The sequence below is a fragment of the Rosa chinensis genome, chromosome 7, assembly GCF_002994745.2.
Source record: "Rosa chinensis cultivar Old Blush chromosome 7, RchiOBHm-V2, whole genome shotgun sequence".
Classification (NCBI taxonomy): Eukaryota; Viridiplantae; Streptophyta; class Magnoliopsida; order Rosales; family Rosaceae; genus Rosa; species Rosa chinensis.
Genome location: NC_037094.1, coordinates 22513656 through 22653427, shown reverse-complemented (window position 1 = coordinate 22653427; position 139772 = coordinate 22513656). Strand labels below are relative to the sequence as shown.

The following is a 139772-nucleotide window of genomic DNA, read 5'->3' as shown; positions in this document are numbered from 1 at the left end:
ATCAAGCAGCCAAATAGTCAATTTCTTCACCAACCACAACCAGAAGAACATTTGTCACATGCCAAACCTCGTGACGCACTCGTGATTCAAGATCAAGTATTTATCACCCTTGAGTCAAACACGCATTGATAAGTCTATACAAACCCTCTACAAGGTCAAATACTCAAGTTCTTCATCAACCTCGTAGAGAATCAACAAGCACCAAGTATATGTGTTGATTAATCCGCCCACAAAGCCGAAAAACGCTCACCAGCCGAAATCCGAGTAAGATCAAGCCTCTACGGCCCTTATTAATTAACCATCATCTTCAAATCATCAACAAAGCAAGAAGTTCAAACTACAACCGTCCAATTTAAAATTAGGCGATATACCCACATATATTATAACCCTCAAATTCGTTAATACAAAATATACTATTTTGTACATATGTTCTTTTTCCCGTGGTAGGATTTTTATATTTACATATACGTTTGAACTTTGAAGTTAAAGTTGTCGAACAATCTTACTAAATGTTTGATGTTACGAACTAAATCTGCTATTAAATGAATCTTTACTTCTCAATTTTATTGTTACTATAACTTTTAAGAGAGAAAATTTGAGGTACACAGGAAAGGAAAATGTGATAGAAAACTGTACAGGTGATAGGTATGCACCACCGTCCAGCCATAAATGTGAACAAGTTGGTATGCGAATGGCGTGACGTTCACGTAATTAAATGCAAAATTGGATTGGGGGTCTAATTAACAACTACTAACTGCCCTCTACTTTGGGGGCACAAGATGTAGTTGACAAAATTGTCATATGTCAGGTTGTAATTGTAGTTCTAATCCTAAACACAAATAAGGATAACATGACATTCTTCTTCTTTTTTCTTTTGGGGAAGGGGCCGGAGTCCTTTAGGGGCTTACAAAATTTGGCTTTATGTAGCTGTCTGACTAATTAATTCAACAATAAATTCAAATCTGAGTTTCTTCAATATAGAAAAATCAATAATTAGTCGGTAAGGTGGTTTCATTTTTCAATCACTTCACTAATTACAAAGTACAATTATTTTTATGACAATACAACAACCTTCTAAATTTTCAACCTCCTAGCTTGAAATATTTTAAATTACACTTTCTATTTAAGAAAATCAGAATATGACATTTTTTAAGTTTTTTTTTTTTTTTTTTTTTTTTTTTGAGAAGAAGAAAATTCCATTAATAACCAAACAGATTACATAGCATTAGATCCGTAGTTATGGGACCATCAACATGAGTGACTTCCATGAGCCAAAAAGGCTCAACCCCTAACCAAATTTTACGCTCATACCCGCGAGCTACAATGAGTAACAACCAAACCAGTACCGATACAACCCAGCCACCAACATTAAGATGAACTGTTTTCACCCGTTCGGACACCGCGATCCAAAACCGTCAGACCACGTGTAAGGGTGATTTGTCACACCCCGAATTTTGAAATAAGGATTCAAATCCGGAACATGACTAATAACAATACAAATAACGTTCTGAATTTTTCTCTCAGAAACAACCACTAGTTTACACCTCTTAATATTACATAAACCAAATCCTCGAGCTACTTATTACAGCACACTCTCACCAAATCAAATTGTAAAACTCAAATGAGTATAATTCTCCTCACAAAACAATTGCTGTAAATCTAATACTAGTACTCTAAACTGCACGATCACTGCCTGATTCTCCTGACCTGTGAGATTACCCACTACACAATTTGAATAGTGTACCGGGATTGCAACAACACCAAACCCGGTAAGCTTTTTGCAAAGCTCGTGAGTAAACAAGAAAGAACTGTTGATTGATTAAATTACAATTCTTATAACTCAAATAAACAATCAACACATATTGCAGCATTAATATGTGAAATAACATTTGAGCAACACATGCTTGACCACAACCAACAAATATTGCAACATTAATATGTGAAATAACAATAAAGCAATGCATGCTTGATTTTCTTTTTACCAACACCTTCACATATTCAAAATATATCATGGATAGATATTTGATCAATTTCACATAACACCTTCACATATTCAAAATATATCATGGATAGATATTTGATCAATTTCACATAAGTACATTTCTCTTTTTAGTGAATTTTCAGATTAACTGGTATCAGATCATAAATCCACGTGTTAGGGTCCATAATACCAAAACACGGGAAAACCAGGTTGACTGGTATCAAATCATAAATCCACGTGCTAGGGCCATAATCCCAAAGCACGGGTAAGCCGCAGCATACCAAGGCCACCACCAAGGCATGTATACTCAAAGTAAGCACCCTTCCTAAGAGTATAATAGTGCACTATCTGAAGGGACTAGGGCCCACAGCTTAACAACCACGAAGCATAACCATGAAGCACAACCACGAAGCACCACGAAGCACATTTACCAGTAATTCACTTAAGCACGGGGTTGTTGTAATCACCCGGCTTCATAATTATATTTTTCAGACATAATCAATTTCACAACATACAATCTTTATAAATTTTAGATTGTAAATATGCATATGTACACCCACATAAGAGACATATTATTTCAAGACAAATCTTTACTTCTTAAAATAATTTCCACATATTCACAATTGGCCATATAAAATAGCTTTCACATCACATGATCAACATTTCATTATTCAACAATTAAATGGGAGATTAATAGCTTGAATAATATCCAATCAATTCTCAATCATTTCATCATGCTAATCACACGCCAATCAACATATATATTTCACGTAAATATATATATATATACGTAATCATCCGCTCAGGAATGACTACTAATACCAACTATAGTTCAAGTATAAAAACCGTGAAATTCATTTGTATAATGAAATCATTTTACTTACCTATGGACCGTAGTTGATCAAGTCCATATGATTTAAAACAAATATTTATTCCATAAATATTTTCACACAATTACCACAAAAATAAAGTAATTAAATTTATTCGGTTCGTAATATGAACCATGTGAGGTTTACTCACCTCTAATCCCGCTGCGTCTTCTAACAAGTCAATTATAACGATATTCCAAACGCTCGTCAACTCAAACCGTCAAGTACCTAATCAAATATGGTCTTTGCTTAGTAAACGAAACACGAAATAACCTTAAACGACGATCCAACGGTCGGATTCTAAAATAAAGACGATCCAACAGTCGGATTCAAAAATAAAGATGATCCAACGGTCGGATTCAAAAATAAAGGTGATCCAACGGTCGGATTCGAAAATAAAGACGATCCAACGGTCGGATCGAAATTATATGATGATCCAACGGTCGGATCCTCACGGATCGCCCTTAGGATCATCCTCCAAAATTATCACGAAGATCCAACGGTCAGATCTTCCTGAATCGTCCTTATAAACATCTCCACAAAATTTCATGAAAATCCGACGGTCGGATTCTCACGAATCGCCTTCCGAATCACTATTTCACAATTATACGAAGATCCAACTGTCGGATCTTCGCCCGTGACCTCACAAAGTCATCGGGACAGTCATACGGTCAACATATTAAAATTTGAAGTAAAACCGATGGTCTGATCTTCACAGATCGTAAACCGAAGATAAAACGTAAAAACGTTAAATAGTAACGTCAAAACGTAAATCAACTATTTATCAACTTTTTTTCAAAAATAACCTTGTAATATATCAAAACGCTCGTATGGATGCACAGATGAATAAACTGAAAACAGAACACAAAACTACGGCCGCGGCGGTCAACGCCGGCGGTCAACGCCGGGCCAACCACCTCCGATGGCAAAGTGACCAACTACAAACTTCTTCAGAATTAAAGGGTGATCAACTTTCATAACTGGAGCTAAGACTGGTTTGGCCTAGATCGTCCTAGATCAAGCTTTGAAGTTTGGATTAATCTGGATCGTCGATCCAAAACCCAGATTCAATCAGAACCGTCGAAAAAGTCAAACCATGATCTAGCGTTCTATACACAAAATCGTGATGAAAGACTTACATGGGGATGATCATCATGAGGAGGAGATCACGAAAATGGGAACGATCGGCCCGTGCATCGCCGGAAAAGTCGTTTTCCGGCCGGGTCGGGTTTCGCACGGCTGGGGTGGCTTCGATCCACGTCTGGGGGCAGCGGCGGGGCACAGCGACACCAGAGGGAGGCCAGGCGTGCGACGGCGAACTCGGGGAAGGCCGGGTCCGGGGCCGGAGGAGGCCGGAGGGCCGCCGTTCGGCCGGGTCGGGTTGAGCGGTTCGGCCGCGTGGGAGAGGAGAGAGAACGGAGAGTTTGGGGGACCAAAATGAAATTTTGAGAAACTTTCGTCCTTCCGAAAAAATCTGATTTTCCACCTATTTATAGAAAAATTCCAATTTTCAAATATTCATAACTTATTCATACGAACTCCGAATATTGCGTTCCACATATGCACGCGATCGTATCGACGAGCTCTACAACTTTCATGAAGGAAATTTTCTCAAATTCGGTACGCATAAAAAGTCACTTTTTGAGACCCCCCTAAATAACGTTCGATTTCGAAATAAAACCGTTCGAACTACTTCCACAACTTCTCCAAGCTTCGTACTCGCTTCTAATACCGCGAAATCAAATATACAAATCCACAGAATTTAATTTGGATTTTTCGGGGTACTACATGATTCACCATCACGTTGATAACCAAAAAGCACCGACAAAAGACCAGACCATGACACAGCAGAACGACCATAACACCAGAACAATGGCATCGACCCTATACTAAAACACCCAAACCCTCGCTCAAAGAAGGAGGGACTTATTTTCAACAAGACAATAACTGTAAACAAACAATAAAAACCTAAACAACTGGAAACAAAGGAACACCAGAGAGGCCCAATAACAGAGGCCCTGCCCAAACACCACCTCCCCCAGCAAAGAGCAAACGCAGCAGGCAACCGCTCCCGCCGCCGCGCCACGTCGTAAACCACCAAAACCCGGCGACCGTCCGAAACCGGATCCCATAAAGAGCCAGACTTTTCCAGCCCCAACCATGTCAGGAGATCCCAGTCACAGCACAGATCGAAACCACCAGAGCCACCAGTTGGCGAGCCACCCCCGCGCTGCACCTCGTCTGCTCTCGCCCAAGATCCGGGAAGAACAGATCGGAATCGATCTGCCCAAACCAAGATCGAGCCACCCAGTTCCACACCTGTAGCAAACCTCTGCCAAAGAACCTGGCATTGAAACCATACCATCATCCTCTCCCGGACCAGAACGTAGCGGCGTGGGTGCCGGAGGCGTTCGGCCAGGAGAGATCGTACAGAACCTCTCTTGACTCCTTTCTCCGCGCGTGGGGCGCGTTCTAAACTTTTAGGGTTTTTTTTTAAATTGCCCTTATAGAGATTGATCTGACATTTTTTAAGCTTGAGGTGAACAATTACAATATGACCTACTACAAAACTAGCCACCACTATTCACATATTGTTTTTATTGTTTTAGAGAAACTGAATTTGAGAGAAATTTGCTGTGTATTCTCATTGATAATAGGGGCCTCTTTATATAGAGGATTACAATGCATAGAATCTCAATCATACAAGGAAAGTAATCATACATTGATTAGGAATCTAGATCCTTCTAATTGAACCCTATTACCACTAGGTCAAGTAACCTAGAGTTTGGGCTAAACACAAATTAGGTTTTCCTTGAACACTCCCCCTTGTGTTGCCCAAACGCAGTGCTTCTCCCGTTGCCTCATTAAAAACCTTGCCGAGTAACAACAACCCAGTGGGACAAAAATAACCTTGGTCGAAGGGGAAAAAGAGCACAACACACCCTTCACGTTTCGAGACCATACATGTAGACATCTCCCCCTGATGTCTGCATCTCCCCCTGATGACAACGGTCATGGGAGATCGGATAACTTCCGTAAACGATGCTACCAACACGTTTCTCGAAAGTGGAATCTAGGCAATGACTTAGTGAGCAAGTCTGCCATACTGTCCTCAGATTGAATCTAGTTCAAATTGATCTTGAGGAGATTCTGTTGTTGCTGATTATCCTTGGTGTTGTCGCTTTTGATGTAGCCTTGCTTCATTTGTTCAAAACGAACAACATTATCCTAAATGCTCATAGGCTCATCTTGTGGTAGACTTCAAACCACAATTGTTCGAACATGCGTGATTATGGATCCAATCCATAAGTATTCACGAACCACTTCGTGAAGAGCAATAATCTCTGCATGGTTCGAAGATATAGCGACTACGGTCTGCTCTGTAGACCTCCAAGATATCACGGTCTTTTCCCATGGTGAACACTTACACTACAACAGAAAGTCTTTTTAGCGACCAATTTTTTTACGAGGAATTTATTTTCCTCAATAAATGTCACTTTTTACGAGGAATATTTCTATTCCTCACTAAATGTCATTAGGTTTTTTGCGAGAAACATATTTTCCTCACTGTACACCACTTTCTACGACGAATGTTTCGGTTCATCACTAAAGGTGACCATAGTTTGGTCTCCTAAATCAACATGTTATTAGCGAGGAAATATGGGACTCGGGTGAGGAATTTTTTCATCGCGAAAATGACTTTCAACGAGGAAATAATGATTTCGTCGTTATTAGTTTGGCGGAAAATTATGTAAAACCCGCCAAATTCAAAGGCGACAAAACTATGGTTTCCTCGCTAAAAATATGGGTTTTACGAGGAACTATTTCCTCGTCAAAAGAAGCAATTGGCGAGAAAATAATGATTTCGTCGTTATTTGTTTGGTAGAAAATTATGTAAAACCTGCCAGATTTAATGGCGACAAAAATACAGTTTCCTCGCTAAAAGTTTGTGTTTTACGAGGAACTATTTCCTCGTCAAAAGAAGCAATTAGCGAGGAAATAACAATTTTGTCGCTATTAGTTTCGGCGGAAAATTATGTAAAACCCGCCAAATTCAATGGTGACAAAAGTATGGTTTCGTCGCTAAAAGTCCGTGTTTTACGAGGAACTATTTCTTTGTCAAAAGAAGTAATTAGGGAAGAAATAACGATTCGTCGTTATTAGTTTGGCGGAAAATTATGTAAAACCCGCCAAATTCAATAGCGACAAAAGTATGATTTCATCGCTAAAAGTCCGTGTTTTACAAGGAACTATTTCCTCATCAAAAGATGCAATTAGCGAGGAAATAATGATCTCGTCGTTATTTGTTTAGCGAAAAATTTATGTTAAACCTGCCAAACTCAATGGCACAAAAGAATGGTTTTCTCTCTAAAAGTCCGTGTTTTACGAGGAACTATTTCCTCATCAATTAGCGAGAAAATAACGATTTCGTCATTATTAGTTTGGTGAAAAATTATGTAAAACCCGTCAAATTCAATGGTGACAAAAGTATGATTTCCTTGCTAAAAGTTCGTGTTGTACAAAGTGCTCTGCATTAGGCCTCATCAATGAGCCGGGCCGAGCCTTATTACATTTTTAAATAATAACGGGCCGAGTTTTATTGTAAATCGAAGGATCCAAACCCGTTCATATAAAGGCAGGGCCTTGCAGGTTTTTTTGGGCCTGGACTTGTGGGTTTTATTTACAAATAAATCTTTGAAGATACTAATTTTTTTATAAACCTATATTTATATATCATACATTCCAAAGAGCAACCTCTATCAATTCAAAGAAAATGAGAAAAACGACTGTTGGATGAGATTATTACAATAAATTATGAGTGTGGTAAAAAAAGTTAGCCAATTTCACCATATTTTCGAATCCGATCGAATTGGTCAACTGTTGTCACCTATGTCTTCTTGGTTGACTGATGGTATGACGACCGTGAAACGTGTTTATTTTTGACATCACGTCTGTAAAATATTCCATTGATCGATGTGTGTAGACATAAGATAAAAATTTCAATTTTAATTATAAAGACGTTGGCTTATACCAATTTGCCTCCTAAAGTTGTATTGATTTATACATTGCATTTAAATTGTTGAGGTTCATTCTAAAACAACCATGAAGTGGAAAATGAATATGGAGAAACCAACCGCTCGATGGAAGATTGTAATGTTTTATGGTGGTTGTAAAAAATCCAGCCAATTTGGTTCTCGTTTCAAATTAGGTCAACTAGGTCAAACTTAGTTACTCTTCTAAACCTATATTTATATATCATAGATTTCAAAGAGCAACCACTATCAATTAAAAGAAAATGGAAAAACCGACCGTTGGATGAGATTATTACTATAAATTATGAATGTGGTTAAAAATGTAGCCAATTTCACCATATTTTCGAATCCGATCGAATTGGTCAACCTTCGTCACTTGTATGTCCTCTTGGTTAATCGATGGCGTGACGACCGTGAAATATGATTGCATAGGGGGTTGTACTCTAGACACTACACATTATGTAATTTAATTTTGACAATCTAACTGTTCAAACTTTAGATCTTTATATATAGATTGTCTATGCAAAATACTCCGATCTTCATACATAGATTGTATATGCAAAACCTTTTATAAAATAATCATTTAGTTAGCCATTATCTTAACATTAGCCTTAAAACCTAACCCCTAATCCCTAAACTCTTAAACCTAAACCCTAAACTCTAAACTCTAAATCCTAAACCCTATACCCTAATCTCTAAACCCTAAACCTAAACTTTATATTTTTATATTGTATATACAAAACCTTTTTCAAACTGAAAATCATTTAGTTAACTATTGTCGTGACCTAAGTCTTGAATCCCCTAAACCCTAAACCCTAAACCCTAAACCCTAAACCCTAAAGAGAAAGATTAAAGCGGGCTCTTAAAAAAACCAAAAAAAATTGAAAGCGGAGCATTTAAATGTTCAAAGTGGCAATGAAAAAAGAAATGGTGCCCAAGACGAAAATGAAAAACTTAATTAATAGAGAAACACGATTAAAAAAATAAAAATAAAACCCAATTCTCTCGACCCTGGCTTTCTCTTTCTCTCGCCTTCTCGTCAATTTCTTCTGGGTTGATTAGGGTTTTGCTTCTTCGCTGCAATTCTCTCCATCCTTAGTTTCTTTTTGTTTCAATTCGGAGAAATCCAATCAAAGATGCCCCAAATCGACTGCCTAAACCCCAAAATTGCATCCTTTCCCCAATTCCAATCAGCATGATTCCTGTGAGACTCAAGCGGAAGGAAATGGAGGTCCGATTCGCGACAAGACCGAAGGAGGTGGCGCTACTGCATCGGCGACGACAGCGCCAGGTAGTCGGAGGGGATGAAGTTGCTGAGCCAGATCTTGAGGTTCAGAGAGGTGGACTCGCACCTTGTGCGTCAACGTTGTGATTTTGACCCAGCCGGTCTTGGCTTCCTGTTGCTCCAAACTTTCTGAGCAGGACCATGCGAAGCGTAGTCGTCTTCGTCAAACACAGTCGACTCGGAAGCTTAAGAACAAGAACTTGAATTTGGCTCCTTGTACTCTGCTTGTTGAATTGTAAGATCATTCCTGCCTGAACTAATTGTAATTGTAGAGCTTGCTATCATGCCAGGTGATCTGTTTTGCTTATTGATTGCCCCTTATTACGTGGATTATCAACGCAATCTTCTTAGGTGATGGTATTTGGTGTTATATGTTGTCATTTGGTACTCTGTGAAATCTGTTCATTGCTTGAAGATATTCAATTGTCCTGTGCCACATCCCTTCCCATTTCTTGTTTTCTTTTTTATCTATCTTCTTGATTTCGTTCACGCTTTTCTTTCAATTTGCTTTCATACAATTACCAACGAAGTTACCTGTTTTCATCATTTTCAGTTTTTGCTTCTGTATAATTACCATTCAAAATCAAAATACGTACAATTACCAATCAATTTTGGTTTGTTTTCTGCAATTTTTCCTTCTTTCTCATCCTCTTGTCTATAATCTTCGGGTTTGAGGCTGTGGTCCTTTTCCAGGACTACCTGTTATGGTGCAGAAGTTATATGGTTGCTGCATCCTTGGGTTGTCAAGTAGGAGGTGGCTTTTATTCTCAAAATTGAAACAAGGATTATCCTAGCATAAGGAAGACCAGGGTATTAATGGCCATCATAAGGGTTTTTTTTAGCACTGTGTATCATCCATTACCACGTTTTCCCTTCTTCTACCTCTAGACTACACCTAAAATTCCAGCAGTTCCTATGTAGATTCAGATTATTAATTGCTTATTTGTGTAATTGTAAATGACATTCACCCTATGAGTAAGATTTTGCACACTTATAGCTATGGTGTTGCTGGATTTAGCCTTTACATCTAACTTTAAAAGAGTTACTGTTATTTTCCTTCTTGTAGTATCAGTTGAAGCTTGTAGGAGAAACATCAAGTTCAATGGTTCAGTTGCATGTTCAAAGGTGGAATCACATCTTGTTGATGCTCGTGTGCCTCACCAACCAAAAAGAGTGTGATGTGGTATGCATATGATATCTTTTTCGCAAAGCATCTGTTAAGAATTGTTTACCTGAATATGATTAACAAGTGCTATCAATATCCCAAACTTGAAATAAAATAAAATAACATAAGAATTTTATGGACTTTTACTGCTTGGGTGAATTTTAGGTTTGCACTACCTCTGTTTCTCATGTGTACTGCAACAGATATGGCAGTTGTATGTTCTTGATTATACCTTTTCCCTTGAATATGCATACCATGAAACTCTTGATAGTTTCACTAGAAGTGTAACTGTATTATCTTGGTAAACTAGTTTTTAGCATGTCTTTTTCATACCTACTAGTTTTTAGCACCTGGAAGGTATAGCTATCTACTGAGATATCATTTAAGTGTCTTGACTCTGTTTTGCACCTTTTTTGTATTTTTGTTTTTTTTTTACATGTTTTAACTGAAAAGACTAAAAATTTGAGCTTACTGTTGGATTTCAGTGTAATGGTTCAGGGAAGGGCACATAAGGAGCAATCTGGGTTTGATTGTCAGGATGCACTTAGATTCCAGTAAGGTTATTAGAGTTCTGATTGATGGGCGTGAACTCTTATTCTATGTCTTTTATTTCTTTGTATTATTGGTAGCCTAGTGTAATTAAAGACATTAAATGGTTCATATGCTTCATGATCTAGTATTATGATATATTCCTGGATATGAAAGTTGATTGATAGTTTGCATTTGTTAGATGTGTTGGATCTATTGAATGCGGTGTTGAAGTTTTGGTTTTGCTCATAGTCTGTTGGTTGATATCGATTTATGTTATTTTCAATTGAACCAAATATCAAACCTTTTCAGGTTTTGTTGATATTTGGCACTCCAACCAGATCTTTGCCAATGAGTCACTTGAATATCACAAAACCTGTGCAGGCGTGTTGTGAAGGTAGTTTATGACAATTGCATGTTAAGCACTATATGTTGATTATATGTGAAGCACTATATGCTCACCTCTAGTAAACATTGCAGGTACGTACTGGACATGAAGTTTAATCTTCCATTTTGAAGAGCCTTGTGAATAATGTGAAGATGTGTGAGGCTCATCCCGTTAAGCTTTTTTGAATAAAAGCCAAAACTGCTAGTATGTACTTTTGCCTTTGAAATATAGGTTTGGATCTTGTCCTTCCTTCAAGTCTGAGAATAATGAACTACTAAGAGAGTTTTGTATTGTAAACCATGTTTGCAGCAATATAAGTTTCTTTTGTTCCAAATTCATTCTTAAGTTCTTTTATTTCTTTTGTCATTTTGTTTATTGTTTAACTAGTTTTGAATAAGAATCCTCTGTAGAATAAAATAATATTGCCCACAGGCCATATTGTAATATGCAGACAATTGCAACAAAAAGAATATTTCTTTGCTATAGACTAAAACTAATAACGACAAAAGTAAATTTCCTCACTATAGACGTTAGATCCTATGCTGATGGAAAAAACATTCCTCGTTATTGAGTATTTTAGTGAGAAAACTTTTTCTCGTTGAAAGGATATATATTGTGATGAAATAAAATTTCCTCGCTGAAAACGGCTTATAGCGAGGAAAAACTTCCTCGCCTAAAGCTATTTATAACAACGAATATATTTTCGTCACAAAAACTAGAGTTTAAGTAATTAATTTATTTATAATTTTTTAATTATTGATTATCATTGGCAAGGAAATAAATAATTTAGCGACGAAATCTTGTTTGTCAGAAAATATATTTAACGACTATTTGAAAATTCTCGGATTTTTTTAACGAGAAAAAAATTTGAGTTGGGTGAGGAAAAATATTGTCGCTAAAGAATAACAACGAGAAAAATTAATTTCATCGCTAAAAGGGTTTGGCGAGGAAATAGTTTTTTCGTCGTTGAACCTTTTCTTGACGAGCTTTCTCCGACGAATTGAAGACCAACAAAATTTTCTCGCAGAAATCCTACAACGACGAAATGTCGGTTTTCAGCGAGGAATAAGTTCCTCGCAAATGAGGTTTTTTGTTGTAGTGTTAACTAGTTTGGGATTGACATTTGTATGGGTCAGAGAGATACCCAATATCAGCAAAACCTTCCAAAACACATGTCGTTTTGGGATAGGGATAGTGAACGCAGGCCAATGTGGGCGGCGATCCTAGTGTGTGATGGGTCTGAATCCATCATCTCTCTGTAGGGATAGAACAAACCCATATCTATCGTACATCTCAAGTACTGAAAGATATCTTTTACACCAATCCAATGGCGTTGCGTTAGCGCAGAGCTATACCTTAGCTAACAAGTTCACTGCAAATGAGATGTCCGGCCTTGTGCATTGAACTAAGTACAATAATGCGCCTATTGTACTCTAGTAAGACACTTCTGCCTCTAGCACATCTTCGCCATCATCCTTCAGACGAAGAGGATCCTTTTCAGGATCAAGTCTAAGGACGATCATGGGGGTGCTTGAAGGTTTGACCTTGTCAAAATGCCTAAGCATCTACCAACACGATGCTCAAGTTCCAAACCGAGACATAATCGTGTTCTCCCAAAATCCTTCATCTCAAACTCGGATCTCAAGTGTTTAGCGGTTTCCCTTCATTCTTTAAGGGCTTCCAATGAAGATCATGTCCAACATGAACCGCGATAGAATCCGAAACTTGTTATGGAAACGCGTGGGCATATCCCTTCCCAATCAAGTAATCATCTTAGTGAGCGTTTCAACCTCTTTGTAAACGCGCTCCGTGGTCTAGAGCCACTTGACTTGGATAAATGAAGTTCACCATGAACCTTCATGTATATTCCGTATCTAGATCTCTATAGAGATACGTAGTGACCACATTTGTAAGCTGCATGTTCAGTTATTCGGAAACTACCAAACTGACAGGGTAGTGGAGTGCAATGACATCCATTACGAGAGAATGTGTCTCATCGTAGTCGATTCCAGGGCGTTTTGTGAGAAGCCTTGCGTCATAAGGCGAGATTGCCATCTCTTTTTCTCATCACGTTTTCTAACGAAGACCCATTAGTCAATAGGTTTTATGTTAGGAGATGTAGGCATCACTGGCTCAAAAATCTTCCTCTTCCTTAGAGAATCCAACTTAACCTGGATCGCATCTTTCCATTTAGGCCAAATTTCTCTACGTTGGCATTCATTCATCAACGGAGCGTGGTTCGATATCGTCAGACTCAACAAACTCATGCGCAACTACATCAATTATGATGGAGTTTTTATCCCACGTCACATGTACACTAGTGTAATTTTCATAGAGCTCTATATTCTCAGGAATAGGTTCTGACATTGAGGCATCCCCCAACGATAACCATAACCCAGAAGATACTCATGAGACGGATTTTGAGTCTTAATTATCAAAGGATTGGAATGTGCCAAAGTATCCTTCAAACCTACGAGCCTCCCACGCATCCTAGCTGGGGCCATGGCCTGTAACGCCAGAGTGCCACTCTCTTGGGCGTTGGCGCCATGCCTACCTCCCTGTAGGGTGGCGCTACGTCCTCTTGTAGGGACGTACGTCCTTGCAGGCATATTTGCAGCATATTTGTGTGATCTCGTCACTTTAACAGGGATCGAGATGAGACATAGTGGGGACAGACTACGACAATTCCTGTCGTTCCTGCTGAACATCCGTGTTCTTATCTCCCCCTAACGACGGGAAGACTTTCTCATCAAAGTGACAACCTGAAAATCTAGCGGTAATGAGATCGCCTGGCAAGAGCATTAAGTGGCGGACTATTGTTGGAGTCTCAAATCCAACGTAGTTGCCTATTCGTCTGTAAGGACCCATCATAGAGCACTGTGGCGGCGCAATTGGCACAAAAATGGCACACTCAAATACGCGTAAGTACGATACTTGTACCCAGTCACTAGCTGTAACGCAGAGGTATATTGAGTGGCGGTGGGTCGTAGACGAATTAGCATGGCTGCATGCGATATTGCATCACCCCAAGCAGATATAGGAAGATTGGTGCGCATTACCAATGTTCAGACTACCATCGTAGTTGTTTCCGCGAGACCATTTGGGTGTGTTCATGGGGATATAATGTCCAACATTAGTCCCAATGCAATAACCATCGAAAGTCTTCGATGTAAACTCTCTAGCATAGTCAAATCCAATTGACTGAATAGGATGATTCGGGAAGTGAGCCCGTTGTCACATGATATGTGCTAGGAGTGTAGCATAAGCAGCATTACAAGTGGACAATGGCACAACACGTGACCAGTGTGTTTGCGTGTCAACCAACATCATGAGATATTTAAACGGCCGCAAGTTGGTTGAACTAGTCCACAGAATCCCCATGAATTCTATGTAGGAACAGAATGAGTATATCCTTTGCATAGGACGGTCTCAGTCCTAATATCCCTAAGGAACAGGCTTTGTAAAACGAGCGAGAGGCCATAGAAGCAACCAATGAGGGTTTTGGTTGGGCCAAAGCATCCGTAGCGCTCTTAGAAGCAAAATGTGTGACTACATCACCCATCATAGCGTTGGAACCATGGAAAGTGGCATCCATGGCATCTTGACCATGGGTAGCACCATTTATGGCGTTGTCACATAGGACTTGGGCGTCTCTATGGCGCCCCAAGACGGCTGCAGCACCAGATGCTGCAATTGTTGCGGTCTTGCTAAGCCTAGGAATCAATTTTTAATTCTTGCTTCTTCTCACTCTGAAGAATGGATGTCCGTGTGAAGTCTTTAATGGACGGATCATCATACCATGACTAGGATAACCTATCCTGTCGTGACAAAGCCAATATGTGTCTTCTCTCATAACTTTATTGGATTTAATAGCTCGAATAGTGACATAAAGTCCACTAGAGCGACACATAAACTTCTCTAAGATGCGCCTTTGTTCGCAATCATTAGAGGTATTGCAAAGGAACTCATTTCCGTTCTCTACATGCGTTTTCGCATGGAATCCGTTGGCTATTCATAGGTGTGATTTTCCCTATGAGCGTAGAGAGTTTTTGTGACAATAATCAAGGTGCATTTTGGCAAGGGGAACTTGGGCTATTCCATGTCCTTGAATTAATACTAATGGCCCAGCCATCGTAGTCACAAAGTAACATGCTCATGAATCAAAATGGAGTCATAATGAAAAGAACTCGAAATTTTATTCATAAACCAATGAAGTTACATCATCGTCTCTTAACCATTAGGAGAATCTAATCCAAATGCTAGCTAATGCAAAACAATGGTAGTCGTCTAACTTTTTTCGGTAATTCCAACGCAAATGTGACCACGTGAGTAGAGAGATGTTGGTGGAGCAAAGCTCGCTTAATTACCACTTATCTCAAAACCTTCCTAGACATCACATTTACATTGAATACGCCTACTTTGAAGAAAGACTAAACCATAGGCATCTACTACAAAAATAATATAGCAATTGCCTACATCTCTTAGAAAATAAAAAGACTTAATCAAAATCGCCAGTCTCTGGATCTTGGCCTTTGAAGTCTTCAACCCTTAGAGCGAGATCGTCATCTTGATCTTCTTGCTCCATGTAATTTGTTTCCCTTGCTTCATGATACGTCTTGTATGCGTTAGCAACATTCTGGAGTGCATTACATACTTTAGCCCAATGTCCGGACGCTCCACACCGAAAACAATCATCATAGTGGTCAGGTTCCTTTGATCGAGGCTCTTTAGGAGCGCTTTGGGGATGGCTATTCCATTTGGTGGTGTCACCACCATAGCCAGAGGTTTGGCCTCTCTCTCTCTTCACACGTTTACCTCTACGGTTCCATGCACGCCTATCTTGGCGATTTCCTTCCTCTTTGGGGCGAGAATATGGACCAGAACGTCCAGAATAATCCCTTTCCTCAGGGTTTCGCTCCTTGCGCCCTCCTTTAGGGGCGCGACTATAATTAGACTCCGGAATTGGCTTTTCTCCCACGGGTCTAGAGTTATAGTTCTTCACAAGTATGTTGTCGTGCTTTTCAGCTACGTTCATGGCTCCAATAAGCTCATGAAATCTTGTGATGCGTCTAGCATTGACATCAATCCGATAGTTTTTGGCTACCATCAATGCAGAGACGGGGAAGGTGGAGAGAGTTTTCTCAATCAACATCGTATCAGTGATTTTCTGTCAACAGAATTCCATCAAAGACTTGATACGAAGTGCTTCTGAATTGTAGTCAAGTACAGACTTGAAATCACAGAAGCAGAGGCTATGCCATCTCACTTTTAAGTCTGGAAGCAGGGAATCACGGACGTTGCCAAAACGCTGCTCGAGTTCTACCCATAGTTTTCTTAGGTCTTCCTCATTGAGGTACTCATTTTGGAGCGCGTCATTCATGTGCCTTGTCATGAGAATGATGGCTTTTGCTTCATTAGCCTCTCTCGTAGCTCTATTTGCTTCAAAAGCAGCAGCTTGTTGAGGAGTAAGCACGTCCTGACTTGGCTCTTGGATCGTACTCAGGATCCCATCAGCCTTAAGATGCTGGCGCACATCACGGACCCACTTGTGGTATCCTGCGCCTGTTGTCTCTAGTGGAGCGAACCTCAACTTGTTCAGGTTACTCATCCTGAAAAACAACAAGGAAGTAGGGTTAGTTTCGGAGCAAAATAAGCTACCACGAAAGCAATGAAAATCTCTGAGCGTCGCTTCCAAGAAATTAGGAATTTCCGAGCATAGTCGCTTCCAAGAAATTCAATTCCAAGAGGGGTTGGATTAGATCGAAACAATGATGTTTGTGGTCGATCGTATTCTTCTCAACAAACTCTAAGTTTGGAGGACTCTACAAGCTCTAAGCTTGGAGTGAGCACTAACCCCACAGTTCGGCTTTTGGTCTCCCCTATGAAGAAGAAAGGGGGGTAGAAGAAAGGAGGTTGCAAGTCCTCGAGAAAATAAGAAAAGAATGAAAAAAAACTTCAAAAACGGGAACTTTTAGAAAAGTTTACCATGAAAATTAGCCAGAAATTTTGATCGGAAAAGTTAGTGTAGATGGCAGGAAAACTTTGCCGGAGGTCGCCGGAAAAGTGGTGGTCGGACGGTGGTCGCCGGTGGCCGGAGCTGAGCTGGTGGTGGCTGCAGGCGGAGGTGGCAGAGCCTTGCAGGGCTTGTACGGAGCTGCTGCAGGGCTGTTGCAGGGCTGCTGCGGGCTCTTGTAGGTGCTAGGCAGGGGCTGTCGGCAGCTGTCGATGGAGTGCAGGGGATCTGTCGGCAGATATCGACAGATGCTCGGCAGGTGTGCGCGGGGGCTTGGCAGGTGTGTGCGGGGCTGTCGGCAGGGGCAGGCACACGTCTCGGCAGGTGTTGGCAGCTCTCGGTAGGAAGCGTGCAGGGCTCTCGGCAGATGCTTGCAGGGCTGTCGACAGAGGCTCGGCAGCACTTGGCAGATCTCAGCAGGGGCGTGCAGAGACCTCGACAGGACTCGGCAGGTGCCTGCAGGGGGCAGGGGCTGGTCCGATTTTTCCGACTGACGATTCAGGGGCTTTCCGGCCTGTTCTGGTGGTTTCGTAGCCGGTTCTGGGTTCCTTAAGGCTAGGGCTTCAATATGTAGGGCGGTGGATGTTGGAATTTGAGGGCTACGAAATTAGGTTTTCAGGGTTAGAGTTTCGTGCTGATAACGTGTTTTAGAGAAACTGAATTTGAGAGGAATTTGCTGTGTATTATCATTGATAATAGGGGCCTCTTTATATAGAGGATTACAATGCATAGAATCTAAATCATACAAGGAAAGTAATCGTACATTGACTAGGAATCTAGATCCTTCTAATTGAACCCTATTACCACTAGGTCAAGTAATCTAGAGTTTGGGCTAAACACAAATTAGGTTTTCCTTGAACATTTATTTATTTTTCAAGTAATTATATATATAATTCATTGATAAGGCTGAAATTGAACAAAAAATAACTTCTAAAAGAAAAGTATAACAAAATTGGTCCCTAATGCATATATGGTTAATAAAATAGGTTTTCTCTCTTCCTCGAGAAACCCTAAAACCGGTTTTTTTTTTTTTCTTTCAATTGAGTAATCGAACCCGTCCAGTGGTGCCCTGACCAGTGCTGGTCTCCGGCCTCGCCAACATCTTAGGGTCTACTGCCTGACGAGTATTCGATCTGATATGTTTCGAGGGTGCTCCATTGGTGGTTTGCACTTTAGGTAGTTCCAGACGGCTATTGGCTTGTGTTTTTCTGGTAGCATCTCTAACCAAGATTAGAGGTGTGTCATACTGATCAGGACTTGTGGCATGGGTTCTGAATCGACAGTGGTGCAGATGGTGAGGAGCTAGACTGGCATGATTTGGGATTGAGTCTTAACGGTGTGATTTGTGCCGGCGTGGGGTGTGGTGGTTTGGATCAAAGCGGCGGGAGGTTGCAGTAGCGTAGATCGGGGCGGCACAAGTCATCGGCAGAGCTGGTCGGGCGGAGGCATTTGGTTTGTAGCTTACGACATGGCGTTAGGGGATGATGGGCCGGGACCAAGCCCTTGTGCTTACTATTTTGTTTTATTTTAGCTAAATAATTCTCTATTTTTTAGGGCATTATGCCTTTTAGGTTAGGTTACTTAATGAGCCCTAACGAGTGTAGTTTTGCTTATCTATTCGCTATGTTTTTTTCATAGCTTATAGGCCCGCTTTTAATTGAGCGATAAGTTCGAATATAGTTGGTCTATCCTATGTATCACTGTGGTTTCACCACGAAGCCTTGTTCTGTCTATTGTGAGGCAGCGGATGGATATGTAATGGCTTTCTTGGTATGAGTTTTATCAATGAAATTACCATTAATTCAAAAAAAAAAGTATAACAAAAAATTGGATATTGTTGCTATAAAGGATGAATAAAAGTTTGTTGATTGTTCAAATGAATACATCGATGAAAATTCTTTTATGCACCGGCAATGCAAGTGACCCAGCACTTATTAGATAATCTCAACCCTTGATATTTGTAGTTAACATTTTTTTTTAATAACCAAAAAGGTTACTTGATGTTATCTGACCATCTATTTTTGTTGGTACAAGTGCACATCGGTGCTCTAAATTCCCTTTATAAATCAATGATGACATAGTTTTTCTGTTTTGATTTGGATATTTTGATTTTCAATTTGGATGGAGTACAAAATAAAACAAAGGTGCGAGAGCATCTTTAGCAGACTCTCTATTTTAGTTATTTAGCTATTTTGGAGAATATGTTTAGTTTTTTTTAGGGCTAAATATTGTTTACCACCCTGTGGTATGGACCTTACATCAATTCAGTCCCTCGACTTTCAATTTCATCAAAAACACCCCCACACTATCATTTTCTCGTCCAATAGGTCCATCCGTTATGATTCCGTTAATTTCTGCCGTTAGCTGCTGACGTGGCGATCCAACTCAGCACAAGTGGGCCCCACATAGAAGTGAAATTCCTAAAATGACCCTGGCCAATCTGAAATAAATCAACACTTTGCGTTTGAGGAGACTCGAACCCACGCAAATGGGTGTGAAAGTAAAAGCCCCAACCAACAGACCACATGCATAGTTCTGATATATACCCACAAATTTAATATATATTTGTATACCCAACCGGATATGGATTAAATCCAAAATAAATCAACAATTTGCGTTTGGAGAGAATCGAACCCACGCAAGTGCGTGTGAAAGTGAAAGACCCAACCACCGGACCACATGCATAGTTCTGTTATTTTCCCACAAAATTAATATATATTTGTATACCCAACCGGATATGGATTAAATCCAAAACAAATCAACACTTTGCGTTTGGGGAGACTCGAACCCATGCATGTGGGTGTGAAAGTGAAAGGCCCAACCACCGGACCACATGCATGTTTCTAATATTTTCCCACAAAATTAATATATATTTATATGGATTAACCATATCCGGTTGGATATACAAATATATATTAATTTTGTGGGAATATATCTGCACCATGCATGTGGTCCGGTGGTTGGGTCTTTCACTTTCACACCCACATGCGTGGGTTCGAGTCTCCCCAAACGCAAAGTGTTGATTTATTTTGGATTTAATCCATATCCGGTTGGGTATACAAATATATATTAATTTTGTGGGAAAATAACAGAACCATGCATGTGGTCCGGTGGTTGGGTCTTTCACTTTTACACGCACTTGCGTGGGTTCGATTCTCTCCAAACGCAAATTGTTGATTTATTTTGGATTTAATCCATATCCGGTCGGGTATACAAATATATATTAAATTTGTGGGTATATATTAGAACCATGCATGTGGTCCGGTGGTTGGGCCATTTACTTTTACACGCACTTGCGTGGGTTCGATTATCTCCAAACGCAAATTGTTGATTTATTTTGGATTTAATCCATATCCGGTTGGATATACAAATATATATTAAATTTGTGGGTATATATTAGAACCATGCATGTGGTCTGTTGGTTGGGGCTTTCACTTTCACACCCACTTGCGTGGGTTCGAATCTCCTCAAACGCAAAGTGTTGATTTATTTTGGATTTTTTCATTTCAGATTGGCCAGGGTCATTTTAGGAATTTCACTTCTATGTGGGGCCCACCTGTGCTGAGTTGGATCGCCACGTCAGCAGCTTGTTTGGCTCCAATTTTGTTGCAGCTGGTCAACAGTCTCTTTTCTGCGCGGGCGTGCCAGCACCGTTCAGGTGCGGTCGTCGGGGGTGTCCCTTGACCTGACTTCTTTCAAGCGATTGTGGACGAGGAGAGCACCAACCTCGTCGTGGGATTCTTTGTGCCTCGTGGTGAGGACTTTTGCTGAGCTTCTTCAAAATCACAATCGATACTCAATGTTGTAGATCGAGCAGAGCGAGAACTACTAGGAAGTGAGGAGAACTTGCTAAAGCGTGACTTTAGCTTGGCTGGGTTGCTAGGGCGTTACTCTTGCTTGGCTGGTTCTGTAACCGTTGTGGTTGCGGCACTACCGTCGGCTCCCAAGGAGACTAGGACCGAAGTACGTTGGCAGAGGGTTTGGTGGCACTGAAAGTCGGCTTCTGAGAAGACTAGGACTAGGAGTGTGATCACCGGTAAGAGAAAGAGAAGGAGAGGAGTTGCTCTTAGAGATGTTGCTCTAGAGAGAACTTAGGGGGGTGTATTGTATATGGAATTACTGGCACTTTTAAAGAAATCCATGGAATTTAAAAGTCTGGGTGTATTCAATAGAGACTTTTAACAGTCCATAAAAGTCTGGGTGTATTCAATTAGGATTTTAAAAAATCTTTATGAATTCCACCAAAGTCTAGGGGTATTCAATTAGGACTTTTAAAAATGAATAGAAGTTTAGGGGTATTCAAAATATCATTCATACATACGGAATTAGAAAATCATGGAAAATCATGGACTTTGTAGTGTTAAGTATAAATACCAAATTCCAATATTTTTCCAGCCACCAGAGCAAAGATTTTGAGCGTGGAAAAGTCTGTCAAAGTTCTTCTCTCTGCGCGTTCAAGGTTGGTCCTCCATCATCTCTCTTTCATGATTTCTTTTTTCTTTTCTCTATTATTTTGTGATATCAACCTCTAATACCTAACATGTTCATTGTTGTTGTTGAATTTGATTTTTTTTTTTTTTCAATTGTGATGCTTGGAACCCTAATATTATCATCAACTCCTAAAACAAAGCCAAATAATGTATATGCCTAATGCTTTTACGGTTCGATCATAGTCCTGCATACTATTGCGGTTATTGCTATTGTCGTCGCTTGTTTGCTGCGTATGTTTCTTCTTCTTTGTTTTTCTCGCTAGGTTTTCTATTTCTTTTGTATTTGTTGCTGTCCTATATGGCATGGTTCTCTTTTTTTTGCTACTGCTTTGCCCTTGTGGCTCTTAAGTTCGGGTAGATTAGCCAAACGGTGGGTGGTTTTTTTTTTTTTCCTTCATGCCAGAACTTCTTTTCTATACCTAATAGTGTGTGTGATTTTACCCTGCATTGAGATGGGACTTATGTTGACAATCTCATGTCAACTTTCTTAAAATGATAGTAATGTCAGAGGTGCGATTTGGTTCAAGCTTTGGGTGAATCTATACAGAGTTATTAATTTTCATTCAAATTTTGCTTTAACCCTTCAATTTGAAGCCAATGTTGGCCACCACTAAAGTCGGCAATGGCTGATAAAATTATGTCAGGTTATTTATTTTCTTTTTCTAAAATTTTAGTGTTCTTTTTTATGCTTTGAGAATATTATGTGTATGTTGAGCAGAGCTTTAATGTTAGAAATTTTACTTTGGGATTACAGAGTAGTAGGTTGAGTAAATAGGATCACTGAATCTTCAAAGAGTTAATTCAGCTAAGTTTGTAGTCAGCTGAGAGATAGGAATATTGTTCTGGAGTTTTGATTCATGTTGGTTGGGCAAATTGCCATGATGACAGTTGTCTGGTACCTTGATTCAGTTTTGTCATCTTTATGGACCTCAATTTCTTTAGGATTCAGATTCTTTTTATTTTCTCCTTCAAATTCCCATGGAAACAGATCGTGATCAAGTTTTGGGGTTATGAGAGTCTGATTTGTGCAATTTATGAGTACTGTTTATAATCATATTGTATGGCATGCTATAAAAAACAAACAAGTGTGGATCAAAATGTAATTGAATGAATTATGAAACAAAGAAAAATTAATCAAAGAGAAGTTGGCTAGGTAATAATCAATATGAACAATGTATCAAAATTTGCTATTTTTGTCTCTGCACCCAATTGTCTGAGTTGGTTCCTTTTGTATGCTTAATGCATGTTAAAAGAAAAGAAGAAAAAAAAAAAAAAACCTTGCATACGTTTTGAAGTAATGCTTCTTACCAGAATGATTCCTTATCCCTAGTAGCCAAAATCATTGCTCTTAATATGAATAGATTCAAGCTGATGAAGGATACCAGCAACTCTTCTTTACTTTATTATTTTGTTGTGTCAGAAAGCAATTTAGGAGAGTATGAAAACAGGACATTGGTGCATGTTTATATTGATATACACACCTGATAGTTGTGCGTCTTGATAACAGAAGGGTTGTCATTTGGGGTCTAATATCTTTCTTGTTTCTTTGTGGAGCCATGTACCTTGGACTTCTAATTTTTTTTTTTTTCCAGTCTATACTTCCCTTATGTTTATATTGTTCTGAATTATAATGTTTTGATTGATAAAAGTTGCATGTATGATTACTTTTACGCAATCGTATAGATGGGAGATTCACAAGGGAATGGTAAAAGAAAAGATTACAAAACTTGGAATGCTGAAGAGAGCAATGTTTTGCTTCAACTTATGGTTGAAGGCGCCAAACTTGGATTGCGTGATATTAATGGTGTGATAAGCAAACAAACAGTAGAGGCGAAGCTACTTCCTAAACTGAAGGAAAAACTTGGTTGTGAAATAAGTTTTAGTCATTACCAAAGTAGAGTGAAATGGTTTAAGAAACAATACACCAATTACTCTCAACTTATGCGTCATAGTTCTGGATTTGGGTGGGATCCGATCACAAAGAGATTCACTGCTGATGATGAAGTATGGGCAGATTATTTGAAGGTGAGCTTATTGCTTTTTCATTTTATTCTAATTTAGATTTATAGTTATTTCAAATGGTTATCATCATATTGACACGTGTATTTTTTTTTCCCTACTAGTCACATCCAACGCATGGGCACTTTCGGTCAGAAACTTTTCCAGACTATGAGGACTTGAAAATTGCAGTTGGAAATGGAACTGCAACTGGAATGGGCTCAATCAGTTTAGGTGATGATACAGATGCCTCTACATTTGGAGCGGAAGAAAACGGACCTTGGGGAATTGATGGATTAGTTTTTGATCGAAATACTAACATGTTCGTGCAAAGTGAAAATGAGTCATCACACCAAGAAAACTCGCCATCTCTTTCACAACAACCCTCCCAAGGTACCAATGTAGATGCTCCACCACATAGCAGGACTCAAGGAAAACGGAGTAGGACTGACTATGAAAATAATAGCGGCTCAAAGGGGGCAACTAGTCAAGCTGAGGTTTTAGAAAACTTATCAAGTGGCATTGGTAAAATTGTCACAAGTTTTGATAAAATTTGTGGCTTAATGGAGAAGAGAGAATCAAGAGAGAGTGATCTTTTGGATGCTATGAACAAGACCCCAGGATTAACTGATGAGGCTTGCTTTATGGCTCTTGATTTGCTTAATACTAAAGCAAAGCAAGATTTCTTCTTGAAGATGACTCCTGAACAACGACATAATTGGATCACCTATAAACAAATGCAATAGGTGTGGGTCAATCTCCACTAGCGACACCTAATAAGCAATAGGCTATGTTCTATTATTAATTTTAAGTTATGGAGTTTGATTTTATTTTGTTTGAATTGCAGCTTGTTTTGAATGATTTTAAACTGGTATGTTATGAATTACAATTTGATTTTTTGTTTGAATATTTATGATTTTTGATTTGCTTTTGAATGAATGTTAATATGAATAGTGATATATTTTTTTTATAAATATGTTTAGGTGCTTTCTCTATTAGCAATGTCTGAAATGGACATGTATGGAGCTGATGAAGAGGAAGAGCAGTTTTAGAGGCTGTTAAGATATTATTAATGGCAATACAAGCAGTGATTTATGTGTTATACGAACTTGTGTTCAGCATACGTGGTGAACATATTAGACGTCCGCTGACTCGTCGACCAGTGACATCAAGTGGATACATATATATGCACAACATATTGGACAGAGACCCTCAAATCTTTAGAGATGTGTATAGAATGTATCCTGACGTGTTTCGAAAATTATGTAGCATCCTAAAAGCGAAAACACCTTTACGGGATACAAGACACATTTGTGTTGAAGAAATGCTTGCAACCTTTTTACTAGTTGTCGGCCAAAATAATCGATACAGTGAAGCTCGGCTGATATTTGAGCGATCTCATTTTGCTGTTAGCAGAAGTTTCAACAAAGTCTTGAAGGCCTTGAATACAATAGCACCACAGTTTATGGCTAAACCTGAATCCATACCACCTAACATAAGAGAAAGTACAAGGTTCTATCCTTACTTTAAGGTAAGCAATGCAACTTTTATGAATGGTTAATTATTTATTTCATTGTACAGTAATGAAGATATTATTTCATTTTTTCTTTTCAGCTATTGATATCTTTTTTCATTATTTTAGGATTGTGTCGGAGCTATAGATGGCACGCATATTCCTGCAACGGTAGTTGGACGTGAGGTAAGCAGATATCGAAATCGCCATGGGAAGATATCACAAAATGTATTAGCAGCTTGTAACTTTGATTTACAGTTCATATATGTGATTAGTGGATGGGAGGGTTCCGCTCATGATTCAAAAGTGTTGAATGATGCGATTTCTAGACGAAATGGACTCAAAGTGCCACCAGGTATAGTTTTACGTGCATAAAAAAAATTCAGAGTACTTATTACAATTTATGTCATATAACATATATATAACATACTAATTGCACATGTTTTTTATTATTAGGTAAATATTACTTAGGGGACTGCGGATTCCCAAATCGACGTCGGTTCCTAGCTCCATTTCGAGGTACTCGATATCACCTCAAAGATTTTGGTGGTGAAGGAAATCATCCTGTCAATGCAATTGAGTTATTCAATCTTCGCCATGCTTCCTTGAGGAACGTAATTGAGAGAATATTTGGAATATTTAAGTCGCGTTTCACAATCTTCAAATCAGCACCACCATTTTTATATAAGACACAAGCAGAACTAGTTTTGGCTTGTGCAGGACTGCACAATTTTCTTCGACAGGAATGTCGTTCAGATGAATTTCCTCCTGAACCAGAAGAAGATCCGATAGACAATCACGAAGATAATTTTGAATGGGATGATTTTCAAACCCAAGATCAGCAAAGAGAGAATGCTAATGAATGGAGAATGAGTATTGCTACTCATATGTGGACAGATGCCCAACCAAATGCCAACAATGAAAACAATGACAATCAAGAAAGTGAAAATGAGGGAGAAGAATAAATCATATCATTATTTCAAAGACGTCTGCTTATTTGGCATGAAACTTCATCAATGTGTTTTTTTTTTCCCTTCTCTTTTTTGGATATCTTTTGGTTTGGTTGATTATATTTGGAGGTTTTTCCTTTATTTTCTTATATGTTTGTTTCATGACATTATTTGAGCTTCTCTGATTCCTACGCTAATGGTCATTAGTTAACATAGCTATGGCATCGTATTTTATTCTCTGACTAATAAACTAGCTTGGTTTTTCTTTTTTATAAATATTGTGAAATCTACATAAGTCATTCATATAAAGTCTGTAGATTTTTACAAATCAGTAAAAATCTGTGCTAAAAATCAGTAAAAGTCAATGGTTTTTAAAAAATCAATAAAAGTCTATGAACTTTTTATAGAATCCATGGACTTTTGAAAAAGTCTATCATTTAAAAAAACTCCACACAAATCCAAATACAATACACCCCCCTTAGATCATCTTAGAGATGTTTTGATGTTGTGAATGTGTGTCTTGTGATGAATTTGTAACCTCTATTTATAGGCTACCATGCCAAAGCAGCTGGCATTAAACAAATGATAGTGGAGCATTAATTGGGGACAAGAAATGATGAATTTTGGAGATAAAGAGATAAAGAAGCATAATTGGAGACAAGGAATGATGAATAAGGAAGCACTTTCGGCTGCACTTTCGGCTCCTTTATTCCTTCAATTATATCTCCAATAAGAATTCAGATTTTGACCGTGACTTCTTCATAACAAATGTTCCACTATGAGTGTAGATCATTCTGGTAAAATTTCAAAGCTTTTGGTATAGTGGTTGGGCCAGAAACGCTGCTGGACCTCTTACAGGTCCAGTTTTCCAGTTTTGCTTCTGTAGAAAATTGGGCTGATTGTTTGAAGGCTTTCCACTTGAAACTCGATCTTGCACTCTTCATAAGAAATTATCCTTGGGATGTCTAGTATTAATCTGGAAAGTTTCAACTTATTTAGATCTTTTTTGGTTAGTCTTCCGCCCCTCTTTCCTTGTTTAGTTCGGTTTCTCCTAGCCGAAGTAAGAAAATGTGCTAAAGTTGACTTTTCATTTCCCTGCTTCCATCATTTCCTTTTCTTACAGCTCGCATAATTCTCCATAGTAGGCTTTATTTAGCCTCTAAATAATATATTTCGAACTTGTCGACAATATATAGCTTGAGCCACTGACATTGGCTCAATTTCTCCAACACATTCCTTGTCAGGCCAAAATGCTCATTTTGGGTCCAAACATTGCCCCCCAAACCTTGAAGTCAAAGGTCCTCGTCTTGACTGAAGAGGTCTTGAATCAGTACAGCTCTTATAATGTCGTTGCTTCAAAGTCGTTGCTCCAAAGCCACTTTTATTGGCTTGAAATTGCTTGACTGATTCCATATAGGCCTCTAAATAGGCCATAAAACTTGAACACCACAATCTGAATTGCCTTTGTCATGAACTGACGCTTTCTTTATCAACTTTATTGCCCCTCATGTATCTGATGTCTGGTATGCAGTGAATTGGTGAAACTTGGGTAGGTTGTAGGAGATCAGAATTTTAACGTGCCACTCCCCCCCCATGCGAAGGAGACTGCTTTCTATCGCGAATGAGGATCCTTTTTTCCATAGTGGTAACTTTGCCATGTGTATAGCAGCAAGTATCTGCCTTGTTCGCTGACTCTCTATTGAGAATGCGATTGTTGTAGAAGAAGCTCAACTCGATGAACCTTTGGCTGCTTCTGAAAAAATGGGCCACAACCTGGCCCGTATCAGAGATTGGGCCACTCAGGCCGAAGCTGGTGCCATTGCGGCGAAACGCCATCTGGAGGAACTTTGTTTGAAATTGAGCTTTGCGGGCCAATCTTTGTAGGCCCCCTCATAAACCGGTCGGTCTCTTCACATGTTAATAATCCCTTCTTTTAATAGCTAGCTCCTCAAAAGCCGCTCCTCACATGCTACTAGTCCCTTTTTTTCCCGAGATTTGGAATCACTAATCTCGATTTACTGACATCGGTTTGACCCTTTAACCATCCATCTAAGAGTGGAGATTTTCCTGAAGTCCCTTTAAATAGTTGTATTTTGGCCAAGGAATACTCATAACAAATTTTCTGAAACATTCAAGAAATGGCCTTTCAATCCTTGCTTCTCTTTCTCCTTTTTCACAAATCTTCCCCTCATGAAATGACCTTTAGCCTCTAAATTTTAGACTTTATGGCGTAATCTTAAGCCTGGGTTAGGCCTTATGGCGTAATCTTAGGCAACCCCTCGTTTCGCCTTTCTGGAATTTTGCAACAACAATGCCAGGCTTCAGATTGGCTTAGAAACACGAGGGGGCTCCGAGTGTGAGATCCATGATCGTGCGAGTCATCGTTGTCATAATCCTTACACGCGGAGCGAATCGGGGAAGGGAGGGAAGCCAAATTGAGGTTCGTCTTTCCTCCTCTGTTTCCTTCCTTCTGGACCCGGCCCGTGTTGTGCCCTCCAGATGGAAGGGGCTTTGGTTCTCACCTCCTTCTCCCCCTTTCTCTTCTTGATAGAATCTTGGAGGGATGAGAAGGGATGGACTCTTTGAAGGAATGGGTTCAAGCTACAGAATGGCTGTTCCTATACTTCACGTCCAACTAATGGTGGTTACTAAGGCTAGAGGGGGTCCAGAGACTCAAGCTGATATTCGGCTCCTTCACTCTCTTCCCCTCCTTGAGATAATGGCGCGGCTCAACCCGACGTTGGATTCCATAGCTGCTTCCAATTGAGGGGGCTTGGAGGCTCCATTTTCTTTGACTGGAGTCTCCCCTTCTCATGGATACTGGCGTTGGCGAGCCCATGTTGTATTCCTCTGCCGCTTCCATGGAAAGGGGGCGCGGGGGCTCCGTTACTCCTCTTTTTCTTCCTGAAGTCTGCCTTTCCTTGGGATAATGGCGCGGCTCAACCCGACGTTGGATTCCATAGCTGCTTCCACTCGAGCAAAGATTCAAAAGATATCCACAGATTCCTGTTTTGTATTCTAGCCACTTTTGGCTTTGTAATAAATGTACTACTTTTGGCCGCAAAGCCACTTTATGAATATAATGCTGTTTTCTTATCCTGATATTCAAATATCCGTGAAGAGTCAATAATTGTGTCTCGCAAGGCCCCAAATATAGGCCCCAACTCAAAATTCTTGGGAAACTCCACCGTGAGAAGATAATATTGAAAATGGAACAGTTACCTCCTCGAAGACCGTTCGGTTCCCCACCGTGAGAAGATAATATCTTCTTTTCCGAAATTTAGGGCAACTTTAATCACGCTTTACTGACTCTTCTCTTTGACCGTCCATCCACGGGTGGACATTTGCATGCCTATATCTTCCTCCACATTATAAACCCAAATTTCCAATCCCAAAATCATTTCATCAACTCGAATATTTCTAACAGCAATCTTTCTTAATTACTCATCATCATCACTCTTCAATTCTCGCATTCTCTCAATCCATCACCAATGGAACCACAAAACCGGCATCCAAATGAGGATGGAGGAAGTAACCAAGCAGCTGGGAGTAGTGCTAGCATGCTTCACAGGAAGAGCCGTACTAGGTGGATTCCCACTACAGATCATATAAGAATCCTCAATGAGCTTTTCTACAACAAAGGAGTTAGGTCCCCAACTATAGAGCAGATTCAGAGGATCTGTCTCCAGCTGAAATGGTACGGCAGGATCGAGTTCAAGAATGTCTATTTTTGGTTCGTGAACCAAAGGGCTCGGGAGAAGCAGAAGAAGAAGAAGCTCACTTCGGATGTTCAAGTGCCCAAGCAAAGATCAGGGCTTGTTGGTGGATCCATCATGGAACAACAAGGAGAAGATTACCAGGAGATTAAAACCCTTCCACTGTTTCCCATACACGGTGAGGACATCTTTGGCCACATGAAGACTACTTCCGATGGAGGCGGTGGTCACGGTGGTGGCTCTTACATTTCCCTTGAGCTCAGCCTTTCCTGCGAGGGCAAAGCTGAAAAAAGTTTCCGGAGCCGCTGACTCGGCTTAGTAGTTTCGCGAGTGTAGGGACACTTAGAATTGCTCCCGAAGAGTTGTATTTATGACTTTTTTTTAATTATTTTATTATTATTATTTTTTTAGGGCTAAATAGGCTTAGTATTGTTTAGTGTTGCCCCCCTAGTGTTGCTAGGCATAGCAAAGAAATGATTATGGGCCTCAAAAACAGGCCTTCATGAATGGGCTTTGCAAGAGTAGGAACACTAGAATTGTCTCCCATGTCTTATGCTAATAAACTGTCTACGACTCCTCTGAGTCCCAGACATTGAGAAAGTATTTCTTCAAGTATCTCCCATTGATAGAGTTATGATGGACATCTCCATCCAGGTCCTTGAGATGAAAAGCTCCTTTCCCTAAGATTTTATAAATGATGTACGGGCCTTCCCATCTTGGAGTCCATTTGCCGCGACCATCTAATTTTTCACCAAGCGGGAGAACTGCTTTCCAAACCAACTCTCCTTCGCTGTAATTCCTTCCCCTCGTTCGCTTGTCATAGGCTCGAGCGACTCGTTGCTTTTCCATGACCAAACTATCTAAAGCCTCCAAGCGCTTTTCGCTAAGGTCTTCATGTTCCTGCCACATAGCCTGAACGTAGTCTTCTCCAATGAGATGATGTTGCTCTTGGACTCGTAATGATTGGACGTTGACTTCCAAAGGCAGGACTGCGTCATGGCCAAACATCAAAGCATAAGGTGTAGTCGCGGTGGGATTTCGCTTCAATGTGCGGTAGGCCAAAGAGTCTCATAAAGGGTTTCATGCCATTGTCGCGGATTAGCTTCCAACATTTTCTTCAGCAAAGTGATGATGATTTTGTTGCTGGCCTCCGCTTGACCATTAGACTGAGCATAATAAGGACTGGAATGGATGAACTGTATTCCCCATTCCTTTGCCAGTTTATCAACTTCACCACCCATGAAAGCTGCCCCCCGGTCCGAAACAAAAACTTCTGGGATACCAAATCTGCATATGATGTTCCTAAATAGGAATTGTCGCAACGCACCACCAGATGCTTCTTTCAAAGGTTCTGCTTCGACCCATTTTGTAAAGAAATCGGTCGCGACAATGATGAACTTGTGCTGAAGTGATGAATGTGGGTGAATCATCCCAATTAAATCTAGCGCCCATCCTCTTGCAGGCCAAGGCTTAATAATGGGTTGCATTGGAACATTAGGGACATGCTGGACCGGCCCATGAGCTTGGCAGTCCAAACAACCTTTAGCGAATGCGATGCAATCCTTCAAGATACTGGGCCAAAAATATCCATGTCGTCTGAGCAACCATCGCATCTTTGGACCTGCTTGGTGAGCCCCACAAATGCCGGAATGAACTTCGCGCATGAGTTGTTTCGCTTCGCAGCCATAAACACATCTGAAGTCTATGCCATCTTCGCCGCGTCGTCGCAACTCGTTACCTCTAAGAAAGTAATTTAGTGCAAGAAAACGAATCTTCCTGTCGGCAGTGGGATCTGGCTGCTTGAGATAAGCGATCAAAGGGATGCGCCAATCCACGTCAATGGGTTCCAAGGTCGCGACTGAGGTATCATCTGGAGGATCTCTTCTCGCCATCCATGAAGGGAGTGTGCGACGCTCGACTTTAAGGATTCTCTCCCGCACGCCATATCTCAATGTTACCCCTGTTGCCAGCTGGGCCAACTTGTTCGCTGCAAAATTTCGCTCGCGAGGAATGTGCTCAAGATGTATGTTATCAAACTGGTCCAATAGGTCTAATGCCCTGTTCCAATAAGGAACCAACGTGAAGCTATTGCATCTGAACTCATTGCACAACTGATTGATAACCAAGAGAGAATCGCCAAGTATTTGTACATCTCCGATTCCCATTTCCAGTAGTACTTCTAGGCCTATAATGAGGTCCTCATACTCTGCTTGGTTATTGGTACACTGGAACTCCAACTGGAAAGAGTAGGAAAATCGATCGCCGGTTGGGTTTTCCAAGACAACCCCTGCTCCTGCTAACGTATCTGTTCTTGACCCGTCAAAATATAACACCCAAGGCTGGAGTGAGACTGTGGCTTGATAAAGCGCGGCGTACTCTGGCAAGCACGCTAAATCTGAGTGATCTAAAGTTGTGGCAGCGACCTCTAAATCTCTAACCGCGGGGACATCCAGCATAGGGTGATGTGCCAGAAAGTCTGCTATGGCTTGCCCTTTATTGCTTTCTGTGGCACATACTGTAGCGAGAATTCTGATAAGGCGAGCACCCACTTGCCAATACGGCCTCTCAAGATAGGTCCCGATAGCATATATTTGACTAGATCGGTTTGAGCAATGATGCAAGTAGTAAAGGACAACATGTAATGCCGCAACTTGCATGCTGAGAAGTATAATGTAAGACACAGCTTTTCCATTGGAGTGTACCTTGTTTCGCAATCTGTGAGTGTCTTACTGAGGTAAAAGATGGCATGTTCAACACCATTTGCATCATCCTGAGCGAGGAGGCTACCAATGGAAGCCTCAGCTGCTGAAACATACAACTTTAATGGAAATCCCGTTCTAGGAGGAACAAGCACTGGCGGGCTCGCCAGATAGGCCTTGATTTTATCGAAAGCCTCTTGATGTTTAGGTTCCCACACAAACTCATTTTGTCCTTGCAACTTCAACAGTGGGGAAAATGGATGGATTTTGCCTGAAGAGTTAGAAATGAATCGTCGCAAAAAGTTGATCCTACCCAGTAGTCGCTGTAACTCTTTCTTTGTTCGCGGGGGAGATGCATTGATGACCGCGTTTGCTTTATCCTCAGGGACCTCAATGCCTCTTTGATGGACAATGAATCCCAGGAAATCTCCTACCTGAACTCCAAAAACGCATTTGGCTGGATTCATCTTGAGCTTGTGTAGTTGCATGCGCTCGAAAATTTTTCTGAGATCTGTGAAGTGATCTCCACTCTTCTTAGACTTCACGACGACGTCATCAATGTAAACCTCTAAGATCTTCCCAAGTATGTCATGGAAGATCAGGTTCATGGCTCTCTGATATGTTGCTCCCGCATTCTTCAGTCCAAAAGGCATGACCATATATTCAAAAACTCCGGCAAACCCAGGGCAGCGGAATGCGGTCTTGTGTCTATCTTCTTCCGTGACAGGAATCTGGTGATATCCCGCTGTACCATCCATGAAAGACAACAGTTCGTGCCCTGGAACTGCGTCTACCAACATGTCCGCAACAGGCATGGGGTAGACGTCTTTAGGTGTAGCCAAATTAAGGTCTCTGTAATCTACGCAGATCCTCATCTTGCCATTCTTCTTGCGAACAGGCACTATATTGGACAGCCACTTATTGTACTTGGCTACCCTGATAATGCCCGACTTGTACATCTTTTCGACTTCCTTTTTGACCAGAACTTGGGTCTCCGAGTTCATTCTTCGCGGCTCTTGCTTCACAGGTCTCTTATCAGGCAGCGTTGGTAGTTGGTGGCATACCAAGTCTGGTGATAGGCCTGGCATGTCCTCGTATTTTTCCACAAAGCAGTCCTTGAATTCCAACAATAATTCGACGAGCCTCTGTTTCTCGCTAGGCTCTAAGTAAGTGCTGATAGCCACTTCTATAGGCTCATCAGTTGTTCCCAGATTGACCTTTTCAGTAGGGTCCCTAACCTTCGGAGGTGTGTCATCCAATGCCGCTGGAGCAAGCCGAATCTCTTCTTCCTCCTCTTCTTGGTCTGTGAACTCTTCATTAACAATTTCTAAGGTCGAGACTCGATCATAGGCCTCTGTTTCCACCAAGTATAAGGATAGCCTCTCATACAAAGAATGGAAGGCCTCTACCTCTTCCTCCATGAGTTCGTGATCCATTAATTAGCACTTGGAGACGGCACCGCATATCCAGGCCTTTCGAGGTCGTTTTTTGTGACTGCGAGCCCCCATTGTGCCAATTCAGAGGTCGTCACCCCTGTGGGGCGGCCCTTATCATCAATACCAATGACTTGTAAAGGAGAGATTGGTTCTAGGTAATACCTTGCGTCCAAGTAGTTGGCGGACACCGAAAAAAGTCGCGGGTCTGCTTTAACAATTTCTGCCTTGTCCGCGACTCTGTCCCATATGATCAGCTCCTGATGAAGGGTGGATGGGACACAATAACTCCTGTGGATCCAGTCGCGGCCCATAATTGCGCTATATGCCGCATAGCAATTTGTAACAAAGAAAGCGTAAACCCCCTCTGCTGGACCCACCTTGACTCGTAGGAAAATCAAACCCAATGTTTTGGTCACAGTCCCTGCGAAGTTCTTTAGTGTAAGGGAAGTGGATTGGATCTTTTCTTTCTTGATCCCTAGTAGATGCATGGTTCTGGTAGTAATGACATTCACAGTCGCGCCGGTATCAACCATTATCTTGCTGACCTTAGTCCCATTCATTTCTGCTGTGATATACAAAGGTCGCATGTGTTGCACCATGGCGGGTGTGGGTCTTGTGAAGCTCATGAAGAAACCCTTATTGTTAGCATCTTTAGTCTCAAGGAACACTGCTTCTTTCACCTGCGTTGTTGCGGCTGAAGTGATCTGCAACTGCTGTTCTCCAATCGCGTCAGTTTCTACACATTCCTGCGCAGCGACTGGTAAGGCATACTTAGCAGGGAGCACATAAACCATATTGCAAGAGGTATCCACCATTTCTGTTTCGTCCATGTCATCATCAAGATTGAGCTTGGGTTCATCTGCTGGGATATCGGCGTTGAACCGTTTAACCATGAAAGCAAACAATGATTCCTCTGCAGGGATCATCACCTTGGTTTGTTCGTGCTCCTGTACCATGGGAGCATGGTTTAGTGATTCTAAAATTTGTTTTGCCGCTGGCACTTCCTCTAGGAGAGCGACCACCAAGCTTTGAACTTTCTGCACAATTGCGGACCTATTGTCTTTGCCCCCCAGCCTGTCAAAGACGGAAGGCTCCCTATTTCTTCCTTCGCGAGATACTCTCCGCCAAACATTGACTTTACGAGCTGGTGGCGGTTCTTGCCTCGCGGGAACTAAGGACTTCTCCTGAGCGCTGCTCTTGGGGGCACGTGGCTTTTGCTCTTTGTGCCATACTTTGGGCTGTTGTTTCTGAAGTTGCGGGGAAACGAATCTCTTGGAGGCCAGTGCCTCCAATTGTCTCTGATACTCTTCTGGAGGTTTCAATAATTGCGATGGTTTGATCAATCCTTGATCTAGTGCTTCCAAGGTTCGCTTTGCTTCTCCAAACCTCCGCTGGAGTTTTCTTTTCCTTGAAGAGCTCATCTCCACCGCCTTGCCCTTCTTCTGTGTATACCATCTCCCTTCTTTGATGGAGGACGTTGACACTGGCGGAATGTAAGGTCTAGTTAAAACCCCTTGCCGCTTATCTACTTGCTCTTCTTCCCTCGCGGTTTTCAACTTTTTGAATAAGTTTGAGTCCCTTGGAGAAAGAGTTTCTGAACCACTGTATACTCTTGGGCTGCATGGTTGGAAGTTTCTAGAGGATGATACTAACCGTATTGGCGGTAGAGATCCAAAGCGAACAGTCTGGTATGTTTCCTCATCTAGGGCTTGAGTGTCACATTCTTCCTTGCACCGCGAGCATAGGACGATGGGTAAACGAGTCTTGGATTCCCGCTTCATGACTTTGTCTCCAATCCTTTTCAAATCCTTAGCCGCATGGTCTGGACTATTCTGCTGATCTTTTTCACCCCATGCCACGTCCACCATGTTGATGCCGGTATCTGGGAAGGGATCTAGGTCCACCAACGCTGCTGCTGTTTTCGGTGCCTCTACTTGCAAACTACCGTTATTTAACCAGATTTGGATCTGATCCTTCAGCTTAACACAATCGGCTGTATTATGATTCCACATATTATGGAGTTTGCAGTATTTCTTCCCCCTTAGCTGCTCTGGTTTGGGAAATGGGCCGAAGTCGGTTTTCACCATCTTCGCGGCGATCATTTCATCCAAGATTTCATGCGCTTTGTTCGCGTCGTAAGTATAACTTGCGAACTCTGGTTTGGTGAAAACCACCGACTTGAGCTTCACCGGCTCTTTGCACAGTTTCAGTTGCTTTAGCGTTGAAGCCTTTTTCCCGGTGAGTTCCAGGGCAGCTATCTCATCTTCTTCAGACTCATCAGCCTCTGCTGTACTAGATTCCTCACTCTTGTAGTAAGGATCAAAGGAACTGGATTGATGGCTGAGTGCAGCCACTATTCGGTGTTTCCCTGGGATGTATGTCCCCTTTGAGGCATTTTTCAAAGCGTCCATCTCCCTGAGTAAGTGCTTGAAACTTCCTACTTCTGTGATCAGTTCGCCCATGGAATTGAACATGCTTCCATGCTGTTTTTTGCGTTGGCGTGGTTCTAAGCCTTTGATTGCCAATTTCACCAGTTCTTTCTCCGGCAGAATTACGTTCAACTTTCCTTTCTGGATCTGAAAGCGCTGAAGGTACATGACAGCGGATTCAGTTGGCTGCTGAGCCATCTGGGTGAGTGAAGCCAAATCTACTTCCGGCTCGATAGTCCCGAAGGTTTCCTTGAACAGTTTCTCCATCGCGGGCCAACTCGCAACTGATCCCGGTTGCAGCTTTGTGAACCAGGTGAAGGCAGACCCCGATAAAGAAGTAGCAAAGATGTTACACTTCAGATTGTCGTCGTTCTGGTACTGGCCACACTGTACTCGAAACCTAACCAAATGGGCCGCGGAATTTTTGACTTCCTCTCCCGAGAAAGTAGAGAACGTAATGTTCTTATATCCCCTAGGATAAGGTGTCTGTGTAATATGCGGTGGGAAGGGCCCTTGGTAAGCCTCCTCCAGGTTAGGTCTCTGGTTCGCGGCCCTGATCATTGCTTCTACCTCCTCTCTCCTTATATATCTTGGATCAGGAGGAGGTGGGTGAATCACTGTATCATCAACTGGCCAGATCGGCGGTGGCGCCTGTGAAGCCTGATTAACCAAAGATATGCCGCCTCCATGGGTCGTTTTGTGTCGGGTTGACGTCTGCGACGTAAAACCCACTGCTGGCTGACCCTTTGTGGCTGCGGTGACCTTCGCTGGACTTTCAACCCGGTCGATACCATAATGACTTGCTGGAGGTGGATCGTGGTGCACGTATTCAACTCCGTCGCTATCATATTGGGGAAACAAGCTATGACCAACAGAGGCCCCTTCATTGATTTTCAAAGTCCTGGTCCCTTGCGTGACTGATGACGCGGCGTTGTTCTTCCCACCCGTTGCCAGAGTAGTCTCTTTACCTCTGACTGATACAGCAGTAGTGGATGTGGTTGTACTGCCACCGCTTGCTTTTTCTCGAGCATTTGGTGGTATGTACTTACCTGAACCTGTAGGCTGGCCGAGGGACCCTAGAATAGCATTGGGGTCCCCTAACACCTTATTCAGGACATCTCTTGCCTGATCCATCTCAGTTTTTTGCATGGCAACTTGGATCGCGGTATTGGATCCCTCACTGCGAATAGCCGCGACTTCTGTGAGAACGACCTTAGTCTGCGCAGCTTGGGCATTTATCAAGGTCACGAGCTGTTCATGTTGCTCCTGGGATTGTCGTGCCGTGTGGTCTATATGCCCTTGCAACAGCTCCGTATTGCGCTCCATCTCCAGCCTGACTTTCGTTATCAGATTGTTAGACATTCGTCACTGCTCCTCGAATCTTTTAGCCGTCTTTGCCCATAATGTACTATTGTTTTTTCGCATGATGTTAAGTTGCGCTTCCAGGCTGGCGTTTTCTGGGATAGGGATGGGTACAAAAATATCCGCTCTCACCTCGTCCTCAGCCACCCTGGTGGTATCAAACGCTTTTCCGGCCTCATTAGGCTGGACGATGAGAACTGCCTCGCCCTCAGTAGCGGGATGTTGATCTTCTCCTTGTTCGGTTGTCATCTCTGTTGCTGGCATGTGGAGAGAAAATCTTTGAATTACTAATTCTTCTGAAAGACCATGACAGTCTGCACGCATGTGCGGTCTGTAACTGGGGGTCTTATGTTTCAGGCAGTTGACGTAAACCTTTTGGTAAGGGTTATCGTCTGACTTCCCAATGGTGAATATCTGGCAGTATGCTGTATTGTATAAGTAGCTAAATTCAATAAGACTTGGTGAATCAAGGTTTAGACTTGCGGTCCAAGTATAGTCGCCTAGACACAAACTTTCTTTCAAATCCTTTGGGCAACCTTACTGAAATGGCCAGATGGGGGAGGGCGAACAAAAGAGGCAGAATCCATTTTGGCATGAACTACTCCAACGTAGTGGTTTAGGCCCATTTGCACGCACTTCTGGATTCAATAACCTGTTATGAACGTTGTCCCATTTCTAGACACCATTTCACATAGGCTATACTTACTAAGATGAGAAAGATCATAAGTTTGAAGACAGTTCAACAAGTGTTAATAAAAACCGCCCTTAACCTTAAGGGACCTGAACTAGGCACCAATAAGGAGTTTAGGTCAATATTAACAAAAGAGACTTCACCTATTCCGTTATGATTCACAACCCCTTACTAACCTCAATTTCTTAATAGTGGTGTGATTTACAGCTCACAGTATGTCCCACTGGGCGTGCCAAAATGTTTGGCTCCAATTTTGTTACAGCTAGTCAACAGTCTCTTTTCTGCGCGGGCGTGCCAGCACCGTTCGGGTGCGGTCGTCGGGGGTGTCCCTTGACCTGACTTCTTTCAAGCGATTGTGGACGAGGAGAGCACCAACCTCGTCGTGGGATTCTTTGTGCCTCGTGGTGAGGACTTTTGCTGAGCTTCTTCAAAATCACAATCGATACTCAATGTTGTAGATCGAGCAGAGCGAGAACTACTAGGAAGTGAGGAGAACTTGCTAAATCGTGACTTTAGCTTGGCTGGGTTGCTAGGGCGTTACCCTTGCTTGGCTGGTTCTGTAACCGTTGTGGTTGCGGCACTACCGTCGGCTCCCTAGGAGACTAGGACCGAAGTACGTTGGCAGAGGGTTTGGTGGCACTGAAAGTCGGCTTCTGAGAAGACTAGGACTAGGAGTGTGATCACAGGTAAGAGAAAGAGAAGGAGAGGAGTTGCTCTTAGAGAGGTTGCTCTAGAGAGAACTTAGATCATCTTAGAGATGTTTTGATGTTGTGAATGTGTGTCTTGTGATGAATTTGTAACCTCTATTTATAGGCTACCATGCCAAAGCAGCTGGCATTAAACAAATGATAGTGGAGCATTAATTGGGGACAAGAAATGATGAATTTTGGAGATAAAGAGATAAAGAAGCATAATTGGAGACAAGGAATGATGAATAAGGAAGCACTTTCGGCTGCACTTTCGGCTCCTTTATTCCTTCAATTATATCTCCAATAAGAATTCAGATTTTGACCGTGACTTCTTCATAACAAATGTTCCACTATGAGTGTAGATCATCCTGGTAAAATTTCAAAGCTTTTGGTATAGTGGTTGGGCCAGAAACGCTGCTGGACCTCTTACAGGTCCAGTTTTCCAGTTTTGCTTCTGTAGAAAATTGGGCTGATTGTTTGAAGGCTTTCCACTTGAAACTCGATCTTACACTCTTCATAAGAAATTATCCTTGGGATGTCTAGTATTAATCTGGAAAGTTTCAACTTATTTAGATCTTGTTTGGTTAGTCTTCCGCCCCTCTTTCCTTGTTTAGCTCGGTTTCTCCTAGCCGAAGTAAGAAAATGTGCTAAAGTTGACTTTTCATTTCCATGCTTCCATCATTTCCTTTTCTTACAGCTCGCATAATTCTCCATAGTAGGCTTTATTTAGCCTCTAAATAATATATTTCGAACTTGTCGACAATATATAGCTTGAGCCACTGACATTGGCTCAATTTCTCCAACACATTCATTGTCAGGCCAAAATGCTCATTTTGGGTCCAAACACAGCTAACGACATAAATTAACGGAATCATAACGGATGGACCTATTGGACGAGAAAATGATAGTGTGGGGGTGTTTTTGATGAAATTGAAAGTCCAGGGACTGAATTGATGTGAGGTCCATACCACAGGGTGGTAAACAGTATTTAGCCCCTTTTTTTTTATCTATTTTAGTAGCTGCACCAGACTCCTAAGTGGCTCTCCATATTATAACTTTTAGCTATCTCGCTCCTAAATATAGAGAGCGAGATGAGACTCTCTATAATTTAAAACATTCCTTGTGAGTTATTTTATATAATTTATAAATATATTTAAACTTTAATCTCTACTTAAAAAATAATAAAAATTTAAAACTAGCTATAATAGAGAGCACTGATGCAAACATATTTTTAAAGTGGCTAGCCAAAATGACTTTTTAGCTGCTTTGACTAAAATTTGACTCAAAAATGGCTAGCATTGCTAAAGATGCTCTAAGGCCAATTCAAAAAAACTAGGGAGGTGTACTTAGTATATTGGTTATTTAAAAAAGAAAGTTGGAGGTATAAAAAGTATGGAGGTCCAAATACCAATTTTGGAGGTATGAATAAAAATACTCAAAATCAATAAAATCCATAAACTAACAAAGAATCACAAGCGTTCGCGTAGCCATCGTTCATGAATTACGACCGCTTGCCTTCATGGCACTCATGCAACTCACACCGAGCATAACCTCATCAACTCAACCTTGTACGTTTTCTTGCGAGCACCACATGCATTCATATGCAATTCATACGCTTATTCGTGATATGTTCACGCAACCATACTCGTTCTCGAGTTTGTACGTCATAATCGATCGTACTCGGTGCCATTCACATATATACATCAACATGTATCATGCACCTCATACATTCGTATATGCCAATGAATATCAATGCAACTCACATACGTTGCTCAATACAACAAGCATTCTATATATGCGTGCTTTTGTCTTTGTTGTGCAGGTTTGCGAGTCCCTTCTTGCTTACGGAGTTCGGGGACTTGTAGGGACTCTGTGACACCTAATTGCTTATGCTTGATGACTTCATGATTATAACTCCCCAACCAAGAAGCTCCTCTTACTTGGGGACTTAGGGGACTTGTAGATACATCTACTAGCAAGGCTATTTTCTATGACACCAAGCATAAGTGACACCCTCTTAGGGGGCCCACAAGCCATGAGGGGCCCAACCGCGACTTGCATCTTGTAGCCCGATGTCCAAGCTATGCCACGGTAGTCGGAAGCGGCCTATACCTCACCGGAAAACCACCTTCTCAGCCTTGCCAAGTTGCCTCCATAATAGGTCTTTCTACACTAGAATAGTGGTTTTAGCATCCCACATTGGAAAACTTGTAAAGGAAGGAGCCTCCCTCCCCTATAAAAGGAGACTCCTTCCCACTTACTCATCATCCCATTACATCTCATGTAATCCTCTTGGGCTGCAAGGCCCAAACACACATAGTACAATATTCAAGTGGACGTAGTCTCCCACTAAGGCGGAAGACGAAGCACTATACTTCTTGTGTGTGTGTGTCTCTCTCTCTCTCTAAAACGTTAATTAGATCCCTACGGATCCAAACATTAACATTGGTGCCGTCTGTGGGAAGCCAACAAAAAGGCTTCGTCACGTACCATGAACTTCGGTCAACGCCAACTCAAAGTTGGTCAACATTACACCACTGGCCACCCATCTCTGGCCAACTTCCACTAGCCATCCACCGCTGGACATCCTCCGCTAGCCATCCACCGCTGGACATCCACGGCTGGACATCCTCCGCTGGCACCCTCCACTGGACATCCTCTGCTAGCCATCCACCGCTGGACATCCACGGCTGGACATCCTCCGCTAGCAATCCACAACTAGACAACCTCCGCTAGCCATCCACCGCTGGACATCCTCCGCTAGCCACCTTCCACTAGCCATCCACGGCTAGACACCCTCCACTGGCCACCCTCCGCTGGACATCCTCCGCTAGCCATCCATCGCTGAACATTCTCCGCTAGCCATCCACCGTTGGACATCCTCCACTAGCCACCTTTCGCTAGCCATCCACAGCTGGACATCCACGACTAGACAACCTCCGCTAGCCATCCACCGCCGGACATCCTCCGCTAGCCATCCACCACTGGACATCCCCCGCTAAGCATCCTCCGCTAGGCAACACCGCTAGCTGTCGATGACAACGGGCTCCGCTAGGCATCCTCCGCTAGCAAGCCCAACACACCAGCGACCTCTACTGGATAGCTCCGCTAGGACGCCACTCCGCTGGTCATCCTCTGCTAGATAGCTCCCCTGGCCACCCTCCGCTGGAAGGCCTCCGCTAGCAAGCCCAATGCACCAGCGGCCTATGCTAGTTAGCTCCGCTAGGGCACCACTCCGCTGGCCATCCACAGTTGCACATCCTCCGCTGACCGCCCTCCGCTGGTCATCTATCGCTGGCCAACACTGCTGGCGGCCACCCTCCACTGGCCGTCCACCACTGGCCATCCATCACTGGCCATTCTCCGCTAGACATCCTCCGCTGGCCAACCAAAGCAATGGAGCATCATGCTTGGACAACTCCAACATGATTTGGGTATTTACATCAATTCCAACTCCAACTCGCTCCAAATCGACATAAGATAAGTAACTATATCTTCCTTTACGCTCTTTCAATATGAGCTAGTGTCATGCCAATGCCATGCTTTTACTACTTCTAAGCATGCCTACAATATATCTCACTTGATATGAATTTACATGCTTCTATGACTTTAAGCATGCGTACACTATGTATCAATGTTACTAATACGTCTACCATGCTAGATATGCCATGCTTTATGTCTCCATGATCCTTAGCATGTTTGCAACAATGCAAAAACGTTATTAGCAATGTTACTACTAGTATATGCTATACACGTATGCCATGTTTCTATTTAATTGCAAAATTAAATAAACATGAGACACTCAAACAAACTATACGACTCAAACAAAATTCATTACTTGCTCTATTTGTTTGTCACTTTTCATACAAATACAAACTTTACGAGTCTATGGTCTACGACCAACCGCCAAGCGGTAAGGCAACGCCTCATAATGACAATGACTGATACGCGGCATTGCAGTCAGGCCTTTCTCCTTAGGGAAAGAGTAAAAGGACAGGTTAACGTAGCCCACGGCAGCCATTGCTCCGGCAGTTAACCCCCGACACTTAGGTATCAAAGATTAGGTTCGCTACCTAACACCCACAGCTTAAATGCAGCTCCCCTCATCAAATAATTTTCTGACCATACGGAGGTCTATAGTCAGGAGTCGGGGACTCCTTAGAGGGCCTAGCAGGGGCCTTCCCGAAAGGGTATAAGCGTTCTCTCTTACCAATTCTAGATGGACGACGCACTTGCACTAATTATGCTAGCAATACGGCACAAAAGCCACGCTTTGGTATCATCCCCCGCTGAAAACCCTCCTTGATCGGGGACTTGTAAATACAGCTCAGCATAATTAGCAATGGTAACGCTCATGCCTCAGGGCATCACCTTCGAGCTACTCATTAATGCCTCATGGCAACACCCTGAGCTTCTGCTCACAAGCTCTAACGCTCAAGCCTTTCCGGCAACCACGAGCTTCCGCTCACGCCTTCCCGGCAACCCCCGAGCTTTCACGCTCATGCCTTCCTGGCAACCACGAGCTTCCGCTCACGCCTTCCCGGCACCCATCGAGCATCCCGCTCATGCCTTCTCGACAACCACGAGTTTCCGCTCACGCCTTAGTGGCAACCACGAGCTTCCGCTCATGCCTCAGCGGCAACCCTCGAGCTTCCCGCTCATGAGCTTCCACTCACGCCTCCGCTGCACCACCGAGCTCCGCACTCACGAGCTTTCAACTCATGCCTTCCCGGCAACCCCCGAGTTTTCACGCTCATGCCTTCCTGGCAACCACCACTACTAGAATTTACCCTTTTAGTCACAAAATTATAGGTGACAAATATGAGTTTTTTTTTTTTTTTTTTTTAGACCAATCTCATTCTCCTAAAAGCCAAAACGCGGGAAAGCAAAAAGAGCCAAAACCTGTTTGCATAAAACTTTTGGGCCTAAGAGCGAAATTTACCGCCATTCGGACCGGCCAAAACGCTGCGTTTCAATAAAAAAAGAGTAAATTGCCTTGGAGTCTCCGCGTATTATCTGCTCGCTTATGAAAGGAGAAAAAAGAAGAAAGTAAATTGGAACCCAGAATCAATCTCACAATCTCAGTCATAAACCTTTTCACCCTCCATCTCCATTACTTTCAACTCATAATCTCAAATTCCAGGTTAGTAACTTTCAACCCATAAACCCATAAACTCTAAATCTCAATTTCTCTCCTATGTGTGAATTATATGTGAAATTTTCCTTATATTTGTTAATGGGTCTTCAATTTTCGTTAATGGCATTGAGAAATCAATCTTGTTCCCTCTTGGTAAGCTAGCCTTCAATAAGTTTCTGAAATTAAACTATTTGCATATCTTTGTTGTTGTTATTGTGAGATTGTTGTTATTGGTATTTGAGAAGTTCGACTTTCTATATACTCTATTGCTGAATGGGGGCTTTTCTCGACTTGTAATTTTGCTTCTTTGCTTGAGTTGAACATAGAGAGAGAGAGAGAGAGAGAGAGAGAGGTGGATCTCTTCGTCCGGAGAATGGTCTGAGACAGAGGAAGAACAAGGGGCAGGGAAGAGGAGGACGAAGATGTATATTGGTAATATCTGGGTAATTGTTTTTCAATTCGTGTTTTTTTTTTACCAGTTTTTTCCTAACCGATGATTAAAGGGTTGTTTTTGGTGGATTTGTGGTTTAATTCACAATTTCTTTCAGGTCTTCGGATACTCTAGAATGGTGCTTTAATCGATTTAGCAAGCTTACAACTTTGTGCTTTAGCACCATTTTGGCTTCTCATTAGTCATAGACAATTTGCAACTGGATTGAGCTTTGCAGAAAACAGAAGGAGACGAACAAGATTCCAAAAGCTTAAGGGCTTCATCCATCTTAGGCATTTAGATTTAGGGCACACCATGAATTTTAATTCAATCCCAATTTAAAACCCAATAACTCATTTGATTTGGGACTGCAAAATCCGAGTCAAGGTTACATTTTTACTGATTAAGAAATTTGGATCATATTTAATTTTTTATTGTTTCATGGAAATTGCGGGAAGAATTGTTAGAAATGCTTATATGATTGCTCAATAGCTAAAGTATTGTAATTTAGGGCTCAGTTTTACTTTCTCAAATTTCAAAATTATGGTGCATTAGCTTTTGTAATTGTTCGATCGAGTGATTTGTTAACAGACACTTTGGGAGTTTAATTATGCATAGCTTTGTTAATGGACATGATTGTCTTGTAGGGGTAAATATGATATCTGGAATGCTCTTTTAGTTCTTCTTCCTCATCAGGTAGATCCTCGATCTATTGATTCATTCATTTGAGTGTACACTTTGGTTGGAGTGTTAGAATTGAGTGGAATGTTAGCTTTGAACTTATAATTATGTGGCACTTTCTAGTACTGTGCACAAGTAGTTGATTTTATATTGAAGTTCTATGTAGTTCATAATATATGCAGTTTATATTATGCATGTGAGTGTAGTTGCAATTAGTTTTTATTGAATCGTTATCTATCAACAATATGTAGTAAATCTATTTCTCCCATTTTCATTGCAGTACTTGAATCACTCCATGTTGCTTTCCATTAGCTAGAAGGGGAAGTTACCAATTGTAAAATTTAGAAGGATCTGGTCATAATTTCAAGGTATATTACATGGTTGTTATGTTCCTTTTTTACCATTTTGGTTTTGTTTCAGATTAAATTATTAAGTAATATTCGAGATTGTTCTACAATCCCTTCTTATTATATTGTGAAATAGTACGTTGTATTTTTTGCACCCATTTAGAAACTTAAGAATTTAAATAAGTAGGCATGTAGTGATTGATAACAACTCTTTTCTTTTTCCCAAGTTACATATAGATTGTTCTTTTCTTGAACATTATTTTAGTTATCCTGCTGCAATTATTATTATTATTTTGCATGTAACTTATAATTTTTTTTCTGCAATTAGTTATCCTGCTGCAATTTTTTCTTTTGCATGTATACTTGTTAAATATAGGACTGAACATGGATAGAAAATGGATAAAAAATCTGAACAAGTTGAGTGATGAGTACAAGCGCGGTGTTCAGTCATTTCTTGAAGTTGCAAGCAAGCATGTGGATGTTAAAGGCGGAACTAGATGTCCTTGCATCAAGTGCCTAAACCATGATCGTCAAACTATACCAGTTGTGAAGATACATTTGAGAAACTATGGCATATCTTCGAGTTATGACATCAGGACATCTCATGGAGAAACAGTGCAACAGCGATCACAAATTCTTTCTCCCCCAATGGCTAAACAGATTGTTGGAGCCAATGATGTTGTGCATGATATTTTGAATGATGCATTCCCACCTATTGACATGGATGATATGGCTCAAGATCTAGAGGAGGATGAGATACAAGGAGGCAATGAAGATGTGATGGATAATCATGGATCTAATGGGATGAGAAGCGATGCTGATCAGTATGAGAAACTAATGGCTGAAGCTGAGCGAGAGTTTTTCCCTGGTTGTGATGGATTTTCCGTTTTAACAGCGATGGTTTTGTTCATGCATATCAAAGTCCTTAATCATTGGACTAACAAGTCCTTTGATATGTTTCTAGAGACGATGAATCGAGTGTGTCCTAAGCCTAATAACATTCCCTCCTCATTTTATGCTGCGAACAAGAAGTTGAAAGGTTTAGGCTTAGGTTATGAGAAGATAGATGCTTGCAAGTATGATTGTGCTCTGTTTTACAAAGAGCATCAAGATAAGGAGTTCTGTCCAGAATGTAGTGAACCAAGGTATAAATCTAGAGGTTCCAATTTTGATCTGGGTAAAAAGAAGAAGATTCGTATTTCCCATTAAAACCGAGGTTGAAAAGACTGTTTATGTCGAACGACACAACTACTAATATGAGGTGGCATCATGATAAGCGAGCTGATGAAGAAGGCAAGATGAGGCATCCAGCTGACTCACCTGCTTGGAAAGATTTTGATAGTAGACATCCTGAGTTTTCTCAAGAGCCACGGAATGTAAGGTTAGGCCTTGCAACAAATGGGTTCAATCCATTTGGAAATATGAGCCTTTCCTATAGTATGTGGCCTGTCACAGTGGTTCCATATAATCTCCCACCTTGGATGTGTATGAAGAAACAGTTCTCGATGATGACTTTGCTGATTCCAGGGCCAGTAGCACCAAACAAGGATCTTGATGTGTATCTACGCCCATTGATTGATGAATTGAAAGAGTTGTGGGAGTTTGGCGTTCCAAATTATGATAAATAAACTAATTCTTTTTTCAACCTTCGAGCTGCTATATTGTGGATAATTAATGACTTTCCAGCGTATGGCAATTTGTCGGGTTGGAGCACGAAGGGATATATGGCATGCCCTGTTTGTAATGAGGATACATCATCTTATGGCTTGAGGAGTAAGATTTTTTTTATGGCACATAGGCACAATTTGAGAAGTAATCATCTATGGCGTAAAAACAAGGAGCTATTCAACAATGAATTTGAGTTGAGACCTCCTCCTAAACTACATTCTGGTAATGACATCTTATGCCAAGTTAATCGCCTCAGACCTTATAAGCCTGGTAAACATGATGATAATCCTGATAAGAAAAGGAAGCGAGTAGACTTTGAACTTAACTGGACAAAGAAGCATATCTTCTTTGAGTTGGAGTATTGGAGTAAGCTGAAAATTAGACATAACCTGGACGTAATGCACATTGAAAAAAAAACATATGTGACAGCGTTGTGGGGGGAAACCAAAGACACAGTCAAGGCAAGATTGGATTTACAAGACATGGGTATAAGAGATGATCTGCATATTGAAAAAGATGGGTCTAATTTTAAGAAGCATACTCCATATTATACAGTAGTACCACAACAACGTCAACCTTTTTGGCAATGGTTCAAAACTGTCAAATTTCCTGAGGGGTTTGCTTCTAATATTTCTCGATGTGTTAAAGATGGAAAGATCTCCGGTCTCAAGACTCATGATTGTCATGTGTTGTTGCAAAGACTTCTTCCGTGGGGCAGAAGGAAAGGGAAAAAAAAGTTTTGAATGTCTATTGGAAGGCAATAGACCTTTTTAAATTGATATAATCTCTTCATTTTTTTCTTTAATCAAAGTTTTATTTATCTAATTTTAGAAAGATTAGTTCACATTCCGGCTACAGAAAGTTCTATTGGGGGGCAATAGACATCTATTGGGGGCAATAAACCTTTCCGGCGACCTATGAAATCTCTGACAACCTCTTTGGGGACCTCCGACGAGATTTTTAGAAAAGTCCTGTGGGCAGCGGCCGGTGACAGGAATCTGGCGACCGAAATCCGGAGAAAGTTGGCCTGATTTCAGGGAAAGTTGGCCCGAGACGGGGCTCCGGCGAAGTCTCTTATGGTTTCTCCCTCTTCCATTTTTTTTTTCTCTCTCTCTCTCTAAATAACAAAAGGTTGAGGGTAAAATAGTCTTAAAAAAAAACTTAATGGGGTATTAGAGAAGACTTCCTTAGAGTGTTTTGGGTATGGAGGAATTAAAAAAATTTAATGGGGTAAGTGGGAAAAAAAATCCCTAGAAATAGGGTAAATGGACAAAAACCAAAAATTAAAATAGAGAGAAACTTAGAAGCTTGATCTAGCTGTCAGCAAATTGTGACATGTTGGTAACTTATAATTCCAACATTGTAAAGGTTATGAGTTTGATTCTCATTGACATATGTAAGGGTGGGGTGGGAAAATGGTTTAAAAAAAAAAAAAAAAAAAAAACTTGATCCAGCTATTAAAATTGATTAAAAAAAAACTACACATGTTCTCCAAAATTACTAGAGTCAAGATCGAGATTCTTCTAAAAATACTCTGACAGATACTACTAAAATAAATTTTTTTTTTTTAATCTAGTTTTAGAGAAAATACTTACGTGAGGTTATTTTAGTTCTTACTTTTCTTGTATAATTTATGGTCTGTCACTCTATTGTCATACATAATTTATGATTATTGTCAAAATTGGCGGGCAACAATCCATAACCATTTGCCTCACATTAGGTCCAACAAGCCAAAGACCAAAACCCAACTCCAAGCCACAACACACAAAGGGGTTCTGAAAAGAAATATCTTTCCCGGGAAAAATCGGATCCAAATGCCACTCCTTTTCATCATAGCCACTAATTTTCCATGGCAGGTTTGCTGACCAACACCTCCTCCTTCACTCTCGAACTCTCCCATGCTATCACTACTCTGCAAGTTACTGCATAAACAATGGGTGTAGTCTCTTTTTCCCTAGTGCTTCACAGCTCACTGGTGTCACCATACCATTCTCAAACTAGAAATCCTCTTGGCCAATCCAATTGGTTTCGAGCTCCAACCACAACCAGAACAAAACCCACTTCTTTATCAATCATAAGAGCTCAATCTGGTGCCCGTAAGGAAGAGATTGTCATAGTTGGCGCCGGAATCGCCGGCCTTGCCACTGCTCTGTCTCTTCACAGGTAACATGGTTTCGCCTTTCCGGTAACGCTCTTTCTGCGAGACAACTTAGAGACTGTCAATCTAAACTGCACAGTTACCAAAACTTAATTCGCTAAAGAAAATTTTTCCATTTTCCGAGGCTATTGTCTTCTTGAAAGAATTACAAGATGCAAGAGTGGATACTCTTTCTAATAGTTTGGATTTTTAGGCTTGGAATTGGATCAGTGGTGCTAGAGCAAGCAGAGTCGCTTCGAACCAGTGGAACTTCACTCACCCTCTTCAAAAATGGCTGGAGGGTTTTGGATGCAATTGGAGTTGGAGATGATCTCAGAACCCAGTTTCTTGAAATTCAAGGGTATGGATATGTTCATTTCCTTCTTCAGGCTTAGTCTTACCTTATCAGTCTGTCAACATATATAGACTATTGTCTATTTTGGCCATTTGGTACATGGTACATGCTTAATCTTGCAATAGTTTGATAGATTAACAAACAGAAGCATTTCTTTAGAATGAACTACTTGTTACAGTTTCAACTAGAATAAGGCTGTGGATTCTTCAAACTACTGAGTTGCCCTGATCTGGTTCATGGAATCAGCTGTGCAGGATGGTAGTAACAACAGCCAAGGGAAATGAGCTACGCTCCTTCAAGTTCAAAGAGGAAGATGAAAGGTAATGAGCTTCAAACTTAGATCATCTTCCGTGCTTTCACAGAACATGCAAATTTCAATTTACAATCTTGTGTTCTTATAACTGAATCATCATTTTCAGCCAAGAGGTGCGTGCCGTGGAAAGGAGAATACTACTGGAGACTCTTGCCAATCAACTACCCCAAGGGGCGGTTCGTTTCTCTTCAAAGCTTGCAAAGATTGAGAAGAGTGAAGATGGAGACACTTCGCTGCAACTTGTGGATGATACTCAGCTATCTGCTAAGGTTGTAAATCAATCTTTTGACTAGCAAATTCATGGCTGAAAGTACCAAGTATCTCTTTCTCATCTTTGTGAATTTCCAACAGATTGTAATTGGCTGTGATGGAATTCGGTCTCCTATAGCTAAGTGGATGGGGTTCCCTGAGCCTAAGTATGCAGGGCATTGTGGTCTTCGAGGCCTTGCATTCTTTCCCGGTGGCCATAAATTTGAACCAAAACTGAATCAAATCTATGGAAGAGGGCAGCGTGCTGGAATTGTTCCTATTTCTCCTACAAAAGTCTACTGGTTTGTCTGCTTCAACAGGCCATCTCCAGGTAAATTACTAACTCTGAACTCTGAAGTTTCTATACATGTTCTTACAGCGTGCGATATTTTATTACAGGTCCAAAAATAAATGACCCAGCTGTGCTAAAGAAGCTAGCTAGAGAACTGGTAACAAACTGGCCTTCAGACCTGTTGGACATTATAGACCATACCCCGGATGACACAATTAGTCGAACACCACTAGTAGACCGGTGGCTGTGGCCATCCATCAGCCCTCCGGCTTCAGCAGGAAGAGTTGTGCTGGTTGGAGATGCTTGGCATCCAATGACTCCCAATCTTGGACAAGGCGCTTGTTGTGCTTTGGAAGATTCAGTAATTTTGGCACGAAAGCTTGCAGCAGCGATTGACTCAGGACCAGCAGCCATTGAAGATGCTCTCAGCTCATATGGAAATGAAAGATGGCCTCGAATTTTTCCGCTAACCATACGTGCAAATCTCATAGGGTCACTACTGCAGTGGGAGAATCCTGTTGTGTGTTCTGTCCGGAACAATGTCATTATCCCAAAGCTTGTTAAGCTAGGACCAATGCTGGAACACACAAATTTTGACTGCCAACCTCTCCAGAATCAAGTTGTGTAATGTTGGGGGCAATTTATCATCCCTTTACTGATTGAAGTTAGAGGTCACTGAAACCTACGGGGTAAAGGAAAATGCTTGGAAGTGTCCGACTGTAATTGTATATTCCATCTTACAGTGTGCATCAGCTGTTTGTTTGCCTATTCCATATCCTTCTGTACTAGGAAGTTGGAGATTTATAAAGCAACTGCTCATGTTAAAGTGTGATAAACGCAGCATGTAAGCTAACACAGTCTTTGAAATTAATCCCTTAGGATAGTAGGCAATGAAACAAATCAAAACTTAAATGGCACAGCAAGATTTTTCACTGATCAAATAAAAATAGTGCTTCATCTAATCAGAGACTTCAGAGTGCTACAAGCAAATACAATTCTGCAATTCCCGAATAAATAGCTATTTTGATAGTTTACTTTCTGATTCAACTGTGAAAAGCCTATAATAAAAATATTGTTAAACACAAACTAAATTATCTGGGTCATCTTATCTTACATTCATATAAGTTGCTGACAAGAGCCTCTTCTTGAGTAAGAGGGACCGGCTAGTTTTTCTACTCCAATAATCTTGCAGGGCTTATAGATGCATGGATTGTTTAATTCCAAGCTGCTCCTTCACTATCACCATCAATCTTCATAACCTTCATGCTGCAACAACTGAGTCACTTAAATCACTAAGGATATACTCATAGAAGCCACCATGCAACCAAAGAAAAGTGACTGAAAAAATCCAAAAACTTTTCCAGTTGAATTATGAATAACTAGAAGCAATGAAGCTTCCAAATGTTCCCTACATTCTGATATAATGACAGACAAATGCCCGTAACAGTTTCGCGACGGCAGTGGAAGCAAGTTCTTATTTCAAGGGATACCACAAGCCTAAAACATTTTAAAGCTCACGACAAGCACTAGAAGCCTAAAACACATGAACACAGTTTCTTTATAATGAAACATTGGGCACATACACTTTGATGAAGAACGTAAGTATGTTCCAACAGAACAAATTCGTGGTAATCACGGAGCTGAATGATGAACTATAAACAATGCTTCATTTCTTCGACAAAAGAGATACGTCACAGTTATGAACAACCTTGGTGACATATATATATATATATATATGTCACAAACAGCCATATTCAAGCTTTAATCTTTGAAGCCTAACAGTTCAAGCTACAGTTGAAGTTCTAACTTCCAACTAGAACTAAAAAACAACCAAAGATTGATGCATTACTTATCTACATAACTAAGTCCACAAATCTTGGACCTTTGCAATCCATATCTCAAGCATAATCACAAAGTTACAACTACAACCCAGGAAAGTCAGGCATCCATATTAGTCCATGGAAGCAAGACATGACGAAGATGGGAAAGATTGTAATTGTGTACCTGGATTGGAGAAGAACCAGAGGATGATAGCACAGAGAGCGAGGACGAGAGGTATTAAGTGGATGGCGTTCTCTGCGGACTTGATGCGAGACCGTTCTCTCTTGGCGGCATGAGAGAGGGGATCGTATGTGGGAAGATCTTGATCGTGGTGGTGCTCTGAGTTGTGGGTCGTGGTGGTTGAAGATTGCTGTTGTTGCTGCGGTGAAGTTGATGACGGGTTGACCGGGAAGTCCCCGGAGACTCGAGGAGCACTCGCGGATCTGTGCATCTTTGCTTTGCGTGTTCTGGTCAAGGATAGGACTATAGGAGGGCCTTTTATTGTCCTGGTGGGTTAAAAGAACATAGAAAATTACCGTAGTCCGGTAATTTTTTTATTGTGTGGTCAATATTATTGACCGTGTAACAATCGCCCATGGCTCTATAACATTCTGATTAGATTAACAATCGCACGCAAGGCTGTATCATAACACTCGAGATTGGTTAGCTAGCAATTACGGGTGCATGAGAGTGGCTTATTCACAAAGGAAAATGCGCTACTTAGCCCTACTTTTTTAGAAGCTGTTGAGGTGGCGCAGTGACAGGTGGCAGCAATAACAACAGAAGTTGCGGAAGCTCCTGGAGTAAAATATTCGGTTCTTTATGGTGGAATGGATTCAAGCGTCCGGGTCAGAGCAAATGGGAGTTGACTTAGTTGCTTTTGCAATAGATTCTAATACCAATGTTGATCCGACGCAACTTACCGGTGATATGTAAGAACCATATACATGCTCACAATCATATGCATACAAGCTTAACAACAATCACAAAGGAACTAGAACTTACCTTCAGCAATCACAGGCATGGATTCCATCTTACGTAGCTGCTAAACTCTGATTACTGAATATGGTCTTCTGTTACTTACCAACTTGCTTCTCAATGGACAGAACTTATGCAATAGTCGTGGTAGTAATCAGAGACCAATTCATCTTATTTATATAGGTGACTTAACCCTCAAAAAGCTTCCCATTAAAGCATTACTTATCGGATTAGGTTTCCTAGTTAAATTCTTAATGTAACACTTTATTGTAGTCTTTCTTGCAGACCAAGAACTGGATTACTTACCTTAATGAATTGATACACTCTTTCATTAAGTTACAAGTATTGATTTACAGTTTGTACCCATGTTAAACTAGGTTTGACATTTAGCTAATCATCAATTACTTTATGATGATATGTGTTAAGTCCATATTTGATCTAACATGATAGTCACAGCAGCAAGAGCTTGCAAGGGAGGCAGACATGTATAGATAGTGGCATACCTTCTTGATCAAGAGTCCCACTAGGCAAACACCATACAACTATTATTTTATATATATATTATGCGGTCAAAATTATTAACAGTATGTGTAACAATGGCACATGACACTAAAACATTCAATGGATTGTGAAACAATCACACGTGAGGTTGTAATGTGACACCCAAGATTGATTACCTATTATTGTAGGCCGCGGCTATGGGCGAAAAATTTGGTGATGAATTGAGCTCATTCGACTCTTGGATTTCACTAACAGTGACAGACTTGTAACTAGTGATATTAAAATGTATGTCGTAGTGTTGAGGTCACAAATGTTCATTCCAATGTGTCGCAATCTTTTGCATCATTAATGAATTTGATTCGTTCTCAAAAACAAAAACAAAAAAACAACACGCACAATATTATTACAATACTATTGTTATTGAATGTCAATAACATTTTTTTGTTTTTACAACTATTGGAGCCAATGCATTTTAAATACTTTTGATTAAACACTCACTCTAATTTTTTTCATTCTTACTGTCGTCGTATATGTGTGTTTTATCACTTTATGTTGATTCTAATTTTGAACTGATGTAAGTTGGCATTATAATAGAGAAAGAAAAATGCCCACGCCATTGTATAGCATTTGAAGTGATTTAGACGAAAGACCAACATTGATCCAACCACATGTTCTCGTTTAGACGGAAAGATGGATGAATCCCAAAAAACAAAAAAGATGTAATACTACAAACACGAAAGCAAGGTGAAATGTTTATGGAAAGGGGTAATTTGCATAAAATGAATATTTAAAGCAGCATATAAAATGTAAAAATGAGCTCCAAAACATTGTGGGGGAGTTGGAACAATGATCGGGCACCCCACCTTGTTGGCCTCTAACAACGTGTCGTTTTGGTCACTGTGCTGCAAAATGAGATCTCGTCTTGGATTAGAATAAGGCGGGGAAAGGAAACGCGGACGAAAAGGGCAGGCGGCGCAATGCCAGCTTGCTTCAACACGAACGCGCACGTATTGGCTTTGCCTTACCCTTGTGTCGACGCCACTGCTTTGACGCGCATTTCATTCAGCTCAGCTCAGCATCCCTCTGAGTCTGTTTGCCTTTGGGCTTAAGATTTCCAAGCACAAACACACTACCTCATGAAGATTGACGAAGCAACTCGGAGACAACTGTTCCAGGCTTTGGTTGATTCACTCATTTTCTTTTCTGGCCTTTTTTTGAATTTAAATACTTTTTTATGTTTTACGAAATGACTTAAACACCCTTTTTTTTTTTTTTCTCACATAATTTTCTTATAGTTCCCTTAAATTTCAGTCCTTGTAAAATTAGGAATTGATTTGATAAGGTTTTAGTGGGTTATCATGTCACACACAATGCCATTAAGCGCTGTTGTTGAGGTCCAAGTCACTATTATTTTTTGTTTATGTTTTTTCATTTTTCTGATACAAAGACAATTTCACATGATTTTTTTATTGAAGTGGGAAAAATAAGAAATTCTCAACCAACTCCCCCCTAACCAGGTACAATTTACATTCAACTATTGAAGTTTTTAGTAACTCTCACACTTTCTTTGATCGAAAGCATTCAATGAAATAGCTAGAAGATTGTTTTCAAACAGTTTCGTTCAATTAACTAATAAAGAATGAGCTAACTTGCAAACTCAGTTTTAACTATATTTTTTAAAAAAAGTCAATTTTGCTGCTAATATTACTATCTATGTACCGATCATATTATGGATGCCTTTATGGCTTTATATGAGATTATTCTCGGCCTCTCAATACAACAACTAGTGCTTTCATATTAGATCAGTTAGGTCTGTTTGTTGTATGACTCGTATCTTTTAGTCGTTGATGCAGATGCCATTGGAAACCTCTTTTAACCTCAAGTCTAAATTGTACAATATTAGACTTGCTTTTCTAGTGCGCGCGCTTCCATGATAGGTGAAAATGTGACCAAAACCGTAAAATCACCAATAATCAATCAGAGTGGAATGGTACACGTGGCGGAATCTAGTCCCCTCCTACTAACGTCACAAGCACTAATAAAGAGTTCCGGCATTTTAGGGGTCCTTTTATAATACAAACACACCTCTCTCTCTCTCTCTTATTTCCTCCTCCTCGGTTTCTCCTTCTTCTTCTTCTTCTTCCACTTTCTCTGTCTCTTACTCCGGCGAAGGCTCTCACTTCCGACGCAATTTCTCGCCGGAATCCAACTTCTCGCCGATTTCTCGCGATTCACTCCCCGGCCCAGCCATGAATCCCGAATAGTGAGTCCGATTTTCATAATTCGATTTTGTGTTTGGAGTTTGATTATATCTGATCTCAGAGCCCCGGTTTCTTGGAGGCTTTCATTTTTTTTTAATTCATGGAGAATTCTAAATGCTTGTTTGTTCGAATTTAGGTTTTTTAATTTAGATCTAGATGTTGCGCAATCAGATCCGTGTAGGTTTTGCTTTAGATTCAGAATTTATTTCAATTTTTGGGACTTGTAATATGGACTGAGTTGTTGGATCGGAGCTGTTTAGGTTAATAGTTGATGATTGGATAGTAATTTTGATCAGTGAGGTGGTGCTGTTTATGTTAATAGTTTGATTATTGGTTTAGATCACGCGATTACTAATTTCTGTGGAAAATTGGATGCAGTGACTACCTGTTTAAGCTTTTGCTGATCGGTGATTCTGGTGTCGGCAAGTCATGTCTACTTCTGCGGTTTGCTGTAAGTTGCAGTCAGTTTTCTCCTGTATTTTACTGTTCTATCTCGGGGATTGTAATCGTCGATAGAGGCGGTATTGAGGCTGATTCTTTCTATGTGTTTGTGGAAACCAGGATGATTCATACTTGGATAGCTACATCAGCACAATTGGAGTTGACTTTGTAAGCATTGCTTGGGTTTTACGTAGTGTGATTCATTTGACTTTTGATAGGAAAGTGATTTTAGGGTTCGGTTCTCATTGATTTCTGTTGCGTCTTTTGTTTAGAAAATCCGCACTGTGGAGCAGGATGGAAAGACTATCAAACTTCAAATTGTAAGTATATGAATTCTCTGCCAATTCTAGTGAAGTTGTTGTCTATCTTGATAGAATTGTAACTGTTTTGGAGCAGTTCAGTGTGAACATTAACAAATCTTGTGATTGGTTCTGTCAATAAGTTTTGTAAACATTGGTTTCTTGCTGTTAATTCAATTCACATTTTGGGAATTGCAGTGGGACACAGCTGGCCAAGAACGTTTCAGGACAATCACTAGCAGCTACTACCGTGGTGCTCATGGTATCATTGTAAGTGGGTTGTTCACTATTTCTTATTTGTGCTTCTAAGACTTTGTTGACCTTGCTCTTTATGATGTATCTTTGTTTGGTTCTTGCAGGTTGTTTATGATGTCACTGACCAAGAGAGCTTCAACAATGTTAAGCAATGGTTGAACGAAATTGACCGTTATGCAAGTGAAAATGTGAACAAGCTTCTAGTTGGAAACAAGTGCGATCTCACAGCAAATAAAGTTGTGTCCACTGAGACAGCCAAGGTAAATTGATGAGCATGTTCAGGTTTTCCATTGTATATTGTTGACCCACCTCTTTTACCCAAGTGTAGTAGACGAGTGCAAGAGTAATGGTTTAAATTTTTGTCGACTTTGTTTAGGCATTTGCGGATGAAATTGGAATCCCTTTTATGGAAACTAGTGCTAAGAATTCCACCAATGTTGAGCAGGCCTTCATGGCTATGGCTGCTGAGATTAAGAACAGGTACTCTATTTTTCTTGTCATTGCTTGATCAATAAGCTGTAAATATGATGGCAACTGGACTTTTTATCTCTCTATCAAATATGACCTTTTTAGTGATTAAGATGCTGAAACAATTATGTATTGCATCCTTGATGTTTAACATAATTGCATGTTTTGGTTTCTATTGCAGGATGGCAAGCCAACCGATGAACAACGCCAGGCCTCCAACAGTGCAGATTCGTGGACAGCCTGTGAACCAAAAGTCTGGTTGCTGCTCTTCTTAAAGGGAAAAGAAAAACTGGTGGGGGATATGGGGATGTTTATGGGTGTTTTCGTGAAATGTAAAACTAGTTTTATCTTAACGCTTTGATATGAAGATTTCTTTTATCGTCAGTGGTCAGCACTTTGTTAAAGCCTTCCATTCTTTTCAATGTATTTGTTTTAAAAACTTTTGTACAAAAATTAGGAATATTGGTGAATAGCAGTATTTGCCTTGTTCTGTTCTCCTAATTCTTGTCAGATGCATGACTAGTTCTCGGTAGCAACTATTCTTTATTTTGGTCATGAAATAAATTTGGAAGTTTCAACTTGGTGAATGCAACCCTGCCACAGTCTGTATATTGCTACCGGCATCACCTCTTGCCTGTGTTTGTGCTATTGGACTTTATGGCATATATAAATGCCTTTGAAACCTGAAGTTCTAGCAGATACAGGAAAGATTGAATTGTATCTGAATCTCAGTATCCCCTTCGAATTGTATAACGTGTACCAAATAAAAGTACATTTGACCTCTAATAAGTAATACAAATGAGAACAATGCAATCGGGCAAAGCTAGGCTTCATTTCTGAAACCCTTGTAGTTTTCTCCTATTTGCAAGCAAGCTGCAACCGTTATACAAAATTGATCAGTCTCAAGCCTATCCTAGGGGAAGAAAGCTATCATTTACCAAAAGCTGAAACGGCGTTAAGTAACCAATATTCTCAGTACAGTAATGCAGTCAGCATTGGCCAATCTAGTTCCAAACTTCTAATAGTGAACCGAAAAACAAAGCTCCCAGGATGGAGTGAGGTGCTGAATAATTGTATGCCAATGTACCATGTGACCATGTGATCTCAAACATATCCACGTAGGAGCCATAGAGAAAGTGTAACTCGAATAGAATCCTTGAAGTTCTGGGAAAAGAAGGCATAGTGGCCTGGATGTTCAACAGCATACCAGAGTTAGGCCAAACCCATGTGTGTTCACGAGTGATACCGCTAACCTTAGCATTCAATGTTATTATGGTATGCCAGAAACTGGTGGTGGCTCTATCATGCCAATCGACAATTGCAGAGGAGTGTGTCAATTATAATACAACGATCAGGTGGTTCTATCCTTACGAATCCGATGCACGATATAAGAATTAGAATGTCCCCAAGCTACTGGCATGAAACATTGAGGACACAGAATGTTGCTGAAGCATAACTAGCTTGCCTTTGTTTTTTTGGATCCAACACTAGCTTCTACTCTGAGTAGAAGATTGCAGACTTAATCAGATCTAAAGCTGGCATGCCAGCTTGACTGGCATGACAAGTGGTGATCTCACTCAGCGGATTCTTTTCTGTTGCAAGCCTCTTTTTCCTTATTACCTTCCTAATGTACTTGAAAAAGACTTCCAGGGGAGCAGTTTTTTGTATGCTACCAGTAATCACCACAAGAACAAACCCCATTTTTGAAATGATGGAACCTTGTAGTATCTCTGAGAATGATTTCTCTTTTCTCAATTGCTGATATATACTTGACTGCATGATGGCAATCCCCACATACTCTCAAGTTTTTGAAAATGCGAATTGGCATCCCTAAAGGCACGTGTATAAGCCCAAAAGCAATTGCTAGTTTTTCACTGTGCCATAATAGCAGCTGCTGTTTCAGCTCTTCCCCAACATCATGTAATGCAAATTCAAGATCTGGAACATAGCCTGCCAACTTCATTTTCTGATCCAGTTCAGACAGTTTTTCATGTATAGATGCCAATTCTGGGTGAGCCCTGTCACCTGATCTGAACTCATGGACTACACTCTTTATCTCAATCCAACTATAGCCAGGTGTCTTCACGACCCTATTTTCTTTCATCGATCGCCTGACTTTGCCAACAAGGTCCCATCTATTTGTTGCAGCATAAACATTAGCAAGTTGAACATAACCAGCTGCACTCGTTGGATCAAGATCAAGCAATTTCTCGGCAGCAAACTCAGCTAATTCTAAGTTCTTGTGCATCCGACAGGCACCCAATAGAGTTCCAAAAATGGCAGAATGTGGTTCAAATGGCATTTTCTTTATCAAAGCTACAGCTTCAACTAGCTTACCAGCACGACCAAGAAGGTCTACCATGCATGTATAGTGCTCTGGCTTAGCTTCAACTTGATACTGTCTTGCCATGGAATCAAAATATTGAACCCCAAGATCTACAAGTCCTGCATGATTGCAAGCCATTAACACAGAAACAAACGTTATCCAATCTGGTTTTACTCCTTCATTCCTCATCTGGTCAAACAAACTGAGAGCTTTTAAACCTTCCCCATGTTGAGCATAACCAGCAATCATTGCATTCCAAGTAACAACATCTTTTCGTGTCATCTCAATGAAAAACTTCCTCGCATCCTCCAAATTCCCACACTTACAATACATACTAACCAATGCAGTTCCTGAAGTTGTATCATTATATAATTCAAACTTATAGAGAAGCTGATGTACTTGCCTACCCATTTGCAGCGCAGACAGGTTGCTACAACCCAGTAGAGCACTACTCAAACTCGATGCATTTGGCCTAACCCCATATCCAATCATTGACCTGAAAAGCTTCAAACCCTCTTCAGCTTGACAGTTTTCCACATACCCTGCAACCATAGCATTCCATGTTACTAGATTTTTCTCAGGCATCTCTCTAAACAACTTCTCTGCTACACCAATCTTCCCAAACTTCATATACCCAGTAACCATAGCCGTCCACGCCACAACACTCTTAACCGGTGCAACCTCAAACCACTTCACCGCCGAGTCCAAATCCCCACATTTCACATACCCCGAAACCAACGCACTCCACGAGACACTGTTCTTCTCAGGCATCAACAAAAACAACTTCTGTGCTTCCCTCATCTCCCCATTCTGAGCAAAACCCGATATCATGGTATTCCAAGATGCAATGTCCTTAACAGGCATCAAATCAAAGAACTCCACAGCAGAGCCAACACCAAGATTACGTAAATAACAAGCCAGCATACTATTATATGAGCAAGTGTCTGGTTGAGGAATTTTATCAAACAGTTGGCGGGCTTCTTTCACTTTCCCGGGAATTTTCGCATACCCGGCTAAAATCGAATTCCAACTAGTTGTGGTTCTAACAGTCATTTTCTCAAACACCTTAAGTGCAGAATCTAAATCCCCGGAACGAATGTAGCTGGTGATCAACTTGTTCGACGCAATGACATTGCGAAATTGGTGGGGATCAAAGTGTGTAGAGTCATTACAAAATTGGGTTGGTGTGAGTTTCTGGGTCATGTTACTGGTGGAAACCAAGTGGGTTTTGTGTGGAGGAATGGGGTGGTTGTTTTGATTGGGTTGTGGGTTTTGGATTGTGATGGTGGAGAGGGAAGAGCTTTGGTTTTTGGCATTGGGGAAAGTTTTGAGCAGCAGTGAGGGCTGTGCTCTTCTAAGACATCTCATGGTCTCTCTCAAGAAATTGAGAAGAGCATGACGTTCCAAATTTGTAATTCTGGGAATTTGAATTCTCAACTTTCAAATTTGAAGAAGGAATAAAAAAATTGGAAACAAAAAATTCCGTTGCCGGGACTTGAACCCGGGTCTTTCGGGTGAGAGCCGAATATCCTGACCAACTAGACTACAACGGATTTGTGATCTGTTGGCCAATTAAATTATAATAATATGAGATCTGGATCTGATTATCTGCGACTGCCACTAATTGTTTAAAGAGTTTGAACCAGTTAGAAATCGTCAAATGTTTAAAGAGCCGAATATCCTTACTCTGTTAGTTAAAAATATTAATTCTTATTTTTTCAGATTATGATCTTACTAAAATAGTGGAAAGTGGGAACTACTATTTAGTCTTAGTTGTGGATTAATATGTGCTAAGGTTTACTATCAAATTTGTTACCATGAAGATGTTGGGTAATTAAGATTAGAGTAATATCAATCTTTTAATGGTGCTTAAGAAATTGTACTATGAGATATTAGTGGGAAATTGGTCGACTGAGGACATATTTTGCGGATTTGGTATGCCTGTGACCAAAGGTGTCAAATCTTCTGTATGAATAGAAACACTATCATCTCGAATATTAGTTAGTCTTGCGAATGATGGACATTACAGGTGGAAATTTCATATAAGAATTGCATTTTTATCTGTATTTGATCAGTTCAACTAAGATGATTTTTGTTGAAAGCCTAACTGTAAGCTTGTTCCCTTACTGGAGCTGCTGCATGCGACTGAAGTTTTTAAAGAGCTTTTTATTCCTAGGCACCTGATGCTGAGCTTGCATTGAATGGGGTTGAAGTGTTTTTATATGCAACTAGAAGTCATCATCCAACTAAGAAAGCTTGATATATTTTCTTCAAAAAAAAAAAAAAAACTTGGTATTCGTCTTCGTGCTCTTATAGGTGCTATTGACACTCGGTACGTGGTGAGGTGTACGTGAACAGCAATCACCAAGGGTGTGATGGTTGTAACCATATTTCAAACATGCAATGTATTGATCTTTAACCTGCGGTGATCGGTCGTTGTAGAAATTACATATTTCACATTAGAATAGACCCGTAAGTCCTAAACTATTTCAAGATAATTTAAACAAGAAACAAGTGTCCTAGGTTTGAGAAAGTGAAAATAGAGGTAATGGGAGAGTGGACATGGAGACTCTGACATTCTCTCCTTCTGATCTGTATAAAGCTACTCAAACAAGACGAGATTTAGAGAATGAATTGTTTGATATCTTATTCATCTCACAGTAGAGGTATATAAAGAGGATTACAAGAATATAATAGGTAAGTACAATATATTCTATACTACGAAATAATTACAATATATTTCATTCCTAATACTAAACCGTGACTCACGCTAACACTCCCCCTCAAGTTGGCGCATACACATCGACCATGCCCAACTTGCTTAGTGAGTCATAAAACGCCTTCCTAGAAACTCCTTTGGTAAGTATATCTGCAAGTTGCTCTTCCGTCGGAACAAAAGGAAAACTAATAATTTTGGCATCTAGCTTCTCCTTTATAAAGTGACGATCAACTTCCACATGCTTAGTACGATCATGTTGTACTGGATTATGTGATATGTCAATGGCTGCCTTGTTGTCACAATACAACTGCATAGTACTTTTGAGTTTGAAACCCAGATCACGTACCAGATTTCTTAGCCACAGCAATTCACACACTCCGTGAGCCATACCTCTATACTCGGCCTCAGCACTAGATCGTGCCACAACTTTCTGTTTCTTACTCTTCCATGTAACCAAATTACCTCCCACAAAGGTAAAGTAACCTGATGTTGACCTCCTGTCTGTAATATTTCCAGCCCAATCTGCATCTGTAAAGCCACAGACCTCAAGGATGTTGTTATGTCTAGAAAATAATACTCCCCTTCCTGGAGCTGATTTCAGGTACTTTAAAATTCTCATAACAGCATCCATGTGACTTTCACTCGGGTTATGCATGAACTGACTCACCACACTCACTACATATGCAACATCTGGTCTAGTATGAGCCAAATAAATCAAGCGCCCAACTAACCTTTGATAGCGAGCTCGATCAGTAGGTACCTGATCTGGATACTCAGCTAAACAATGATTCTGCTCAATAGGAGTATCAATGGGTCTGCAATCCAACAAACCTGTCTCTGTTAACAAGTCAAGAACATACTTCCTCTGGCACAAGTAGATTCCTTCTCTCCCCCTGGCTACCTCAATTCCTAAGAAGTACTTAAGTTCACCCAAGTCCTTCATCTCGAACTCAGAGGCTAGCTGTCTCTGCAGTCTATCCATCTCAACAGTATCATTGCCAGTAATTACCATATCTTCCACATAAATAATTAGAGTTGTTACCTTCCCTTGTTGATGCTTGAGAAACAATGTATGATCTGAGTTGCTTTGTTTGTAACCAACCTTCCTCATGAACTGTGAAAATCTCCCAAACCAAGCACGAGGCGACTGTTTGAGACCATATAGAGACTTTCTCAATTTGCATACAAAATCACCAGGAGAAGCAGCTATATACCCAGGTGGAAGGCTCATGTATACTTCCTCGACTAACTCTCCATGAAGAAATGCATTCTTGACATCAAACTGTCGGAGTGGCCAGTTTAAATTAGCAGCAAATGATAACAGAACCCGAATAGTGTTCATCTTGGCAACAGGAGCAAATGTTTCATCATAGTCAATACCATACGTCTGAGTAAACCCCTTTGCTACAAGGCGTGCTTTGTATCGATTCACTGATCCATCTGCATTATGTTTCACAGTAAAAACCCAACGACAGCCTACAGCTTTCTTGCCTTGTGGTGGAGGCACAAGTTGCCAAGTATTGTTCTTCTGCAACGCCTCCATCTCTTCATCCATTGCCTTCCTCCACTTTGGATCCCCCAATGCATCCTGCACTTTGTTAGGTACTGATACAGCAGATATTTGATTCACAAACGATTCATATGACTTAGACAACCTCCTAGTGGACATATAATTGGCTACTGGGTATTTTGACTTGGCAGTAAGAGTAGGTTCATATCTTTTGGCTGATTGACCTCGAGTAGTCCTACTTGGTAACACATATTGCTCAACATTAGACTCACTATTGCTAGTATTAGTGGGTGGACATACCTCAACTGAGTGATCTTCAGCACCAACAAGTTGTGGGTCAGGGGTAGAAGTGATGACAGTAGGGGCAGTTGTGTCTTCAACTGCATGTTCAATGATTGAAACTGGTGTCTGAATGTTTGGAGCTTCTACTTCTGATGAGTCAATATTCTCAACTGGATCCGTCAAAATACCTCCTGTCTGTGCGACTTCTCCTTCGCCTTCTGATTCCTCCCCCTCTCCATGATATAGCTCTTCAAAAAAATGAATTCTCCCCCTGAAGAGCTGTATCTGAGGAGGAAAAATAACTCATGTCCTCAAACAAAGTAACATCCATAGTGACATAGTACTTTCTGGTTGGTGGATGATAGCACTTGTACCCTTTCTGATAACCTCCGTAGCCCACAAACACACACTTAAGCGCTCGGGCATCCAACTTAGACCGCTGATTTTTAGGAATATGGACAAAAACAACACAACCAAAGACACGAGCTGGCAGATTATGAAATGAAGATAATGAAACATGAGAGGCAAGAACCGCAAATGGAATTTTGCCATGAAGGACACTAGATGGAAGACGATTGTTAAGATGGGAAGAAGCAAGAATAGCATTGCCCCAAAGATACTTAGGCATATGAGCACTAAAGAGAAGGGCACAAGCCATATCAAGTAAATGACGGTTTTTCCTTTCAGACACACCATTTTGCTCTGGTGTTTGTGGACATGTGGTTTGGTGAACAATCCCATGGGCTTTGAAAAACTCTTGGAAAACATGATTAACATATTCTCCCCCATTGTCAGAACGAAGGACTTTAATGGTGCTATGATATTGTGTTTGAATAAGAGTACGAAAAGTTTGAAAAGCTGGAAAGACTTCATCTTTGGTTTTAAGAAGAGCAACCCATGTCAATCTCGTACAATCATCAATAAACAACACAAAATACCTCATACCGGACACAGTGGGTTCTCTAGAAGGTCCCCAAACATCAGAATGAATCAACTCAAAAGGAATAACACTTTTATTAGAAATACTAGGAGAATAAGTAGCACGATGACTTTTGGCCAAGACACATGTTTCACAATGTAGAACAGACTCATCCACACCAATAAACAGAGTAGGCATGTTTTTTTTTCATAAGACTAAAAGATGGATGCCCTAAACGGCGATGCCACAACCAAACTTCACTTAGCTTATCAGAATTCAAAGTCAAAGCGGCGCGAGACGGTGCTCCTGGTTTCTCCCCTGCGTATGTCTGATCTAGATGGAACAATCTGCCCCTCAGATACCCGCGACCGATTAACTCCCTGGTGAGAAGATCCTGAAACATCACGTACATAGGATAAAAGGTTACGGAGCATTTAGACTCAGTATTCAACTGTGGAACAGATATCAAGTGATGAGACAAGTCAGGCACATATAACACATTATGAAGTTCTAAAGTGGGAGTAATACGCACAGACCCTGACCCTAACACAGGAAAAGCCTCACCATTAGCATTGGTGACATAGGACACTGGTGGGGGAGACAACTCAGTAAAAAAGGATTTATCATAAGTCATATGGTCAGAGGCACCAGAATCAATAATCCATGTATCAGAACCAACAAAGTGAGAAACCTTTAAAGCCATACCAATTTTACCTCGACCAGCTATAGAGGCTGTAGGAGTAACTCCACCTGCTGTATGATGATCTTGGCCAACTATGCCATAGAAGTCTGGTTCTTGGACCAATTGAACAACTGCTGCTTTCGCCTTAGGACGATAGCCTTGCCTTTTAGGTTTAAGGTGTGGGTTCCGCTTCCAACATGCCTCCCGAACATGCCCAAGGTCGTTGCAATAAGAACATTGAGGACGAGTGCGGTTGGTGAAGCCTTGTGGGAAACCTTGCTGAAGAAGTGGGGCTGAACTCTGCTAATGAAGGAACGGTGCCGGTGACTTGGACTGAATGGCTAGGCTCTAACCGTGTTCAAACTAGGCGGGTCTGTCATTCTGAGCAATTCTCCCTTAGCACTGCTATGCTTCTCATCAAGCCCTCTCAGGAATACATGGACCTTTTCCAGCTCTTTCTCCTTCTGGTACCACACAAGATCTTCTGGATTCTTGATCTTGCAAGGACGCTTCTGATCAATTTCAGCCCATACATTTTTCAGCTTGGTGAAATACACAGCTACTGGTTGCCCATTCTGTTGCATATTAGCAGCTTTACACATCAATTCATGAACCTGTATAAAATCAGACTCGTTGGTATACAAATCCCCCAATGTCTTCCATATCGCCTCAGCAGTTTCACATTCTTCCACCATCTGTAGCACATCATCAGTCATGGCTCGAAATATAATTGACATCACAAATCCATCATCATCTTCCCACTTGGCATAGGCCTCCACATCATCTTCCCTAGGAGTCTTGATTGTTCCAGTCACATGCCCCATTTTGTGGATTCCACGGAGATAAACTGACATAATTTTCTTCCATGTGCGGAAATTGGTACCAGTGAGTTTGGTACCCCCGAAAGAACCACCTTCTGAGCTCTTGACAGAGACCTCAACCTTCTGGACCTCATTGGCCTTAGAACTTTGACTGTCATCACCACCCATTGCAATAGTACAATAGCAAAAGAAACACAAATCCCAATGTATGCAGCGGAAATAATAAGAAATAATAATAATAGATTTTTTTTTTTTTTTTTTTTGAAACCTGTTGAGGTGGACCGGGTTGGGTTGACCCGGTTGACTCACCGAGTTGAGGCGGGTTGACTCACTGAGTTGACCGAGTTGAGGCGGGTTGACTGAGTGACTGAGATCAATCTGGAATCGTCCTGAGCTTGGGCGATCTGGGCTGGAATCGAGCTTGGGCATTTCCTGAGTGAGCGACGCTGATGTGGACCGAATGACGCTGCTGTTGAGTGAACGATGCGGCTGAGCGACGCTGCTGTGGACCGGCTGAGGTGGACCGAGCGACGAGGATCGTGGGCGATCTGGAAACCGACCGGTCTGGGTTGAACGGCGCAGGTGGGCGGCACACGTCGATTCTGAAGAAGCCGGACTGGATTGAAAGAGAAGGCAGTCTGATTTGAAGGCTGCCGGTCTTGGTGTATAATTGACGAAGATCGGTCTAGGAAAAAGAAATAAGGAGACAAAGTCCTTTCGGATCTTTGCTCTGATACCAACTCAAACAAGACGAGATTTAGAGAATGAATTGTTTGATATCTTATTCATCTCACAGTAGAGGTATATAAAGAGGATTACAAGAATATAATAGGTAAGTACAATATATTCTATACTACGAAATAATTACAATATATTTCATTCCTAATACTAAACCGTGACTCACGCTAACAAAGCTGATGACATATGTATTGGTATCACTATTACTAATCGACAGCAGAGAATTCAAAAAATCGCATATTTTACACTGTTTTAAAACTTTTTTTTTTACTAAGATATGATCGAAAACAGATAGCCAAAACTATTTTCTCTCGTGCATATAGTGTGATCGATGTTGCTTTTCTTACACAATAATTCATGAGCAGTAGACTGTACACACGAAACTGCCAAGGGCGTATACTAGTTCTGTTCGCATTTTTTTCTGTGTGTTGTTGTGCCTGTACTCTTAGTGCAGACAACAACGAAGTTTTAAATGCTCATTCTTCATGTTGGTGCAATTGTAAAACATTAGTCGGTTTACCTCTAGGTGGCAATATGTTGAAGGAAAATGTTCCATGAATCTAATACAGAATAAGCTAGGTTCCCTTCAGTATCTCTTTATTTAGTCTTCTAATATATAATAAGGTTTCATTGTCTTAGTAGGTTTTCTTGCCTGAGTCTTGTTAAACTGAATAACAGTAGTGTTCACCTGGTCAGTTGCTGACCAAAGAATTTATGCTCAATAACCCTTAGATTTATATCCAAGGGTGGAAAACAAAACAGCTCAACTTAATAATAATTATCTCTACCATTGGATTTACATCCAAATGTGGTTGAGCATTATTTTCTTGGTCAATAACTGACCAGGTGATCATTTTCGACTGAATAAAATGGGTGCCTTTTATTTTATTATTATTAGTTATATAATGGATGTCGGTCGGCGTGTGGCGTACGGAGCTTGGCTGGCTGGTATGCACGACGGGGACGGAGCTTGGCTGGCGTAGGTGGACTGGTCTGTAGCAGGCTGATGGGCCTTGGGTGGACCTTTGCTTGATGGATATCCTAGTTGGGCTTTCGGTTTCTGGGCTGGGGTTTACCCTAGTCCAGTAACTTTTAAATTTGGGCTAGAGTTTATACCCTTGGCCCAACCCTATGACGACGAATACCTTTACCTAACGTCAATATTCGTCTTCGTGCTCTTTATATTTCACTCTCGGTTCCAATATCTTTACTGAGAAACTAATATTGGAACCTAATTGAGATTGGAACCGAAAAACAGAGGAACCGACCCGAGCATGGTCGGTTCGGTTCTATTTCGGTTCTTGATACAAAAAACAGCAAACCCGAACCGATAAGCACTGGTCGGTTCTGATTCCGGGTTGAGTACTTGAAACTGCAAAACCGACCCGAGGCCAGCCCTAATATGCAGCAATGTTTAGATTTTATTTTCCTTGCAATAATTTGATTGTCGTAAAAATGATTTTAATCATTTAATTTTTTTTATAAAGTTTCCTTGTCATAGTAGGCTTCCTTGTCTTGGTAGGTTTCGAATTAGAGCACTATATAAGGCGGCTATTAGATTTATTTTTTTCATAATTCAGATTCAAATCTCCCCTCCCCTATTTGATCGAGATCTTTTTCTCCAAGATAGCAGAGAACCAACCATGTTTGCCAGGCTTTTTGGGAAACCTAAAATGGAACCGATCACCTTGGAAAAGTTAAGTGAGAATCTTGAAATGCTTGAGAAAGAGGAGAAAGTACTCCAAAAGAAGGCTGCTGCTGAACTTGAAAAGGCGACGCGATTCAGCAATGCAAAGAATAAAAGAGCTGCTATGCAATCTCTGAAGAAGAAGAGGTTGTATGAACAGCAAATACAGAACAACGGAAACTCCCAATTGCGGGTCCATGATCTGATGATAATGCTAGAAGGTGCAAAAGCCAACATCGAAACTGTAGATGCCTTGAGAACTGGAGCAGCTGCACTGAAGGCAATGCAGAAAGCAGCGAATATAGATGAAGTGGAAAAGACCTTGGACGAGGTTCATGAGCAGACAGAGAAGATGAAACAGATCCAGGAAGCTTTGTCAACTCCAATTGGATTTGATGATTTTGATGAGGATGAATTGGAAGCAGAACTTGAAGAGCTGGAAAGTGCCGAGTTGGAACAACAACTTCTTCAGCCTGCAGCAACTTCTTCAGCTCCAGTTCACCTCCCAGCAGGAAGGCAACCAAATCGTCCTCTTCTCCAGAAGCCCACCGTTGATGAAGAAGATGAACTAGCTGCTTTGCAGGCTGAGATGGCACTATAAGCAGCTTGCACTATGTTATATATGCTGTGTAGAAGTTTTTACGCTTTAGTTCGAGGTTGATACTCGAAACAATTGTTTTGAATTTGTTGATAATTAAATGGCAGAAATTTATTCTATTCTAATTCCTAGTTTCCTACCAACTTCATGAACACAATCATATCGTACATAGAACACAAACCTTACCTCTCTCCTTAATTACTTTATCTTCTATCTAGCTTCACTCGATCACATTCATCCATTACCTCAGGCTTCTTCTTTGGAGCTTTCCCCATCATCCATTCTTTGCCGGTTTGGCTTTAACTAACCAATGCTTCCCAAACTTCTTTTGAATAATCTACTATCAACCTATCATTAGGTCCACAGGTCCTTTTGAAACAACTATTTCGTGGAATCAACATTGCATAACAAGCATTACTAATTTCCTGTGCAGCCTAATCTCAATCGTGCTTAATCTCAAGTACTTGCTCACAATTCCGACATCACTCATCGACTGTTTTTTGTGATTCACACAATTTACTCTCGTAGTCTCACATGATGTACTCAATTGGAAATTATATCGTTCAACTTTGTATCACATAGTGGAATACCATTTTTATGAAACATTACCACTTTTAAGATGTAATTATTGTCTTTTTGCAATTTCATGCTCACATAACACATAGTTTTAAGGGATTGTGAAAAACTAATAAATATTAGCCACAGGTAAATTAAAAAGCTAGCAGAAAATTAACAACTTGTATGCATTTATTTTAACACTTCTACAGTCACTCAAAATATATTCATTAAGCAAATCTCCAATTGTAATTTTAAAAGTGAAAATGTTGTAATCTATACAGGCCTGCACAACAGAGGGATCCACAAACGACTGCCACAACATCATCAGAAAGTAAAATTGGGTCGAAGCGCAGAGGCCATGTTTTACTTGTAAGGAGAACCTTTATCAAATAATGGGTTCCCAAAGAATGATCATCTACACAAGCTGCTCACACCGTTACCAAAAGTCAAGGTTTTGAATTAGAATTAGAATTAGAATTAGATTTAGAAATCATGGGCTCAATCTCCAGGAGTCCTCCAGACTTGAGCAGATGGGTTGTCTGTACCAGCAGATGGGACTGGACCTTCCTTCACTGTAGATTATAACAGAATAACGGAATTATTTCCATTGCAAAAGAATAAGTTTCCTTCATAATATGCGTAGAAACTATATAGGTAATGAGCAGACTAAGATATTGCTGATAAGAAAATTGGGTCAACCTATCAGAGTAACTGTGAAAATCCAATGCCAATCACATATCAATTAGAATCATGAAAACCATCTGCCATTGATGGGAAGGAAAAAAGAACATGTAAAAGTCGGACAAATGACAGGAAAATGTACATGACCCTCCATCAGTGTAACTATGACAAAAAAAAAAGCTTTATTGGATTCAATCCATGGCCATCAATAGCATATCATCATGGAGATGTATCATTTTAATAGCAGAGATGATCATAAAGCTATATTCCATGAAATAAAAATGAAAACACACACCACTGTGACAGACACACCAACAAGGAGGCAAGAATATCAAAGGGAATTACAGTGCTGTCGGCCTAGAGAGGAATGTACAAAAAGAAACCAAGAAGAGCCATTAAAGCAAGTCCACAGGCAAGCAGAATATAGGCAACAGGGAGAAAGTGGAAATCAAGATTATAGATAACCTCGGCAAAGTTGCATTGCAAAAATAACCAATTCTAAGAGGCCACAGTAATATTGGCCAAAACAGGACAGTCAGAATGGACAACAAAAGATGTCCAACCTAAGCAGCCATCCATAGCTAAGCATCATATAGGCAAAGAGTAAAACAAGGAAATCAACATATCATGCCTATAAAGAATATCAAATTCTAGGAAACTACAGTATTGTTTGACCTTAAGGAACATTAAGAGCAGACCAAAAAAAATATCCACTCAGTGTTGGTCCAGAGCCAAGCATAATATGGGCAACAATGAAAAAGAGGAAATCAACAAATTCTAATAACCTAGATGAATAGATCCTAGATGATTATAGAAAGCATTCCATTATTCCTTCTTCTTACCAGCAGCCTCCATTTTATTCAGAGTATTCATGTCCCATGATTCCTTGTCCTGGGGAAAGGAGGATACAAAAATCATTAAAACAAAAGGGACGGGGAAGGCTCGAAACGAATAGACAGATAACACATAAGCTGCACAATTCACCCACCTTGACAAAAGATACAAGCTCGATCTCATAATAGAGGGTCGAATTAGGAGGCACTACTGCCAACTCCTGCTGGGACTCTGACGAGCCAAATCCATACTCAGGGGCTATAATCACAACAGCTATCTCACCTTTCTTCATTGTCACTACAGCTCTATCAAGCCCCTCAATGACTTGCTCTGTCCAATAAGATCAACTCTTAGCACAACAAAAGACCAAAGGACCACGGGGAAAAAAGCAGAAGGAAAAAAATAATAACAATAAGAACTCTGAAGTATTATTACCCTTATCTGTCTTGAACGCAAATGGTTCTTCTCCTCCAGCATGACCTTTCTTTAAAAATTCCTTTCCGTCTTGCAACTTTCCAATCAATTTCACTGCCAGCCACAAAACAAAAATGATTAAGAAACTGTTTAAGCTGGTATTTGTAACATAGGCATATCTAATTCAATGAGAAGCTACCTGTAACAAAAGCTCCTTCATTTGGACGCTCATCCCCTTCCCCTTCTTTTAGGATCTTCTTAATAACTTTCTGGTCATCTGTCAATTCTGAGACTGTTCTCCACGATACCAACTCTAGAGTAATATGAAGAGTTGCATTTGGAGGAACAGCACCCTCATCACCAGAGGCAGGCTTACCCTTGTCCCCAAATCCATCTGGAACATAAAGCAGGTAAGAATGGATGAGAACTCATATCATTGTCTATTCTGATTTTCTATTCATTCCCACCGGAGGTTCGAGGCAACATACATTGTGGTTTCACCGTTAGCAATACTTTTTCGGCCTTCTTCATTGTTTTCACAGCCTTTGCCAATGCAGGACAGAAGTAACCTGTTCACAATTGCAATTTGCAAGATTATAGGTCATCAAAAGGCAAATGATAAAAAATGAATACCAGTTGAGAAGAAAAAATACCCTCTTTGACAGTGAATTCCACGGGGTCAGATTTTGCTACAAGTGTTTTATCTTCGAGATGGGCCTCAAATTTAACTGCATAAAGCACAGGCAGGGGCTGCATTAATTAAAGGCCATAACATAGTCAAGAAGCCAATAACAAGCATGAAAAAGAGACTAACCTATGACTTCATCAAGATCTTTTGGGTTCTCCCTCTCCCATTCTTCTCCCTCTTTCAAGACCTTCTTAATAATTCCACCATCCTTGGTTATGTCATTCACACTGGTCCACGATAGCAATTCAACACCAAACTGCAACGGGGCATTTGGAGAAATGGTTGGGGAAGATCCCGACGCATCATAAGCCATCTCAGGAGAATTGGTGAAAAGGGCATCCTCACCATTCTTCATTGTTTTAAACCCAGTGAGCAATTATGATCAAGAACCCAGTAATATGAAAATTAATTCGATTTAGTATGAACAAAAAAACCAGTAATTAACTACCTGTTCCGGCTCGATTTGCCATTCCCGTTCTAGCCTCTGGAGTTCCACTTCCAGTTCTTCCAGTTCTAATTCTTGAAGCTCCATTTCCAATTCGCGTTCTTCTTCACTGTTGGGCTCCGAAATTTCATCATCATCTTGTTCAGCAAGAACAAACGCCTCCTCAAGAACCTGAATGAAACGAAGATTAAACTAGAAATAGGATCAAAAATCTTGATTATTCGATTCTATCAACTACCTGTTCCGGCTCGATTTGCCATTCCCGTTCTAGCCTCTGGATTTCCACTTCCAGTTGTTCCAGCTCGATTTCCAGTTCCAATTCCTGAAGCTCCATTTCCAATTCGCGTTCTTCTTCACTGCTGGGCTCCGAAATGTCATCATCAATATCTAGTTCAGCAATATCAAACGCCTCCTCAAGAACCTGAATGAAACGAAGATTAAACTATTTCTTGATTCTTCGATTATTCCAAAACAGAAATTGAGTGGCTTACCCGATATAAAAGCGGTAAGGGATGAACCTTGCTACTTCGGCCACCCATTCGCGAAGAGAAAACCGGAGCGGAAAGAAGTTAACCGGAGTTGGAGTAAAAAACCGGAGTCGGGAAAAGAAAAAAACCGGAGTCTGAGGAAAAAGATTGGAGTGGCTGGACGAGAGGACAAAAATGGAAACAAAGCGGAGGTGGGAGAATAAAAAACCCGGAGTGGCAAGAAGGGAAAACTTAAAACGGAAAGACCAAAGATGGAAAAATGGCGGGAAGTGTAGCATAATTTTTTTTTTTTTTCAAAATCACATTCGGTGTGATTTAAAAAAAAAAATATATATATATATATATATATATATAACTTTCGTACCTCAATTTTCAAAAATATCAAATTGGTCGATCTCAACCACTCAGAGCAGTTTTGAGGGTTTCGAGTGGCAGCGGCGCTTTCCTTCCCAGTAGGGCGTTGATTGTGGGGTCCTAGAGGTGAGAAGTACGGCAGCGATGCGGACAGTGGGTTCCAGCGGCTATCGTGGGGGTGCGACAAGCGGTTAGTCCGAAGGACCTGTGCGAGGTGGAGGGTCGAAGGACGATTGCATTAACTGTGTTGCATTATTTTGTTCCAACTCTAATTCGGGTCGGATTGAGGCGGTGAACGTAAGAGGCAAACGACTTTGGTTGTTCCAAGCTTAGTTTTGGTCTTGGAGGCGGAGGCTGTGGTCGGGGGGTGCGGTGGTGTTTGATGTCACTTTGATCGTGCTCTGACCCGACACTTTGTGATTCGGAGCATGGATGTGCTTGAACGGGGAAGAGGCTGTTGTTGTGATCCAGTTCTAGGGGAGGCAGTAGGGGTTTGCTTTGTGGTAGCCGATCGGGTCGGCCAATTAAGTTGCTTCGGACGATGGTGGAGAGCCGCTGGATGCCGTCGGAGAGGTGAAGGGTCGGGCTGCCTCCTTGGGGCTCGGATCGCTGCCTGTGGAGTTGTATTGTTGCAGCCCAATAAACTGGGCCTTTTCGGTCCAGCTCCCTTCCTTCCTCTTCATTTAGTTTGGGCTGGCTTGGGCGTTTGGGAAGTGATCTAATTTGTTCTTTAGCTTTATACTTGTTCCTTGAATGTTTTTCTGGCGGCTATGTTGCTTTGTTGCAATGTACACCAATGGGTCTTAGGCGTTAAGATGTTCAAGACAGTGATTCCATTTTCGGACAAGGTTGGGTTAGGGGGGTTTTTTTTTTTTTTGCTTTTTTTTTCCAGTTCCTTTAGGTTTTTAGATTTGTTGGCTAGTAATAAGTTGGCTGCTTGGGGCAGTTTGTAATGTGCCTTTTTTTACGTACATGTACTCTGTGCAGATTTAATTTGTTCATTGATTTGTATTATGAGGGATTTTCGAATCTTTCTAACTTGACACAGTGCCATTGTTGATATATTTAATGGAGCTTGTCTCTGCTTCCCTAAAACAAAAACAAAAACAAAAAAAATTAAATTGGTCATTGGACTTTTAAGCTTGACCCAACATACATACTTTCTCCGTTAACCCCTTTAACTTTTCAAGGGTAGACCCGTCCTTTCACATATTGTCCATCTTCTCCAAAACTCTCTCTTATCTATCTGCAGTCCCAGATTTTTTTCTTTTTCTTCATACCGCAGTACACACTGCTCTTCTCCTTTTAATGGCACCACGTCATTGTTTATTCTCCATTAGTGAGAGAGAGCAGGCGAGAGAGAAGAAGGTTGTGTTATCCAGTGGAATCTCCATCCTCATCTACTGGGTCATGAAGGAGAAGACTACTAAAGTATACTGCTTTTTAGGGCTTCTGATTACTCGGATTGATTGGTTTTGAGAGAGAAATTGTTCGAACAATTTGAGTTTGCAATGTCATCTCTCATTTGAGTTTCAGGTTCTGGAGATTGCTCTAGAAGTTGTCTATACATACTTGGATTCCAGTGTGGTACACCTAGAAAGAGATATGAGAGAGTTTTGGAAAAGATGAACAGTGAAAGGACGGCTCTACCCTTGAAAAGTTAACGGGGTTAACAACGAAAATGATTCCATGTATGTATGTTGGGTCGGGCTTCAAAATCCAGGTACCAATTTGATATTTTTGAAAATTAAGGTATGAAAATTATTAGTAGGCCATAATTCAGACACTGTTTGTGAAATTTTTTTTTTTTTGGTTAACTGGATAATTCCATTAAAAATGGCAAGCCCAAAGAGCCCGTAAAGGAGGCTCAGTACAACCGGATAGAAAGGAAAATTTTTATACAACTCTACCTAGTTAAAAACAGTACCATGTACTAGAGCGATAAAACAGCAAAACCAAAAGAAGACCAGCAGCTAGGTGTTCACAGAGGGAGGACATGGTAGTGCATTAGTCCTCAGTACACCAAGTAAAGTTGGTGGTGACACATTTGCGCATATGTGAAGACCCACCATCTCTTTGGCAAGTGAAGCTGCAGAATGTGCAACTATATTTGCTTCACGAGGGATCCCAACAGATTTCAGCGAAAGATTGACTCCTAATTGCATGAATCAGAGGGTGGTAAGTCACCCAATCTCTGCTCTTTTTACAAGATTTAATGTCTGTGATAACCTTTTGTGCATCTAATTCTATTATCACCTTTGATAGATTGAGCTCCAATGCAATGTTGATGCCGTCCAAAATGGCATTTGCTTCGGCCAGAGCTGTCGAGCCATAGATGCTCAATCTGGTGGATCCACCAACAACAACACGATCATAACTCCAAAGCCACACACAAATAAGGGACCAGATCAGGCGGCATCGCAATTGACGTTTGCAAACCCAAGAGGGGGAGGGGTCTATCTGGTGGGAAGAATGTATTTAGGAGTTGGATGGGCTGATATCAAATTTCTTGCTCTCCAGAACTCAATAACCAAGCTGTTTCTGCTAATGATGATGATCTGGGGACAGAGGGGTTTCTTCTGATCGATGAACTCACATCTTGCAATCCACATCTTCCAACAGAAGAAGTTAATAAGGGTAAGCAGTCTCTTTTTTTCTGTTGCCATAGTGTTCTGGTTGTATAAATCCAATAACCACTTATCAAATGTTGTGATTCTCTGCTTGTTAATTTTAATGCCCAAAAGAGAATTGAACCATACCAAATCAACCCATAACATAGGATTAGAGTGTGTTCAATTGATTCATCAAATTCACCACAAATAGAACAAAGGGGGGAATAGGAGATTTTCCTTCTGAATAAATTTAGCAGAGTAGGAATGGCTCCAGAAAGTACTCTCCAAAAGAAATTCTGGACTTTGGGTAGTGAGTCCATTTTCAAATCAAGCTCTAAGTCTTTTTGTAGGAAGAGTGGTTGGTGCTAGGAGTGTTTCTGTGTCGATTAGGATGCAGCTAGTGGTAGCCTAGCTTAACAGAGTAGAGGCCATTTTTGTTCCAGGGCCAAATTAGCCTATCAAAACCACACCCATCTCCAATAGGAATAGTTTAGTATCAGGCTGATCTCCCTCGGATGTAGCAGATGAAGAATTTGGTCCAGTGACTAGGCCCGTAGGTTCCAATCTATCAAGGAATGAACTTTCACAAGAGAGTTGGAGGGAACATTAGCTCCAATGGAGATAGTACCAAAATGAGGAGAAGGAAGCCAGTTGTCCTTCCAACCATCAATAGACATATGAATGCCTTAACGATTTGCAATTTAGTTGAAAAATTGCATAAATGATGTACACATAAATATCTAAATATCAAACGGTTGATTTGTGGAAATGGGATCGAAAACCCTTCTAATGAGGACCACTAAAATGAGGACTAGTTGAGGACTCTCTAATCAATAGTTTGAATGACACTTTTCGATTACATTACGATAAATCAACCGTTAGATGTTTATATATGCATAAGTAGATCACTTTTGAAAATTTTCTTACAAATTGCTAATCATTAAGGTACCGAACTAGATTAAATGAATGGACGAATCAAATCTATCAAACATGAACAGTTCAATGTTCATAACTGATAAATCATGATTATGAATTTCTTAACGATTTGCAATTTGGTTGAAAAATTGCATAAATGATCTACATATAAATATTTAAACATCTAAGGTTGATTTGTGAAAATGTGATCGAAAAGTGAGTCTCATAAGAACGTTCTCAACTAGTGCTTACTTTAGTGGTCCTCAGTGTTTTAATATTTGATTGTCTTAAAAATGAATTCTTTTTTTAATATTTAATTATGGAAAAAAGTTTGGAGTGATGCTTAAAACTAACCTTGCAGCTTAAAAATATTTAATTTTATTCCTGTGGTTTGCGAAACTAATTATTATTGTTCCAAATGATATTTTTGATAAATAAAAAAACCCTCATGTGCAAGGATAAATTTGTCATGTCAATTTAAAATAGCAAAAAAAAATTAAAGTAAATAATATTTGAAAAATGAAACTAAAAAAATAGGGGTTGTGGAATTCTGGTTTTTATTTATTTTTTAATTTCATTTTCTATAAAATTTCTAATTTATTTTGTTTTCATTTTATTTTTATTGATATGACAAAACTTATCCTTACACATGACTTGCACATGGCAATGTTTTTGTCAAAATTAGTTTTTGGACAAACTTCGATCAATTTCGCAAATCATAATGATAAAATTAAACATTTTGAAACCACAAGATTAATATTAAGTATCACCCCAAATCTGGTAACTTTTACCATGAAGTTTCCTCGTCTTACCAGGCTTCCTTGTCTTTGTCTTGGTAGGTTTCGAATTAAGTTATAATGCTCTATATAAGGCAGCTAGTAGATTTATTTTTTTACAATTCAGAATCAAGTCTCCCCTATATTTGATCGAGATCTCTTTCCCCAAGATAGCAGAGAATCAACCATGTTTGCCAGGCTTTTTGGGAAACCTAAAACGGAACCGATTACCTTGGAAAAGTTAAGTGAGAATCTTGAAATGCTTGAGAAAATGGAGAGAGTACTCCAAAAGAAGGCTGTTGCTGAACTTGAAAGAGCCACGCAATTCAGCAAAGTAAAGAATAAAAGAGCGGCTATGCAATCTCTGAAGAAGAAGAGGTTGTATGATCAGCAAATACAGAACAACGGAAACTCCCAATTGCGGGTCCATGATCTGATGATAATGCTGGAAGGTGCAAAAGCCAACATCGAAACTGTAGATGCCTTGAGAACTGGAGCAGCTGCACTGAAGGCAATGCAGAAAGCAGCGAATATAGATGAAGTGGAAAAGACCTTGGACGAGGTTCATGAGCAGACAGAGAAGATGAAACAGATCCAGGAAGCTTTGTCAACTCCAATTGGATATGATGATTTTGATGAGGATGAATTGGAAGCAGACCTTGAAGAGCTGGAAAGTGCCGAGTTGGAACAACTTCTTCAGCCTGCAGCAACTTCTTCAGCTCCAGTGCACCTCCCAGAAGGAAGGCAACCAAATCGTCCTCTTCTCCAGAAGCCCACCGTTGATGAAGAAGATGAACTAGCTGCTTTGCAGGCTGAGATGGCACTATAAGCAGCTTGCACTAGGTTATATATATATGCTAGTGTAGGAAGTTTTTATGCTTTATTGTTCGAGGTTGATACTCGAAACATTTGTTTTGAATTTGATGATAATTAAATGGCAGAAATTTAATTTAAACAAGAAACTCACAACAGTTTCAAACAAGTGTCCTAGGTTTGAGAAAGTGAAAATAGAGGTAATGGGAGAGTGGACATGGAGTATCTGACATTCTCTCCTTCTGATCTGTATAAAGCTGATACCATATTTTACACTGTTTTAAACTCTTTTTTTTACTAAGATCTGATCGAAAACAGATAGCCAAAACTGTTTTCTCTCGTGCATATAGTGTGATCGATTTTGTTTTTCTTACACAATAATTCATAAGCTGTAGACAATTAAGTGCCAAGGGCGTATACTAGTTATTCTGTTCGCATTTTTTTCTGTGTTGTTGTGCCTGTACTCTTAGTGCAGACAACTATGAAGTTTTAAATGCTCATTCTTCATGTTGGTGCAAATTGTAAAACATTATTCGGTTTACCTCTAGGTGGCAATATGTTGAAGGAAAATGTTGCATGAATCTAATACAGAATAAGGTTTCCTTCAATATCTCTTTATTTAGTCTTCTAATATATAATAAGGTTTCCTTGTCTTAGTAGGTTTTCTCGCCTGAGGTCTCCTTGTTAAACTGAATAAAATGGGTGCCGTTATATCAAAGAAAAGGAATTGAATTCCTGTTCAATTATATTTGATGAAATGACCAGGACCACTGGGTGTAGTGGCATAGTCTCCCCTTTGTAAGTGGGAGGTTGTGAGTTCGACTCACGAAAGATTAGTTGTAGCATTTGAATTGTTTATCTGATAAACAAAAATTATATTTGATGAAATACTATGAGAAATTAGAATTTAGATGGTCTATTTTAGGACACCCTTTCCAGATTCTTGTAGAATAAAGGCTCCTCTTTGTTGATTTAAGCAAATTAGAACACGCACTTCTTTCCAAATGCTTATTGATTTAGGTTTTGCCCAGCAGCACATATATTTGAACACCTACGCGCACAGGGTAATAATGGAGAATTATTTCAGCTCTTCAAGCATTGGAAGAAAAAAATTGTCATGTAAATAGAAAATAATAGTACCAAACGTTTCTAGTTTCCTATAATCTTTAGGTTTTATTTTCCTTGCAATAATGTTTTTTAATATCTAATTATCTTAAAAATGATTATTTTTTAATATTTAATTATTTATAAAGTTTCCTTGTCATAATAGGCTTCCTTTTCTGGTTAAGCTTCCTAGCCTTGTCTTAGTAGGCTTCCTTGTCTTGGTAGGTTTCGAATTAAGTTATAGTGCTCTATATAAGGCAGCTATTAGATTCATTTTTTCATAATTCAGATTCAAATCTCCCCTCCCCTATTTGATCGAGATCTTTTTCTCCAAGATAGCAGAGAACCAACCATGTTTTCCAGGCTTTTTGGGAAACCTAAAATGGAACCGATCACCTTGGAAAAGTTAAGTGAGAATCTTGAAATGCTTGAGAAAAAGGAGAAAGTACTCCAAAAGAAGGCTGCTGCTGAGCTTGAAAAGGCGACGCGATTCATCAATGCAAAGAATCAAAGAGCTGCTATACAATCTCTGAAGAAGAAGAGGTTGTATGAACAGCAAATACAGAGCAACGGAAACTCCCAATTGCGGGTCCATGATCTGATGATAATGCTAGAAGGTGCAAAAGCCAACATCGAAACTGTAGATGCCTTGAGAACTGGAGCAGCTGCACTGAAGGCAATGCAGAAAGCAGCGAATATAGATGAAGTGGAAAAGACCTTGGACGAGGTTCATGAGCAGACAGAGAAGATGAAACAGATCCAGGAAGCTTTATCAACTCCAATTGGATATGATGATTTTGATGAGGATGAATTGGAAGCAGAACTTAAAGAGCTGGAAAGTGCCGAGTTGGAACAACAACTTCTTCAGCCTGCAGCAACTTCTTCAGCACCAGTGCACCTCCCAGCAGGAAAGCAACCAAATTGTCCTATTCTCCAGAAGCCCACTGTTGATGAAGAAGATGAACTAGCTGCTTTGCAGGCTGAGATGGCACTATAAGCAGCTTGCACTATGTTATATATGCTAGATGTTTTTATGCTTTATTGATCGAGGTTGATACTCGAAACATTTGTTTTGAATTTGTTGATAATTAAATGGCAGAAATTTATTCTATTCTAATTCATACCAACTTCATTAGCCTAATCATATCTTATACAGAACAGAAACCTTACCTCTCTCCCTACTTTTCCTTCTATCTAGCTTCACTCGATCACCTTTATCCATTACCTCAGGCTTCTTCTTTGGAGCTTTCCCCATCATCCATTCTTTGCCGGTTTGGCTTTAACTAACCTGGCCATGATTCCCAAACTTTTTTTTATGTAATGTACTAAACCTATTATAGATTCATAGGTCCACAGAAGGTTATGGCAATGAATCTGCGGAGAGAGGTAATGCAGAAGAGGAATGGTTATGGGGATGTGGTGTCGCAGATTGTGTTTTGGAATCCGAGGCTCTCTTTGTCTACGCCACTGACGCAAAGCAACCTGGGTGGCCATGTTGAGTGGCATTTTGAAGAATTTGTTGAAGTTGTTCTTGGATAATGATGGGGAAGTTAGCTGGATATGGCCATGGAGTTGGCCATCTCCGGCGATGCGTATCAAAAGCTGGCTGTGGTGGACTGATAGGAGAATGAATTAGGAGTACTGGTATAGATAAGTCTCGCAAGTTGTTGGATTCTATAGATAGTGTCACAAGAAAAATAGAAGTGTTATAGTTTCAATTAGACCTGGTAGTTAATTTCCATGTTGACATTAATTAATAAAAATAAAAATAAAAATATTTGTCGAATATAACTCTGGTTCTGTCCGTTGATTTCTGCAATTTGGATTCAACCATCTTTTGTAAATTATGTTAAAATTTGCAGAAAAGTAATAAGGTCCCTGCTGGTACAACAATCATCTAGTAATAAAATGAAAGCTGGCCTTTGAATAGAAATATGAATATAACCAATTCACCATTTTAGCTAAATCTTTTAGTTGTCTCTGATCGCTTTACCCTTTTAAGTTGTCTCTGCTCACAGCACATCAACATCCATCTGACAACAAGCTTTCCAGATATACTATCAATCTCAAAAGAGATCATGTTAGTCAGGTTAACGGGGAAATGGTAGAAGTTCAACAGTTGGGTACAAGTTAAACACAATCTCCCTAATTTTCAAAAACTCGAATTCACATTCAGATTTTAAACTGATCATATTCATACAAAAAAAAATCAGCATAGAACCTGCTAACAGATACCTATTTACACATAACAGAAACAATAAAAATAGATTTCAAAGGCAATGATTCCCTATTCCAACTCAAACTGATGCATGACCCATTCGTACATGATATTAATTCCTGTGGATAACCTGCCACTCACTAATCATATCACATTAATCCCCAAATGAACAAATAAGAACAGAGCTGGAAGTAGATGAGGGCTCTCATTTGCCACCAACGGATGGGAAGTGCCCAGAATCTGTAATGGAGGGTGCTTGCACATTGCTCAAGTAACCTCCATGTTCTCCTCCACTGTGTCCACCTCTTGAACCATGGCCTCCACCACTCCGATTACGACCACCATAAAACATCTGGTCCTCCCCTTCAGCAGGCTTCAGGAATTCATTTATGCTAACAGACTACACAAATATATCACTCTGTCAACAATCTCATTTTAGTAATAATTCATTTGATTATCAAAGACGATCTTAATCAATTCTTGGTACAAATCAACCTTCTGTCCAATAACAGAGTGAAATATATTTAAATGCCCCTCAGATCTCATAGCTTAAACGGTCATTGATGGTTTAAAGAGTGGAATTCATCAAAAGCCCTTATACTCCATCATACTGTGCAACTGTATGTAATGTGTATATGAGAGAGAGAGAGAGAGAGAGAGAGAGAGAGAGAGAGAGAGAGAGACCAAGCAGTTGAAATTTTCATCTCAAGCGAACTATATATAGAATCTAATACGTCCATATTGAAGGTAGCGATCATGATTGAGCAAACAAAATCTATAAAAAAACCAAGCTGTAATCGATAAACAGTTACGTGACTGATCCGGTAAGTAAAGAAAAAGATACCTTATTGGCTCTCTCCTCCTTCTCAGCAGCTTCCTTGCTTATATCCTTCTCAGAACCCTGACAATCAATTGCAGAGTAAATACACTTTGTTGCATAAAATAAAGTATTATAAGTACAAGTGCAAGGTAATCACCAGCTTGATAAAGATTTCATCATTTGTCTTCTTGCGAGAGAGCTGCTGCATTGACTTCAACTCTTTGTGCAAGTCAACATTTCTCGCCTCTGTCTTCAGTGCAGCCAGAGCCTTTCTCTTCTCTTCGAGAACCTTCTCATACTTTTCCAGAGTCTTCTCCTACAATAATGAAGTAAAAATATAGTCATGTGATAGGATGCCAGGAAATTCAAACTCATCACATAACATACAACTAGTCAAAACAGTAAAGTCACCTTCTCCTCAGGCTCCTTCTCTTCTGGCTCACCCACAGGATTCTCCTTGGTGGCATCAGCAGCTCCATTCTCTCCCAACTGCTTCTCAGCACCAACATCTTTCTCAACTTCAGTGCCAGGCTCTAGCTCCCTAAATTTTACAAAAATAATTATTTGTGTCAGCCTATACCAGAAATGTGCCAGCATTCCAAAGATTTAGCTTGGAACCGAGCTAGGAATCACAGACTTGTGAAGCAATATCATCAGTGGGAGTTCCCCAATTCCCACAACCAGCTCCATCAGGTTTGAAGTCACTTTTGATATCACACATATTAATAACTAACCCAATAGCAAAAAATTAAAAAAAATATGAAAAGAAGACCATCACAAACAGATGAAGTGTATGGACCACTAATATAATTGCAGGATACTGACCCATGTCCAGTTCCACTGCCACTGCGAAGGACGAATATCCTCCAAGGACACTTCTCTTCTGCATCCTCTCCATTGCAAAAGCCACCACGCAAGGAACCATGAGGTCCCCCGTAGAAACCACGCCTTTCAGAAACATCCCTATCTCCCTCTTCAGGTTTGCTGTACCCTCCACCAGAGAAATCATTAGTGTTCTCATCATTGCTACGATCCAGATTATCTCCACCAAATCCACAGCCCTCACCACCAATCCCTCGGCCGCCACCTCCTCTTCCACCTTCCCTCACTGCCATGATACGAACACAAAATCTTATAAACCCCATAATCTATAATATAAATACGCAATCAATTCAATAGATTGTAAGTTCAGTAAATCATAAATGTTTTCAGACATCATCAAAATTTTATATCAAAAGGCCCAAAGAAACACACTTCAGATTGTATTCAAGCATTTGAAAAGTAGTAAAGATAAAACAACAAAGAAGAACTAATCTTACAAACCATAAGCATTTGTTCTGTACTAATAAGAATACAGATGCGACTAATATCAAGAAGGTTAATGGAGTAAGATGAAGACCATCATAAACATATGCATAGCAACTCTACCTTTGGTTTCACAACAATACTGTCCAGTAGTGTTTCCCTCTAAATGGGCACGATGATCATTAGAAATGGGATGCAGATCCACCGCACCATCAGGCTACAACAGAAAATTAATAAAAGACCATTATGTTTATTAATATGTAATAGAAAAAATGGTAGCAACGTGACAAACAAAATTATCCAACCTGATTTAATAGAGCCAGGTATTCAAGTTCAACTGTATCATCATGAGCATTACCATCGATAGGTTCAACATCATCAAGCTACAATAAAGGAAAATAACAAAAGACCATTATATTACTAAAAAACAACAGTTCGAACATCAATGGGAAATTAGAATAACAGATAGAAAAGCAACCTGGTTTACCAGATATTCAAGTTCAATAGTAGTAGAGATGTAAGTAAAAGCCGCAAGATACCAAATTTTTACTTAATGAAATAAAGAAACAGACCCAGAGGTAAGCTGATTATATTTTTACTACAATTTCGAACCATCACCTAATACAGAAATAGTAAGGATCATCATGCCCAATTCCCATTACCCCCAAGAAAGGGGTTCTACAGCATCATCAAGCTGCTATAAAATCTAAAAGAAGTCCCAATATGTTATTACAATATAATTTTCTTTCTTGTCTACCATCAATGTATAAATAGAACATTCAGTCAGAAAACCTACCTGATTAACAAGATTTTGAAACTCAGTTTCAAAGTCTTCATCAGGAGCTTCATCCATTTCTGCTAATATAGCTTCCTCTCTTAGCTCCCAATCTTGAAGCACCATTGCAATTTCCAAAAGAACCTAAAGAGCAAAAGCCAAAACAAAGTTTACATTGATTTCACATGAACAAAAAGCCCTAAGAAAATTGGCACCCTAACCAGAGACTATCCAAGAACCGAAATTTCAAGTTAAAATCAGAAAACCCAAATACTAAAGAAATTCGTTACAAAAACTAAAAGGGGCAGTCAGAGAATAATGAACCACCTATCAGAACTAGCAGCAGTAGACAGAGATTCAATAATCACAATTTCAAAATTCCTAGGCAAATTCAAGAAACCAACACAAAGCCCCAATCTTTATCACAAACCCACCCACCACCGCAAAGCTGGATTCTTTCATACAGATTCACAAAATTGTATGTGAAACAATACAATACAGTAATGCAGCAAATGCAATTACGATCTCAAATGCAAACACATACGCACAGAAATTGATTCATAACAGAAGCAAATGCAGAAACACAAAAGAGATTAAAACGCTGACGTTTTGAGAATCCTGAGGCGCAACGCCAGCAGGGATGTAGAAGCATCGAGCAGGAAGAACGAGCAAAACGCACAGAGACATCCATAGCTGAAGAGCGAGAGGCCCTCTCACCATGGCTTCTTCTTCTTCAGAGTGAGTGCCTGGTTTTTGGTTTCTTTAGAAGAACGAGGAAGTCTTTTGTTTTGTTTTTTTTTTTTTTCTTTTTTGGAAGAACCGCCTTCAAGACCGATGTGGGGTTTTTCCTCCTCCACATCGGAACCGGAGAGAGGGAGGAGGGACGGCGGTTTTGGCCTGTTGTGGGAGGCATTGCTATTTGAATTGGACAGTCACAAAATGAAAACAAGTGAAATCTTAAACTTGAGCACAATATATACGAGTCCAAACTCCACGGGGTCTAAAGTCTAAACTAATGAAACGTCGTCGTTTTTATGTGGTTTGACCGGGTATTTATTTTTCGGTCTGATTTGACCGGAATTTGACCAATTCTTATGTGGGCGTTTTTAAAGGTTGACCTCTGCAGGCCCAAAGGTTGTTTTCTTGGACCCTTTGAGGCGGAGATTGTGTTACCATGGTAATGGCTTGAGCGCAGTCAACATCCCAGCATAGCCCTGATAAGCAATTGTCAATACCAAAAACCAAAACCCAAAACGTAGCATAAACTTAAAAACAATCCTGAAGCCCGAACCCCCAATCAAACCCAGTTACGTGCACCGGAGCCCAAACAACCCAAGCTCCAAAGTTCTCAAAAAACCATCAATGAGATTCAAAACTTACGCGAGTGATACGCCCAAAATAGACGCTCAACTTAACCCTGCAAGATGTAGTCGTTAGCAATATAGAGTAAGCAGGGATAGTTCAAGTCGGGGATTGAGGGTAACTATATTAATCACACAAAACAAAACAAAACTAACACTAAAGAAATCGTCACACACTAGAAAAGAAGAAAGAAAGATGGAGGTTCAGAGAGGCGATAGAAGAGTGCACTGCAATCCTAAAAATGAAACTGATTTGGGGTTTTTGGGTTTTTAACGAAAATAAACAGAAAATAAAGAAAAGAACATGATTTTGAACTTAGGGTTTTGAAAGATAATGATGAAGATGTCAGGAACTCGGAAATCCACCACTAAAATATGCTTGAGACAAATTTATCATCCTAGTTTCAATTACTAAGTTGTGAAAAAGGTTTCAATCAAGAACAAACCATGAACGCATACGTGAGTTCTTATTACTTCCCTAGATTACTTAAGCAAGATGAACGCACCATTACTAAGCCTTTAGAATAAACAATCAAGGTATAGAACGCTATCCTATCAACAATTCATTCTAAGCATTAATCACGTGTGGAAGTTTGATCGAAACAAGTATGCAAAACTAGTGTGGAACGCCTACCTAGCATGCAATCCTTTTTATTTGGTTTCACCTATTGTCCTATAGGTTTTACTACCATTGAAACAAGCATTATTAACCGTTTAGGAGATTAAAATACTTATTTCTAGCCCCACTCACATGATCATAATATTTTATGTGCGCATTCATAAAACATAAACATGCAAGAGTTATCTGTAAACCAAAACCAAATAAACAATTTCACCACAAAGCAATCACGAAACTAGGAATCAAAATATTGTCAAAAACATATCTTAGGGGCTTCAAACCTCGCCCCTAACAAAAGTAGATTAGCCACACATTGTCTCAAAATTCACAACTAGAAACATATAAGTTTGAATTACAAGAAAATAAAAACAGTAAAGGGCAGAAGGTGAGAGCTACGAATTCACTTTTAGGCAGCCTTGAACGCAAGAACTCCCTTCAAGATGGTACACGGCAAGGCTTGATGAAGATGGATGATGGAGTGCACGGTTTTTGCTCTTGGAGGACTTCGGAATTTCAAGACTTTGTGTGCTACGGTTTAGGACAGAAGATGGCGCTGTAGGGTTGTTATTTTCAACGTTTGCAGCAGCCCTATGTGTATGTGGAGCACCCTCAAGTTTCCTTTTCCAATTCTGCTTTGAAAACCTCCCCTAGTTGGTTGAGGATTACTCTGATTGGTGCACAATTAAATGATTTCCAAGCCATAATAATCTTCTAAAAATCTTGAGGAATCCTTATAGGACTCTCCTTCATATTTGCAGCAGCAATAACCTTCCAAAAATGCACCCAAAATTCGTCCACAAAAGATTTCTGCCAAACAGTCCTGTTTCGACTAGGATTCGATTTCAGACTCTGAAGCTTCCTTCTTGGACAAGGAACGACTTCGTCTTGACAAGTTTCTGGATGGTTATTGACTCCCACGTTTTCTATGACATCATATCTTCTAGATTGATCAACAACCTTCTGGAAGAACTCCAAGAAAAGCGCCAGAAAAGATCTCCCAAAAAGCTTCGTGAAAAGCTGACAGTTTCTGCCTTATCGGGAAGCATATTTCGACTTTAATTTCCTACTGTCTCGTTGACAATTTTGACCAGTTATTTAGCTCTTGTTGAAGTATAACATCATGTCTTCAAGGATCGCTGGCCCTTTCTGCAAAGGTGCATCTGAAATGGTGCAAGAATTGCTCCTCAAAATCGTTCCCAGAAAGCTGATTCTGAAACTGCAGTTTTCTGCTTTGCAGCAACTGTTTTGCACAATGAATTCCGTGGATTTCCTTGTAATTTCTAGCCAAATGGTTGATCAAACTTGGTCCTCTACATCAGTACTTCATTATCCATGACTCCATTGCTCCCTTTAAGCTTCTATTTCTCTTGAATCACTTCACGAACTGCCTAAAAAGAAAACAACGTTAAAACTGACTTTTTAAAGGAATTAACTAAGAAAAGTGTAAGGGTTTCACATTATATTTATCGCATTTTATGCTCCTATCAGCGAGCAAGAAACCCTTTCACATAACATAATCGGAATTGATGCAGAACGGATGGGGCGCAGTTCAATTCGAATAGCAGTTTGATAGTGCAAAAGGAGGAAAACGAAAGTTACTAGTAGCCACGCCATAGCTTGGTGTCCGATTGGAGCGTGTCATAGCTTTCCGGAAAGAGAATCGCACTAGGAACAAAACTCGTCGCTATGCTACGACTTGCGGGCTTTTTCGGGCTTTTTCGGGCTTTCAGAGTCATTCAGGGCCTCAAAAATGCAATTTACTGTTTTTCAGAATTTTCGGTTTCCTAGTTTGTTTTGGGTTTGTTTTATTTTTACCCGTGGGCTTTAGGGTTTCATTGTTAGTCGCCCTAGGGTTTCTTTTCTCATATATATGCAACCTTAAAAGGCTGCAGAACTATATTTTATCATATTATCAATCAAAGATTATTCTCTTTTATCTCTGGTGGACTCCAGAACCTTTGCTTTAGGTTTATTGCTTGTAAACCTAGGTGATCTTTTCCAACTGCGTCAGGTGGTATCAGAGCAGGTCTTCCCTGTCTCTCCTATTTACCTTAGTAGCAATGGGTGAAGTTACAAAAACATATCTTGATGCTCTTACTACTCCTCTTACCGCAGCGTTTACCGCTTCCCTCAACACCGTGAACAACTCCGTGAATAATCAGATTCGAGAAATTCATGGGTTGTTGGGAGAGAGGAACAACAACAATCGTAATAGAGGCGGGGAAGAAGGCCAGCGAGTTAGGGCTCCAAGTGGTGAAGTTGTTGATAACAATTCAGAATCTGATTCTGAAGAGGAAATTGTGCAACCTAAACAACTAGGACAAGCTGACCAGGATTACAAAGTCAAGACTGAAATTCCTTTCTTTTCGGGCAATTTGGGTGTGGAAGATTATCTGGATTGCCAGCTTTAGGTGGACAGATTCTTCGAGATTATGGAGGTGCCTGAAAGCAAGCAAGTTAAGCATGTTGCCTGGCGGTTGAAGAGTACTGCTGCAGTTTGGTGGGATAAATTGCAGAATACTCGAAAGAAGCAAAGGAAGGAGGGGGTTAAAACATGGCGAAGAATGAAACAGCTTATGATGGAGAGATTCTTACCGGATGATTATGTGTAGATTCTTTACAGGTTGTATATTGAATGTGTTTAAGGCATTAGGTCTATGGCTGAGTATACTACTGAGTTCTTACGCTATTCCGAGCGTAATGAACTAGGAGAAACTGAAGGTCAGAAGGTGGCTCGCTATATTAGTGGGGTGAACAAATCCATTCAGGAGAAAATTGGATTGCACACTGTGTGGACTGTGACAGAAGCTTCAAGCCTAGCATTGAAAGCAGAATTGTTAGAGAAGCCTTCACGAGCTTCTTCCTTCCAGAGGTATACCTATCAAAGGAGCACAGAGTTGTTGAACTCCTCAATGGACAAGGGAAAAGACACGCAGCAAAATACAAAGGGAGCTCCTAGGGTTTCCAATCCTCCTTTTAAAGGGCTAGCAGTTCTAGTAGTTCCAATGGTGCTCAAAATAGGGTCCTAAATCAGAAGCCTAATAATCCTTATGCAAGGCCTACAACAGAACTCTGCTATAGATGCAACAAGTCTGGGCATAGGTCTAATGTGTGTCCTGAGAGGAGACAATCTGCCCTTATAGATGATTATGATGAAGATGATGAGGAAGCTGGAAGATGTGATGAATATGAAGGGGTTGAGTTTGCAATGGAAGACTCTCCTGAGAAGGTTAATATTGTGTTGCAGAGGATCTTATTAACTCCTAAGGAAGATGGGCAGCGGCGCAATATTTTCATATCACTTTGTTCCATTAATAACAAAGTGTGCAATTTAATTGTGGATAATGGGAGCTGCGAAAATTTTGTAGCTAGAAGATTGGTGGAGTATTTGCAGTTACCTTCGCAGCCTCATAATACACCTTATTCTCTGGGGTGGGTCAAGAAAGGTCCACAAGTTTGAGTTGCTGAGTCCTGCAAAGTACCGGTATCCATTGTTAAGCATTATAAAGATGAAGTTCTATATGATATTATTGATATGGATGCTTGCCATATTTTATTTGGGTGACCTTGGCAATATGATGTGGATGTGACTTACAAAGGCAGAGATAATGTGATGATGTTTATGTGGAATAGTCATAAAATTGTCATGGCTCCTGTTTATCAATTTGAGAGATCTGGTGTAAAGAAGGGGGAGAGTTTTCTAACCTTGTCTAGCAATGAATTTGAGATGGAGGAAGCCTTTAAAGAATCTGAAGTTATTTGTCCAGTGGTGATTAAAGGGTTGTTGACTGCAGAAAAGGAAGATATGGTGATTCCTAATTAAGGAAGTGCAGAATATGTTGAAAGAGTTTGAGGAGTTGATTTCCGATGAACTGCCCAATGAGTTACCACCTATAAGGGACATTCAGCATCAGATTGATTTAGTTCCTAGAGCTAGCTTGCCAAATCTGCCCTATTACCGCATGAGTCCTAAAGAGAACGAGATTTTGAGGGAGCAGATTGAAGACTTGCTGAAGAAAGGGTTCATTTGTGAAAGTATGAGTCCTTGTGCAGTTCCAGTCCTCCTTGTTCCTAAGAAGGATAATCAATGGCGGATATGTGTTGTTAGCAGGGCTATAAATAAGATCACTGTGAAGTACATGTTTCCTATTCCTCGTTTGGAGGACATGCTTGATGAGCTGGAGGGTTCCAAGATGTTTACCAAGATAGATCTACGAAGTGGTTACCACCAGATTCGAATCAAGCCAGGGGACGAGTGGAAGACAGCCTTTAAGAGCAAGGATGGCTTATATGAGTGGATGGTGATGTCATTCGGGTTGTCTAATGCACCTAGCACCTTTATGAGGCTCATGAACCAGGTTTTTTGTCATTTCATTAGTTCTTTTGTCGTGGTGTATTTTGATGATATATTGATATATAGCAGGACCAAAGAAGAATATCTAGTACATTTGAGGCAGGTTCTGAGAGCATTAATTACAGGAAAATAAATTGTACATTAACTTGAAAAAATGTACTTTCTGCACCAGCAAACTGTTGTTTCTGGGTTTTGTGGTTGGAGAAGAAGGCATTCAGGTTGATGAAGAAAATATAAGAGCTATAAGAGAATGGCCAGCTCCAAAAACAGTTTCTGAGGTGCGGAGTTTCCATGGTTTGGCTACTTTCTACAGGAGATTTGTAAGAAATTTTAGTACCATTACTGCTCCTATTACTAAATGTTTGAAGAAAGGCAAGTTCCAGTGGGGAGAAGAACAAGAAAAGAGCTTTGCTTTAATTAAGGAGAAACTTTGTACCACACCAGTTCTTACTCTTCCCAATTTTGACAAGGTGTTCGAGGTTGAATGTGATGCTAGTGGTGTGGGAGTCGATGTTGTGTTGTCACAAGAGAAAAGGCCAGTAGCGTTCTTTAGTGAGAAATTGAGTGAAGCTCGTCAAAAGTGGAGTACTTATGATTAGGAATTTTATGCAGTGTTCCAGGCATTGAAGCAATGGGAGCACTACCTTATTCAGAGAGTTTGTATTGTTCACTGATCATTAGGCCTTGAAGTACCTAAATAGCCAGAGAACTGTGAACAAGATGCATGCAAGATGGGTGAGTTTTCTGCAGAAATTTCCTTTTGTAATTCAACATAAATCTGGTACTCTTAATAAGGTGGCAGATGCTTTGAGTAGGAGAGCTTCCTTGCTGGTCACTCTAGCTCAGGAGATTGTGGGTTTTGATCTCTTGAAGGAATTGTATGAGGAAGACGTTGATTTTAAGGAGATTTGGACCAAGTGCAGTAGCAATCTTGCAGTTACAGATTACTATGTGAATAATGGTTATCTATTCAAGGGAAATCGGCTATGTATTTCCAGTTCATCATTTAGGGAGAAACTGATTATAGATTTGCATGGCGGGGGTTTGAGTGGACACTTGGGTCGTGACAAAACTATTACTAGCCTTGAGGAAAGATATTTCTGGCCACAGCTGAAGAAGGATGTAGGAGTTATTGTGAGGAAGTGCTACACCTGCCAGGTTTCTAAGGGTCAGTCCCAAAATACTGGTCTTTATTTACCTTTACCTATTCCTGAAGATATTTAGCAGGATCTTGCTATGGACTTTGTGTTGGGATTACACCGTACCTAGAGGGGTGTGGATTCTGTGTTTGTGGAAGTTGACAGGTTCTCCAAGATGGCACACTTTATAGCTTGTAAGAAGATTGCTGATGCGTCCAATATAGCCAAACTGTTTTTCAGGGAGGTGGTTTGTTTACATGGAGTGCCCCAAGTCCATTGCTTCTGAAAGAGACACGAAGTTCCTTAGTCACTTCTGGATTACATTGTGGAAAATGTTTGGAATAGCTTTAAATCGTAGCAGCACAGCTCATCCTCAAACTGATGGGCAGACAGAGGTTACTAACACAACTTTGGGTAACATTGACAGGACCCGCCCCGGATTCCACCCTGGAACCCGAAGTGGTCCTGCGGGACCCACCTTCAAAGAAGGTTTACCAAAAATGTCGGCATAACCTCCCTTAAAAATGGGTAACCCAAAACCTGTAGAATTTCAATTTCACTTCTAAACAACCCTCCCAAAACTCCTGGAGCCACCCTGCTCCCAAAACCGCACAATTCCACAATTTAGAATAACAAATTATCCAATTAACTCAAATTACAACCAAGTCATAGGTTACAATATTAATATAAACATCTCAAGGTTATCAGAGCAGTCTAACACCAGAAGAACAATGATATACAAAGTAGGTTAGCAAGTAACCTAAAAGGAATAGATGACAGCGGTGGTGCTAAGCCTCAACTCCTAAAGCCGAACAGCTACACTGCGAACTGGGCATTTGAAACCGAAGGGCCCAGGGGAAAGTACAAGAAAAATGTTAGTGTGAGTGGACAAAAATAAACAAATATAAACCAAATGGATTTTTATACTTTCCCACATTTATTTCTTTAAAATTCCCGATGCATGCAAGGATTTACGAAAATAAAACAAAATGAGTTCCACTCATGAAAGCCGACTAGCCCCGCTAGTCACAATCGAATAAAAGAAAAGGTGGAAACTCCGATACTCAACGAAAAAGAACCAGCCCCGCTGGCTAAAATAAATCGGACTAGCCCCGCTAGTCGAAAATAATATAAAGAGTAGGGGAAGACGATAGCCATACAAGTGAGCCTCCCAGGCTTGGGTGATAGCCTCCCAGGCTAAAAATACTCCCATGACTCCCGTAATATACCCTTACGCTACTAAGTGTAGCGATAGGATACCGGGCTACAGATTACTGTCACAAAGACAGTAACCTGCGCCACAAAGGCGGAGGGCTACGGTGATCCCATCACCGCGCCACAAAGGCGGAAAATCAATGCTAGCAATGATAAGTCACCCAAGTATGGCAACAGAAAATCCGAAAACCGTATAAATCCATAAAACTTCCCCAATTCTCGTAAATGAATTCCCAATGACGTGTCCCACACGCCAAGATAATCTCATCAACAAAATAAATAGGATATAAATAAGTATAAAGGTTAACTTCCTTGAATCTCATAAAAATCTCAATGTACCGAATATAAATAAAATATAAATAGTATAAATCCGGGAATCCCATCGGAGATAAATAAATAAAGGAAAATAAGCATAATCCAATGACGTGACCCCGCACGCCATAAAACCATCAAATAAATCAATTAACCAAAACTGTTTCCGAAAATAACCATATGCTCGAAAAAGTAAATTGATAAATAAATTATAACTTCGGAACCGATTAAATAAATGCATGCATCATTCTTTTGCAAATAAAAGTCCACTCACGATATACGGCTAACGTGGTATCCAAGCGTAAGGATCCTCGTCGAGCGATAGGTCGGTATCACGTCCTGTACACAATTATAATCCGTAAACAACAAATTTCTAAATATTTACGATAATCAATAATTAAATCTCAAAACCCAAAACCTCAACTTCTCCAATCCTCTTCCACACCCAATCAAACTTCACCATTAATATCCATCCGTCGATTGATGTATTCCATATCGGAACAAGGGAAATCCGAAGGTCGGATTCCCACAATTCAACAACCGAAACTCCCAAACTTCGGAAATTCACAAACAATTCCAAACTCCTCCAAAATTCACCAAACTTCACATACAAGCTCTATGATAATTATAGAATTTAACTAGCCAGAAATCGAAATTAAAAAGCTACCCTAGCCGCCGTTACAGCAGCCCACAGTGGCGGCGCCGCCGCCACTGCCACCAACTCCAATGGACACCAAAATTTGACAGTAGCACCTTCTCAACACACTGATTCAACTTCTCAACTACAACATTCCCAAATAACAATTAAAAACGGCCGAAATCGATCAATGAACAAAAACCCAGAAATCCTCAAGAACCCTAGAATTTCAATTCGTCGATTCGGCATCTACACAACAAATCGTGATACAAGGCCATAGGGGAAATGATCAGTGATGAAAACCGAACCTTCGACGGTGAGATGGGGGCCGGAGGTGGCCGGAATGGCCGGGAATCGGCCAAAATCCAAAACTGCAACCGGGGAGGAAATTCGTTCGATCCGAGCTTTTCCGGCCAAATCGTCTAAAGATGCTTCCACAGACGTGACCGGGGGAGGAAACCGAGCTTGGGGTTGGCCGGATTACGTCCGGAGGCGGCCGGAAGAGGAAGAACTCGGAGGGGGAGCGAATCGGCCGAGAGAGGAAGGGGGAGTCGGGGAGAGAGAAAGAGAATGGGGGGGTGGGTTTCCGGTTTTGGAAACCTACCCTGGTAAGTTTCTATTTTTATCCCAAAAATTACCATGAACAGTAATTTCCTTATTTCGCTCATAACTTTCGCATACGAACTCCGATTTTTACGCACTACATATGCACGCGCTCGGTTTAACGTCCCCAACAACTTTCATGAAGGAAATTTTCTCAAATTTTGGCCCGAACAAAAAGTCGACTTTTAGGGCCATTAAACGTACTGAAACGATAGTAAAAGTGAAAATAAAAGTCGTTTACCGTCCAAATGACTAGTAAACGGGTAATTGAGATACGGGACGTTACAATCTCCCCTCCTTATAAAAATTTCGTCCTCGAAATTTACACGAACGACTAGAGGCTTAACTAAACCAACTCTACTGAATACCATCCCCCGGTGAAGCGATATAAGAAAATTAAATAACTCAAGATTAGGAATATCATACCGTCGGTAGTATCTAGAGGAACGTGATCCTCACGCTGAACCATGGCATGAAGTCTCGTTTGTCTCGCTGGACGTCCACGACGACCACTACTCCGTTGAGTGTCGCCCCTGGCAGAACTGGTGGAAGTGTCGCCCTTGGTTGAATTAGTGTGAGTGCCGCTAGATAACCCTCCTGATGCATGATTAGAACCTTGACCGACGTTTGGAGTAACATCCTGAGTCAATGTAGGGCAATCCCTTCTATAATGACCCTGTTGTCCGCACTGATAGCACGTCACATCACTCGTTTGATGCTGGGAACGATCCCTCCAAGTATGGAATCCCTCTGAGGTACCACCGTACTGACCTGTGCTGTCACTGAACTGCCACTCAGACTGTCCACCTCCCACATTAAGTCCTCCAAAATCCGGTAAGGTGGTCGAGTCTGAACTGACAAATCTACTACCTCCAGAAGATCCTGAACCAGAAGTGGAAGCAGCCCTCTTAGATGGACCCTGGCTAGGGCCGCCAGAATCCCTAGGGTGAAATCCAGCAGGTGAGTCTGACTCAATGTCCATGGCATAAGATACTGCCTCAGCAAAGCTACGGTACGGTGTGCCTAACATCTTATCCTTAAACTTTCCTCCAAGTCCCAAGACAAATCTACGAATCTTACTTTGCTCAGTACGAACCAAATCCGGCACATGATGGGCCAAAGAGAGAAACTCCTGCTCAAACTCCAACACTGACTGCTCATCCCTCTTCACCAAGCTCAAGAACTGGTCTTGCATCCGATTAAGGTGGGCATCACTAAAGTACCGTCCGTAGAAATGGGCCTTGAACATATCCCATGTCATGGGGCCAACATTTGTAGGGTCATTAACAACATCAGTCCACCAATGCCAGGCGGTATCCTCAAGAAACTGTACTGCCAAATTCACTTTCCTATCCTCTGGAAGGTCCATCTGGGAGAAAACTCTCTCCATCCTGTCAAGCCACCGCTGAGCCTCTACAGGTGATGTGGCGGAAGCAAAAGTCTGAGCCCCATTTCTCCTAGCACGCTCCATAGTATAATCAGTGCGTGAACCGGGGAGTACGGCAGCAAACTGCTGAAAGAACTGTCCAAACGCATCCGCAAGATTCTGCGGTGTATCTCCCCCATCATCAACAGGAGGGGTTTCCTCACGTCTTCGGCGTCTAGGAGGCATAGCACCTGATGAAGAGAAGGAAAACAAGGCTCAAGGATTAGGATATTAACCTATCTACTTTACATGCATAATGAACACACTAGCACCGAAGAGTATACGATGGGGATCCGCCGCGGTCGGGCCATCACTCGGGAGGTACTAGGCGCCACTAAGCATATAAGGTAGTAGGAAATAAGGAAGTCTACAGAACCTAACAACCTAATGCTCTGATACCAACTGACAGGACCCGCCCCGGATTCCACCCTGGAACCCGAAGTGGTCCTGTGGGACCCACCTTCAAAGAAGGTTTACCAAAAATGTCGGCATAACCTCCCTTAAAAATGGGTAACCCAAAACCTGTAGAATTTCAATTTCACTTCTAAACAACCCTCCCAAAACTCCTGGAGCCACCCTGCTCCCAAAACCGCACAATTCCACAATTTAGAATAACAAATTATCCAATTAACTCAAATTACAACCAAGTCATAGGTTACAATATTAATATAAACATCTCAAGGTTATCAGAGCAGTCTAACACCAGAAGAACAATGATATACAAAGTAGGTTAGCAAGTAACCTAAAAGGAATAGATGACAGCGGTGGTGCTAAGCCTCAACTCCTAAAGCCGAACAGCTACACTGCGAACTGGGCATTTGAAACCGAAGGGCCCAGGGGAAAGTACAAGAAAAATGTTAGTGTGAGTGGACAAAAATAAACAAATATAAACCAAATGGATTTTTATACTTTCCCACATTTATTTCTTTAAAATTCCCGATGCATGCAAGGATTTACGAAAATAAAACAAAATGAGTTCCACTCATGAAAGCCGACTAGCCCCGCTAGTCACAATCGAATAAAAGAAAAGGTGGAAACTCCGATACTCAACGAAAAAGAACCAGCCCCGCTGGCTAAAATAAATCGGACTAGCCCCGCTAGTCGAAAATAATATAAAGAGTAGGGGAAGACGATAGCCATACAAGTGAGCCTCCCAGGCTTGGGTGATAGCCTCCCAGGCTAAAAATACTCCCATGACTCCCGTAATATACCCTTACGCTACTAAGTGTAGCGATAGGATACCGGGCTACAGATTACTGTCACAAAGACAGTAACCTGCGCCACAAAGGCGGAGGGCTACGGTGATCCCATCACCGCGCCACAAAGGCGGAAAATCAATGCTAGCAATGATAAGTCACCCAAGTATGGCAACAGAAAATCCGAAAACCGTATAAATCCATAAAACTTCCCCAATTCTCGTAAATGAATTCCCAATGACGTGTCCCACACGCCAAGATAATCTCATCAACAAAATAAATAGGATATAAATAAGTATAAAGGTTAACTTCCTTGAATCTCATAAAAATCTCAATGTACCGAATATAAATAAAATATAAATAGTATAAATCCGGGAATCCCATCGGAGATAAATAAATAAAGGAAAATAAGCATAATCCAATGACGTGACCCCGCACGCCATAAAACCATCAAATAAATCAATTAACCAAAACTGTTTCCGAAAATAACCATATGCTCGAAAAAGTAAATTGATAAATAAATTATAACTTCGGAACCGATTAAATAAATGCATGCATCATTCTTTTGCAAATAAAAGTCCACTCACGATATACGGCTAACGTGGTATCCAAGCGTAAGGATCCTCGTCGAGCGATAGGTCGGTATCACGTCCTGTACACAATTATAATCCGTAAACAACAAATTTCTAAATATTTACGATAATCAATAATTAAATCTCAAAACCCAAAACCTCAACTTCTCCAATCCTCTTCCACACCCAATCAAACTTCACCATTAATATCCATCCGTCGATTGATGTATTCCATATCGGAACAAGGGAAATCCGAAGGTCGGATTCCCACAATTCAACAACCGAAACTCCCAAACTTCGGAAATTCACAAACAATTCCAAACTCCTCCAAAATTCACCAAACTTCACATACAAGCTCTATGATAATTATAGAATTTAACTAGCCAGAAATCGAAATTAAAAAGCTACCCTAGCCGCCGTTACAGCAGCCCACAGTGGCGGCGCCGCCGCCACTGCCACCAACTCCAATGGACACCAAAATTTGACAGTAGCACCTTCTCAACACACTGATTCAACTTCTCAACTACAACATTCCCAAATAACAATTAAAAACGGCCGAAATCGATCAATGAACAAAAACCCAGAAATCCTCAAGAACCCTAGAATTTCAATTCGTCGATTCGGCATCTACACAACAAATCGTGATACAAGGCCATAGGGGAAATGATCAGTGATGAAAACCGAACCTTCGACGGTGAGATGGGGGCCGGAGGTGGCCGGAATGGCCGGGAATCGGCCAAAATCCAAAACTGCAACCGGGGAGGAAATTCGTTCGATCCGAGCTTTTCCGGCCAAATCGTCTAAAGATGCTTCCACAGACGTGACCGGGGAGGAAACCGAGCTTGGGGTTGGCCGGATTACGTCCGGAGGCGGCCGGAAGAGGAAGAACTCGGAGGGGGAGCGAATCGGCCGAGAGAGGAAGGGGGAGTCGGGGAGAGAGAAAGAGAATGGGGGGTGGGTTTCCGGTTTTGGAAACCTACCCTGGTAAGTTTCTATTTTTATCCCAAAAATTACCATGAACAGTAATTTCCTTATTTCGCTAATAACTTTCGCATACGAACTCCGATTTTTACGCACTACATATGCACGCGCTCGGTTTAACGTCCCCAACAACTTTCATGAAGGAAATTTTCTCAAATTTTGGCCCGAACAAAAAGTCGACTTTTAGGGCCATTAAACGTACTGAAACGATAGTAAAAGTGAAAATAAAAGTCGTTTACCGTCCAAATGACTAGTAAACGGGTAATTGAGATACGGGACGTTACAAACATGGTTCGGAGTGTTTGTGGAGATAGGCCCAAACAGTGGGATTATGCTTTGCCACAGGTGGATTTTGCTTATAACAGTGTTGTGCATAATGCAACAAGGAAGTCACCATTCTCATTAGTTTATACTAATGTTCCTCGACATGTGGTTGATTTAGTGAAGCTTCCTAAAGTTCCTGGTGTTAGTGTTGCTGTTGAGGGCATGGCTAAGGATGTACAGTCTGTTAGAGAAGAAGTTAAGGCCAAGCTGGAAGAAACTAATGCAAAGTATAAAGCTGCAGCTGACAAGCATCGAAGAGTTAAAGTGTTCCAAGAGGGTGATGACGTGATGGTGTTTCTGAGGAAGGAGAGATTTCCTGTTGGTACCTACAACAAGCTGCAGCCCAGAAAATATGGTCTTTTTAAGGTGTTGAGGAAGATCAACGACAATGCTTATGTTGTTGCCCTTCCTAATTCCATGGGCATTTCTAACACCTTTAACGTGGCTGATCTGCATGAGTTTCGTGAAGATGGGGTTCTTTATTCTGAAGAGAACTCGGGGTCGAGTTCTTCGGAGGTGGAGGAGACTGATGTAGAACTGATGGAAGTCCGATTCGAAGAGCAGTTTGATCGTGCAAAAGGAGGAAAACGAAAGTTACTAGTAGCCATGCCATAGCTTGGTGTCTGATTAGAGTGTGCCATAGCTTTCAGGAAAGGGAATCACGCCAGAACTACGTGTGGGCTTTTTTGGGATTTCAGGGTCGTTTAGGACCTCAAAATGCAATTTACTATTTTTCAGAATTTTCGGTTTCCTAGTTTGTTTTGAGTTTGTTTTATTTTTACCCGTGGGTTTTAGGGTTTCATTGTTAGTCGCTCTAGGGTTTCTTTTCTTATATATAAGCAACTTTAAACGGCTGTAGAACTATATTTTATCATATTATCAATCAAATTGAGATTATTATCTTTTATCTCTGGTGGACTCCAGAACCTTTGTTTTAGATTTATTGCTTGTAAACCTAGGTGATCTTTTCCGACTGCGTTAGGAATCAACCTCCCCGATTATGTTAAATCCAAATTCTTTAGGATCAAGGCTTCTTCATGTTAAATAACACCAAATCGTTGCACGGAGTCCTTGTTGATTAAGGTTTAGCTAGTATTATTCTATAAACACCTGTTATTATTGGAAAAATATTTGTGGTGGCTGAAGTGGCTGTCACCCGGTTGCCTATTACTGTGATCATAGCGGACGTGACTGTGCCCTTGCAGAGCAGTGTAAGACCATCTAGTGCAATAGACGATCATCAATTGATGATTGAAGGGGATACTTGGGAATCCATGGGCAGACACTTATCCCAAATATTTAGATACAATTTGGCAGGGTTCAGAGTGTGCGCCACTGGAGAGTTTGGAAGCTGGTATTAGACAGACGCCGTGTTTCATTTGTAAGGAGAACTTTGATCAAGCAGAAGGCAATGCTCTTTGAAAGACGATAGCTCGCTTGCTCTGCTCACAGCACCTTTACCATGGATGGTGCATTCTCTGGTGGCGGAAAAACTGTTGTCACTTGTGTCCCTTGTACCAACACCAAATAGTAGTGGACGAGTTTAGGGCCTCAGAATTGGCTTATGATTTACTTTAATCGGTTGCGAGATCGTGGTGACACATTGGAGAATCTGGTCATGAAAGTGAATTCAGTGGAGATACATCCAGATCATCTTGGGATTAGAAATTAGGCTCCAGCCTCCATTAGTAGTTTGTGTTTATGGAACAACTATATATATGTATTTGCTTGTTTAATTAGGCTTCTTCTTTTTTTTTTTTCTTTTTTTTTGAAGATTTTGAGTTTGCGAAAGTAGATGCAGACAAAGTCGACTTGTTATATGTATTTGTTATGTGTATCTATGCAACTTAAGCGAAGTTAATCTGAATATCATCAGCTTTGCTATTGCTGAAACAGATCGTGAACTTATCTTTGCTTCTGCAATTGGAGAAGGATCTACCATTTGTTAGTGTGAGTCATCGTTACCTATTAGGAATAGGCTACAAGGGAATATATTGTAGTAAATACTTACCTTGTATGTGTTGTAGTACAGTAGTACACAATATGTGTAGTACGATTGTAATCTGTTTAAATACACCACAGAATGGGTGTAATTATATATCAGAAATTTATTCTCTCTGCCTTGTTCTTTTGACTTGGTATCAGAGCAAAGATCCGAGAGGACTTTGTGTCTTTGTCTTAAATTTCAAACTATCATCATCCCTAGGCGTCCGTCAAAGAACGACCGGTGTCTTCTTCTTTGACTTCGGCGACACCCTCTCATCTCCAGTTCGGGCCCATCGTCTGCACCAGACCATCTGCACCAGGAGAAGAGCTGCTGGTTTCCAGATCGTTTTCGAACCAGAGCTGTCGATTTTCCCAGATCCGGCGTCGCTGCATCACTCCGGCGTCGTTGCATCACATCTCTCCGGCGTCGCTGCATCACATCCGGTTCTTCAGTTCCGGCGTCGCTGCCCAGTTCACGGCAGCATTCAGACCGATCCAGCTGGTTCGGCCCTCCTCGATTCAGACGTCTCCGATTCTCTTCGGTTCGTTCTCCGTCACTTCCAGGTCGATCGATTCCAGCCCAATCTTCGGATCGATCCTCACCTCCAGATCGATTCCTCACCTTCAGATCGATCGCTCTCGATCTCTCCCCGCATCTATCTCGAGTTCTCGACCTTCAGTGAGTCAACTCGCCTCCTTCAGTGAGTCAACCCGCCTACATCAGTGAGTCGACTCGTCCCAACTCGGTCACCGACTCGGTCCGCACATCCCTCTGATTCAACCAGTTTAAAAAAAAAAAAAAAAAAAGTTTGTTACTATTGTTATTCTTATTTCCGCTGCGCACTTTGGGACTTGTGTATTTTTTTTTCTATTGTATTACTGCAATGGGTGGTGATGACAGTGAAGGTCAGGGTTCTAAGGCCAGTGAGGTTCAGAAAGTTGAGGTATCTGTTAAGAGCTCAGAAGGTGGTTCTTTTGGAGGTACTAAACTCACTGGTACCAATTTCCGAACATGGAAGAAGATTATGTCCGTTTATCTTCGTGGGATTCACAAGATGGGACATGTGACAGGAACAATCAAGGTTCGTGAAGATGACCTAGAAGCCTATGCTAAGTGGGAAGATGATGATGGGTTTGTAATGTCTATTTTATTTAGAGCCATGACTGATGATGTGCTACAGATGGTAGAAGAATGTGAAACTGCTGAGGCAATATGGAAGACGTTGGGAGATCTCTATACAAATGAGTCTGATTTTATACAGGTTCATGAACTGATGTGCAAAGCTGCAGGAATGCAACAGAATGGGCAACCAGTGTCAGTGTTTTTCACCAAGCTGAAGAATGTATGGGCTGAAATTGATCAGAAGCGTCCTTGCAAGATCAAGAATCAGGAAGATCTGGTGTGGTACCAGAAGGAGAAGGAGCTAGAACGGGTTCATGTATTCCTGAGAGGGCTTGATGAGAAGCATAGCAGTGCCAAGGGAGAATTGCTCAGAATGACAGACCCTCCTAGTTTGACCACAGCTTTTACATACATCCGCAAGGATGAGTCTCAACAGGAAAGTGTCAAACATGCACAGGTTGAAGTGTCTAGCCTAGCCATTCAGGCTAAGTCACCTGCACCTTTCCTCCAGCAGCAGAGTTCAGCCCCATTTCATCAGCACGGTTTCCCACAAGGCTTCACCAACCGCCCTCGTCCTCAATGTTCTTATTGCAATGACCTTGGGCATGTTCGGGAGACTTGTTGGAAGTTGAACCCACATCTTAAACCTAAAAAACAAGGTTATCGCCCTAAGGGGAAAGCAGCTGCAGTTCACTTGGTCCAAGAACCAGATTTCTATGGAGTGGCTGGCCAAGATCATCATACAGCAGGTGGAGCTACCCCTACAGCCTCTATAGCTGGTCGAGGTAAAATTGGTATGGCTTTACAAATTTCTAACTTTGTTGGTTCTGATACATGGATTATTGATTCGGGTGCCTCCGATCATATGACTTATGATAAATCATATTTTACTGAATTGTCTTCCCCATCAGTGTCCTATGTAACCAATGCCAATGGTGAGGCTTTTCCTGTGTTAGGGTCAGGGTCAGTGCGTCTTACTCCTACCTTAGAACTTCATAATGTGTTATATGTGCCTGACTTATCTCATCACTTGATATCTGTCCCACAATTGAACACTGAGTCTAAATGCTCTGTAACCTTTTATCCTATGTATGTGATTTTTCAGGATCTTCTCACCAGGGAGATAGTCGGTCGGGGGTATCTGAGGGGCCGGTTGTTCCATCTGGATCAGACATACGCAGGAGAGAAACCAGGAGCACCGTCCCGAGCCGCTTTGACTTCGACTTCTGATAAGCTAAGTGAGATTTGGTTGTGGCATCGCCGTTTAGGGCATCCATCTTTTAGTCTTATGAAGAAAACCATGCCTACTCTGTTTATTGGTGTGGATGAGTCAGTTTTACATTGTGAAACTTGTGTTTTGGCCAAGAGTCATCGTGCTACTTATTCTCCTAGTATTTCTAATAAAAGTGTTATTCCTTTTGAGTTGATTCATTCTGATGTTTGGGGACCTTCTCGAGAGCCTACTGTCTCGGGTATGCGATATTTTGTGTTGTTTATTGATGATTGTACAAGACTGTCATGGGTTGCTCTTCTTAAAACCAAAGATGAAGTCTTCCCTGCTTTTCAAACCTTTCGTCATCTTGTTCAGACACAATATCATAGCACCATTAAAGTCCTTCGTTCTGACAATGGGGGGGAGTATGTTAATCATGTGTTCCAAGAGTTTTTTCAAAACCATGGGATTGTTCACCAAACCACGTGTCCACAAACACCAGAACAGAATGGAGTGTCCGAACGGAAAAACCGTCATTTACTTGATATGGCTCGTGCCCTTCTTTTTAGTGCTCATATGCCTAAGTATCTTTGGGGCGATGCTATACATGCTTCCTCTCATCTTATCAATCGTCTTCCATCTAGTGTCCTTCAGGGCAAAATTCCATTTGAGGTTCTCGCCTCTCATGTCTCCTTACCATCTTTTCACAATCTTCCAGCTCGTGTTTTTGGTTGTGTTGCCTTTGTCCATGTACCCAAAAATCAGAGGTCTAAGTTGGATGCCCGGGCCCTTAAGTGTGTGTTTGTTGGCTACGGCGGTCATCAGAAGGGGTACAAGTGTTATCATCCACCCACCAGAAAGTATTATGTCACTATGGATGTTACTTTCTTTGAAGACATGAGTTATTTCTCCTCTTCAGATACAGCTCTTCAGGGGGAGAATTCATATTTTGAAGAGCTATATCATGGAGAGGGGGAGGAATCAGAGGGAGAAGGAGAAGGTACACAGCCAGGAGGTATTTTGACGGATCCGGTTGAAACTATTAGCTTGCCTCCTCCAGCAGCAGAAGCACCAGTTCCCATCACTCAGAATGAGGTTGAAGACACAACTGCCCCTCCTGCCATCGCTTCTACCCCTGACCCACAGCTTCCTGGTACTGAAGATCATTCATTTGAGGTATGTCCATCCACTGATACTAGTAGTAGTGAGTCTAATGGTGAGAAATATGAATTACCACATAGGACCACTCGAGGTCAATCAGCCAAAAGATATGAACCTACTCTTACTGCCAAATCAACATATCCAGTAGCCAACTTTATGTCCACTAGGAGGTTGTCTAAGTCATATGCATCATTTGTGAATCAAATATCTGCTGTATCAGTACCTGACAAAGTGCAGGATGCATTGGGGGATCCAAAGTGGAGGAAGGCTATGGATGAAGAGATGGAGGCGTTGCAGAAGAACAGTACTTGGCAACTTGTGCCTCCACCACAAGGCAAGAAGGCTGTAGGTTGTCGTTGGGTGTTTACCGTGAAGCATAATGCAGATGGATCAGTGAATCGATACAAAGCACGTCTTGTAGCAAAGGGATTTACTCAGACATATGATATAGACTATGATGAAACTTTTGCTCCTGTTGCCAAGATGAATACTATTCGGGTTCTGCTCTCGTTCGCTGCTAGTTTAAACTGGCCACTCCGACAATTTGATGTCAAGAATGCATTTCTTCATGGAGAGTTAGCCGAGGAAGTATACATGAGCCTCCCACCAGGGTATGTAGTTGCTTCTCCTGGTGAGTTTGTATGCAAATTGAGAAAGTCTCTGTATGGTCTCAAACAGTCACCTCGTGCTTGGTTTGGAAGATTTTCACAGTTCATGCGGAAGGTTGGTTACAGGCAGAGCAACTCAGACCATACCTTGTTCCTCAAGCATCAACAGGGGAAGGTAACAGCTCTAATTATCTATGTGGATGATATGGTAATCACTGGTAATGACACTGTTGAGATGGGTAGACTGCAGAGACAGCTAGCTTCTGAGTTTGAGATGAAGGACTTGGGTGAGCTTAAGTACTTCTTAGGAATTGAGGTAGCCAGGGGGAGAGAAGGAATCTATCTGTGCCAGAGGAAGTATGTTCTTGACTTGTTGACAGAGACAGGTTTATTAGATTGCAGACCTATTGATACTCCTATTGAGCAGAACCATGGTTTAGCTGAGTATCCAGATCAGGTACCAACTGACCGAGCTCGCTATCAGAGGTTAGTTGGGCGCTTGATTTATTTGGCTCATACCAGACCTGACGTTGCATATGCAGTGAGCGTGGTGAGTCAGTTCATGCATAATCCGAGTGAGAGTCACATGGATGCTGTTATGCGAATTCTGAAGTACTTGAAGTCAGCTCCAGGTAGGGGAGTACTATTTTCTAAACACAACAACATTCTTGAGGTTTGTGGCTTCACAGATGCAGATTGGGCTGGAAATATCACAGACAGGAGGTCGACATCAGGTTACTTTACCTTTGTGGGAGGTAATTTGGTTACATGGAAGAGTAAGAAACAGAAAGTTGTGGCACGTTCTAGTGTTGAGGCGGAGTATAGAGGTATGGCTCACGGAGTGTGTGAATTGTTGTGGCTGAGAAATCTGTTACGTGATCTAGGTTTCATACTCAAAAATTCCATGCAGTTGTATTGTGACAACAAGGCAGCTATTGACATATCACAGAATCCAGTACAGCATGATCGTACTAAGCATGTGGAGGTTGACCGTCACTTTATAAAGGAGAAGCTAGATGCCAAAATCATTAGCTTTCCTTTTGTTCCAACTGAAGAGCAACTTGCAGATGTACTTACCAAAGGAGTTTCCAGAAAGGCGTTTTATGACTCACTAAGCAAGTTGGGCATGGTTGATGTATATGCGCCAACTTGAGGGGGAGTGTTAGTGTGAGTCATCGTTACCTATTAGGAATAGGCTACAAGGGAATATATTGTAGTAAATACTTACCTTGTATGTGTTGTAGTACAGTAGTACACAATATGTGTACTACGATTGTAATCTGTTTAAATACACCACAGAATGGGTGTAATTATATATCAGAAATTTATTCTCTCTGACTTGTTCTTTTGACTCCATTGTTATAACTTACAACTGCACTATTTCATTGACCAAAAATTAAAGAAAAAATGGCGCAGCATTTCAGAGCATGCGGCATTAGGCAGAATATGAATGTGGCAGAATTTAATGCATGGTAGCGAAATGTGATTTTGACTTCATTGGATATAAAATTGGGAGGGTGGCCGGGCACCAGCAACAAATCAATGAACCATTGGTTTTACTTAGAATTATGCTTTCAGTAGTGTTTATTGCTCGGATCTGCATCGAGATGTAGTTGTAGTGTCTGTTGCTTTTGGTAGAGTTTGTAAGTCATGGAGATCAGCTGAAGAGTACTCGCCCAAATGATAAAATAACCAAACAAAGGAGTAATGCAACTTTGTACTCATTTAGAATTTTATATATGGAGAAAGAGATTTTTAACTCTCAATTGTACCACAAACTGATTATGTACATGTCTGCCTTTATTAGGCAGAAGCTCTCACAAAGAGAAACAGATCGGACATGGCAAGATTATCCTTCTATCAAACCTTGGAGCTGGAGGAATTCCGGTAACATTGAAGTGATTGAACTTTTCCAAGGCTTCTACAATCCTTTGTGAGACACCTTTCACCCTAGCTAGCTAGCTACCTTTCATAGACCTGATTCATATTTTAAGTTGACTAAGAATCCAGAATAACTTGGTCACCCAACACTAAATTGACTAACCATTCTCTGACCATGGACTGAAAAAATAATACCTGAATGCTGATCCTAGTACGTAATTGGTGAAAACCTGGGATTTCTTCGTTGGAATCACAATGTAGGGAACAAACTAGGTTGATCATAACTCCAACAGTTTTATTCAATCTACTACCAATGGGTGAGAGGTGCAACATCCGAAAAAGGGATATGCATGTATTCGATAGAAACATTTGTTATAAGGGGTTATAATCGTTCATTAAACAGTACTACAGCATAATTGTATAGCAACAGAATATGACTAGTTACTTTTGGCTCTCTCCGATCCACTCAAAATGCTTCCTTATACTACTATAAGAACTGCATCGAGTACGTTTTATTAACATAGCCATACTTGTGCCTCTGTACGTACGCGTGTTGCATTTTACTATTAGACCTCTGCTTCCTCATTTTGCTATTAGTTTAAGTTCTCTACGGGATTTTTTTAATATGTAAGTTCATATTGAATTGGTGATAGAATCATAGAACATCTACTTTCATTTGTATACCCCTCTAGTTCTTTTAATTTTTCTGAACAGTACAGCCTTAATTATATTGATGTGAAAATGTGAAACACAACTTTTTCTTATGCAAGAATTGGGTTATTTCCAATACATATCTAATCTATGTTGGATTCGCCACCGCCTCGCAATCAGTTCATCTCTATTCCTAACCAAAAATTATCTCTCACAAGTTCTCTTATAAAACAGGCTCTTCGCCCCCTTTCAATCATCAATCCAAACCCTCCCATATCAAACCCTAACCCTAAACCCCAAACACAAAAACAATGGCAGCTCCTCCAAAACTTCTTCTTGGTCCTCCAGGACCCAAACCTTCAGACTCCACCACCACCACCACAACGAAACCTCTGTTGGGACGCACCGAGAACAACTCCGCCACCAACCTCTCCTCCGGCAACCCCTGCCTCGACCTCTTCTTCCACATCGTACCCGACACCCCGTCCTCTTACATCAACGAACAACTTCCCAAGTCCTGGGCCCACAACGCCCTAACCACCCTCAAGCTAATCTGCAACCTCCGCGGCGTCCGCGGCACCGGAAAGTCCGACAAAGAAGCCTTCTTCACGGCAGCATTCTGGCTCCACAGACACCACCCCAAAACCCTAGCCTGCAATCTCGCCTCTTTCGCCCAATTCGGGTGCTTCAAAGACCTCCCCGAGATTCTCTACCGCCTTCTAGAAGGCCAAGACATAAGGAAGAACCGCAAGGCCGAGTGGTCCATGAAAAAGAAACTCTCCCGCCGCCGTAGAGGTTCAAAATCTCCGTCACGCTCAAGTTCTAGCTCAAGTTCTGGCACAAGGTCTAGGTCATACTCAAGAGATAGAGATAGCAACTGTACGTCTCGATCAAGAACACGATCTCCGTCGCCCCCGCAGAGGCGGAGGCCAGGTTTTAAGTCGAGAACCAACAAAAGGAAGAGGCTGAGTTACACCACCCGGAAGGAGCCGCGGGAGGAGAGGGTGGTGAAGGCGACGGAGAGGACAAACTCGGAAAAGGAAAAGGCAAGTGTTTTGAGAAAACAGAAATTCACTGACATGGCAAACAAGGCCGTCTCGAGATACGATCGCGACCCGGATTACCGGTTCCTCCACGAGCGCGTCTCGGATCTCTTTGCCGCTTGCTTGAAATCCGACCTCGAAAATCTCAACTCTAATGAGTTCAACAACATCAGCCTCGCCGCCAAGTGGTGCCCTTCGCTCGACTCGTCTTTTGATCGCGCCACTCTCCTCTGCGAAAGGATTGCAAAGAAGGTTTTCCCGCTCGAGTCGTGTCCGGAATACGACGGCGTTTTGGAGCAGCATTATGCTTACAGAGTCCGGGACCGGCTGAGGAAGGAAGTGCTTGTTCCTTTAAGGAAGGCTCTGGAGTTACCGGAGGTTTACATAGGGGCACGAAAATGGAGGTCCCTTCCTTACAATAGGGTCCCCTCCGTGGCCATGAAGCTTTACAAGGAAACGTTTTTTAAGCAAGACCTTGTGAGGTTTTCGAAGTATTTGGTTGATGCAAAGGCCGGGAAGACCACCATTGCGGCTGGTGCTCTGCTGCCGCACGAGATCATTGCCTCGAATTCAAGAGGCAGTGATGGCGTGGCGGAGCTTCAGTGGAAGAGGATGGTGGAGGATTTGGTGAAGAAGGGGCAGCTGAAGAACTGCTTGGCTGTGTGTGACGTGTCAGGCAGCATGGAGGGGCTTCCTATGGATGTGAGTGTGGCCTTGGGGCTTTTGGTTTCGGAATTAAGTGAAAAGCCGTGGAAAGGGAAGGTCATCACTTTTAGTGAGAAGCCTGAGCTGCATTTGATTGAAGGTGAAGATTTGAAGTCAAAGTGTAAGTTTATGAGGTCAATGCACTCGGGGTTCAACACCGATTTTCAAAAGGTGTTTGATCTGATACTTAGAGTGGCTGTGAAGGGGAACTTGAAGCCTGAGGATATGATAAAGAGGGTGTTTGTGTTTAGTGACATGGAGTTTGATGAGGCTAATCATGAGAGTACTTGGGAGACGGATTATGAGGCGATTCAGAGGAGGTTCAAGAGGAATGGTTATGGGAATGAGGTGCCTCAGATTGTGTTTTGGAATCTGAGGCACTCTATGTCTACACCGGTGACGGAGAAGCAACCTGGGGTGGCAATGTTGAGTGGCTTTTCAAAGAATTTGTTGAAGTTGTTCTTGGATAATGATGGGGAAGTTAGCCCGGATATGGCCATGGAGTTGGCCATCTCCGGCGATGAGTATCAGAAGCTGGCTGTGGTCGACTGATAGGTTATGTGGAGAATCAGTTAGGAGTTGTATAGATCAAGTGTCTCAAGTTGCTGGATCCTTTATAAAGTATAACAAGAGACAAACAAGAGACAGAAGTGTTATAGTTTCAATTAAACCTGGTAGTTAATTTCCATGTTGACATTTTGTGAAATGAAATGAAAATTGATAAATTTGGCCTTTTTTCTTTTTTTCGTCAAATATAAATCTGGTTCTGTCTGTTGATTTCTGCAATTTGGCTTCAACCATTTTTGGTAGATTATGTTAAAATTTACAGAAAAGTTATGAGGTCCCAAATGGTAAGATTTCCTCTTGGGGTTAACAATCTTCTAAAGAAATGGTGGGGGCTTTGATAAGAATATCACCATTTTAGCTAAATCCTTTTGTATTGTTTTGTTCGCTTTACCCTTTTGATTTATTTAGATCGCTTTTGCTTGTTTTCTTCCCACCTCACTGTAATCCAAGTAAAATGCCTGATTGGGTTTACTAAGGATATGCGAACGTTTTTTTATTGTCAGTGACAAGCATATAGTTCCAGAAAATCATAAGGGAGCCCATAAGCACCACCTAAATGATAGCTTTGCCGAAAAAAAGATTGTGCTCACAGCACAATAACATCCACCGGACAAGCAGCTTTCCAGCTTATATGCTTTCAACCCCTAAATAGGTCATGTTGGTCAGGTATCAAAGACAAAACGGAAATGGTAAGGTTAGGCAGTTGGGTACAAGTTTACACACGGTAGTTCGGTACAAGTTTACACACAACCAGCCTAATTTCAAGGACTCAAGATTCATATTCAGTTTCTAAACTGATCTTATTCATAGAAAATCAGCACAGAACCGGCTATAAGATGCCTACCTAGACATTACAGATGCAACAAAAGTGGATTTCAAAAGCAGTGATTCTCTATTCCAACTCAAAACTGATGCATGATCCATTCGTCCATGACATAAAATGTACACTCAAAAAAGCACAGATAATAAAGATAGTTCTTAAGATAAAAAAAATTAAAAATAGTAATAATTCCTGTGGATAGCCTGCCACTCACTAATCATATCACATTAATCCCCAAATGGACAAATAACAAAAGAGCTGGAAGGAGATGAGCGGGGCTCTCATTTTCCACCAAGGGATGGAAAGTGCCCAGGATCTGCAATGGGCGGTGCTTGCACATTGCTCGAGTAACCTCCATGTCCTCCACTGTTTCCGCCTCTTGAACCACGGCCTCCACGTCCCCGATTACGACCACCATAGAACCTCTGGTTCTCCCCTTCAGCAGGCTTCAGGAATTCGTTTATGCTAACAGACTACAAAAAAATATCAAGCACACAGTCAACAATCTCATTCTGGCAATAACTCCTATGATTACAAGACAATTTTTATAAATTCATGATACAAATCAAACTTATATCCAATAACAGTGAAATATATTTAAATGCCCTCAGATCTCATAGCTTAAACGGTCATTCACGGTTTAAAGAGTGGAATTCATCAAAAGCCTTGGCACTCCATCACACTGTGCAAGTGTTTGTAATGTGTATGAGTTTGAGCATGAGAAAGAGGGAGAAAGCAAGTGGAGGAGAGCGGGGGAAGAGAGATAGAGGGGAGAGGGAGAGGGAGAGGGAGAGGGAGAGGGAGAGAGAGAGAGAGGGAGAGAGAGAGGTGGTGAAGAGCAAGGCAAATGAATAAATAACCACCCATACCGCTCCTTAAATTTGGATTCCATCACTGGGCATTTAAAATATAACAGAAGAGAAAGTAATTTGTGAAAGAGAAACCGGCAGCAACCAAGCAACTGAAATTTTCATCTAACAAATCTTAAGAAAACTATGTCCAAATTGAAGGTTTCATCTCACAAATCTGAAGAAAACTATGTCCATATTGAAGGTGGCAATCATAATTGAGCAACAAAACCAATAAAAAACCAAAATGTGATCAATAAACAGTTGCACGACTAATCTGGTTAGTAAAGAAAAGATACCTTCTTGGCTCTCTCCTCCTTCTCAGCAGCTTCCTTGCGTTTATCCTTTTCAGAACCCTGAAATGCAGAATTAATACACTTCCTCGCATAAAATGAAGTATTATAAGTATAAAGTGCAAGGTAATCACCAGCTTGATAAATATTTCATCATTTGTCTTCTTGCTTGAGAGCTGCTGCATAGACTTCAACTCTTTGTCCAAGTCAACCTTTCTCTCCTCAGTCTTAAGTGCAGCCAGAGCCTTCCTCTTCTCTTCAAGAACCTTCTCATACTCTTCCAGAGTCATCTCCTACAATAATAAAGTAAAAACATAGTTATGTGACAAAATGACCAGGAAATTCAATCTGATCACAAAATCATATCAACTATGTCAAAACAGTAAAATTACCTTTTCCTCAGGCTCCTTCTCTTCTGGCTCTTCCACAGGATTCTCCTTGCTGGCATCAGCAGCCTCATTCTCTCCCAACTGCTTCTCAGCACCAACATCCTTCTCAACTTCAGTGCCAGCCTCTATCTCACTAAATTTTACAAAAATAATTACTCATGAGCAAAGATAAAATAAATGTGTCATCATTCCAAAGATTTCTAGCTTGGAACCGAGCTAGGAATCACATCACAATTACTTACGAAGCAATTTCATCAGTGGGAGTTCCCCAATTCCCACGACCAGCTCCATCACGTTTAAAGTTAGCTCTGATATCACAAATACGATTAATAACTAACCCAATAGCAAAAATATATATATTTATATATATATATATTGAAAAGATGACCATTACAAACAGAAGAAATGATGCATGTACTAATAGAATGAAGAAATACTGACCCACGTCCAGTGCCACTGTGACGGTCAAATGTCCTCCGAGGACGCTCCCCTTCTGCATCCTCTCCATTGCTAAAGCCACCACGGCGTCCACCACGGAAGGAACCACGAGGTCCCCCGTAGCCACCACGCCTTTCAGAAACATCCCTATCCCCCTCTTCGGGTTTGCTGTACCCTCCACCAGAGAAACCATTAGTGTTCTCATCGCTGCCACGATCCCGATTATATCCACCATATCCACCACCACCTCCACCACGTCCACGGCCACCATACCCACGCCCCTCACCATATCCACGCCCCTCACCACCAAACCCTCGGCCGCCGCCACGGCCACCTCCACGGCCACCTTCCCTCACTGCAGTGATATGAACACAAAATCTTAAAAACCTCATAATCTATGACATGAATACGCAATCCATTCAATAAATCATAAATGTTTGCAGACATCATCAAAAATTTATATAAAAAGGTCCAAAGAAATACATTTCAGATTGTATTCGAGCATTTAAAAAGTAGTAAAGATAAAACAACAAAGAAGAACTAATCTTACAAACCAGAAGCATTTGTTCTGCACTAATAAGAATACAGATGCGACTAATATCAAGAGGGTTTATGGATTCAATCCCAGGGACTACAGAACAAACAGCTCGCATTGACAAATACTCCTCTCGACAACTTGACATCAAAATCTTTATCTATCCGATTCAAATCTCAGTAAATAGCAACAACCAATCAAAACAACCACACTCCATCTGCAAACACAAAAGAGAAGCCAAGACAAGAAATGAATTGAATAGTTACCAGCTTGAGCAGGAGGGAGAGGCTTGGAGGGGAGCTTGGCGGACTTCCCAGGCTGAACAGCTTGGGCCGGAGCACCCTTCTTGGGCTGGGCGGCGGCGGCGGCGGCAGGAGCCACCACCTTAGCAGCGAGTTGACTTACGTCATCGTTGTCGTCGTCGCCCAACAGATCGAAAGGGTTCGCGGTTGCCATTTCTTCAAAGCTCCGACGAAAACCGACACCGCCCAAAAACACTCACCGACTCCGAAAAGCAACCACGAAACCCTTCACAGATTGATGGAGTCCATGGAACCCTAATTAGATTGAGAAAGGATTTTGATTGATTGGGAGCGAAAGAAGTCTAGAGAGAGAGAGAGAGAGGTGTTCTAGAGCGAGAGAGAGAGGAGAAATTTTGGAGAGAGTGTGTGGTGGCTACTGAAAACCCTAAACTGGATGCGGCAGTGAGATATAGGAGTGGCGAACCCAATCTTAAAAACCCTAATGGGCCGCGGTAGAGTGCGGCCGGGTGTTGCGTGATGGGACACGTGTGCGGTGTGGATACGTTGGTTGGGTGGGCGAGGTGTCTTGATCGGCTGGTTTGGACATTTAGATAGGGGAGACGGGCCCAATGACCGATGTCAAGTTTCAACATGGGAGAATTCTCATGGACTAGAGTTGGGAGAGTGGGGATAGGCTGCAGTTTTCTATTTTTTTCTTCATATTTTTATTTTGTTTTGTTTTTTTTTATCTTTTAGATCTGATTCAATTCAAACATCAAGTCATCAAACAATGTATTTTTAATCTGATTTCTTAAAAAAAAAAAAAAAAAAAGTATAAGTGTTAAATTTTGATTTATTCGTAATCTAATACTATTTGATTTTGTTGCATTAATCTCTCATTTATAAGTGGGATATCATGAGTAAGAACTAATATATTGTTGTGCTTTGTTACTTAATGTATTATGGTCCTCGAAAAGAACATTCTAAATGATCTCAAGAGCCCCATCTAATCATACATACTCCCTATTAGAATTACTAGCAAGGTGAGCTAAGCGATGAGTTACACTATTTACTTCTCGTAACACAGGATGAACATTAGTTCCCTCAATATTACTCATAATAACCTTAATATCAGCTATGATGCAACCAATTAAGGAAAGATCCTCCTCCTCTTTGTAAAAGTTGCCACAAGCATTGAACAATCACTCTCAATGTCAAAGTGATGCCACCCATTCTGTTGTGCAAAGAGTAAACCAGCTCGGAGTGCCAAAGCTTCTGCGCGCAAAGCTGAGCCACCACCCCTCTCAAATTTACTCAGGACACTCATACATGCTAAAATAGTTTAAGAAAACATGATTTATTGGTTAACTCAAGTAGTTTAAGTATGCATGTAGAATCAATCTGTATATACACTTTCACCCAAATTTCTAAAGTGCTTGCATAGCTGGGAATCTCATTGGTTGCCTGATGTTAAACTTGGCTACAAATTTTAACTTCAACGAAAATTTAGATACTTCAGATTTATGAAAATTTTGATTAAAAATTTTGCTTAAAATTTTAAGTGTTGATTGGAACACTAATAAATATCGAAAAAAAATTGGTGTGCAAAAAATAGTTTCAATATCACTCGACTATTGAAAAGTTCAAACTACAAAAATTTTGATGGTAGAGTTTTTTTTTTTTTTTGAAAAGGATAGTAGAGTTAAATATCCGTTGTTACCAAATCTTTTTCAGAATGTGAAAGACAATATACAGTTATTATGAAATTCTCACTATAGTTGAAATATAATTGATAGTAGTGATCATTTGAAATGTAAGATTATGTAAAATCACAGTTATATTGTGATTTTACATATAATATAGGGGGGCAGATCCATGGCCACCTAAATTATAGTTAAGATTATACTCCAAATGTTGTCTATTAAATCTAATAACAATTAACGGTTGAGATAAGTCATAAAGAATAAATCATTATCTATTATTTTTCTTTTATTTTTTTTTAAATTAATTTATCAAATCTGTTTATTAACTTCTTCTTTTTCTTTTTTTTTACTTACCCCATTAAGGTTTTTTAATTCTCTCTTACCCAAAACACTCTAAGGATAAGTCAACCAAAACATAGAAAACGCTCTGCTAAGGTTTTCTCCCCAGCAACGTTTTGGTAGCGATGTCAAAGGCACGCAGCGGTGCCTGGACACCAAGACCAACGTCGAGCAAGAGCGCGGGCAGCGAGAAAGCCAAGGCTGATCGGTGTTGTGTGAGGAGGCTGGTGGAATCGGATCTGGCCTGAAGGGTAGCAAATCCAATGGTGGGTCGTTGTAGTGAGCGGTTCTTTGTTTCTGCTGGCACTGCGACCTCTGATGGCGGCGAAGCGTCTAACAGCGACGACGTCTTTGATGGCGGCAACGTTTCTGATGACGGCTATTTGGTCGACGTCGGAGGCGATGATGGCGGTAACTCATGTCTGGGTGCCTAGCGTTTGGGTGTCCAGATTAGAAAACTAGGTGATATGGCTGGGCTGCCTCTGGGTCTATTGTGGAGTCCATTTGGGCTTGAGTTCTCCAAGGATTTGGGACCCAGGAGGTATTTTGGATATCTGCTTGATCAATTGTGTTATCCGTATTATTTCGGGTGTACCGTGTTTATGTGCAGGTGGATTGCTCATCTCTACATTCTATAAGAAATCTCAGTATAATATTGTTGTGAGTACCACAATTGCGTGCCTAGAAAACAATGCTACTAGTGCTAGGACGAATATAGTTTTGATTGGTCTATCGATATCTTTTATACCCGGATTGCAGATTCTGAAGGTTTCGTCTCCAAATCTTAAGGTCGTGGCAATGGTCTCATTGTTGGTAATTATCTTGAGGAGGCTGGGAATTTACCCTCAGTTGTTTGCTAGTTCCTCTATAAGTAATTTAGAACAGTATTTTATTGTACATGAACAACTTGTTGGTGTAGTACACCTTCTGGTTTGTTCTAGCTTAGCTCTAGCTTTAAGTCATTTTGATAGGAGCATTTTAATGCGACGTTTTAACTGTTATTTCCCTATATTTTCTGCGTTATTTCCTTAATAAAACTCTGTTTAGGAAAGTTTCCATTCTTCGAATGGGAAAGTTCCTAATTGTAGAAAGTTTCCGTTTTGTAGTTTCTATTTTCCATTTTTAGAAAGTTTCCATTTTAGTTTAAGAAAGTTTCCATTTCTTATTTTAGAAAGCTTCTATTTTCAGGTTTTTGGAATAAATAAGCAGAATTGAGTTCATAAATGGAACGAGAAGTTTCATGAAGATGACATGGCAAGGAGAGAATCAAGGAAGAGTTTTTTTTTTAAAAAAAGGAAAATATATTTTCCTTGGGGATTAAATTTGCCGTGTAATACTTAAGGAAAAACAAGGTGACAACGTGGGAATTGAAGATGATTGATTGAGGATTTCAAGGAGAGATTTTCTTGGGAGACTTTTATGGAAAGAAATATTGTTGGAGGAATAATTTGGTGTGATTGCCAACGTGAAAATCAGAAATAATCAAGGAGATGACGCCAAGAGAGATTCAAGGGAGATATTTATGGAAGAAAAATATGTGTGCACCAAGGAAAAGCTAAAAAGGCGTCTAGATTCATCCCTAAATTCCCTAAAGGAATGTTGGCCGAAATTCATGAAGAAAATCAGAATAATTTCAAGGAAATTCGGCAATTAAATATTAGGGAGGTATTTTAGAGAATTATGATTGGTTGGAACACATCACAAGGCTTACTTGGCATTCTATGATTGGTTGGACCACATCACAAGCTTACTTGGCGAATTATCATTGGTTGAAGCTATGTGGAAAATTCTGATTGCTTTGTGAACCCTAGCCATGCTCCTATATAAAACTCCCCCTTTCTCAACGTCAAGGGTTCCTCTCCCCCATACAATTTACACTTTAGAAAAAAATCAGAAAGTCTTCTTAGCATAGCCGTGAGTTTCTCCATCCTCTAGTCATCTCCACGAGTTCAAGCAAGGCCAAGGGAGAAGAAGCATAGCCGTGAGCATCCATCATCCATCTCCAACCTTGAAGCTTGCTTTCGAGATTCAAGAGACCACCACATCAATCGTTCATCACCATCCCCATCTCACGGTGTAATCCGATTCTCCTTTGTAACCTTTGCTTTGAATTTCGTTGGTTATGAACTAGTTGACATATGTGTTTGAACAAATATTAATTTCTGGAATTTTTATGATTAATTGAGAATTTTCAGATTCATATTATTGTGATTCGAGAGTTGCTTATGTGGGTTTGTTTAATTAAATTTGCGTTATAGATAACTTTTGTATTTTAATCTTATGTGGTTGCAAACACTTAGGGTTTTGATATAATTGGTGCTAGGTTTAAGAACATGAAATCGACTTTTCGTTTTGTGTAAACTTGAATCAAAGTAGTAAAGGTTTTGTACAAAGATCGAATTTAATTAACGAGGATTGCAATTAGGTGGACTTTTCCATACTAAGTTGTACACTTGAGTTGATAGCCTTTCTCTATGTGTAATGCGTTAAACATGACATGATTGACTAGCTTTCTAGGGTTTGATTGCATGTTTGATAGGATTAATCTAGGTGCTTTCGCTTAGGTTAATTAGCATTGAAAAGTAAAAAATGGGAATTCATTTGCTTTCGAATGTTTCACATGATCAACTCCTTTCTCATGACTTAGATGAACAATATTAGGGTTTGAGTCAATTTAATCATATGTTTCGATTTTGATCTTTGTTCTCTCATTCCATTCGTATTTTTATGTTTTTGCATTTTAATTGTTTTGTTAACTTAGTTTTATTTTCGAAAAACCAAAAACAAAATCCCCCCTTTTTCGTGTACAATGTTTATAGTTGTGAATATCTTTGTGAATATTATACTTTGTTTTAATTTTAATTGTTTAATTGTTTGACAATGACAGGTGTACCCTCAATCCCAGGAATAGAACGATCCCTATTTATTACGTACTACTAATGACATTTCAGGGTTAAATTATGCGCTTGCTTTTGGGCGCATCACATTTATGGTTTGTGTCTGCTCCCAAGATTTTTCGGGATGCCATTCTAAACGATTGTAATCGTTAAAGTTTCAATGAATTCACTTTTCAAAAAAGAAAAACTTCTTCTTTTTTGAGATAAAGAGTACATGCATTAATATGGCCCTGGTTCATGGGCAAAGAATAGTACACAGAAGACTACTTTATTTTGACATTGGTAGCTCAGAGTAGTCTAAGCCCAACAAAACTAGTAGACTGACCAAAAGCCAAGGCCCAACACCTGGAGCCCAACACACTAAGTCCACCACCACAATCCCAAGCCAATGCTCCAATGAAGATGATAGACCCCAAAAACCTGCACCAACGCCACCGTAGAATCCGCCTCCATCGACCCAGTCTGACGCCCACCCGCCAACGAAGCACCATCGCCGCCCAAGTTGAAGAAAGCTGCAAACATGCCAAAGCCGAATCAATCAAGATTCGAGCCGCCAAACCCGCTCCCCATGGAATCTCGCCCTGATGGAACACACAGTCTCTCCACCTCCCTTTGAAATCCAAGCTAGCAGCTTCGAGCTCATGACCTCCTCCCCCAAAACGAATCCAAACGGATCCAAAACGAGCCAAGCATTCGACCACAACAATGTCCAACCTAAACCCCTCATCGGATGAGTAAGAAAAAGGTACTCCCCGTCCGGCTACACTCACCTCACCACAACGAGACCAAAGCTTGCCTCGGCGAAGGAGTCGCTAGACTAGAAATAGGAAAGGCACGAAGAGAAACCAAATGAGCCACGTATGGAGGCTCGTTCTAGGACGAAATTTTATCTATTTATTAACTTTTGATCAAAAAAATAATTTTTAAAAAAACTATTTATTAAAGATAATAAAATTTAATTATTACTATTTAGATGTGGAATACAATTAACAGGATAATTGTTTCCCTATTGAAACTCATCTACTGCAGAGAAAAGAAAATAAAATTAATCAGATAAAATCTTTGACACCGCACGATGAAAATTTATTTGAGTATCAATCTCTCCTCTAGCTCTTTCTCACCTCTTTCCTCGTTAAGATAGCAGAGCACAACCAAATTCATCATACTCTTAGTGCATATCTTCAGTATGTTGCCCTTAACTCTAGTCACAACATCAATCGCAACCACCCACATTGATCACTTTCTGCTTCAAATATTCTATCCTTAGCCTCAACTATGTTATGTTGCAACAATAATGCTTCTTGAGGACAAGTTGGAAATTGTATAAACCAACTTCAACCATTAATAGAAGCCCATAGCATCCAAGCAACATAACGAAATATATGAGAAGCAACCAAGTATGACTACGTGGAATAATAAATATCTCTAAGAGGCCAATCCATAAGACAGAGTTGGTCACCAACAATGTCAGAATTTTCACAATATGCTTTAGTGATAAAGAGCTCAACTCCTCGAAGAGAAGATGAGGAATAACGAAGGAGTTGAAATTCCTGATTTTGGTAATTATTGATATTCCAAAACAGGATAGTTATTAAAAAAAATTTAATTAGGAGGAATTTAGAAACGAGAGAGAAAAAGAAAAATATTAATACATAATTATCCGATTTGATATTTTATATTGTATTTTTTTTTTAAATTAATAACTTGTCATTAATCTTAACCATTAATTGCTATTAGATTTATTGGACAAGATCTGGAGTATAATCTTAACTATAATTTAGGTGTCCAAGGATCCACCCCCATAATATAGTTGCAAATGAATACTTTGTATAATTTGTACGTGTCAATGTTCTTCAAGAATGAAACAGCAAGCAACAAAAAGAAAATGTCGTGAAATTTTCTCTCAACACTGTGTGATATGGAAGATTACTATAGGTTCATGACAAGAACACAATTCTAAGCTTCGTAACTTGCATATAACCAATCGGCTCAGTACAGTGATTGTTATAGGCTTTTGAATTATATCTGAAATTATTTATAATTTTGTTGCATAACTCCTACTATAATGGCATGTAATCATCAAGATTTGTTTTGTTTTGCTTTTATCATCTCAAATATTAATATTCAATACGAGTTTTAAATAACGTGGCGCCTAACATAGGAATGCTCATCGTAGTCTTTCTCAACTACTAATGAAATCGACATGAGCATGAGATCCACAAAACTAAGAACTTAAATGGAAGCTTTTTGACTCACTGTATCCTTATGTAAGAACTCTTCATTACTGGAGTTAAGTACAAGTTGAAAATTATGAAGTTAAACATAATGTATGCAAAAAAAGAAAATTAAAATGAGTGCTTGAATATTACCAGAGTATGAATTTGGCATCGATGAGGTCATGTTTCAATTTTCATAATTAAATTGGCCTCCTCTCCTCAAGCCAAGAAGTCGTGGTCCTCCTCTTCCATAGCCGCCATCCTCAAGCCGTGGACATCACCTTGAAGCTCCTCTTGCATGCTTGAATACTTCAAAAGTGTGACAATGACCACTTTATTTACACTACGTACGGTTTCTTCTCTTGTAATTCAAAACATGTTTCTGTTTTGTTATTTAGGATTCTTAACTTTGTGAGATTAAAGTTTTGTAGTTAAAGAAAGACTGTCGTACCTTAATCGTGTGGTGAAGTTTATGAATTGATTCTTAATCTTCGATTTCACTTTGTGTTTATGAATGATTGTTGATTTTGTGCATATGGATATCTTTAATATGATTGCATGTGTTCTTTGGATGCATACTTAGGATATAAGCATATAATTGTTTCTAGATTTAAGAAAACAGTGTTTCGTGTTCTTGATTCATAAGTAATAAGGCTTTTGGATGAAAGTTAAATAAAAAATTAGGATTGCATGTAAGGTAGGTGTTCCACATTATTTGCTTTTCTAAAATTGATCAAACTTCCATTCATTCTTAATGCATTAAGTACGATATTGATAGGATAGTGTTTTATACCTTGATTGCATATTCAATAGGCTTAGTATTGGTGCGTTCATCTTGCTAGATAATTTAGGGAAGTAAAATAAGGGACATTGTATGCGTTCATCATTGTTTCATGATTGATATCTTTCTATGCACTTTGAGATTCGTAATCTAGGGTTAGTAATATGTTCAACATGTTTAGTGGTTGTTAATTACGTTTCTAACTCATCCATTCGCCTAATTCTACTTTGATTCTTGGTTTAATTGATCATTAGGTTAGATTATAATTCGAACTCCCTTTTTTTTTTATATATATCTTTTAATCCCCTTGAATAATTTTGATAATTATTATGAATAATACTTAGTCTTGTCGTTAATTGCAGGTTTACCCTCAATCCCTAACTGGAACAATCCCTACAAGCTAGATATTGATGATGATTTGGAGTTGACGGTTATTAAAGGATTCCATACTCATACAACTTGGTACTCAAGGGCAGATCTTTCATTTCCTGATAGATTCTCTTCAAAGGAAAAATCAAGGGAGAAGAATGTGTTGAAGGACAATATCCAGCAGCCTATGGAGGATGAGTTACGAGGATGTATTTGATTCGAATGATGAGTTGAAGGATGAGTTTGATTTATTTTTAAGGAAGCTGGACATGCTAATATCATCCTCTTCCGCAGCCACTTTCGACTTGTGGTTACTGTAAATATGTGATGACTTTAGTAAGTATCCTAACATCGATCCTTGAATATATGTCATACTCTTGGTTATGGACAAATGCGTTTATGTACTTTATAGTTGCAAACTCGCTCAAGTAGGCCATGTATATTGTAGAAATAAACATCCACTTTCTTGTTTAGATAATCTTAGTTGTTGTTATAATTAAATAGCACTTGTTTTCTACTTCAACAAGGAAGAAACAACATTTTAAGAAGCAGAAGAAAATGTTATTGGAAACTTACCTATGGCAGTAAAAAAAAAATCAACTGAACGAATCACTCCAATAGATAAATAATGGGCTTAAGTTACTAATTAAGTACCAAAATCAAAGCTTCATTTTGGAGTTGTTTCACAATGGTGAATGTAGATGAGTTTAGGATCCCTGAGTTTAAGGAGCTCTGTGCGGCTGTTTCTCTTGTCGCCTTAAATCTAATCTAGCATCAAAATAAGTTGGTCAATACAATTAAAGGAAGTGTTTGTGATTGTGCCATATGGTGTACTCATGGGTTACCGTGTGCTCATGAAATCGCAATGTACAAGAGAGGCGATCAACCTATTACACTGGAGTACATCGATCCTTATTGGAGGAAACTTGATATGGAATCTTTAAGAAAGAAAGCAGAGTTTGGTTTCGGGATGAAGACATTTAAGTTTTGTAAAAGGAGAAAGATAAATTTGCTCCTTCTGATCCTCCCTTGTATGAGATTGTTGAATCTGCAGAGCGCAATTCATTAATTAGTGGTACTCCTATACTGCATTTAAAACAAGAGAAACAATCAACGGAGAATGTATAATTTATATCCCAATATCCGTAACTGAATCTAGTCAATTTAATACCTTTTTTGTAGTCTTATACTAACTCTTTATTATAGGTATATCACATGCCAATTAAGTTTGTAGGTGCATGTGCAACTGTATTGAGGTCACGCATCCTTGATATTAAGGACGGGGCAAATAATGGTCAATGTGGCTTCAGGTCCATCGCTTCATTGTTGGGTAACACTGATGAAGATGGATGGATGAAAGTGCAAAGGGACTTGATGAAAGAGCTGGAGCTTAATTCAGCTCAATATGCCCAACTGTATAGGTCTGAATTGTCAAACAAAATAGTTAAACAACTATACATAAAGCATTTACATGTTACAACAGTACCTGTTTTGACAAGAAGCACTGGCTATCGAGTCTTCTATTTATAAGCGAATCGTTGCATAGTAAATTTCGAGCTCATAATTTGGTTGCAAGTCTTAAGTAACTTGCGCCACACACCTCGAGGTCATGCCTTGGGCCTTACTCCACTCATCTTGACCCAATGACGTGCTGTTACTCCTCACTTATTCCTTGAATCACGATGATTAGTTATTACTGCATTTACTATTGGGCCCTTTATCATAATTCTAGGTTCAAAAGTTGTTGACCACCTCCGCATTAGTGATAGGTTGACGAGTCATAGATGCTCTCTATAAGATTCTAAATGTCCTGATTTTTTTCATTTATTCATTCGATGTGTAATTTTTTTCATTCATTCAATCGCAAGTTTTTGTTCATTGGTTCCGTGGTTCATTCACTTGTTCAAACAAACAAAAAACTCAAAAAATAATTATTAACTCTCAAATTTCTTTTTCATTCTTTTGTCTGCTCGAAAATCCATTCGCTTGCAAATTTCGTTTTCATTCATTAATGGTGTGTTCGACAATCTCTTTTCTTCCTAATCACTACATCCTATGTACGATCGTCTAAATTTGATTGATAACTTCAGCCTCGAAGACACCATATACTTATATAGACACTGTAATCAAGTTGTTGGGTAAGACTACGCCAACAGAATGTTAATTCATATTTAATTGATAGGAGCATTTTAATGCGACGTTTTACTTGCTTTTCCCTGCATTTTCTGCGTTATTTCCTTAATAAAACCCTGTTTAGGAAAGTTTCCATTCTTTGATTGGGAAAGTTCCTATTTGTAGAAAGTTTCTATTCTTGTAGTTTCTATTTATCATTTTTAGTAAGTTTCCATTTTCAGTAGTTTCTATTTTTCATTTTTAGAAAGTTTCCCATTTTCAGTTTAGGAAAGTTGCCATTTTTCATTTTAGGGAAGTTTCTATTTTTCTTACTAGTTTCTATTTTCAGGACCTCCGAGCTAGAAAGTGGAAATGAACGCACGAATGGAAAGAGGAGCTTGCGAACATCAAGACGAACGAACATGAGAGAAAATGGCCCACACATTTGAGCAGAAATGAAGAAATAAGCTTTCCTGGTCCAACCAGGAAACCCTGCGAAAATGAGGAAAGCCCACCAATGAAGTTTCCAACGTTACTATGAAAAAGAAATGGAAAAATAAAGTGTTGTGACGTTGGAAGATGACATGGCATAGAAGTGACGCACGGAGGCCCAAAAACTCTCAAGACTTGTTGGATTTTCGGCTAATTGGGTAAAAGCCCACCAAAGCCCATGGAACTAGGGTTTGTGACGCAAACCCTAGCACTAAAGTTGTTGTTGCCGTGAATTTGCAAGAGAGAAACAAGGAGGTGGCGTCCAAGAAAATCAGAAATTAAAAGGAGATTTTCTAGGGTTATTTTTATGGAAATAAATCAAGAGATAAACCCTAGAGACTCCTAGCCGTCCAAGCAAGAGAGAAACAAGCAATTGCCGTGCAAAATAAAAGAGAAACCCTAGAGAATTCGGCCAAGGGATAATGAAGAGAGAAACTAGGGTTTTGCCGTGTGGAAAATCAGAAATTCAAGAGAGATTTCGTGGAGATTTCTTAGGGAGCTTTTAAAGGAAAGAGAATATGTGTTGAACACAAAAAGCTCTCAAAGGAGTCTAGGTTCGTCCCCCTTTATTCTCTAAATATATTGTTGCCGAAATTGGTGAAGGAAATCAGAAAATATCTCTATATATTTCGGCAAGATTATTTAGGGAATTTATATTGGAATTTTGTGATTGGTTGCACCACCTCATAGGGCTTATGTGGCACGAAACCATTGGAGGAAATTATGTGGAGGAAGCAAGCTATTGCCGTGAGTTTCTCTAGGGTTTTACACGGCTTGAAGACCTAGTAGCCGTCCCCTATATATTCATCTCTTCTCTCAACGTCAAAAAGGCTCCTAGTTCCCACTTTTGCGTTTACACTTTGAAGAAAAATCAGAAAACTCTCTCTAGCCTAGCCGTGTTCATCTCCATCCTCTAGGGCAACCACGAAGTTCAAGCAAGGCCAAGGAAGAAGAGGTCAAGCCGTGCACACCATCCATCACCATCCTTGAAGATTGCTTTCGAAATTCAAGAGACCATTCATCACTTCATTCATCTCATCTTCATCACGGTGTAATCCGATTCTCCTTGTACCTTTGCTTTGTATTTTCGTTGGTTTTGCCTTAGTTGACACATATGTATGAACAAGTGTTGTTTTCTGAAATTTTATGATTAATTGTTAATTTTCAGATTCATATATTGCGATTTATGGTTGCTTTTGTGTGAGTGTTTGATTAAATTTGCATGATAGAAATCTTTTGTATGATAATCTTGAATGGTTCGAAACATTTAGGGTTTTTATGTGATTGTTGCTACGAATTTGAGAACATGGATCAACTTTTTGGTCTTGTGTTCTTGAATCGATAAGTAGTAAAGGTTTTGTACAAAAACCGAATTTAATCAAAGAAGATGGCAATTAGGTGGACTTTTTCATACTAAGTTGCACATTTGAGTTGATAGCCTTTCTAGGTGCTTAATGCGTTAAATATGACATGATTGACTAGCTTTCTAGGGTTTGATTGCATGTTTGATAGAATTAATCTAGGTGCTTTCGCTTAGGTTGATTAGCATTGAAAGTAAAATATGGGAAATTGTTTGCTTTTGAACGTTTCACATGATCAACTCCTCTTGCATGACTATGATGAACAATGATGAACTTGAATCAATTTTAATCATGAGTTTCGACTTTGATCTTTGTTCTCACATCCCATTTGTATTTGTTATGTTTTTGCATTTTAATTATTTTCTTAACTTAGTTTAATTTTCGAAAACCAAAATCAAAAACCAAAAATCCCCCCTATTTTCGTAAATAATGTTTATAATTGTAAATACCTTTGTGAATATTATACTTTGTTTTAATTTTAATTGTTTAATTGTTTGACAATGACAGGTGTACCCTCAATCCCCGGAATAGAACGATCCCTATTTACTTTATACTACTAATGACATTTCAGGGTTAAATTGGTCGCTTCCCAAAAGCGACATCATTAATCAAGGATTATAGGAATATACAATGATAAACATGGTCATTTAAATTCCTTTAGTCAAATGACAGATTTTTTTCATGGTTTCAAAAAAGACCCATTTCTAGAAAGAGAAACTTTATAGAGTTCGGTTTCTCAAACATAAAGCAAATCATCAAGCAAAAAACCACCACAAAATAATTTGCACTTTCATAAATTAAAGAATGAAACTTTTCCACAAATTTTTTTCTTAGAGATCCTTCCATGATTTCAATAAGACTCATTTTGTCAGTTCAAGGCTCAGCAAAATGAAAATAGGCGAAGGCCAATTTCGCTTTCTCCCAATTAATTATAAGTGAATTGGTCAACTTTATGGGAAAATTAGTACATTTAATTTGTCGATAGAGCTAGAGTATTGAAACAAGATCTTGGATGATGAGGGTGGGGAAGATAAGGAGAATGGTTTTATCTGTATTGTATAGGAGGAAATAAAAATGAAAACTAACAAACATAAGTGGAAGATAAGACGAAAAAAAAAAAAAAAAAGGAAGAAGAAGATTTGATGTTGAAGATAGGGTGATTATGAATTCATTAAGGGGTAATTAAGATATTTCGCTTGACATATAGTCATATTGTAATTATTTTAAAGAATAAAGTTAAAAACCAACATAGCCAACATATGGTTCGGGTGTTGTTAAACTTATTCTATTGGTGAGATGTGATTTTTTTGTTAGTTAATCCAACTAATACTGTGAATGTCACGTGTTCAAATCGAGTGGGATGAGGTTAACAAAGACATACACAAAAGAAAAAAGTTGTAACTAAAAAAAAAGTGTTTGAACATAGGGATACAGTCGAGGAAAAAAAAAATAGCTCTCTTTAAATGGTGGCTCACATCTTTGGAGTTTTGCTTCTTCGCCTCTACCAGCGACAACCCTCTTAGGGAGTTGGCCTCGTTGCTCTAATCGGCGGCAACCTTTTGGGGTTGGCTCGGTGACTGTTGACGACCAAATCTTGGAATTGGTTTGTTGCCCCACAACGACAACTTTCATCGTCTTATCCATTTTGATCTCAAGTATATAAAGATCTATTGGGATTAATAAAATCTATTATTCTTGTCAAAAAAAAAGAAATTGTAAAAGTAAAATAGCCGAATTGCCCATTACTTTTCTCATGTATGGGAATCTGTTCCTTGACTTTTCATTTTTGATAAGCTATACACCACACCCTCTATATTATAATTTTTGCCGATTTACACTCTATTGTCAATTTACTATTATTATTATTTTTTTCCATGAAACTCAACTTAAATAAACAACAGAGGTATTTTCATTTTTTTCACCCTAAATGTATTATTTGGACCTGTTCCAAATATTTTATTGATGATGTGAAATTATAAAAAAAGAAAAATGTGTTCCTGTAGAAACTTTGAAATTAGCCATACATACTAGGCACATCTCCATTTAACAAAATTTTTGACCGTGGTGAATAATTTGGCAATAATTTTGTGTGTATAAAAGTCAAGATGCAAATTGAATAGTAATTAGCAGCCTATAAATAAAGCGCGCTAAAAAATAATGAAAAAGATATACTTTAGCCGAAGTCCCCCAGTTCCCAGATATACTAAACATCGATGACCATGTTTCAATTTTTATTGACAAAGCCAGTTAAGCAATCCCTCTACATCTCAGCATCTCTAATACTAGTAATTGTAGTCCCTCTGTATCTCTCCCTCAATTCCACAGCACCAGCACCAAAAGAAACCAGTTCCTCTGGGTCTGAAGAAAAAAGTCAAGAAACCCCAATGGCCACCAACACATTTGGAGTCAAGGTTGAAAAGAATCCAACTCAATCCCAACTGACTGAGCTTGGAGTCACCACATGGCCAAAGTATGTCTCTTTACCTTTACTTTTTCATCTTGAGTTGAAAAGGTTCAACTTTTATGTTTGTGATTACAACAAATCTTTGTTTCTAATATTTTGGATGATGGGTATGCTTAGTTTTGACTAGTATGAAATTGGTTATGGTTTTTGGAGGTAGATATTGAAAGTCGGCTCTCACTGGTGGTGTTTATTGCTAATTAGGATGATGATTGCTTGGTTTGACTAGGGTGGAACTGCTTATGGTATTTGGAGAGGTCCTTCGATTACTGGGTAGAGCTTTTGTGTCTAATACTTTGAGATGATGGGTATGCTTGGTTGGACTAGTGTGATAATGTTATGGTTTATGTTGATAGTTATGAAAAGTCAGATCCTTCAATTTCTGGGTGGATATATTTTCTAATATTTTGGGTGGTACATATACTTGATTTGACAAAATCCTTATGATAGTTGATGAACATCGGATCCTTCAACTACTGAGTAGAGTACCAGAGTTTTTGTTTCTATAATTTTGGGTGATTGAGTTTGCTTGGTTTGGCTACTGTAAATTTTGGAGACAGAGAAAATCAGAGGTCCAGTGACAGTGTAGAGTTTCTGTTTCTAATATTTGGCATGATAGGTATGCTTGATTCGACTAGTGTTGAAATGCTTATGGTTTTTCGAGATAGTTGTAGAAGTTCAGATCCTTGAGTTACTGGGTAGAGCTTTTATTTGTGCTATATATTTTGGATGATGGGTATGCTTGGTTTGACTAGTGTGAAAATTCTTATGGTTATTGGTGATAGTTATAGAATTTCAGACACTTCCATTACTGCTTAGAGATTTTGTTAGTTCATTTTTCTTTCATACTGTTCTGGATGAAAAAGTTGTAAGGCGATGGCGATAAAGAAACTAATGATAGATCAAGAAATGGAGGCTGCCTATATCTTGTGGAGAGGAGAACCAAAGTTACATTATAGCCTACCTCATTAACTTACACTCTTTTATCAAAAGCATGGAGAGTAGTGAAGTAGAATACGATTAAGCCTTAATGTCAAGAGAAAATCCAGTTCTCTCAGTACTTTACGATTCAATTTGCATTTATTTCAACTAAGCTTGGTCTTTCACATCAGGTTAAGGTAACCTGGTAACCTTCCCTAAATGTGGTAGATTCATGGTCCTCGCCCAGCAGTGGATCGAAGTTGAAGAATATAGGATGATATTGTATTTCTCTTCGAAGCCACACAGTGGTGAGGCTCTAATTTCATGACGAGTTATCTTGCTAATCCTGTAACTATTTCAATATGGATTGCACCTTGAGGAGGTGCTGTCCCAACTCTTGTTCTCAATGTGGAAGATAACTTGTTTCACTTGTTTAACAAAACTGGTTAATTTTAGCTTTTCTGCTGTATGTTTTTCTTAGATAAAAATTCTTGTTCTCCTCTTGAGAAAGGATACTGCAGGAAGTCACGACTTTGTGTTTATTATTATAACTGAAAAGGAATAAGTTCCAGTACTTTCATATGTTGAATTTGTATGCCTTTTGTGGCTCTCCCTGTGAATCTGATCCTCTCATGTAGTATGACGTGTAAGTATGCTTAAATTGCAGCTGCTGCTGCAGCAGCATATTTAGCTTGTATTACATCTGCCTATGTGGTGTTATTTATTTTTGTTGATTCTTCCTTCAGTACTTTTTATACTCACCAATAGTCTGCATTAGATTGGTATTAGTGTCAGAGTTTACTCACATCTGATTGAAGATTATCTACTTACTATTGCCAATTAGATTCATCCATCTAACCGGGTATTTTGTTTTATATATATGAAAAGGTTCCCTGTACTGTTCTTAGATTATTTTGTAGAACCTGTTAGTCTTTTGCAATGATCCAATTGTGAATTCATGACCAGGTGGGAGTGTGGTCCAAGCAAATTCCCATGGAGTTTCACTGCTACAGAGACTATGTATCTGCTAAAGGGGAAGGTGAATGTACAAGTTGACGGACATGAAGGATCTTTTGAGATTGGGGCCGGTGATTTGGTTGTGTTCCCTAAAGGAATGAAGGTCACCTGGGATGTCATTGAAGGCGTGAACAAGCATTATAGCTTGGAGAAGTAAGCATGCGATGTATCAAATGTATGGTACTATTAGCATCTATGATTTTCAAGTACAAATGTTGACAAATCATTCCAAGTACAAACGAGCAACTGTCTGTTTCATTTGAGTTCTGCATCAGAATGTATCTTGTAGTTGTACAAAAAATTTGACCCCCCCCCCCCCCCGGGTATCTTTCTGACTTGGGGCATCAGAGTTTCCGTGGTTTATCCTCTTTCAACTTTTGTTCTAAGCCTGTTGATCCTTGTGTTTATTTAATTTCCTGACGGCATTCTTTCAATTTTTTTTTTCTAACTTTTTGGCGACTAGCCAGATGCCCGGATATTAGAGAGAAGCTCCTAGTTTCGACTAAAATGCGTAAATGCTTGCCTGTATTATTGTATGAAGTGAAAAAAAGGAATTCAGGAAGAGAATGCAAGCAATCTAATGAACTTTTCGTCCAATCGCATTGCTCAAATTTTTTTTTTTAAGGGAAAGACGACAAATTATATTAAGTGAAACTGAGAAGTACATGGAGTGATGCAAAAACATCGAAAGAAAAACAATAAAGCATAACAACATGCACAAACGCATCTATAAAGTAGGAAAATAATAAAAGATAGCAAGACGCGCATCTAAAATTAAAGGTAATCGCATTGCTCAATTAGTTTGGTATGTCACTAATCCTTACGTTATAATCAAATAAAAACAAATTATAATTACTATGGCCCTAGGACAATCCAATTGTAATTTTATTTTATTTTTTACCTCTACGTTTTCTCATATTTTCTTCCAAGTTTATATTGTGATGATAACTAATCAATACTTTGGTTTGATTAGTGAGAAAATGCTTATGGTTTTTGGAGACATTTATAGAAAAATTGAAATCCGATCCTTCAAATTACTTGGTCGAGTTTTGTTTTGTTTCTTTCTTCATACTTTTCTGGATGAGAAACTAGCTTCTGAAAAGGAGTATAAATGTTACATTTGCGTACCTTACCAAGAGAAAAGTACCTTATCAATGCTAAGGCAACTATCTAAATTTGCGCTAACATTGAGAGCGCTAACTAAATAACGTGGCTAAATTTAGTTAGCGCTCTGATGATGACACACTTCTTTACTGTATCCCAACTGTAGTTCAATTTTTATGCATGTTCGTATAGATGTTGTTTAGAGGCATTCTTCTTGATTGTTTTCAAGAGGCTGTTATTCTTTTGCAATGTAAATTGTGAATTCATTAACAGATGGGGATGTGGTCCAGGAAGATTTCCATGGACTGTCACAGCCACCGACTCACAGAGGCTATATATCTGCTAGAGGGAAGGTGAATGTGATTGTTGACGGGCATGAAGGATCTTTTGAAATTGGGGCTGGTAATTTGGTTGTGTTCCCTAAAGGAATGAAGGTCACTTGGGATGTCACTGAAACTGTGAAGAAGCACTATTATATCTTGTAGAAGTAATAGACCTTATATTGTAATTGCTATTGGTTATCGATGGATAGTACTACGTTTCTTTTACCTTCAACAGTCTGGTATATCTGGTGTGAGTCTATGCAATGCCTTGACAGAACCTGTGAGTTTTTGAGGTCATAGAAGACTAGTGGAGATCCGCTATGGTTTAATTCTTAAAAAATTAAAGGAAAGATAAGCTTTGAATCAATAGTGAGTTCTGCATCATCAAATATGTCTTGTAGTTTGCCGAAATTATGGACTCACACTGGTAATCAATTCCTCCCCATTTGAAAGGTGTTTTCATTGTGGCTGTGTACAATTGCCAAGATAATACGAGGGACTGGTTTCTTAGCATTGAAATTCCAGGTTAAGACGGGTGCAGATTTCATCTTTGATGGAATACTTATGAATGCTAACCACAAGTAAACCATAAGGAAGGGGTAAAAAGAAGGTTCATACGGGTGGTTTCTAAACACTATAGGTCATAGACGTAGGCTGAAGTTTGACGTTCTAGTTGTTTTGTTGTAGAAATGAAGAAGTTCAAGAACTATTGAGCTAATCATGTCAAAATCAAGATTTCAAAATTTTATTAAGATTAGGCATATCCTTTATTTTGATACTATTCAGCTAGATTCTCCTATCCTAAACAGGATGCGAGTTTGGCAGTACTTGTGGTCCGGCATACTAAAGAGTTTCGTTGCCTTCAGCCCTTTCTCTTTTTAACCTGCTGCTGGAAACCTGAATTTCCATGGTCAGTTTGCTGCCCTATGCCTTATCAGTTTCCATGATATCTGTTACTCTCTTCTACATTTGATTTGGGAGAAGTTTAGGTACGCTAAGCCTATTATTGGTCCTTAAACTTACAAACTAAGTCTCTAAGTTGGCTTGATTTTCTGAGAACAGTAGAACACCTTGGAATTAGCAGAGATGTTTGATTCCCTATAGAATCCTTTGGAAACAAATTTGAGAGAGACAATTCAGAACAATAAAATGAAAGCTAGCAGTTCGCCACATAAAGTCACAACAATTTTCTCTCTCAACTATTTGTTTCTGAAGAATTCTGTATCATCTGCTAATTCCAAGGTGTTCTGTCAAGCAATAGGGTAGCCTTAACCTAGTAACTTCGAGTTGTCTTACAGTATGATGACACAAACTTCTATCCCTAACCCTTATCAAACCAAAACTTTATGTAAAGTTAGAGAAGGGCAAGACTACAATAGTAAATATTTATGATGATATTTAAGGCATGCAAATCTCTGCTAACTACAATTCTGAAACAACTGTATAGGTTTCGATGTCATGTTAGAGAATGTTCTTGGAGTTGCTATAACTATACTCTAAAAGAATGAAAAGTTCCATAATATCCTAATTTCCTGAGAGAAATTGCTTGTTGCTAGAGGTGATGCATGTTTCGACTTCAAAGCAAAGTAAGCAATCCCTGGTGCTTTTACTACTAATCTGCTGCTGCCAGTAATATGTTTCTTTTACATTATTTTCTACCATATTTTGTTTATAAAACTTTACAGTTTGACATGCATGTATTGTGCTCACAACAGATCTTTGTTTTCTGTTATTTTGGATGATTGGTATGTTTGGCTTCACTGTAAGAAAACTGCGTATGGTTTTTGGAGGTCTATGGTTACAGTGAATCAGATCTTTCAATTACTTGTCCGTTCATTGTTTTCAAATTCCTGTCTTGCAGTAACCGTGATAATTTTGACGTATGCTGTCATTGTTTTCAAATTCCTGTCAGTTTGACATGCATGTATTGCTGAAATGGTACAGTTGCATTTGTTGGGAAAAACAAAATGGTGCAGTTGCATCTGTTGATGATTTTTCCCAATACATAATGAACAAAAGTAAAAATGACCACATATTTTGTTGGTTTTTATGAGATATTGAAGAAAGCTAAAGAGTCCCTACAAAGAAAGTTCCATAGTTAACTTTCCGATACTGGTGGTTCAAGTGTCAAATTAGTCATCTCACGAGTGTAAATCAATGGTCCATAAAGTAAAACATGTTGTATTTAAGCATTGGCCAATGCTATAGCTAGGAGCGTGCTTAGTTTGTCCCCTAATTTCATAATGCAATAAAATAATAAAAACATAGTACTCATGAGCTATGGAAAGTTTGAAATTAATCACGAGATGTTAATTGGCTCCTATAGTTAGAAAATGTTATACATCCGTAACTAATTAAACAATAATTATTACCTCGACAGTACTTACCTTGGAAAACCTAGGCCATTGTGGCCTGTATTTACTATTTAGCAATTAATCGACAATCTCTCTTTCTGTTTTGGGACGAGGGGTTTTGATTTATTTCTCTCTCTTTTGATCTTGTTATTTTCTTTTTCATTCTTCATTTGAATAAAAGAAAAATCTTTAATAAAATGTTTTAATAAGCTTGTTATGATTAATTTTGTGGCTAAAGCTTACTAATATTCTCAACCAAAGCAGAAAGGCAAGGTACAAATTGATACATGTGAGAGCCTGTTGACAAAGGACATGCATAATATGATTAATATCCATTACGAGGAAATCAGTGCTTCACTTAGTCAGTTAGTTGACATATTTGACATATTATAATTTAACATATTTTGTTGATTTATCTTTCTTACACATATTGTGTGATTTTACCTGTTATATATTGTTGCCAAAATAGAATTTCCCAATTGGTATATATGTAATCCGAGTAGTTTTCATCTCAATTGGAGATAGGTGGCTTCCTTTATATGGATAGAAAGCTCTCTGAGTCTACTTTCTATTCTGTGAAGTCTCACTTACTTATCTATTTCTGAATTTGAGATATGGGTATTTGAAGATAGAAAGGTCATTGTTGGAAGTTTTCTGCACTCACTAATTTTTGTTCACTCGGGTTGGTTGAACTTCTTGCACTCAATTCTTCAATGGAGAGTAATATATGGGTAGTCGTGTGGTATGATGGATGTGGTCAAGGCCATTTGCTTAATGGAGGACTCTTTTCCTTATTCTTTGAAGTGATTGTTCTGTGACCCATTGCTCAAGGACATTTATGTTCTAAATGCAGTCGATCTTTTTATGAGCACCTTGAGCTATTATGGAGCATATGTTAAGGAAGTCAAGGCCTTGTGCCTTGAGGTTGGTGTCTCATATTTGTCTTCTCCGAAGGTCATGAGCAATGGAGGTCTACAAAGGGAGTTTTCCGTATCTTTTCTTCGCATTTAGATTTTCATTTTCATAGTTGATTTTTGTGCCTTCACCCGAACTTCACTCTCATGCCTAAATCCAACACGGATTTTAGCCTTCGAGCTCACTTTACAACATTGAGGACAATATTGGTTTTATGTGTGGGGGTGAGGGCTCGGGCGCCTATGAAAAAAAAAATTAGTTTAGCTTTTTGTAATTATATTTTAGTGGTTAATGCCTTTTTCCAACCCCAATGACAAGACATGGACTTAACTTGTTATGATTGTGGATAGATTAAGCATGATCTAGGATTTTGAATTTGTTTTGTGATTGAGTGTATATGTGATCTATGCTTGATTATATGTGTGCATATAGCCTATGTTAGGTTCGTTCATAATAGTTAGAGAAGCATATAGATTATTCGATTAACTTGCATGCCTTATTTGTGAGCTTTTGTGCCTTTATCTATAGTGTATGCATCGTTCATTCACTTATTCTTTCATGTGTGTACAATTTCATGACATTGTGTATCTAGAACTTACTTGAGACATCTCGAAGCTACTTTTAGCTTCCGACGGGATAGAAAGGATTGAGGCAATTAGGCTTAATACCACCATGGCCAAAGAAGCATGTGCCCAAAAATATTTACCACTAGATTGCCACTTTGAGCCTATTTATATATTTAGCCTTTTATTCATTTGCACCACAAATCCCTACCTAGCCTATACACTTTTATCTTACCATTCCTTAGTAGTTGGTGAAGTGATTCGAGAGAATGACTTTATGTTTGAGTGCTTCAAAAGAAAAGAAAAAATCAAAAGTGCAAGGTTACAAAAGAATAAGTGTGGGGTGAGCGATTTTGTTTACAAAGGACAGTTTCGGAAAAAAAAAAGTTTGAAAAGAAAAAGAAAGAAAAAAGAAAGGGTGAAAAAAAAGAAAGAGAAAGTCAAATAGAAGAAATTCCAAAAATAGAAAGAAGGTAAAGTATTGTACATAGTATAGCGTGAGTTGCATATTGGGTTTTAGAGTGAGTGAGTTAGCATTCGAAAGCAAAAGTCATATATCTTTACAAGAGAGAGTTGCTTCACCGATTTCCTTGGACTTTGTTTATCCTTATCCTTCATTTCTATTAGCCATTTGCCCTTAACCCCATTACAACCAAATAAAAGACCTCTTGATCTTGAATGTTGTGAGCTACCTAGCGGAGATGAGATCGAGGAGCAAGCATATGACAGCGCATGTTGTGAAATTGCTTTTGAGTGAAACACATATAGCCCATAAACACTTGAGAGGTAATATTTAGTGAACCTATGTGAGTTTAGTGGGTTATGTCGGGTCTTCTATATGCTTATTTGATTATGGTGGATTAATTTGACACATGGTCAACACATGCATATACTTGAGCATCTATTGCATGTGCATCTTAATTGCCTTACAAATTCAAAAATCTTATGTTGTGCTTACATCTTTTTCATGGTCATCTACATAATTAGTTCTCTGAGGGTTATGGTTGGAAAGGCTAATACTACACTTCCTTTATGTTTGTGAGTTAATAGATTTTCGGATTATGTTTACATTTAGTTTGCTTGGGGACAAGCAAAGTTCAAGTGTGGGGGTTTGATTACGTTCTAAACACTAGAATTAAGCTAATCTCCAAAGTAATTATTATGTAATTAATCTATTTTTATTTATATTGTAGTGAATAAGCGAAGTTGTGGATTTCGGAAGAAATTGTGCGAAATTGAAGCAAAATGGGGCTTCCGACAAAATGACGCAAAATCAACTAATTGACCATTAGGTCAACCAAGTCAACTTGGCTCAATAGCAAGAAGTCCGAGACCCAAGACCAAAGAAGCACACAAGGGAAGACCCAAGCCCATTTGTATTACATCTTTGTATTCAAAATCTCAAATTCAAAATCGATGTAATGACAATAATAATTAGTGGACCACACACCTCACACACATCACACATGTGGGTGAAGATATTTATTTGTGTTCACACGAGGCACACACTCACTTACACTTTTACCCTCCTGTTTTTTTTATATTTTCCAAAATGTTTTCTAATCTTCTAATTCTCTATATTTTTATTAGGTTGTTTTAGTTTTTTCATTTTATCCATTTTCTACTTGTTTTTGAGCCCTTAGATCTAGGGTACAAGTGCAATCTTGACCCATGAACCCAAGGGGTATTTAAACACTTTTGCACACACATTTCACAAGCTTAATTAAGACCCATTTTTCTACACCCTAGGACTTTTGGCCGAATTTAGGGTTTCTCTCCTCTCATCTTCCTCCATTTTCCATACTTTCTTTAGTTTTATTTTAGGAATTTGAAGGATTACTCACCCAAAACTTCAATGATTCATCAAAGGCTTCTACCTCTGTAAGATTCAAGACTTGGGTAATTGTGGGAGTTGTAATTCAAGGATAGTCATGCTAGCTTTCTAGCTATTTGTGGCTACCCTTGTTTTCTCCTACACTTCTATACTCTTTTCTCTTTGAATTTTGTAATCTTGATGTCTATGATTATGGGTTGTGAGTAATTTCCTTGTTGGGGGTTAGGGTTGTGTGCCATAGCCCAAATTTTGTGTAAAAGATGTTTAATTTAATGTAATTATGCAATTTTCATATGATGGATGCTTATATATATTTTTGTTGGGTTAAAATGCATGTCTAGGAGCCTAGTCAACTCTAGGGTGTATATTTTGAGCATGTCTAGGACGAAGTTAGAGGCTTGACCCCCTCTAATTCCTAACCTAGAAACCTTCAATTTCGTATTCGAGGGGTTATAAGCATGGTGATTTACACCCGTTGCATGCAGGCGGGTTGCTTAGTAGTTTAATTCCTCAATCTCTAGGCCTCTTGATGTGAATTAGGGACCCTTGAACCGGGTCTAATTTATGTCAAGTGAGTTCTTATGACCCTTGAACCGGAGTAGAAATACCATGAAAGGGAATTTCGGTCCTTGAGCTTTGAACCGCCTTGGATACGACTACCACCAAAATAGGAGATTTACATCTACATTAGATTAGCTTCCGACACATGAAATTTGGTGGAGGAACCTCCCTAGCACCCGAAATTCCCATCTATTTTGTTTACACTTCTATTAATTTCTTTGCATTTTTATTAATTGCTTTACATTTTCTTACATTTT

General features: G+C 40.0%; 16 protein-coding genes, 2 long non-coding RNA genes and 1 other non-coding gene across 29 annotated transcripts; 11 read left to right on the top strand and 8 right to left on the bottom strand.

Annotated features, from left to right (window-relative positions):
- Window positions 1-1324: 1324 nt before the first annotated feature.
- On the bottom strand, window positions 1325-4302 carry LOC112180261. Of its 2 annotated transcripts, none has more exons than XR_005804046.1 (3): window positions 3990-4302; window positions 3002-3078; window positions 1325-1808 (listed from the first exon to the last, which is right to left on the bottom strand). It is a non-coding gene; the product is annotated as an uncharacterized LOC112180261 (long non-coding RNA). The 2 variants fall into 2 exon arrangements; XR_002928173.2 differs by having other exon boundaries at window positions 1325-1722.
- A 4982-nt stretch (window positions 4303-9284) lies between these two features.
- On the top strand, window positions 9285-11482 carry LOC112180340. 2 transcript variants are annotated; one of them, XR_002928219.2, is made up of 5 exons: window positions 9285-9403; window positions 10235-10351; window positions 10819-10887; window positions 11174-11258; window positions 11342-11482. It is a non-coding gene; the product is annotated as an uncharacterized LOC112180340 (long non-coding RNA). The 2 variants fall into 2 exon arrangements; XR_002928220.2 differs by having other exon boundaries at window positions 10819-10892.
- Window positions 11483-23065: 11583 nt separating this feature from the next.
- On the top strand, window positions 23066-24802 carry LOC112177606 (uncharacterized protein At2g29880-like). The gene is made up of 4 exons (XM_024315889.2): window positions 23066-23777; window positions 23876-24421; window positions 24598-24621; window positions 24734-24802. Exons 1-4 carry the CDS (start codon window positions 23436-23438, stop codon window positions 24800-24802), a joined length of 981 nt encoding a protein of 326 aa, XP_024171657.1. The 5' UTR covers window positions 23066-23435.
- Window positions 24803-24830: 28 nt separating this feature from the next.
- LOC112175653 (protein ALP1-like) lies at window positions 24831-26247 on the top strand. Of its 2 annotated transcripts, XM_040509887.1 has the most exons (4): window positions 24831-25281; window positions 25393-25449; window positions 25522-25618; window positions 25720-26247. In XM_040509887.1, the coding sequence occupies exons 1-4, from the start codon at window positions 24937-24939 to the stop codon at window positions 26226-26228; spliced, it is 1008 nt and encodes a 335-aa protein (XP_040365821.1). In that variant the 5' UTR covers window positions 24831-24936; the 3' UTR covers window positions 26229-26247. The 2 variants fall into 2 exon arrangements, with proteins under 2 accessions (XP_040365821.1, XP_040365820.1); XM_040509886.1 differs by having other exon boundaries at window positions 25393-25618.
- A 4725-nt stretch (window positions 26248-30972) lies between these two features.
- Window positions 30973-34049, bottom strand: LOC112177605. Its single transcript, XM_040511371.1, has 5 exons — window positions 33492-34049; window positions 33310-33373; window positions 32660-33196; window positions 31432-32444; window positions 30973-31332 (listed from the first exon to the last, which is right to left on the bottom strand). The coding sequence occupies exons 1-5, from the start codon at window positions 34047-34049 to the stop codon at window positions 30973-30975; spliced, it is 2532 nt and encodes an 843-aa protein (XP_040367305.1).
- Window positions 34050-49242: 15193 nt separating this feature from the next.
- LOC112176116 (monooxygenase 2) lies at window positions 49243-51596 on the top strand. Of its 2 annotated transcripts, XM_024313941.2 has the most exons (6): window positions 49243-49661; window positions 49850-49996; window positions 50245-50310; window positions 50410-50572; window positions 50655-50883; window positions 50952-51596. In XM_024313941.2, the coding sequence occupies exons 1-6, from the start codon at window positions 49432-49434 to the stop codon at window positions 51470-51472; spliced, it is 1356 nt and encodes a 451-aa protein (XP_024169709.1). In that variant the 5' UTR covers window positions 49243-49431; the 3' UTR covers window positions 51473-51596. The 2 variants fall into 2 exon arrangements, with proteins under 2 accessions (XP_024169709.1, XP_024169710.1); XM_024313942.2 differs by lacking the exon at window positions 49243-49661 and having other exon boundaries at window positions 49855-49996; window positions 50237-50310.
- Window positions 51597-56212: 4616 nt separating this feature from the next.
- LOC112176117 (ras-related protein RABD2c) lies at window positions 56213-58400 on the top strand. Its single transcript, XM_024313943.2, has 8 exons — window positions 56213-56407; window positions 56784-56856; window positions 56967-57014; window positions 57119-57166; window positions 57344-57415; window positions 57505-57660; window positions 57777-57880; window positions 58050-58400. The coding sequence occupies exons 1-8, from the start codon at window positions 56394-56396 to the stop codon at window positions 58141-58143; spliced, it is 609 nt and encodes a 202-aa protein (XP_024169711.1). The 5' UTR covers window positions 56213-56393; the 3' UTR covers window positions 58144-58400.
- A 208-nt stretch (window positions 58401-58608) lies between these two features.
- LOC112176115 (pentatricopeptide repeat-containing protein At4g16835, mitochondrial) lies at window positions 58609-61718 on the bottom strand. Its single transcript, XM_024313940.2, has one exon. The coding sequence runs from the start codon at window positions 61560-61562 to the stop codon at window positions 59538-59540; it is 2025 nt and encodes a 674-aa protein (XP_024169708.1). The 5' UTR covers window positions 61563-61718; the 3' UTR covers window positions 58609-59537.
- On the bottom strand, window positions 61675-61747 carry TRNAE-CUC. The gene has a single exon. It is a non-coding gene; the product is annotated as a tRNA-Glu (tRNA).
- Window positions 61748-69508: 7761 nt separating this feature from the next.
- On the top strand, window positions 69509-70153 carry LOC112175772 (vacuolar protein sorting-associated protein 32 homolog 1). Its single transcript, XM_024313517.1, has one exon. The coding sequence runs from the start codon at window positions 69509-69511 to the stop codon at window positions 70151-70153; it is 645 nt and encodes a 214-aa protein (XP_024169285.1).
- A 748-nt stretch (window positions 70154-70901) lies between these two features.
- Window positions 70902-74396, bottom strand: LOC112180500 (peptidyl-prolyl cis-trans isomerase FKBP62). Of its 2 annotated transcripts, XM_024319061.2 has the most exons (11): window positions 74262-74396; window positions 74009-74191; window positions 73774-73941; window positions 73452-73674; window positions 73291-73365; window positions 73126-73206; window positions 72837-73031; window positions 72659-72751; window positions 72378-72553; window positions 72232-72280; window positions 70902-71280 (listed from the first exon to the last, which is right to left on the bottom strand). In XM_024319061.2, exons 1-11 carry the CDS (start codon window positions 74307-74309, stop codon window positions 71207-71209), a joined length of 1365 nt encoding a protein of 454 aa, XP_024174829.1. In that variant the 5' UTR covers window positions 74310-74396; the 3' UTR covers window positions 70902-71206. The 2 variants fall into 2 exon arrangements, with proteins under 2 accessions (XP_024174829.1, XP_040368025.1); XM_040512091.1 differs by lacking the exon at window positions 74262-74396 and having other exon boundaries at window positions 73774-73907; window positions 74009-74174.
- Window positions 74397-76561: 2165 nt separating this feature from the next.
- LOC112175590 (vacuolar protein sorting-associated protein 32 homolog 1) lies at window positions 76562-79877 on the top strand. Of its 5 annotated transcripts, none has more exons than XM_024313283.2 (3): window positions 76562-76790; window positions 76878-77249; window positions 79093-79877. In XM_024313283.2, the coding sequence occupies exon 3, from the start codon at window positions 79103-79105 to the stop codon at window positions 79742-79744; it is 642 nt and encodes a 213-aa protein (XP_024169051.1). In that variant the 5' UTR covers window positions 76562-76790; window positions 76878-77249; window positions 79093-79102; the 3' UTR covers window positions 79745-79877. The 5 variants fall into 5 exon arrangements, with proteins under 5 accessions (XP_024169051.1, XP_040366361.1, XP_040366360.1 ...); XM_040510427.1 differs by having other exon boundaries at window positions 79090-79877; XM_040510426.1 differs by having other exon boundaries at window positions 79086-79877.
- A 1276-nt stretch (window positions 79878-81153) lies between these two features.
- On the top strand, window positions 81154-81915 carry LOC112176010 (vacuolar protein sorting-associated protein 32 homolog 1). Its single transcript, XM_024313809.2, has one exon. The coding sequence runs from the start codon at window positions 81185-81187 to the stop codon at window positions 81827-81829; it is 645 nt and encodes a 214-aa protein (XP_024169577.1). The 5' UTR covers window positions 81154-81184; the 3' UTR covers window positions 81830-81915.
- A 1055-nt stretch (window positions 81916-82970) lies between these two features.
- LOC112177010 (RGG repeats nuclear RNA binding protein A) lies at window positions 82971-86874 on the bottom strand. The gene is made up of 9 exons (XM_024315167.2): window positions 86557-86874; window positions 85972-86094; window positions 85481-85558; window positions 85299-85392; window positions 84696-84978; window positions 84282-84411; window positions 84028-84186; window positions 83895-83951; window positions 82971-83450 (listed from the first exon to the last, which is right to left on the bottom strand). Exons 1-9 carry the CDS (start codon window positions 86668-86670, stop codon window positions 83256-83258), a joined length of 1233 nt encoding a protein of 410 aa, XP_024170935.1. The 5' UTR covers window positions 86671-86874; the 3' UTR covers window positions 82971-83255.
- Window positions 86875-93004: 6130 nt separating this feature from the next.
- LOC112177604 lies at window positions 93005-93508 on the top strand. The gene is made up of 2 exons (XM_024315886.2): window positions 93005-93019; window positions 93080-93508. Exons 1-2 carry the CDS (start codon window positions 93005-93007, stop codon window positions 93506-93508), a joined length of 444 nt encoding a protein of 147 aa, XP_024171654.2.
- A 3028-nt stretch (window positions 93509-96536) lies between these two features.
- Window positions 96537-97802, bottom strand: LOC112177603. Its single transcript, XM_024315885.1, has one exon. It carries the CDS (start codon window positions 97800-97802, stop codon window positions 96537-96539), a length of 1266 nt encoding a protein of 421 aa, XP_024171653.1.
- Window positions 97803-109623: 11821 nt separating this feature from the next.
- On the top strand, window positions 109624-111622 carry LOC112177009. Its single transcript, XM_040511370.1, has one exon. It carries the CDS (start codon window positions 109624-109626, stop codon window positions 111610-111612), a length of 1989 nt encoding a protein of 662 aa, XP_040367304.1. The 3' UTR covers window positions 111613-111622.
- Window positions 111623-112496: 874 nt separating this feature from the next.
- Window positions 112497-115665, bottom strand: LOC112177012 (RGG repeats nuclear RNA binding protein A). Of its 2 annotated transcripts, XM_024315168.2 has the most exons (7): window positions 115217-115664; window positions 114419-114770; window positions 114220-114285; window positions 113981-114110; window positions 113723-113881; window positions 113595-113651; window positions 112497-112920 (listed from the first exon to the last, which is right to left on the bottom strand). In XM_024315168.2, the coding sequence occupies exons 1-7, from the start codon at window positions 115404-115406 to the stop codon at window positions 112729-112731; spliced, it is 1146 nt and encodes a 381-aa protein (XP_024170936.1). In that variant the 5' UTR covers window positions 115407-115664; the 3' UTR covers window positions 112497-112728. The 2 variants fall into 2 exon arrangements, with proteins under 2 accessions (XP_024170936.1, XP_040367067.1); XM_040511133.1 differs by lacking the exon at window positions 114220-114285 and having other exon boundaries at window positions 115217-115665.
- Window positions 115666-129631: 13966 nt separating this feature from the next.
- LOC112175677 lies at window positions 129632-132162 on the top strand. The gene is made up of 2 exons (XM_024313400.2): window positions 129632-129932; window positions 131811-132162. Exons 1-2 carry the CDS (start codon window positions 129676-129678, stop codon window positions 132016-132018), a joined length of 465 nt encoding a protein of 154 aa, XP_024169168.1. The 5' UTR covers window positions 129632-129675; the 3' UTR covers window positions 132019-132162.
- The last annotated feature ends 7610 nt before the right edge of the window (window positions 132163-139772 follow it).

Bases quoted from the DNA above. Each gene is read 5' to 3' on its own strand.
- LOC112177009 (XM_040511370.1), top strand. From the start codon at position 109,624: ATGGCAGCTCCTCCAAAACTTCTTCTTGGTCCTCCAGGACCCAAACCT.
- LOC112176010 (XM_024313809.2), top strand. From the start codon at position 81,185: ATGTTTTCCAGGCTTTTTGGGAAACCTAAAATGGAACCGATCACCTTG.
- LOC112177603 (XM_024315885.1), bottom strand. From the start codon at position 97,802: ATGCCTCCTAGACGCCGAAGACGTGAGGAAACCCCTCCTGTTGATGAT.
- LOC112176115 (XM_024313940.2), bottom strand. From the start codon at position 61,562: ATGAGATGTCTTAGAAGAGCACAGCCCTCACTGCTGCTCAAAACTTTC.
- LOC112176117 (XM_024313943.2), top strand. The intron at 57,167-57,343 runs GTAAGTATATGA...TGGGAATTGCAG, and splicing joins AGACTATCAAACTTCAAATT to TGGGACACAGCTGGCCAAGA. The intron at 57,661-57,776 runs GTAAATTGATGA...GACTTTGTTTAG, and splicing joins TGTCCACTGAGACAGCCAAG to GCATTTGCGGATGAAATTGG.
- LOC112177605 (XM_040511371.1), bottom strand. From the start codon at position 34,049: ATGGAGGAAGAGGTAGAGGCCTTCCATTCTTTGTATGAGAGGCTATCC. The intron at 33,374-33,491 runs GTAGATTACAGA...TGGATGGTACAG, and splicing joins ATGGCAAGATGAGGATCTGC to CGGGATATCACCAGATTCCT. The intron at 32,445-32,659 runs GTAAGACACTCA...TTCTCGCTACAG, and splicing joins ACATGCCATCTTTTACCTCA to TATGTGCCACAGAAAGCAAT.
- LOC112177010 (XM_024315167.2), bottom strand. From the start codon at position 86,670: ATGGTGAGAGGGCCTCTCGCTCTTCAGCTATGGATGTCTCTGTGCGTT. The intron at 85,559-85,971 runs GTAGGTTTTCTG...CCTTTATTGTAG, and splicing joins TTCAAAATCTTGTTAATCAG to CTTGATGATGTTGAACCTAT. The intron at 84,979-85,298 runs GTAGAGTTGCTA...GTATCATGGCAG, and splicing joins GTATTGTTGTGAAACCAAAG to TGAGGGAAGGTGGAAGAGGA.
- LOC112175590 (XM_040510424.1), top strand. From the start codon at position 77,199: ATGAACTCACATCTTGCAATCCACATCTTCCAACAGAAGAAGTTAATA. The intron at 77,250-79,042 runs GTAAGCAGTCTC...TTTACAATTCAG, and splicing joins AACAGAAGAAGTTAATAAGG to AATCAAGTCTCCCCTATATT.
- LOC112177606 (XM_024315889.2), top strand. From the start codon at position 23,436: ATGGGAGATTCACAAGGGAATGGTAAAAGAAAAGATTACAAAACTTGG. The intron at 24,422-24,597 runs GCAAAGCAAGAT...TTTGAATTGCAG, and splicing joins TTGATTTGCTTAATACTAAA to CTTGTTTTGAATGATTTTAA. The intron at 24,622-24,733 runs GTATGTTATGAA...AAATATGTTTAG, and splicing joins TTTTGAATGATTTTAAACTG to GTGCTTTCTCTATTAGCAAT.
- LOC112175772 (XM_024313517.1), top strand. From the start codon at position 69,509: ATGTTTGCCAGGCTTTTTGGGAAACCTAAAATGGAACCGATCACCTTG.
- LOC112177012 (XM_024315168.2), bottom strand. From the start codon at position 115,406: ATGGCAACCGCGAACCCTTTCGATCTGTTGGGCGACGACGACAACGAT. The intron at 113,882-113,980 runs GTAATTTTACTG...TTATTATTGTAG, and splicing joins AGAAGGAGCCTGAGGAAAAG to GAGATGACTCTGGAAGAGTA. The intron at 112,921-113,594 runs GTATCTTTTCTT...ATTTTTTTGTAG, and splicing joins AGGAGGAGAGAGCCAAGAAG to TCTGTTAGCATAAACGAATT.
- LOC112175653 (XM_040509886.1), top strand. From the start codon at position 24,937: ATGCACAACATATTGGACAGAGACCCTCAAATCTTTAGAGATGTGTAT. The intron at 25,282-25,392 runs GTAAGCAATGCA...TCATTATTTTAG, and splicing joins GGTTCTATCCTTACTTTAAG to GATTGTGTCGGAGCTATAGA. The intron at 25,619-25,719 runs GTATAGTTTTAC...TTTTATTATTAG, and splicing joins TGGACTCAAAGTGCCACCAG to GTAAATATTACTTAGGGGAC.
- LOC112180500 (XM_024319061.2), bottom strand. From the start codon at position 74,309: ATGGGTGGCCGAAGTAGCAAGGTTCATCCCTTACCGCTTTTATATCGG. The intron at 74,192-74,261 runs GTAAGCCACTCA...CGTTTCATTCAG, and splicing joins CCTTACCGCTTTTATATCGG to GTTCTTGAGGAGGCGTTTGA. The intron at 73,207-73,290 runs GTATTTTTTCTT...AATTGTGAACAG, and splicing joins GGAATTCACTGTCAAAGAGG to GTTACTTCTGTCCTGCATTG.
- LOC112176116 (XM_024313941.2), top strand. From the start codon at position 49,432: ATGGGTGTAGTCTCTTTTTCCCTAGTGCTTCACAGCTCACTGGTGTCA. The intron at 49,662-49,849 runs GTAACATGGTTT...TTGGATTTTTAG, and splicing joins ACTGCTCTGTCTCTTCACAG to GCTTGGAATTGGATCAGTGG. The intron at 50,884-50,951 runs GTAAATTACTAA...ATTTTATTACAG, and splicing joins CTTCAACAGGCCATCTCCAG to GTCCAAAAATAAATGACCCA.
- LOC112175677 (XM_024313400.2), top strand. From the start codon at position 129,676: ATGACCATGTTTCAATTTTTATTGACAAAGCCAGTTAAGCAATCCCTC. The intron at 129,933-131,810 runs GTATGTCTCTTT...ATTCATGACCAG, and splicing joins GGAGTCACCACATGGCCAAA to GTGGGAGTGTGGTCCAAGCA.